Genomic DNA, 133,117 nt, shown 5'->3' with positions numbered 1-133,117 from the left:
GGCATAACAATGCACAATATACTCATACACTGCAACTGTAGACCAAGTCAGGATGATGTACCCACACTCATTGTATAACCTGCAGGCCACATTAATGTTCGAACATTTCATTCACCGGAAACGGGGGGACCACCAGATATGGGCTTCGCACATTGCGCCCATGTGGGGATGGAACCCGTGTCTCAGGCTCCCTGACCCAAGTGAATATTTGGTCACTCAGCAATATTCCAGCTAAATGACTGCGGTTTGTATTACATCGAGTCTGAACCAGACAATCCAGTGACTGTCACCATGATCATCGTTCTTTGCAATTAGGATACGACGAAATTCAAAAACTGCTTCCTTAATCATAAGAAATCTGTTCCTAATATATCATAAGCATGTAAACCTCTATCAATTAGTAACCATGCCAGGTGTTCGCGAAATAACGAGCGTATCTTGCCCAATCGCAAACACATGCAAAGGCACCAATACAGCGCGTCTGTTGGGAAACCAGCTATTTCCAAAGCTGATTTATAACGTGTCTGTTTGCAGATGTATATGATTAACATGTAACGGATGCATGTGTATCTTTAAGGCTTCAATACAAGTTAATTTGTATTCATCAAGCCTTAATGTGGTCATACAGAAGCAGAGTTGCAACTACATGTGTATTTGTGGCCGAATTATATGAATATATGGCATAAACGAGACATTGCTATTGCGTTAAATTTTCAGAAATTGTATATTGCTTATTTTATTTATTTTATTGCACAGCCATACCCTATTGTTTAGCATGAATACAGGGCAGGTAGCGATATCAGATAACCTACAAAGATATCTTTTCCTTTTCCAATGAAATACTTGTAGTCTCAAGACATGCTTTGGAAAATTTGAATTGACAACGTTTTGCACCTCTAATTTCGAGACGCAGTAGGTGTATATGTGAATCACTGCCGTACGATTATTCAATGTTTCATGATATGTATTTACACAAACCAGTTATCAGACAGAATAATGTGCTTTATCATATAATTAATGGGTAGGCTTCTCGGCAGGACAAAGCCAACGGATAAAAACGATATCCGTGGGGGTCATATGCGGATAGAGATGCAAATATCAAAGGTCAAGTAGGGACTACTTTCAGTGTTTATGAATAAACATGGCGTCGCCTTTGTCATTCGGCAATCGAGTCAGAATTAACCATCGGGAATCTGGATAAACTACAGAGATAATTGTTATCATTATGAAAAGAACAGTCTAATATACTTAAAATCAGTGTCTAACTGTGATGTCGCTGAGGCATTTGATGTCTCACAGACTAGGGTTAGAGTAGCTTCCCTTTGACAAAGAGCAGTTACTCTAGCGGACAGACCGATGGATTGCCGCAAAATGCAAGTAAAAACAATTGTTGATTTGCGTATATGTTGCTTCGCCACAGTATAAGAAACAGATTTCAGTTGGAACTATATTGGCTACTGTCACTGTCCGACTGACACATCACTTACCCTGTGACGTAATAAATATTCATGCGCGCATTCAAGGAAAACTCGCAATGTTTAGGTAATGTTTGTGAGAGAGGGAAAGCGATTTTCAAACACAGAATTAAAGAATGACATTATATGATAAAGTCATTATCACGCTTGTGTGTTTGGGGATGGTAAATATCCTGTAATGGGAATAAACACTATTTATTTAGCTCCCCAAGGATCGCTAAATGCAAAGTTTATTCCTAATGCAGGATATTTACCATCCCCAAACACACTCGCGTGATAACCTCTATAGCTGTTCTGTATTTCCCGACACTGATACCCATGATGATACAAAGAGCCTGACCTGTCCCTTCCTCCCCTTGAATTATGTCCTCGTACACTCACTTATCAATAAGCTTTATCAGAAAGCTCTGTACAGTAATTCAGGTCATTGCGGCCTTAAATTATATCCATTCATCAACACTGTGTACAAATGAATGAATATTTAACTCTTCCTTGGAAATCACAACGTTTATGCAAAGGGACAACTTACATCATTTCCTGTCTGATCAGAAGGAGGAAATCATATGCACAACCGATAAAACTCTTTCAAAGTTATCGCCAAACCTGAGGAAAAGAGACTAAATTCTGAATTAATGCTGTCAGTTTTATATTGCTGTATTTCAATTTGTGTATCCATAATGCCTCTCATATTCATACATCAGTAAATGAATAACTATGTGTTCAATGTTTCATTTATTACATTATTTCACATGTCTCTCCAGCACCTGTCACGGAGTTCACGTTAATGTAGTTTAGGAGAAAGGGCAAACAAAACACACTTCCCCCTGTGTAATGCTTCACCACCCGTACTAAACCACCACCGAACCACGTTCCAGAAACTCTATTATGAGTATGTGTCTGTCTGAAGGTAATAACACAATAGTCAAAGATAAACTGAATCAACGCATCGACTGTATCGTGTGGCAATGGGAAACTGCATTGTCACGTGTTTGGTGTGGTCCAATGACGTCGTTAACGTACAAAGGACGCAGACTAGTGTTGAAACCGGATTTTGATATACTCCAGTATATAAAGGAAAGTAAAGGAAACTGCGCTTCATGTACAGTTTCAATAAAAATAGTCTAATATGAAATAATGCATCTTACAATACATATTCATTAAGACATCTCCTCGACTTTAATGTCGTGATTCAGTTTGCACGTGCATGTTCGTGCACGGCGTAGAATTTGGGTGTCAGCTTGTTTAATGGGAGCACGCTACATGCACACGTGTTTTTTAAATGTGAACAGCGTACAATGACCCTTTAGCTATCAGGTGCTCATAAATGCCACTGTCAATTAACATCTATGCGCCGTGGATATGTTTAAAAAAAGAAAGTTGACAGATATTTTACTGTTCATCGAAACACAATTTCATCTCTGAAGACTTCTCCAGCAAGGCAACGCTCATGACTTGAGTGCATGTATGACCGGTCGTCCACGTATGGCGTCACGACAAAAGGACAACCATATTCGGTTGGTGCATCTACGGATCGATTACCAAACTGCCATATTAACAGCCTGGGCAATTCCTGGATTTGAGACCAATTTGTGGCAGAACCGTACGCAACCGTTTGAGGGGGCACAACAACCGTCCCCATCCTCCAGTAATACTCCAAAATATTCTTCCTCGTAAAGCCCATTTTGAAACTATAAAGCGCTTATGCATGCTAGATGATAATATTCAAATTTATATTCGGCAAGAATGGTTATTCTAAATAATGTATTTCGATGAAAACCATAATTCCAAGCAGCTATAAGCACCAGGTTTTGGTGTCTACATTTCTCAACTTGTGAGGTACAATGGAGCATGCTCTGTCTTTGAAGATGTCTTACAACGCTTGTGCACATGTTGTGTAAACAGGGTACAACATTCAAGGCATCAGTAAAGCTTTCAAAAAGTATGATGGTAGACATGTGAAGGACGTTTGACGCATTAGTGATCAAATAATGTCCCTAGTTTGACTTGAACCATATATTCCCGTCTTTTTCACGTGAACAACTAACATGCCTTTGCATGTATTTTTGACGAGTGCCACCGAAGGAGCAGGATACGCTGACATTTTCGTGAACACCTGGTATCACATTTTTATAGTGATTAATAAACACATGCTTATGAAGTAGTGTGAATCGTTAAATGAAAATGGCTTTGGTTTCACACAAGTAGTTACACTACTTTGGCTTCTAACAGTTATCTCCATCGGCGTTTAGGATCAACTCGATTTTCTTTTTTCTTTTTAATACCTGCATTTAACAGCAATATAATTAATCTAGTATTTTTGCCTGGTCTTGTAACATATCATCTGACATAAAATATAATGCTTTGGGTCTGGTGTTGTCTAGCTGCTACATGAAACAAAATGAATTGTCCTTCGGTGATTTGGATATGGAATGGCTATCTATGAATACAAATAACGCAAGTGAAGACAATGAATACTGTAAAATTACTGAGGTGATCGAAATTGATTTGTTGAGCCATATTGACTTTCATGCTTTGTTTTCGGAAATGACAGGAATCTAGCACCAAGACAATGCGAATGAAATTTAACAATGTTGTTGACTAGATCTACCCTGCTCAGATGTGGCCGCCGACACAGATCAAAGTGACTGCCCCTGATCAATCCCAAACTAGACGTATCGGAAAAAACTCCAAGATTTTGAGAAACCAAGACACAGCAAATCTAAAATGAAAAACACTAAATTAATAGGCTCAATGAAAATGTTCTATGGTAAGACAAATAAAATTGATCTAGCTTTTAAAAAATAAGACATAAAAAGGTAAGGAAAGAAACTTAAATTTTGAAAAAACAAAAATGCTTGCCTACCTGTTTTACCGATAGGTCATCGGGGACGAGAAAATACACGTAGACGGAATTACTATTCCGGTTGCTGAGTTGGCCGACATTCTAGGCCGAGAAGCGGCGGCACATGAGGAAGGACGGGGCACAGAAAAGGAGATGGCATCAGGTCATACAGTAGGTCCATTTCAGTTGACAAGAAACACCAGCCAAGTGAAGTATTACAGCACACGCGACAAATCACAAACTCCAAATATAACACACCCTGACGTTGGGAATTAACACAAAACACACAAGTTTCAGAGCACTCCATTCAATCCCCACCAGTCCATTCCACTTCGCCCGAATTGGTTTGCGATTATCCAAACAGAAGCAACACATTCATAAATCAGTGATATTCCCAATTTGCTAGTGCCATGAGAGGGTTCATGCGCTGGGGTATTTTCCAAAACTGTCCCATAAACATTTTCAACGGCACTAAATATAAATTTCAACCTCATGCTCACTTTCCTGTTGCCTATTTTTAAGATTTCATTAATTCCAAATGTCGTTTGTCAATGTGTTCAGAGATTAAAATTATGTTGATTTTGACACATGTTCAGATTATGTTGTATATATTCATAGAACCTTTTTTCGTTGCGTAACTGAGTATGAGTGGGGAAACGTATGTGACCGAGAGCTGGCCGACAAAATAACATTGTTGCAATGTTCTTCCACGAAACCAGAGAATTTCAAATTTAAGCAAACGTTGTTACGATATTATTCGGCGATACCAATAGACTAAAAAGTAAGAAATTATAAGAATTGAACCCCAGTTTGGATGGGTTCATTGAAGTGTGAACGATTTAAAAGCGATGGATAAACTTTCATGTGAACCTACGAGCTTGCTTCTTATATGAACAATACGCTCACTACAAACAAGATAAACACTTACACCACTCGTTTGTACATGTACATGTCTAGGATTTCAGGTAGAAACCAAACAATATCATTTAGAATTAGTCATTTCATGATATTATTTTTGTATTATATAATGAATAATGTTATCGATGCGATAAACCGATCCAATAAACTTGGCATCACGATCTGATAAACATGCAAATGAGGAAACTTCTTTCGTAGGGATGGAAGTTTACTGAACTATCAATGTGACTTTGTCCTAATCTGGCCTTATACATTGGCGTTGCACGGTTGAAAATCACATACCTCTACTATATTGATTGGAAACTAATAACTCAGTCCCACTTTTCTTTTATACTGTGTTTGCTCTCTGTTACACATCGACGTCTATACAAGACCCTTGAGCTAATTAGATTTAGTTTATTTTTTATTCCGTTCATTGCAAGTTCGCAAGGTACACTTTATCATGGAGACTTTCAGTTGAGTAACCAAACGTCCGATTGTATACAAAATTACACACATTATTGAAACAACACGACTGAACGTCGCAAGCGGTCGGAAAATATGGAGCTGATGTCCCCATTAGCAACATTAGAAGCTTCCTGCTAGTCCTTGAGGACCTTTTTCACAATACCTAGTTGATTTGATACTGATGATTCTACAGTTAGGAAAGTAACATACGATGTGTCTTCATGTGATCAATTTAGTTAACATTCAATTTATTATTCACATATCTGAAGCATTTATAATGATGGGTGATGTGTGGACATGTTCTCCACTGAGATGAGGACGATGTTCTCAATTGCAATAAGGACGATGTTCTCCACTGCGATAAGGATGATGTCCTCCACTGTGATAAAGATGATGATCTCCACTGCGATAAGCCGATGTTCTGCACTGCGATAAGGACGATGTTCTCCACTGCGATAAGGACGAAGTTCTCCACTGCGATGAGGACGATGTTCTCAATTGCAATAAGGACGATGTTCTCCACTGCGATAAGGACGATGCACTCCACTGTGATAAGGATGATGTTCTCCACTGCGTTAAGGACGATGTTCGGCACTATGATACAGTCTCATTAAAATCAGATCTTAGCTCTCGCTACCGCTATTGTTAATGAGATTGCACTGCGATGAGGTCGATGTACCCCACTGCGATAAGGACGATATTCTCGAACCTGCAACCATCCATCGATCCACCCTCGCACACCGACAAGCACACACACGATCATCGCGATATGTGTGCAATTATGTTGAACGCGAGGTTGAAACCCATTTAAAATCACATCACCTATCAACTATCAGTGACGTCAGCTGGTTTCCTTTATCGTTTAAAGCCTACGCAGCCATTTCATAAATATTTATTCATTCATTCACCCGTGATTGGCCTCTTAGTTCTGATCCATTTCATTGCAAAATACTTTTCAATTTGTTTCATAAACAAAATACATTGAACGCATTAGCCGATTGTTTTTCCATATGAATACATAGGTTATACTCCAAATATATGATGTTTATGATACGGAAACACACGAAGGTCTGAAATGATTTATGTTTAAGGGCTAATTTAAACTCAATGAAGTAGCTTTCGAAACCACGTACAAATACAATGTTTGAGTGAATCGCCCATTTTAACATATAGCAACAAATAAACTTGCAGTCAGCCACACATTGAGAAGCCATATATAAGCATATTTGGGAATGTTAGTCAACAGTGTTTTGAGGAAGAAGGCAGTGTATCGAAGTTCATGTATGGGGCTTGAAAGTAGTTCCTGCGTGACGACCTCATTTGCATATTTATCTGATCGTGATACCAAGTTTATAACTATTATAACACTAGCCATTATATTATAAATACAGTTATCAGGAACAGTTTCGTTCGGTTGATTTCTTCCTGCGTTGACGTTTCCCATTCCCTTTAGACCCAACATGGCGGCCTCCTGCGGTTTGTGTTTTGCTGTCCTGGGATTAGCTTGCTGTATGTGTTTTACACTGAGTGAGTATGTTTGACAATGAAATTATTTTCACCACAAATGGATTTGCCATGACAGAAAACACAAAATCAATTATTTCATTCCTATATGCCATAAATAGAGATTATTAGTTGCGTGAGATTCCGTATTGTAAATATCACATATCTGGAAAAACAGTCTATCCTTGGAGTGGCGGGGATAATACCAACTTCATATTCCTCATAAATAATATTTACGATACGGAAACACACGGAGGTGATAAATTCTTTATGATTTAATGTCATGTTTAAAACAATCGAAGAAACAAAGACATGCAGTCATGTTGGTTTACACTCACCCTGTGTACTTTTGTGGTATGTCATGTAAAGCCTTTTGACCAAGTTGGCTTCACATCTTTGTATAAGTTTATTACAAGTAGTTCCTCCAAGATGACGTCATTTGCATATTTATCGGATCGTGACCAAGTTTATAGGATTGGTTTATCGCATCCATAACACTGAACTCTATAACACTTTCTGTTATGACTGTGGAGGAACATAGCAATTTGACAAACAATATCATACATATATCTATGATATTTACCCCAAGGATATTCTGGGAAGACTAGCTCCTCAGTCCAACATGATTCTCCGACTAATGCGGATGGAGTCGTTAAATTAAGAAAATGATGTGTGATGCATTACACCAATGGTTTGCCTGGGCCAGACTCGATTATTAACCGTCGCCATGATGTAACTGTTCTATTTTCACTCGAAATATAAAGTTAATAGTTTGGGAATTAGGGATATAATATTCAATTGAAATTCTTCAATGTGCACTTTGGCAGGATTGTGAAGGATGGTTCAATGTTGGGATCTGGCTCTCGCGAAAGTGTGTTAACCATTCTTGAACCCCAATTCTATTTCAATTCATGGTAGGATACATAAAGTATTTTCATAACCCTTTTTTGTACATATATTATTAGAATTGGTATAGAGATTCAGTAAACAGGTTCCGGAAAAAGTCATGTATGTCCAATAGGTAGTAGTAAAGTATGGAATACCGGCCACAGGCCACACGGTCCACAACAGTGACGGACATTTACACTTAAGGATCATGCATGAACTCGCTAAACAATACCTCTGGATTTGTATGATGTTATATATATTGGAATTTAATTAATTCAAAACGTCAGTGCAATAAAGTTATCAGTCTTGAACATCTGCCGATAGCTATTTTAAAGGACGTAGAAGGCAAAATAGCACTGAAATCAGTGGTGACACCAGGTGTCCGCGATAGGGTAAGCATGTCCTGCTCTACCAGTAGCATCCGCAAATTTCAATAACAATTGTGTGCCAGTGAGTAAGGAGGTGTGAAAACTCCATGTAAAGGTTACATTTAGTAAACTGCACCGAGTGTCTTCCAAACACTTTCTACAATGATTTAACCAGGCCTTTGATGGTGAGACGTTGATCCAAAAGTTTAGTTGTAAGCAAATGTATCTTTCCACGACATTTGAATAGAATAAACATGCTCTGAAGTACTTAAGCTAATAGAACTACATTTTCCAAAATCTACCTCATTTAATTATACTCTACCAACCCCATCATGGCATGACAGATTAACTATGGTAATATGAAAGAATCAGGTTGTCCTTTTTAGGAGAATAGGTGTCTACACGAAACTGCATTGTGATGAGACAGCAACACGTGTGCAATACATTTCTACCCTTGGCTGTGTCCTGAACAACGGGACCATGCTATCATTAGTATCACCAGGGCACCCTTGCACAAAGCGATCTCAGCGCTAAGATGACCCCAACTCCCATACTTTAACACAGGCTTACGATAATCTTAGCGCTAACATAGTGTACAATGATACTAGTATATAGCAACACTCGAAATAACACTTATCTTAGTCTCTGTTGATTCCGTCACTCAAGTTTCATTCAAAATATAAATTTGTAGCTCTTCATCAATATTTCATTCTCATCAATTGGTGCTCCCCAAAAGCATTATCATTGCTACATGAAACTGGCAAGGCGATTGGAACTGTACACATTGAAAAATTCCTTCATGCTAACTGATGCATCATTCCCAAATCATAATCTTGCACACCTGTGGGTGAGAAACCCATATGAGATAACTGGTATCAAACATATGTGTGAGATCGAATTCCAGGCCCGTGATTGGCCACTCCATGGTGATGACCTGGGGTCAGATGATGACGGACTACTTTCCTGAGTGTATCTCATTCATAAGTTGCTGATGCTTCAGTCGAATGTTCACCTTCGTCTGTACTGAACAACAGGACCGTGTAATTAATAATAAAAATAAACAAACTCGTCCTCGTCTGCGAGTTTGTTTGTTATTATAATCAGTTACATTATCTGTTGTAATGTAAACATTATCGTTTTTTCAGAGTGTAAACCCCCTGGATGCCACAGCGACACATATGTCCCTCATCTTTAACCCTCACTTCGAAATGGAATAAAATTCAAAATACACCACGCAGACTAATACACTTCACAGTTTTGAATTCCCCCTTCTGTTTATCATTTACTGTCATTTTAGGCAATTCAAAATTACTGAAAGTGACTGAAAGTTAGGTACATTGTAAATCTCGTCAAATCACAATTCACGGCGTTATATAAATATTTACTGTGTGTTTAGAAATTTAAATATCGGATATTCACTCGAATAATAATAGTAGAAAAATAGCATATTAGCGATCAAGGGTATCAAATCACTAATGATAATTCTGAAACGTCGCTGATAAGCCTAGAATCGTTTAGAATGTTTACGTTCCGCCATATTGGATTGTGTTTACAAAATGCCGAATATGAGACGCCTGTTCGATCAGGTATATTTCAAACTCCGCTGCCATACATGCATCCCTGAATTCCTCATACATTTTCGAAACAATGGATAAATGGTCTTTGTCACCAATGCGAAATAAATTAGGTATGGAAACGAAAACTGTGCTCGGAAAACTGTACTTGCTGAAATGTAAACAAAGCAAAATTCAGATTTTACACTGTGTAGCATTTTTAGAGGTACTTTCGTCTAATTGTTGCATACACTGGCTCGATCACGCGTTTGAGAATATTCATGGGAAGAGTGTCGTTGCACTAATTATGGAATTACACATATATACATTACAATGATGTGGTAAATTCAACTGAAGCCGTAAAAGTTTCCGTCTGTGTGACGCCATGACTGACGCTAAATCACGCACAACGATGGCGGTAGTTATCTGCATTTCTGACTAATTCTCTTTGTTACATTGGAAAACATGGTAAAACAAATAACAGCACGCAGATTGTCAGAATGTTTCTGATTACTTACGTGACACATTTATGTATATACGATCCCTCAATCAACGAAAACCTCCTCTGGAAATCCCGCGTACTGTTGTCAGTGAACAAGCCATTTTGTAAATGTCGGTCACCGGTAGTGATGTCATACGGAAGTAAACATTGCTGTACAATATTTGGTAATTTCTTTGAGATTGAACTTTCAACTTGGCACCCAGCGTGTTCTTGGTTTTTGTCTAGTTTGCATTTTCATCATCGCCTTGAAAATCCACAGATATGACGGAAACCTTTTGTGTAGGGTCACATTATTTATGAGTAGTATGCAGCACATAGGATGACGTCACTTATGACAGTGGTGTTATGTATTAAAGGGACACTGCAATCATCAGAATAGACAAAAATCATCGGTTCGATGCTAAAAAGGTGCGATTTAAGGGTGTGTAAGAAACAGATTACTGCTCTCGTGCATGTCAGATACCATTGATCTTACAACTCGTTGTTACAAAGGGTATCGCTTTCGCTCGTTAGATACGTTTTGAAACAACTCGTTGTAAGATCAATGGTATCTGACAGACACTCGTGTTGTAATCTCTATATATCCAGTTCGATAGATGGAGTAAAAGACTTTTACCTGTATGTATTACGTGATACTTCCAGAACATATATATCTTACGTTTTGCTATAATACGTCATAAGGCATACACAAAGTATATATTACAAGAAACCAAAACGGGTATACATTCTAGAAGCAATGTCTGATAAAACAAACACACGACCAACAATATGCTCTTTATATTTACTCTTATTGACTTTTATGTACTCACAGGTACCTGCCCTCTAGGAAAGTTCGGAGACTCCTGTAGCTATTCCTGTCACTGTGAAGGAGGGGCCGTGTGTAACTCCACCACAGGAGAATGTCCTGGGGCCTGTGCACCACAGTGGAGGGATGGCAGGAACGGTACTTGCCAAAGAGGCAAGTTATCGCATATTGTTTCCAAGAAAGGAGTTCGGACATATATTTTTATGACTGTTTAATGGCTAATTGCATAAAGCTTAAAAACGTCGCTATATATGTGCAATAATCTTGGACGCGACGTTAAACACCATTTCACCTCACCTCACCTTAAAGCTTAAGGTAACTCTACTCAGAAATAAGTCATGTGCTTGATTGACACTATCAATATGTGTCAAATTTAGGGATAGAACATTATCGCAAGTACCAGGTGTCCCCATAGGTGCTAAGTGCCCCTCTTCATATATTGCTATGTGGAAGGTGCTCCATAATTACATGCGGGATGACACAAGAAGCCATAAAATATAAACACAACATAGCAATTTTACAGATTTTAATATTTAATATCTTTAATGTTTGACCAACATTTGAAAGACGAATAAAGCATTAAATATAGATGATGAGATCGTTGAAAAACAGTAAAATCGTCCCCCCTCAACAGAAAAAACGAAAAGATTTCTGAATGCTTATCCATTTGATTACGGAAATAGCAACATTTTTAGATTGACCACGTACTGACGTTTCCAGTAGCTGCTAAGCATCACAAGGTTATATAGTAGATAGATGCAACCAATTCTACATATCAAGCAATGAAAACACTGGTCATGCAACCCTACACGTGTAGCTTTAGATCACGTCCAAAAACATATTTGTTTAGGAATCCCATTACAGAGCGTGTGATTTCAGCACTTTCACGTGGACATGTAAATACTATCTGTTAAAATCGACAATCTGTGATGCTCTGCTAAGATACTCATTGTTTATTTTCTACAATCCAAACTGTGATGATACCTATACTCAAGTAGATTTGCTGTTACATGAAGTTCCACCCATACTGGGACAGTATGACAAATAAACAATGCATTGGAGATTGTGCGATGACTGACAGATCAGTTACATTGGTTGCACATTGCATAACATTCGAAATATAAAACGTCAACGCCAGAAAATAATCAGTTTCCACCATTTTGGAGAAATAGATACCACTGGGCGTAAAAGGCAAAATAGTCATCTAAGTTCTATGAATCGTTCACTGACAATCGGTGATGACACCAGTAGCACCCGCCACTCACACAATTTAAATAGAAAAGTGAAAGATCTGCGTTTGTTGCCTTACGCCGCACAGCAGTACTCGTGCCATCCGACGGCATTTAAAACATAACATATCGTCATCAAAACGCGAATACTACACTGATTCTCATTAAATACATATTTTATGAAGCGAGTGCACCATATATGGTATATGATCATGCGAAAGCTACATAACATACCATTGAAAGTTCGCGAGTTTCGCCAAAATGGTATCTCACAAGAATGAGTGTGATATTGTATATATCACTCACGCTAAAAAAAAGTATTTAAAAATATAAAATAACGCGAAAACGGTTGATAATCTGGCTGCGCATGGACATTGATATACGCCCTGACAAGGGCATTGTTAACATTTCTATTCATACGCATTAACAAAATGTTCGAGTTATTGTGTCTGCAAACATGATAGCAGCAATGCTCAAGACCTTCATTTAAGAACTGTTCGCATGATGCTCATTCAAATGCATAGCTGTGTGTATGCAGAACTGTAAGAAAACCTTAAAAGTCAAACAGCACCGCTCTCTGAACCCACAGTCGATCACCACCGTGACCTGGTTTTGCAACCATCATGGTGCGGCTCCTTAATCTATGAGCTGACATTACATTCTGTCCATACCATTTGAACAAACGGAATTTAGAGTGTTCACCAAAGACTGTTCCTGTACTGTAGTGAAAATCAGCAAACAGCTAAAAACAGAGGGCAAGGTCTACACTCTCAGAATAAGAAAATACAAACGTGATCTAAGCACAACATGTTAGGCTAGAGATCAGTAGGGAATGTTATTGTTCACCTTTGTGATGTTTTGGGCCACAAAATCAAAAGTCAGGCACGCTTCCGTGGACATTTTTCTATGATTTGTATCGGGACTTTGAGTGATCGGATTGTGCAGTTGTGTATATTCATTCATATGCAAACACGATTGGAAACAATGCTACAAAGTACGCTTAGAAGGTGACATGATGGGACAGACGGATCATCCAACGTAAGTCTAGATATCTGTCCAAATATACTGATGCGCCAAACATTCTTGGAAGTTGGCATAGTTGGAAGTTTCTTTCGCCCGTCAGTGTAGTTCAAACTGATTTCATCTCTCACAACGACAAGTTTCCATTAAATCAAATTGAAAATCGTAAAAGTGGTCGGGTGCATCACGCCAACAGGCACCACGGTCTATATGTATACGTACATAACAAATGGATACAGCTCAATTATATAGTGTCTGGAGTACATGTACATCTATGCATAACTAGTTTAGAATGTGAACCGAATTTGATGCCTGGGACGATATTGTTTGTTTTAGTAAAGAATTAATCTAAATAAGTTTCGACATTGTTTATGGATGTGAAATATATTTCAGCGTGACGTTAACGAGGTCACAGTAATCCTATCACAAAGAATATAACGAGGTCTACCTTGTACGACACACATGTGAAGTACGGATTTGGTTTCTCACCACCTGTCTCTTTATCCCATAGGTAATCAAAGGCTATATTCTGTCGTTTATTTTCAAGAAAAAAGTTTCCACTCATTTTGGAAACATCGATAACTCAATTATCTATGGACACAATAAATCATAAATAGTTTCGGAAAGGTCTGAGGTGAAACACATAACCTGCTGAAGTAACAAAAACATTAGGATTTAGACACCAATTTAGAGCGAAGGGTTGCCAAAAGGTTGAACATTGTAACGTGGCAGTGTATACTGTAAATTATTTCTGATGATTATTGGGACTGAACATTGATTGAGAGCTCAAATAATTTTGAGTTGTGGTAGTGACATTAATATAGAGTGACGTACCCTGGGTGTTTGATAGTCCAAATTCCGCCGCCCCGCTTTAAAACTTTGTTAACTTCCCGGTATTAGAGAGATTCCATGTGAGGTGCTGGACTTGTTATTATGATCAAATTCAGAAAAAAACTACATTATCCTCGGCGCTTCAAGGCATGTGGGGGAAGGTCATCCTCTGTATATCCAGGGCTAGCATTCTGGTAAACCTGCACTTACCCCTGGACCCATCCCCGTGGTTCTCACGATCTCAAATTAAAAGCCCTTGATTTCATTTAGTCAATTTCATTAGCTACGCTAAGGTCTAACGTACCAATCGGAATGTGAGTTACAAACAAGCCTCAATGTTGGGTTGGCGATATCATCAACATAGCGGCCAGTCACTGATTACGATAGTGTTCATGTGAAATTCAACGTTGAAAAACTGATGAGAGGCAAAATAAAAGCCCTAAAACATCTTTTAGATGGAAAGGATGTCTGCGTGTCTTTTGAGACTGGTGGTGGCCATTTTCTTTTTCCCACGTTTGTTTGGTCGGTATAATGTTAATGAAAATCAGGTGCATGTAATTTAATATTGTGAGAACCACGGGTGTGGTTCCCGGATTTAGTGTAGGTTTATCGAAATGCTAGCCCTGGCTGTAGAGATTACGGAGAAGGCTGGCCTTCCAATAGACTCTGTCGCTTTAATTTACCTATGTAAATGGGAAGTGATATACAACCAAACTTATGGTCCCGTTGAGACGATTGACATTTAGAACGTTGGAGTAAATGACGGTAACTAACTTGAACATTTCCCAGTAATATTATAAAATACATCACTACCCATAACAGTCCGTGAGACTGGACGGTCAATCGCTTTTGACATGCTTGAATACACTCACTTTCAGGCACATGGCAAGTCAAAACTGGCCGCCCTGAATATGGTTTTAGGTTTGACAGCAAATATGCTCGTGGATTTCAGAGAGAGGTATGATTTGTTACCTAGATATTATTACAATAAGCGAAAATGTCTTCAAAGTCTTCAGTTTTGTTCAATAGTTTCCAATGTAGTTCACTTCAAATTTCGTCTCTTTTTCTAAACTGTTAAGAAAAACGTTGACATGATCACAAGGTAATGCGCCTGTTGAATGTTACCCTGTGAGATCTGTCACATCTATCACGGATTTGAGGCTATCTACAGGTTCAGGCATTTTCAATTTCCTCCACGAGTTGTTTGAAACTTTTAGGAAAATATTTCCCTCCTCCCTTATAATTAATCCCATCTTTCATGCACATAAAATATAAAACATATACTTAGTGAGATCTTTATATAATCCATACAATGAACTAATGTTCATTCATTAACATATTGATGGGTGTAGGGAACAGTCCCCTTAAATATTTAAGATTTAACATATACATGTGTGTACAATTTAACAGATTATAATAAAATGAATGTAAAAAATCATCACCACTTGCCAAGTTCACTGATATATCACTACTTGGAAGTTGTCACAGACAAACACGGATTCTAACCAAGTGTGATCTTCTTTTACTGGTTGAGTGACTTCTTTCCATCTGAATTACACACAGGGGAAGAAGGGGCTAAAAATCCTGAAGATATCCTGTAAACATGATATTAAGCATTCACTATAAATGTCCTCTAATAATAAAATGTCACCTTTGGCATCACCAAGCACCGATACTCAGCTGGACAATTTTGGTCAATAGTAAAAATCACAACCCCTTATGTGAAACCCCCAGTGTTAAGATAACAAATCATATCTGCAGTCAGACAACATGACAGTCTATATTCATTTCCAACATCCTCCAATAAATACTGGGTAATGTCAGAATAACACCCTCTGAAAAGCTTCTTCTAGTCCCCCACCAAACAACCTCTTATTAACTTTTACACACAAAAAAACAAAAAGCGGGTGTTGGGAAATGTCCAGTATTTAATTTCAAGAGAACTTATTTTTCGTAACGAGTTACGGTACCTTACTAAATACCCATATGGACCTTCTGTTTAAGAAATAAATCTTTTTGTAGACCTTTCAATTTCGAGTGTTATATGCTACTAACCTTTAAATGTATCTAATTTACCGTTTAAAAAGATGTTAAAATATATTAATATGTCAAACGTATTTACATTTATCTTCACACCGAAGCTTGTTGCATTAACATTCATATATAATCATCAATTATAGGTTTTATGTTGACTTCACAGTCAATAGATATAAACCATTATATTATATCATATCATATCATATCATATCATATCATATCATATCATATCATATCATATCATATCATATCATATCATATCATATACGCACTCAAACTCATACCGGAACTTCCGGAAGCAAAGGCAGTCGTCCTATCAGATTCGCTAAGTGCACTCAGTGCAATCAACCTGAAACCATTGCTCACGTGTTACTAGAATGTCAAACCATGCCCGAGTCCGGACTAGGTTAAAACAAGAATTGCAGATCCGCTATCTGTCATGGATCTCCTAAAGCCAAGAGATTCAATACCGAATTCCAAACTAACTCTTTTTCTGAGAGATGGACTTCTACTCGAACGTATTTAAACAGATCAGCCAAGGGTAAAAATGAAATTATATCAATATAAGAAAATAGAAATCATATCAATACAAAAACAGAAATTATGTGAATACCAAACTCGCAATAGATATGTGTACCCTACTAACACACAGGAGTCCCAAAGAGGGACAGGTCAGCCGAAATTGCTTAGGCAGGAGGCGACCCTTAAACACTTAATTTCAACAACAACTCTGTTTATCACTTGCTTGATAACGGTGTCAGAACCTACACCGAAACGTCGCTCTTAATTGTAACAAAGAAGTTGTTCATCCATAAATCTTCTCCTTACTTAAGACATGAAATGCTCAATCAATTTGCGAGTACTTGCGTATTTGTTTTCAGAGAATTTGGGAAGGGTTGGGGTTTGCGTAAAAGGCAAAATAGAGGTGAAAATAATATATAAGGTTTACTGAAAATCAGTGATTATACCAGGTTAAGTTCTACTGGCAGCATCGGTCAGGCATTCAGTTAGCATCATAAAGTAAGTATTTGTAGATTAACACTTTGTACTCCAACTTCTAAATGCATATCAAAGAAAAAAACAAATGACAAGTAAACTATTAATGTACGTTGAAAAAACATATATAATTGTAAATGCCAAAATGATGTATCAAAGATCAAGTAGAAGATATACTAACAGTAGCGCAGGGAATTTTTTCAACAAGCCCTTGAAAACAACACTGCTTTAGCGCAATGTTCACCTCTCCTGGCGGCCATTATGCAACGGCCATCTTATACACAACCCCGCGCTCACGTCTACAGATCTCTTCCTGCGGTACAGCAATTAGTAGAACCCTCTCCCTCAAGCGTATCCTCCATGATATAACCTACTCTCGTTAATTAAATGCTGCCCTTTCCCAGCGTAACAGCTACGGAACTGAGGCAAAAAAACCTGGCCATCATAAAGTATTTTGGGTCCAATAAAACAATGCTCCGCCAAGTCTCATGAACATGATCACTGAAAGTCGCACTACATACGTTTAATGTCAAATCACAAAAAAAGCATTTGAATAGCAATATCATTTACCAGGATCATGTATTCTCTTAACACCATTGCAAAACATCATGTAGAAGCCACAGCAGTGCTCATATTTTCCAACAATATCACATTTGAAAATGAGACATCAGCAAGTACATAAAATAAAATGTGTGTTGACATTTTTCGTCAGGATATCCAAAAATTCTCTCCTTGTTATCACCTCCAGTTTAACTTAACATGGGTCCTACTTTGGTCAACCTGTTCAACGCGTTGCACACGGGTGTCACGGGTGTGGCGGACGGGTTCCACACGAGTGACCAACGGGGTGCACACTGGTGGCGTAACGCGTTGCCCATGCGTGTAAGGGGAATGAAATTCTAGGCAGTAGTGTACCTATTAATTACCAGTAACTAGCCAGCTAGATAAATATAAATCATTTTAGTTTTGAAAACGCCAATTGAAATGATCCATGAATAACATGCCGCATAACATTCACAAGAAGATTTGTCATGATGTGTATGATTCCGACGATATCATGAGCATGATTTTATGAATCACTATCAAATAGTGATGATACGTGTTCGATTGTGTCGAGTAATAATTATCATTGTGTCCGACGAGCAGAAAACGTGGCCTTCAACAAGACAGCCACCTCTACATCTGGAGCACTTAATAACTGGACTTCAGACAAGGCTGTGGACGGCAACAGGGACCAGGACGTGCATGGCGGCTCCTGCTTCCACTCTATCAACTACCCGAGTATGTGGAGGGTGGACCTGGGACGGCAGTACAGGATACGTCATGTTACAGTCTACCACAGGGAGATGGAAGACGGACATAACTGTACGTTGCATGTTTATGCTAGATTCTAATCTGTAGACGTACTGAAATAACAGAACATTGCATATAAACAATCTTTTTAATAATATTGTGTGAGTGTGCGTTTGTGTGTGTGTGTGTGTTTCTGTATGCATGTATTTTTAGACATTGTTATTCTATTACCTTCACACAAAAGTTAAATAATGGTCAACTGGGTATGTTAGAATCATTGAACAGGTTTCTGCACCGCACGAATTCCGCAGCGATGCTATTTACGATGGTGCCACAATTGTACGGGGCACAATGTGATTGTGGAAAACGTTAACAAGGATTCAAATCCCGGAAACACGGACTATTTTCACTGTGTACGAATACTTTACTGATTGATTGAACTCTTTACGGATTAGTGCTGTCTGGTCGGCAAGTAGTTTAAAGTTTGTTTTACTAAATGTCGTTTCCAAAATGCCGATTTGTGTCTCCTAGAACAGGATAATCATTAGTGGCGATACAAATAACCTCAACCGTGTATGTCAGGGACATGAGAGAGCATGGACTCTCTATCTGTGATGTCACCTTTATTACGTCACAGTACTAAATTACAATGATCGCAGGGAGCGCTTTAGTTGCACAGTATCTAATCTCATTACAATCAGATCTACCTGCCGCTGAACAAAGATCTGAGGACATCCCATTTCGGTTCACGTCAGAACGACCTTTCGCGAAATTTGCCCGACCAATGAAATGAGTAACACGATGTCGACATTAGCCAATCAAGAAAGCAGCTTTCGCGAGCTTTATGGCATACGTTTCAAACTGGCGACTTCCATTTCAGACTAAGCAAAAAGGATGTTCTGGAATATCTTATATATGGTTATATAGATTGTATGGCAGTACTTCCCACGTACTATGCAACGTCTCTTCCGTTCAGATGTTTATCCCACTGAAGCGAGAGATAGACGATGATTGTGACGGAATTAGTCGTACAGGCCGTAATTGTCGTTTGGATTATCCCCTGTTATCCTTTTCGAGGTTTTCTAATTAGAAATCACATTCCGACCGACGCTCTGATTGGTTGGATTAAACGTCTTCCTGGTGTGACCCGTAATGGGATGTCCTCAGACCTTTGTTTAGCTGTAGCTAATTAAGATCTGGTTTTAATTAGATTAACAAATGTTACATATATTTTATTGTTTTTGCCACAACTATGCAGTATGCAGATGTTCATGTTCTTTTTTAACTTTCAGTTTTAGACAGGATTGCTAACTGCACCGTGCACCTGAGTAATGACACCTCCACTAACGGGACACTGTGCTACACATTCCCTGCCACTGTCAGCAACTCAGTGATCGACCTGGTGTGTGACGGCAGCGGCAGATACCTCACCATCAGGAACCCGGGGAGGGCGACTGGAGAGGGTAACACGCTCAACATCTGTGAAGTGGAAATATACGGTATCAGGATTAAAATGCATCCAACTGAGGACAACATTGTGGTTACTGTCATAAATATTATTTCTCTTGTACAGTTATTCCCATCAACTTAAATTGCAGCGTCTAGGTGATTAAGGGACGGCCGTATCATATATGCTACCAGTTTCCGACGATGTGACCACCTCCGTGGTCCAGTGGTAGAGGGTCCGCTCAGTGAGTTGAAGGTCCGTAGTTCGATCTCCCGCTGAGTCATACCAAAAGACGTTAAAAGATGGTACTTCTTGTAACCCTGCCTGGAGATCGGCATTAAGGGGCTAAAACAAGGACTGGTCGACTTTGAGTATTATGTGTCTGAGTGGGGCATTCGTTTTAAAATGGGACATGGTATCTCAGCGGACTAGCACTATAAAATCGACACTAGTCCAGTCTAGTACACGAAGCCACACAAACACGTGCATGCACGTCGCTTAATACGTGCAATAATCTTGAACTTTTCACCTCACACCCAAGGACGATGGGGAAATGATCATGAAGTCCTTATGTTGAAAGAGAACCTTGCTCATCAGAAAAGATGTCATGGTGCTTAAGCTTTTTAAATTTTGATGTTAATGTTGAATACATAATACCCAAATGCGTATACGAAGTATTTCGTCTTCACCTATATTTGTACCAAAGATAAACCAAAGACAAATCCGGATATATTTTTTCCGTTTCAACAGAGAAATTTCTTCTTGGCCCAAAGGCTGGATATTCCAGGTGTCAAGTCGCGATATTGTTCCAGGCCCGGGGATCTTGAATGTGATGTTAGCTGAAATGAATTTTGTCTTACGTTTTGACGATTTTGCTTAGCTTAGATTCGATCTTAAACAGGATCATGATACGACCTTTGGAAAATCGTATATAAGTATAAGTCTGATACCGCCGTCATAGGGACGCAGGCACGTTATAGCTTACTACGGTAATCTCGAGACCTCTTCAGCCAAGAGAGATGTGGAAGTCGGTTTGTTTGTAAACACAGCTGTCGCGTATCATCAGATGTATCAACCTGTCAACGTGGATGAGAAGAAACGCAGCTAAATTGGACAAGGGATGAAGAAGTGGTGTTGGTTGAGGAAGTTACCAAAAGGGATGCAATATTCGCGGCAAATTAGACGGCTGCCAGAGGACTGCGCAACGGAAATGTAAGTCTTGTGTAGAGTTATTGCAAATATCATTCGAAGCCTTGATCTGTGATACAGGCGAAATGTGTATCTACATTCAAATCACAAATGATTTGAACAAAAATATAAGCGTATAATCAAGGAAATGAAGATCAGGAAAAGTCACATTATTCACCTAACATGAAAGCAGAATCAAGATAATGTAATACGTTCTAACATGTAACCCCACATTGGTTTTACTGATATGATGATATGAAATTTCGAGAATTTAAAGAAATGAAATTGATGTGAGCATGACAGAAACGTAAAACAATATTACAATCCAGTACCTGTTACAGTCTACATTTATAAATGTAGCCAGGACAATGTCATATAAATAACTGCAACACATGTTCCAATCAACTTTCAAGTTGATTTATATCCTCAAATACAAGCAGCAACATCCGCCCTCTTGAATCATATGTCATACTGTAGGATGATGGTTCCAGAGGCAGATTGACTTCCTATTTCTTGTGAATGCAGCAATTTCCTTAAGTCCTTAACCTGTACTTCACAATTAACTTTTAAAATAATATTCAATGAACAGCTGAATCTGACTTGACTTTTTGTACACTGTCTTCAATATCATCCATTTTATATGATATATTTGTTATGTTTGGATTATTTATAGAAGCGGTTACATTATTTAATTTTCCAAATATCCAGGTCATATGTACTCCATGTATTTATCAGTCTACCTTGGCATACTCATCAGTAAATATATATGTTAAACAAATATTCTAGGATTTATGACTGTAACTACTCAACCAATAATCATCATTATCAGATAATGAAACACATTCATTGATTTTCATGGAGTCAACTGGCATGAAAACATGTTGATGATTTTATCAGCTTTTTATGGGAAGTTCTTCTACATCTGATGACCAAATTTGAAAATATCCGCTTCACATTTTAGAAAACAATCAGTCAATGTCTTTTATGTGTGATCTAAATGTTTTTTTAACATTATTCATCTAGGTTAAAAGGAGTGCTGCAGCGAGAGTTTAAACAGGCGGGGGTCCTCGGCTAGCCTCACCTACCCTACCAGAGCAGTTGGTGTTGGACAACGTGTAGGGAGGCCAAGTCCATGAGGCATTGAAGGAGGCATTGATAATGAAGGTAGAACTGAAATTGCATGTCTATCATATGGCTGGTTATTTATTTTAAATTGAACACATAATGATGTCTAAAACAAAATATAGGTGTAGGTCATGAACTACCCTGCAAAGAAAGTGATAGGTCACATGACATTTTCAAAATAATCCAAGTGGCATAGTTATGTCTGAATAACAACATGCGATTAATAGAATTGTTTACTTTGTTATATGACAGGCTGACAATCTAAGTCGCATAGTTATGTCTGAATAACAACATGCGATTAATAGAATTGTTTACTTTGTTATATGACAGGCTGACAATCTAAGTCGCATAGTTATGTCTGAATAACAACATGCGATTAATAGAATTGTTTACTTTGTTATATGACAGGCTGACAATAAAATCACTATTTCTTGCTATTTCAATGATTTTGTGGACTTAATTTCAAGATACTACAAGTTAATTATCACAACGTCAATACCATACGTTTTACATATATAATTTAATGAATAATAGAAATATACATTGGGAAATAATGTAATTGATACGACGTTAAACAACAACCAAAGAAAATATTATACACCATGTGTAAGTCATATACAGCATTTACGACGAGTTAGATACTGAATCATAATAAATTTATGTAACGAGTGTTTCTTATTTACATATTTCAGCATCAGTGGATACAGGATAGATAATGACAGCGCAAATTCCCCTGGACATTGACACGGCTAGAATGGGGATGGATGACTTCTTGTCCAACAGCAACAACCCAGTCACTCTGGATGTGCAACCGCCAACACAAACAATAACAGAGGAGGAAATATTTAGGAAGGAGCTCCAGAGGATTTAGCGGAGCAGAATGTTAATAAAAGAGCAAACAAAACGGACATAGTGGAAATGAAAATTAACTATCCTACAAATTAGTCAACTTGAATCTTCATTCATTGAATAATCTACCTTAAATGTCATACCATCATACATAACAAGTGACCACTTCTCGGATTGTATTTATTATTTTCAGAATCAGATTTTGTCACAGACTTATGTTATTCTCATAGATTGAGCTGCATGCTCCCCGATATTAGACACAATTTGGTCTTCAGTTTTGTTTATGATCTCGGATCCAGGTGTGTTTAATGCTATGTATTCCTGTAGTAATAAATGTTCATTTATGCACTGATGCATTTGTTAATCTCGTGTTCCTTTAATTCCAATAGTATTATATTAGATTCTCTTATGATTCACAATTTGGATGTCTTTACTCAATGTATTTGTCTTCACCCTAGCTCAAACATTTTGAGGTTATTGTGCTTCTCGAACTCTCAACTTACATCGGTTCAACAATACAATCTGTGTGAAAACCTTTGATCCCAATTTTAGAGATAACAAGTTTTCCGAAGGTGTGAAAAGTGATATTTTCATTGCAGTGAATATAACACTTGATATTTCACTGCTGTGAACATAACATTTTGACGGAACTTTTGTCATACAAGAGTTACCTCTCCTCAAATTGTCTCCCTTTACACAAACCGTTTTCACGTTAGTTCCACATTGACAAGGCAAAAAAATGACAGATGGTCATTTATGGAGTTAATATCGCTTCATGCCATATGTTATTATCTTGAAAATGGTTCGTTATAAACGGTAAATTTCTCATTTAACTCGTCCATCGAGACTCTTCGTTTGGCAAAGCGCCATTTTTGTTACTTGACCAGTGTGTCTCGTAGTTTTCAAGAGTATGTTTTGTTAAAGTTGCTTTAGTATATAATCATATCTACATGTATGATACAGAAATTTTCGTGACCTAAATATTTTTTGTTACATTTGTTTATATTTTTAAATTTTGTAAAGAAGAGACAACTTATTTAGTCGCAAGGGGTGGTGAACCGACCTGTGTGTAGGGAGAATTTACGTTTCAAGAATGTACATTTATACTGAAAGAATGTAACACAAAAAGTATATAATAAACAGGATTTTCCATGTGTCGATTAAATATCATGTTACTGTCATCGAGTGACGGGGGAAATGAGATATTTTCACGAGTTCTATATGACTTCTTTGTCATAGTAATAAACTCCATGGCTTAACAATTCAGCCATTCTTATCTGGGATGTTTTATTATTTAGCATGCAGTCGTGGGACCTACGGAGAATCGTGTGAAGATTTCTGTCACTGTCACAGCAGCTCTTGTGAACCAAACAACGGCACGTGTCCTGGTGACTGTCGACCAGGGTGGCAGGGAGACAGGTGTGATACAGGTGAGGAGGTCTTACTGTCAGGTGTAGTGTTGTCCAGTCAGTGGTGTGTGTCCTGGAGACTGTAGACCAGGGAGGCAGGGAGACAGGTGTGATACAGGTGAGGAGGTCTTACTGTCATGTGTAGTGTGACCCAGTCAGTGATGTGTATCCAGGAGACTGTAGACCAGGGTAGCAGGGAGACAGGTGTGATACAGGTGAGGAGGTCTCACTGTCAGGTGTAGTGTTGTCCAGACAGTGGTGTGTGTCCTGGAGACTGTAGACCAGGGTGGCAGGGAGACAGGTGTGATACAGGTGAGGAGGTCTTACTATCAGGTGTAGTGTTCTCCAGTCAGTGGTGTGTGTCCTGGAGACTGTAGACCAGGGTGGCAGGGAGACAGGTGTGATACAGGTGAGGAGGTCTTACTATCAGGTGTAGTGTTCTCCAGTCAGTGGTGTGTGTCTTGGAGACTGCAGACCAGGGTGGCAGGGAGACAGGTGTGATACAGGTGAGGAGGTCTTACTGTCAGGTGTAGTGTGACCCAGTCAGTGGTGTGTGTCCTGGAGACTGTAGACCAGGGTGACAGGGAGACAGGTTTGATACAGGTGAGGAGGTCTTACTGTCAGGTGTAGTGTTCTCCAGTCAGTGGTGTGTGTCCTGGAGACTGTAGACCAGTGTGGCAGGGAGACAGGTGTGATACAGGTGAGGAGGTCTTACTATCAGGTGTAGTGTGACCCAGTCAGTGGTGTGTGTCCTGGAGACTGTAGACCAGTGTGGCAGGGAGACAGGTGTGATACAGGTGAGGAGGTCTTACTGTCAGATGTGGTGTGACCCAGTCAGTGGTGTGTGTCCTTGAGACTGTAGACCAGGGTGGCTGGGAGACAGGTGTGATACAGGTGAGGAGGTCTTACTGTCAGGTGTAGTGTGACCCAGTCAGTGGTGTGTGTCCTGGAGACTGTAGACCAGGGTGGCAGGGAGACAGGTGTGATACAGGTGAGGAGGTCTTACTATCAGGTGTAGTGTTCTCCAGTCAGTGGTGTGTGTCCTGGAGACTGTAGACCAGGGTGGCAGGGAGACAGGTGTGATACAGGTGAGGAGGTCTTACTGTCAGGTGTAGTGTTCTCCAGTCAGTGGTGTGTGTCCTGGAGACTGCAGACCAGGGTGGCAGGGAGACAGGTGTGATACAGGTGAGGAGGTCTCACTGTCAGGTGTAGTGTGACCCAGTCAGTGGTGTGTGTCCTGGAGACTGTAGACCAGGGTGGCAGGGAGACAGGTGTGATACAGGTGAGGAGGTCTTACTGTCAGGTGTAGTGTTCTCCAGTCAGTGGTGTGTGTCCTGGAGACTGTAGACCAGGGTGGCAGGGAGACAGGTGTGATACAGGTGAGGAGGTCTTACTGTCAGGTGTAGTGTTCTCCAGTCAGTGGTGTGTGTCCTGGAGACTGTAGACCAGGGTGGCAGGGAGACAGGTGTGATACAGGTGAGGAGGTTTTACTGTCAGGTGTAGTGTGACCCAGTCAGTGGTGTGTGTCCCGGAGACTTGAGACCAGGGTGGGAAGGCAGATACGTGTCGTGTAATACAGGGACCCAGATGTAATACAAATGAGAACATACTACTGTCAGGTCGTGTGGTGTGACCTAGTCAATAGTGTGTGTAGCCTTTGTCAAATGTTTGGCAGATTCAGTTATATACATCATAACCATGGTGATCATGTTTAAAATATCATATTTACCAATTTCATAACGCATTATGATTATTTCATCAAAGACACAGTTTAAATAATGACGATATGTCCTGTTGCGCTACTTAATGGCTGAACAGCTTTCAGCCATCTTATATCTGCGAGATGTCAACATGGAAGCGTTGGACTGATAAAACAGAAACATACACAATGATGTTCGGGGCTGACTTGGTGGTGACTTCAGTATGAATCTGAAACCAAATTTCAAATATCAGATTTGATGCATTTAAGTCATATTGCTTATTTGTTATCAGAGCTCACAATCGTGAAACCAGTTATTATCTCACTTTTTGAGGCGCTTGTTATGTTGAATTTATTATGAAAATATACACACTCAAAAACGAAAATTCCACGTTATGTCAGAATGCGATGACGGCAACTATGGTGTCGACTTAACAAAACATGTGTGGAGAGGAAGTGTGCTGCCACTAACTCATCATGTGACCACTACAACGAGTCATGTGACGGTGGATGTCTCGTGAGTGAGTGAGTAAGTGGGTATGGTTTTACTCTGCTTTTAGCAATATTCCAGCAATATCACGGCGGGGGACACCAGAAATGGGCTCCACACATTGTACCCATGTCGGGAATCGAACCCGGGTCTTCGGCGTGACGATCGAACGCTTTAACCACTAGGCTACCCGACCGCCCCGGGTGTCTCGTGGGATGGACTGGTGATGACTGCACACAAGGTATGTTTTCGTAATAACATGGATTGCATATTTGAAGGGACACAGGTGTGATACAGGATCTGGCGTTGTCGTTTTATATTTGCTGACAGGTACAGGTGTTGTGTGACCCAGTCAGTGGTGTGTGTGGCCCTTACCCTCAACATGTTACAAGTTTTTGGCAGGTATATAAATCATCGCCATGGTGATCATATTTGAAATAGCATTTGTCCATTTCATAACGAATTATGCTGATTTTCTCAATGCCACATTTTGACTAATGACGATATGGTGAATCATATGCTATTCAATATAAACATTAAGTGGCAAAAATGTTGAAGGTTAAATACATTTACTCTCATTCTGTAATTTTCATGTATTTGATTAATAAATAAGCATCAATTTAAGCTCTGTTATGCTACTTAATGGCTGGACAACAGCTTCCAAGCTGCTTATGTAAGTGAGATGTCGACATGAATGCGTTAGGCTAACACAATAGACATCACAAGCAGTGGCTGTATGTGCTTTCGGGGCAGATTTTGGTTAAAATGTTAACTGTGAGTAGGAACCTTGACAAAGTTAAAAGTGGCATTTTGTTCTGCGATCATGTTAACACCACTGATTCATAGGGTCATAAGTACTTCTCTTGACGAAATTTGACACATTATTGAGGAGAATGATGTCGGGTGCAATACCTTATTTTGACTTGTACCGCATGTCCCCGTGTATTTTTCAGATGAACAACTGACTTGCCTTTGCATGTTTTTGTGACGGGTGCCACTGGTGGGGCAGGATATGCCCACCTTTTCCTTAAGACGTGGTTTCATCTCCATTTGACAGGGATTCATAAACACATGCTCATGATGTAGTCGGAATCATACAATCGAGATTTTTTTATGAATATGGGAAAGGTTTTGTCGCTTTTATTTTCACATCCTTAAACACTAATCTTCCTTTTTCGTGTCAATATCCTTGTGTACTGAAGAGTACTGTGCAGGTTTCTATGAAATAAACTGTAACAAATGCAAGGGACGAAAATGTGGAGCTGGCACCACATGTGAACATCATACTGGATCGACTGTGATTCCACCCGAGGTGTAACTTGCAACTTCATTTGTCATGAGTTGCCTTCAGTATTGTTCATGTCATGAAAAGACCGAAGGTAACACTTATCGAGACGACCTAATGGGCGTTTGATGGTCGCTTACATCGTACAGCGTGATCGCTTTGGGGTCGTTCCCTAATGGTGCCACAATGTCTGGACATGGCAGAGTCACAGGGCAATAACATCTGGACATCTTTACACCACTCGTGGTGTTATTTGCACAACATGTTGGGGAGCCTTTCATCTTCCAAAATGATATATAACACACGTGCCCATCGTGCCAGGACTGTGATCCATTTCCTCAAACTGCAAAACATCCATGCCATGCCATGGTCAGCACTCAATCCTGACCATTCCCCCTTTATACAAGTCTGGGAGGTCACTTGCAACATCAAAATCCGCCAACCACTCTCAATGAACTCACTGATGAGTGGTACAACTTGAGTCAAGGTGGCATTTGTCGACTCTTCAGAAGAATGCATCGAAAAATCCGTGCATGTCTCACCAACATAGCGTGTTTTCCACAATACAAAATTTCGAATTTGTCCCCGACCTCTTAAACGACCCAGTACATCTCATCACACTAAGCATTAGAACCAATTAGTGGTGTGTGTGGCCCTTGTTCTCCACTTTTTGGCAGATATATAAATCATCACTATGGTGATCATGTTTGAAATAGCATATTTGGCCATTTCATAACAAATTATGATGATTATCTTAATGACACATTTTCAGCAATGACGATGTTGCCAGTCCTATGTTATTCAATATAAACTTTGAGGGGCCACACTTTTGAACGTTGAAGACATATAATCTCATTCTGTAGATTTCACATCTTTAAATTGATCTTCCTTTTAGACCCGTTATGCCACAGGTATGGCTAAATGTGCGTTCGGAGCAGACTAAATATCAAGTGTTAACTGTGATTAAGAATCGGGACCAAGTTACAAATGGCATATTTGATTCATTTAAGTCATATTTGTATATTTGTGGTTACAGCAAAAAGTCGTCTACGTATTGGAAAGATATTCCTGGGATGATGTTTGCACATCCGATTCACACATTAATAACCGTAACTTTCATCATGAACACACCACTTTATGCACTTTGAAACATACATTTTCCCTTTTCATGTCAATCCCATCTGTTTGGTAGGGTAACTATGGAATAAACTGTAACAAAACCTGTGCAGGACGATAGTATGCAGCTGGCACCACACCATGTTACCGTAATACCGGGTCGTGTGTCGCTACATGCCAACCAGGGTGGAGAGAAAGTGATTGCACCAAATGAAAATATGCCATGCAATGTACTTAATAGTTTCTTTCAGCCAGCATTCTCGAACATTTCCAGTCCTAATTCTGGACTATTCTGATATCTTTCTAATGCATCTAACTCAATGATCTAAAAAGCATCCATGTGCCAGGACTACCTTCATTGTATATTCGCAGAATGTAGCAATCGAACTTACGGAGACGCATGCGCGGACAAATGTCAGGAAAGGAACTGTCAGGGAACTTCGCCATGTCATCACGTGACTGGGAAGTGTGAGCCTGGATGCAAGGCCGGATGGACAGGTGAAGACTGTAGAAGCGGTAAATATGCACGTATTGTACCTTGTCTTCCTGTAGCACAGCATGTGGCGTTTGGCGAGGATGTCTTACTGGCACGAAGTGTAGTTTCACCCAGTCATGGTGATTGTGTTTGAAATATCATATATTATAATAATGACACATTTTGAACAATTACAATGTTGTTCAATGTACACTTAAAGGGGCAACGGTTATGTTAATACCAAGGACTAGACTATTATTTAGCATGCAGTCGTGGGACCTACGAAGACTTTTGTGACAATTTCTGTGACTGTCACAGCAGCTCTTGTGAACCAAACACCGGCAAGTGTCCTGGTGGTGTATGATCTCGAGACCAGGGTGGCAGAGAGTTATAATTAAGTGTGACCAAATAGAGGGAGCCAGATGTAATAAAAAGTATTATTACCCACGTGGTGAAGATACAGGTAGTAAGATACTAAATCCGTACGTCACACGTGTGTCGTACAAGGTTGACCTTGTTTTATTCGTTTTGATTGGATAACCGTGACCTCTGTTACACCGGGACTACTTTTTTCATTCATAACAAATCGCGAGACGTCATTCATTTTGCGATTACAAGGCAGAACTGAAGAAATTCATGAGAACGAGAGATATTTACAAACACTTTATTAAACCAAACAAGATAGTCACACGCATCAAATTCGGTTTGCATTCTATATAAGTTATGCATAGAGCTCCTACAGACATATAATCGAGCTAGATCTATAAATCGATTTACAATGTACGAATGCCGATCGAGCGCGTCCCTTGAGCGTGACGCACCCGACCATTTTCCCAACTTTCAATTTGATTTAACGTAAAAGGATAAGCGTGGTGAAATGAAGTCTGTTTAAACTATCTGGACATATCTAGACTTACTTGGGATGATCCGGTTGTGCCATCGGTGTCCCCTTTGAAGCGTATTTTATGGCGCTGTTTCGGGAGGTGTTGTTCATGAATGAACGAACACGACAGCACGACCAGATCACTTATAGTTCACAGTTCCGATAAAAATCACTTGAAAACTCCGTGGAAGTGTGCTTGACTTCAAATTTTGTGGCCCCCAAACATCCCAAATGTGAACAGTAACATTCCCTGTCTCTAGCGTAAAACGCTGTGAGTGGATCGCGGTTGTCTTTTCTTATTCCGCTGGCGACCTTGCCCTTCGATCGTTCGAAGCTGTCACTGACATGCAAGCAGATTTGAGTTTGTTGATTTTCACGTCTTCAGTATATAGGGTGGTACAGTTAACATGAATGTCTTTGGCAGACAGTCTGATTTCCCTCTTCCAAAATGGTACGGACATGATATAAATTCAGCTGATAGATCAAGGAAACCGAACCATTTTGAACGCACAGACGGGACCCCGGCAGTGTGATGCGTGTGACTGTTGATCCGATATTCAAAGCGCGGCGCTAATGTTACATTTCAAATTTTCTTTTCGGTGTCCTGCGTTCTAACAACATGGCGCTTGAATTACCATAAGTTGAAGACTTTCTTCCAAAAGGATCTTGAGCGTCGGTGCTGGTTTGTTTGCAAACAGAACAGCAGGCACATGTTGTTAATGCGTATGCATAAACATGTCAACAATGCCCATATTTGGTCATATATCAATATTGATGCGCAACCAGATTTTGCAACCGGTTTCAGTTTGGTCTGTCAATGAACGAAAGTTGTTATGTATTTACACTTAAATATATATTTAACGTGGGTAATAAATAAAATACCACACTCATTCTCGTTAGATACCATTTTTACGAAACTCGTGAACTTTCTATGGTATCTGACCTCGCTTTCGCTCGGTCAGATACCATAGAAAGTCCACTCGTTTCGTAAAAATGGTATCTAACGAGAATGAGTGTAGTATTCTCTATGTATCACACCTGTCCCCCTGCCACCCTGGTCTCACCCATCGGTGTCACACCAGTTTCTGTGTCATCTCGTGTACCGCCTTAAGGACGCACACCATTGACTAGATCACACCACACTAACTTACAGTATTATGTCCATAGAGAATACTACACTCATTCTCGTTAGATACCATTTTTACGAAACGAGTGGACTTTCTATGGTATCTGACCGAGCGAAAGTTCACGAGTTTCGTAAAAATGGTATCTAACGAGAATGAGTGTGGTATTTTATTTATTACCCACGTTAAATATATATTTAAGTGTAAATACATAACAACTTTCGTTCATTGACAGACCAAACTGAAACCGGTTGCAAAATCTGGTTGCGCATCAATATTGATATATGACCAAATATGGGCATTGTTGACATGTTTATGCATACGCATTAACAACATGTGCCTGCTGTTCTGTTTGCAAACAAACCAGCACCGACGCTCAAGATCCTTTTGGAAGAAAGTCTTCAACTTATGGTAATTCAAGCGCCATGTTGTTAGAACGCAGGACACCGAAAAGAAAATTTGAAATGTAACATTAGCGCCGCGCTTTGAATATCGGATCAACAGTCACACGCATCACACTGCCGGGGTCCCGTCTGTGCGTTCAAAATGGTTCGGTTTCCTTGATCTATCAGCTGAATTTATATCATGTCCGTACCATTTTGGAAGAGGGAAATCAGACTGTCTGCCAAAGACATTCATGTTAACTGTACCACCCTATATACTGAAGACGTGAAAATCAACAAACTCAAATCTGCTTGCATGTCAGTGACAGCTTCGAACGATCGAAGGGCAAGGTCGCCAGCGGAATAAGAAAAGACAACCGCGATCCACTCACAGCGTTTTACGCTAGAGACAGGGAATGTTACTGTTCACATTTGGGATGTTTGGGGGCCACAAAATTTGAAGTCAAGCACACTTCCACGGAGTTTTCAAGTGATTTTTATCGGAACTGTGAACTATAAGTGATCTGGTCGTGCTGTCGTGTTCGTTCATTCATGAACAACACCTCCCGAAACAGCGCCATAAAATACGCTTCAAAGGGGACACCGATGGCACAACCGGATCATCCCAAGTAAGTCTAGATATGTCCAGATAGTTTAAACAGACTTCATTTCACCACGCTTATCCTTTTACGTTAAATCAAATTGAAAGTTGGGAAAATGGTCGGGTGCGTCACGCTCAAGGGACGCGCTCGATCGGCATTCGTACATTGTAAATCGATTTATAGATCTAGCTCGATTATATGTCTGTAGGAGCTCTATGCATAACTTATATAGAATGCAAACCGAATTTGATGCGTGTGACTATCTTGTTTGGTTTAATAAAGTGTTTGTAAATATCTCTCGTTCTCATGAATTTCTTCAGTTCTGCCTTGTAATCGCAAAATGAATGACGTCTCGCGATTTGTTATGAATGAAAAAAGTAGTCCCGGTGTAACAGAGGTCACGGTTATCCAATCAAAACGAATAAAACAAGGTCAACCTTGTACGACACACGTGTGACGTACGGATTTAGTATCTTACTACCTGTATCTTCACCACGTGGGTAATAAAGGTGAGGACGCCTTACCGTCAGGTGTAGTGTTGTCCAGTCATTGGTGTGTGTCCTGGAGACTGTAGACCAGGGTGGCAGGGGGACAGAGGTGTGATACAGGTGAGGAGGTCTTACTGACAGTTGTCGTGTGACCCAGTTAGTGGTGTGTGTCCTGGAAACTGTAGACCAGGGTGGCAGGGGGACAGGTGTGATTCAGGTGAGGACGTCTTACCGTCAGGTGTAGTGTTGTCCAGTCATTGGTGTGTGTCCTGGAGACTGTAGACCAGGGTGGCAGGGGGACAGAGGTGTGATACAGGTGAGGAGGTCTTACTGACAGTTGTCGTGTGACCCAGTTAGTGGTGTGTGTCCTGGAAACTGTAGACCAGGGAGGCGTGGAGACAGGTGTGATACAGGTGAGGACGTCTTACCGTCAGGTGTAGTGTTGTCCAGTCATTGGTGTGTGTCCTGTAGACTGTAGACCAGGGTGGCAGAGAGTTATGATTAAGTGTGACCAAATACAGGGACCCAGATGTAATAAAAATGAGAACACAATACTGTCAGTTAGTGTGGCGTGATCTATTCAATGGTGTGTGTCCTTAAGACGGTAGACGAGATGACACAGACACTGGTGTGACACCGATGAGGCCGTCTTACTGTCAGGTGTAGTGTGACCCAGTCAGTGGTGTGTGTCCTGGAGACTGTAGACCAGGGTGACAGGGAGACAGGGAGACAGATGTAACACAGGTGAGGCCGTCTTACTGTCAGGTGTAGTGTGACCCAGTCAGTGGTGTGTGTCCTGGAGACTGTAGACCAGGGTGACAGGGAGACAGGGAGACAGATGTAACACAGGTGAGGAGGTCTTACTGTCAGGTGTAGTGTGACCCAGTCAGTGGTGTGTGTCCTGGAGACTGTAGACCAGGGAGACAGGGAGACAGGTATGATACAGGTGAGGAGGTCTTACTGTCAGGTGTAGTGTGACCCAGTCAGTGGTGTGTGTCCTGGAGACTGTAGACCAGGGAGACAGGGAGACAGGTATGATACAGGTGAGGAGGTCTTACTGTCAGGTGTAGTGTGACCCAGTCAGTGGTGTGTGTCCTGGAGACTGTAGACCAGGGTGACAGGGAGACAGGGAGACAGATGTAACACAGGTGAGGCCGTCTTACTGTCAGGTGTAGTGTGACCCAGTCAGTGGTGTGTGTCCTGGAGACTGTAGACCAGGGTGACAGGGAGACAGGGAGACAGATGTAACACAGGTGAGGAGGTCTTACTGTCAGGTGTAGTGTGACCCAGTCAGTGGTGTGTGTCCTGGAGACTGTAGACCAGGGAGACAGGGGGACAGGTATGATACAGGTGAGGAGGTCTTACTGTCAGGTGTAGTGTGACCCAGTCAGTGGTGTGTGTCCAGCAGACTGGAGATCAGGGTGGGAAGGCAGATAAGTGTGATGTAATACAGGGACCCAGATGTTATACAAATGAGGACATTCTACTGTCAGGTCGTGTGGTGTGACCTAGTCAATGGTGTGTGTAGCCTTTGTCAAATGTTTGGCAGATTCAGTTATATACAAAAAAAACATGGTGATCATGTTTGAAATAGCATATTTGGCCGTTTCATAACGCATTATGATGATTCCATCAAAGACACAGTTTAGATAATGACGATATGGTAATTCATCTGTGTTATATATATATACATAAATATATATAAATATATATACATACACACACACATATATATATACATATATATATATATATATATATATATATATATATATATATATATATATATATATATATATATACTTTGAGGGGCAACTCTGTAGAACGTTAAATAATATTACTCACATTCTGTAGATTTCATATCTTTAAATCAACCAATGCGCGTCGATTACCGCTTCAAGCCCTGTTGTGCTACTTAATGGCTGGACAACAACTTTCAGCCATCTTATATCTGCTAGATGTCATCGTGGAAGCGTTGGACTGGTGAAACAGAAAAATACACAATGATGTTCGGGGCTGACTTGGTGATGATTTCAGTATGAATCTGAAACCAAATTTCAAATGTCAGATTGGATACATTTAAGTCACATTGCATATTTGTTATCAGAGCTCACAATCGTGAAACCAGTCATTATCTCACTTTTTGAGGCGCTTGTTATGTTGAATTTATTATGAAAATATACACACTCAAAAACCAAATGTTTATCCACTTTATGCCAGAATGCGATGACGGCAACTATGGTGTCGACTGCAAGGAACCATGTGCTGGGAGGGAGTGTGCTGACATTAACTCATCATGTGACCGCTACAACGGGTCATGTGACACGGGATGTCTCGTGGGTTGGACGGGCGATGACTGCACACAAGGTATGTTTTCGTGACAACATGTATTGCATATTTGCAAGGACACAGGTGTGATACAGGCTCTGGCGTTGTCGTTTTATATTTGCTGACAGGTACAGGTGTTGTGTGGCCCTTACCCTCAACATGTTACAAGTTTTTGGCAGGTATATACATCATCACCATGGTGATCATATTTGAAATAGCATTTCTCCATTTCATAACGAATTATGCTGATTATCTCAAGTCCACATTTTGACTAATGACGATATGGTGAATCATATGCTATTCAATATAAACATTAAGTGGCAACAATGTTGAAGGTTTAATACATTTACTCTCATTCTGTAATTTTCATGTATTTGATTAATAAATAAGCATCAATTTAAGCTCTGTTATGCTACTTAATTGCTGGACAACAGCTTCCAAGCCGCTAATGTAAGTGAGATGTCGACATGAATGCGTTAGGCTAACACAATAGACATCACAAGCATGGCTGTATGTGCGTTCGGGGCAGATTTTGGTTAAAATGTTAACTGTGAGTAGGAACCTTGACAAAGTTAAAAGTGGCATTTTGTTCTGCGATCATGTTAACACCACTGATTCATAGGGTCATAAGTACTTCTCTTGACGAAATTTGACACATTATTGAGGAGAATGATGTCGGGTGCAATACCTTATTTTGACTTGTACCGCATGTCCTCGTGTATTTTTCAGATGAACAACTGACTTGCCTTTGCATTTTTTTGTGACGGGTGCCACTGGTGGGGCAGGATATGCCCACCTTTTCCTTAGGACGTGGTTTCATCTCCATTTGACAGGGATTCATAAACACATGCTCATGATGTAGTCGGAATCATACAATCGAGATTTTTTTATGAATATGGGAAAGGTTTTGTCGCTTTTATTTTCACATCCTTAAAAACCAATCTTCCTTTTTCGTGTCAATATCCTTGTGTACTGAAGAGTACTGTGCAGGTTTCTATGAAATAAACTGTAACAAATGCGAGGGACGAAAATGTGGAGCTGGCACCACATGTGAACATCATACTGGATCGACTGTGATTTCACCCGAGGTGTAACTTGCAACTTCATTTGTCATGAGGTGAAATTGGGTTTAACGTCGCGTCCAAGATTATTGCACTTATATAGCGACGTGTCATTTGTCATGAGTTGCCTTCAGTATTGTCCATGTCATGAAAAGACCGAAGTTAACACTTATCGAGACGACCTAATGGGCGTTTGATGGACTTTAACAAGGTACAGCGTGATCGCTTTCGGGTCGTTCCCTAATGGTGCCACAATGTCTGGACAAACTGCGTTCCATAATGTCCATGGCAGAGTCACAGGGCAATAACATCGATACATCTTTACACCACTCGTGGTGTTATTTGCACAACATGTTGGGGAGCCTTTCATCTTTCAAGATAATACATAACGCACGTGCCAATCGTGCCAGGATTGTGATCCATTTCCTCAAACTGCGTAACATCCATGCCATGCCATGGTCAGCACTCAATCCTGACCATTCCCCCTTTATACAAGTCTGGGAGGTCACTTGCAACATCAAAATCCGCCCACCACTCTCAAGGCACTCACTGATGAGTGGTACAACTTGAGTCAAGGTGGCATTTGTCGACTCTTCAGTAGAATGCATCGAAACATCTGTGCATGACACCACGTTTATGCACTATGAAATATAAATTTTCCCTTTTCATGTCAATCCCATCTGTTTGGTAGGGTAACTATGGAATAAACTGTAACAAAACCTGTGCAGGACGATAGTATGCAGCTGGCACCACACCATGTTACCGTAATACCGGGTCGTGTGTCGCCAGATGCCAACCAGGGTGTAGAGAAAGTGATTGCACCAAATGAAAATATGCTATGCAATGTACTTAATAGTTTCTTTCAGCCAGCATTCTTGAATATTTCCAGTCCTTATTCTGGACTATTCTGATATATTTCTAATATATCTAACAGAATGATCTGAAAAGCAACAATGTGCCAGTACTACCTTCATAACTCATAATTACCTTCATAATTTGTGCATACCGCTCTGAGCAGCCCTACACACTCGCGTGGGGTGTCATTCCCAATTTTGACACTATCACAGAAAGTCATCTAGTCTCTGTGGACCATTATTTCTGTCAATCTTATTGATTCTGCTTTCCATACAGTTGTGATTAACTTGATTTCATGCATTGTTTCTGAATGAACTAGCGATGCAGCGTCTAAAACGCGCCGAGCATCTACAGGCTTTGGGGCATGCCTTTAGCCAGCATTTGCCAATACGTTCAATGTTCAGTCTGTGGATGGGACATTGGGACAGGTACCAACAGACCTACACTGTTGACGATTGACCCCGTTCAGGGCGTCCAAGGTCGACGAACACAGGGTCAATTGATACGAAACCAGGCTCTACGAAATCGAGCTCAAACGGCAAATGGAATAGCTGCAAACTTTCATCGGTCTATTAGACTACGAGTTACGGGTCAGACGATTAGAAATCGTCTCAATTCAGATCATCGCCATCCTCGACAGTCACGGGTTGTGACCATGCTCACCGTGCACGAATCGTCAATACTCACCTCCAGCAGCACAACATCCATAGGATGTCATGGCTAGCAATGAGTACAGACCTTTTCCCCATTCATCACGATTGGGACATGATAGGAAGACGTGTGCGTCAACGTCGTAGGCCGCCGACCGCGTTGGCTGAACTTGGCCAGGCGGTTGCCTCAAAACGCCATTCGGAGACATACGCAATGAATGAATATTTGACAAATCGTGCCGGTATTACACACTACTCATCCAAAAACGTCAAATTTGAAATTTCGCATCTTTCCCATTTCGTTGGCGGTCATAACATCTACGGTCATACTTCACTACCAGTTGTGCTGGGTTCCTAATTTGCTCATCATTATCACACAACTACTACTAGAGACTTAGATCTCCTCAGAAACAGGAACCTAATCAGAGAGCATGTGTGTTGAACTATATTGTCTGACCTGTATGAAACTAATGAAAATATGATTTCATTGCTGAAGAAGGTAAGAAGGTTTAATTCTTTGGACGATATTCTGTCCTTACATTTCAGAACACGGTCAGCATTTCATTATTTCCTATCTGTACCAATAGTACATAATATTACTGTAGATATAATCTGACATATCTAGATCATGCCTGCAAAACGTGTCCCTTGTCATCGTGATTATAAAATCGAGTGTTCTAACCCTTGGGCGCCTAGATATGTGGCACCCGTCACGAAAACATACGAGTAAAGTTGTTCACCCTTTAAAGCTCAGGAACATATGAGAGGTCAAAATGAAGAATTGCATCGGACATCGTTCAGGTCACTGATCGGTCAAATTCGGAAATGTCAAAATGTCTTCCATATTACGTTTTGAAAGTTTTACTGTGGCCTTGAATGTCGTAACCCTGATCAAATATGTTTTAGCAAGAGTCCTATGACGCTGATTGAAATCTTATTTATGAGATATTGTTTACAGCGGTGGTAAACCCAACTCACTTACTCACTCGTAGAAAGAGCATGCTCTATTTTACCCCAAAAGCTGTGAAATATAGACACTAAATGTTGGAGCTGTTTGAATCTTGCTTTTGTTTTCATGCCGCCGTCTCACGGCATGACCACTGCTGTTGCAGTGTCGGCTAACAAACACGCAAATTGTGGGAGTGACGGGCGTTGGCGGTAGGGAACCAAATTCCTACCCTTTTCACGAACACCTTGTGCCATCACTGATTTTCAGTATAATTTTCACCATTGTTTTGCCCTTTTTACACCCTGTGGAATCTGTTTAGTAAGATAACCAAGACTGGTTATTTTCCAGCGTTTATATTATTATATGACAGAAATAAAAAAAAAGGGGAAGCGCACTATTGGAACTTTTAGGTGATCCTTCTTTTCATTCAGTCTCTTGTGGAGAAAATTTTGTCCCACCGAATCATTATGCATCGATCTAAATATGAAGCGTTGAGGCGTTTTCACTGGTCTCCTTTATTTCTAGTTCAGATGGATAAATCTGAGTGACCGTCATTGAACGATATCTGATTAATGATATCTCTGAAGCTTAAGTTAAACTTTTTATAGCCACATGTCCTTGCTTTGACGTTGCCAACCCGAGCAGAAATTTTTGATCAGGAAATCCAGATAAGAGTCTCTGTTAAATGTCTGATTCCGGATACCTTCTAGCTAATATTATCTTAAAAGGGAGTATGGACTGCAACTTGATCCGATATCAAGTAGAGGCAGTCACAAGCAGGTGACTGGATTTGGACGCCTAATAGATGTTATTTTGCTTGACTCTCTGACTCATTCATTCAAGCATCTAAAATTCATCTTTACTTTAAATCATTCAATATCTACCCAATGATATATCTTTGTTATTCAAGTTCAGGAAACCTTACCCGTGTCTACCATTGTGGGATGTGCAACCGTAGCTGTGATACTTCTGTTCTTCGTCATCATCACGATATTGCTGGTGTAAGTACAATGTTTTCAAAACCCTTAATTGTTGCCAGCAGTACTTTACCTGTTGCTTATGTTTGTAACTGTGGTTCCCATTTTCAGACGACGAAAAAGAAAACAGTCAGCAGCATCGGTGCCGGAACGAGTTGTTGGCCATAGGGAAAATTGTAAATCTACAAAATCGGAAATACACGGTAAGCATTGTCTATTAACTCAAACAATTTGAGTGTGATGCCACATACCTTTACACTTTGTTTTCTTATGTGTTACATGTGTCCTGTTGGATTAAAGGATTAACAAAACAGTTTCAATATCGTTTCATGCATATGAGCTTTGGCTAAAGAAATGTTGGTCATTTGTCATGTAGAAAAGTCAAAACTGTATCAAGTAACACCATCAAAAGATCAAACTAAACACACATTATCACAGCTATATGACACAGTTTTATGAAGTCGTCTCGCCTTTGTTCAATGGTACGAATCTAGTCCTTGCTCATAAATACCAGTAAAGCAGAAGAGTCAGGAACTAATACATTCCCGAAAGAGGTCGAACTTGTATGTGTGTCATGTGTTCTCAGGTAAGAACAAAGTGAGAGACAACGCAAAAGGAGAAGTTAAAGATGAGGAAAGGGGTGAAATTAGCCAGCCACTGCAACATGACATCATTGAGGTTGAGGAGGACTATGATCCGCCTGTCCTTGGACCAGGTGCTGCTGTGGATCTTCAGGACAGGAACTACTACAACTTTGGGGAAGTGGGGATGGGTAGAGCGACACCAGTGTCGGAGTTGGAGGCCAAAGTTCGGCGAATGGTGGAACGACCGAAGGAAACTCAGGAGGAATTTCAGGTCTGTTATGTCTTTTTCATAATGACATGAGGAGATACCATGTTCAGGTCAATTCGGCTGTTTTGCTGAAAGTTGTAAAGGCGACATGAGCGTCAGGCACTGATCGGCTACTGGTGTCTTTTGTTACTTTCAGGGGTTGCCGGGTGGTTTCATGCACACCCACCAAGAATCTCAGCTGTCGGAAAACAAAGGGAAGAACAGATTTAAAGGCTACTACCCGTGTAAGTTAGCACAGTAATAAGTAATCTACCGATTACATTGTTTATATCAAGTTTATGTAGTAAACAACTAAAACTAAAACAAACAAAACCTTTGTATTTACAAATACATACAAATGACAAATGCAACCATCACTAAGGTCTCCTGGTTAGGTGAGTTTGTCTGCTTCTTCATGCATATTAGTGATATGTCAGCAATATTAAACCTTAAGTATTTTACATCCAAAAATAAAATAAAAAAGTTCCTTCGAACTCTGAGTATACAAACAATGGCGTATACATGCATCATTAATATCTCCTGGTTAGCTGAAATAGTTCGTCAGCTTCTGTGTGCACAAGTATCACAACAGCAGAAAATCAAACCTTTTTGTGCATGTCCGTAGACATAGATGTTAGAGTGTATTGAACTAAAACACATATTCGGTGTAAGTGCATAGTTGATAATTCAAGTGGGAAGATACATGTCCACGCTTGCAAAGCATAATTCGTTTATACTATGACTATAATGCATGAGACAAACAACACGAGAACAGGGTAAAATTTATCACATTTTTAAAATGTTTCGCCCCTGATCTGGTGTCCTGTCTTTGTATAGACGACTACAACCGTGTGGTGCTGCATGACGACAACAGCGGCGGTGGAGGAGACTACATCAACGCCAGCTATGTGGACGTGAGCGTTAAGTGCTACAGTATGACCAAACATGTGTAACCTATCGTATCGTTTTATTATCAATTACAATATACACTCAGTGTGGTTTATGATGGTTTACTGTGTTATCATGATCATCGCCCTCCGTATCGTGTCACTATTTGATATAAATGATAATATATGTGCAGTGTGATTTTGGTTTGGTTTCAACCCTCACCACTAAATATATGTTGTAGGGATACAACATCGAAAAGCGCTACATCGCAGCACAAGGTATGATTTTTTGGTACATCAATGGTTGTTTTTCCACCGATGGGTCAAGACACGCTCACCTCACGAACACCTGGTACCACTAATTGATAGTGATTCATGAATCTCATGATTATGACATAGTCGTAATCATGCTACAGACTCCTCTTTTGGCAGAAGTTTATTTGATTATGGAAATCGTTTTATCACTTTTATTTAATATTTTTTGATGCTGCGTGAATGAGGGCACTTTGTGCGCTGCGTATATCAAAGTACTGAAAGAGCTAATGTCGTTCACAGGGCCCTACAGACTTGAGGTTGTGGATAACTTCTGGGGGATGATCTGGCAGGAAGAATGCAGAATCGTTGTCATGGTAACTGGTTTCACCGAGGCAGGCAAGGTGATGATGCTATATTGGTGTGGCTGTCACATGTATTTTCTGTTACACCGACTTCGATACATGGTTGTGCAACAGACCCATTCTCGAGCGTTTCACCAAAATAGTATACGTCTGTATTTGCATCACGTCGGGCTTTCCTGAAAATAACTGAAATAGTGTCAAAAGCACACTCACTCACTCAAACACATCATATGACAATGCAATATCGGATACCCGAGTGTAACATTGCATCTGAGCAATGAATTTTAACTTATCTTGATATGTAAATATGATGCAATACAACTGTAAAGGGGAAGTTGCTGTACCCAAGACAAATGGAAACAATCGATACTACATATTCTACATTAAATGTGGTTGCATGCAAACGTTACTTTTCGCTAACACATGGTATCATCACTGATTTTCAGTGATCCAAATAAATTGAGGGGCAAACGAAACGCCACCAAATAAATATTGGTCATCTTTTTTTAACAAATTTGCCAAACAGCACGAAAACAGTTGGGAACACATAGCTGGAATGCAACTTACCTATTCTCTGTGAACATGTGCAAGTGCTTCACGTGATTTTCGAGAAAAGTTTATAAGCACTAAAAAATGCAAAGTTACACGTATGAAATTCTGGTATATAAATGAGCAAGATTGTACTCTGTCATCACATGAAACTGTTTAAAACAACGAACATGTCTCGACTAACCGCAGAGCAGAGGGAGAGAGACATCGGTATGTTGCAAATGGGAGTATCGCAGGAGCAGGTTGCCAGGATCATGGGCTGCTTCAAGTGCACTATCGCCAGACTTGTCACACGTCACAGGCAAACTGGCAGAACTGCAGACAGGCCGAGGAGTGGAAGACCGGTATTTACGGGTGTTTCACCTGAGGTTCAGATTCCCAACTTTGACATCATCATCCGCAAACAGCCTTGGACATCCAGTCAGGACCGTTGCTAGACGACTCCGCCTGTATGGTCTCCGTGCCTGTCGACCTTTCAAAGGCATGTCGTTAACGTTTCTACACCGACGTCACAGACTGAGATGGGAGAGGACTGTACAGCAGTGACAGCACAGAAATTGGTGAAGAGTGCTCTTCAGCAACGAGAGTAGGTGCCAGCTCTTCAAGTCTGATGGGCGGGTTCGAATCTACAGACGACGTGGTGAACGGACGCCACGTTATTGCGTCCAAGAAGTGGAGCCTTATGGAGGTGGTAAAGTCATGGTCTTGAGTGGCATCAGAGGGGACCAGAAGACAGATCTGGTAATTATCGACGGAAATCTCACTGCACGCCGTTACGTTGATGAGGTTTTGCGGCCTGTGATACTGCCTTTTCTCCATCGACACCCATGGACGCTTTTTCAGCAAGACAACGCAAGCCCTCATACAGCTGTTTTGCCTATTACGCCCAGTGGAATTTGTTTCGGTAGATATTGGAGACTGGTTATTCTTTGTCCTTGACGTTTTATATTTATAACGTTTGTGTTGGGGAATATTCGTAATCTGTTTGATCGAAGTAAATACATTTAAACACAGATGAAGTGCCTTCGTTATTGGCCGGAGAAAGGTACAGAGATGTACGGGGTCATATCTGTAACCATGGATACACAGACACGCTTCGCAAACTACACGGTCACTAAGCTTTCCGTCCAACATAATCAGGTATAATATAACTTTGTTTCATTAAACGTTTGAATTGCCAAATAACCATAAGTGAAATATGATAAACACTGACTTATACATTATTCTACTAACAATTCCACTCTGTATTTAGGCTGCCAAGAAGCTGTGTCTCGAGCACCTCCACTTCACCAGCTGGCCGGATCATGGCGTCCCAGACACTTCTGCTTTAGTGGAGTTTATTAGCAAGGTGAAGGTCACATCAGTGGAGCAACCACAGCCAATCATAGTTCACTGCAGGTAGGAATGGAGCGTAATATTTGTTTGTCGTGAATGGCGTGTGCTGTTGTGTTTTTGTGTTGAGCGCGCTCGCCAGCCTGCAGTCGATATGAACCTGATAATCATATATAGATTAAGAATCAAATCACCAAATATACCGCAATACATTTACACAGAGAGTGAAAATAAATGGGTCACATATTGCTTGTGACAAAGGTTAATGGGAGTAGCGCCGCAACCGTTTTTTTTAAACTGGACCATGCATGCATAACCTCGTTGTGTTACGCACGATTATCAATGTAATCAATGGAATGTCCCTGCATGTTAGAAATGAAGGGAAATACTCCTTTTATCTGTTTTCTAGAAAGTAAGAACATAGTTGTTATCTGGTTGAGGGATGTCCAGATATGCTTCTGAAGTATAGTGTTATTTGATGCAGGACTTAACAATATCCCAAGCGAAAAAAAGGAATGCACAGCAAACCCCTTCATATATTTTGACAGATTGGTTAAATGATGTCGAGTTTAAATATAGCTATATTAAACAAGTTGAATACTTAAGAGGGACCAGAGAATATACTTCAACTAACTATTTTGTGCATTACAATGTTCCCAGAACAGATAATGTAAACAGTATAGTATGTGTTCCACCAGATTCCAAGATTTATTGTGTATTTGGAGGTATAAACATAAAACCCAGGTTGTGCACCGGGGTTTTTTCATTGAAGGCTTCTAAATAAAATAACGATAATAAATTCACATACTGCTTATTTATTAACCTTTAACTAAAAGATCAATACGAAATGAGTGACATCGTTCAGTTGCAACCTAAGCTCCGCCCATCCTAACAACTGCCGATCAAGACACGATTATTTATACCGCTTTGGTGTCAGGATCATGTAATCAGTAATAGTAATCAGTTCACCCATTCCATAAACCAAAGAATTACGCATGTCACTATTCGGTGATTACCAACAGTTGAGTATAATTGTCAGACAGTGTATCTGGGTAAACCTATCTCAACACGAGAACAGAGACATGTGTATGCACAACGGTCAGAAAGAACAGAAGTGAAACAAAATATATGTAATCTATGAAAATGAGAACACGACAGGCCGTTGTGTTAAAGGAGTATCTTGTAATGAAGGTATTGAAGTACATTGGTTTGTTCAAGCTGATAATTATTTCAACATCTTTCTGTTTTAACAACAACTCCAGTGCCGGTATAGGCAGTACAGGGACCTACATAGCTGTCGACAATCTGATGGAGCAGGCCAAGATGGAGGGCGTGGTTGACGTTGTCAGCATCGTCTCTAACATGAGGAGACAGAGGACGAACATGATCCAGACAAAGGTAGGCGCATCTGTCGTGTAATTCCGCAGCCATAAAACAGCTTGTCATAGTAGCCTGTTCATAATAGAGTTTCGGCCAGGCAAACCAGTGTTCTATGATCAATGTCCCACGCCGTCCGGGGAGGGCCAATCAGTCCAATTTAGTCGCGTCTCATACAACCAGTAGTGTTGTGCACCTGTTCTAACCCAGTTCTCCACAGGGGCAAACGTCATGGAGAGAAGTCATTAAATTGAATCAAGATTGGGAAATCATTCGTTGCTGCTGCTGATTTTGTTAACCCTATCACTCTCTGATATCTGTAGGAGCAGTATCTGTTCATCTACCAAGCGGTGGCGATGTGGTCGTCACAGGGGGACACGTCTTTGGATTCAAACTTCCTCAAAAGGTTGAACCTTGATGACTTGACTAACATAACCATGGGAAACAAGACCGTACAACAGCATCTTGAGGTAGGTACATATGTAACGTTGTGGTTTTGCAAAATAGATGAAAATTCTTAAAATAGATTAATTTACTGATACCTGTGCGACGTTTCCTCCAAACATCAACAACTCGTTTAAGAGTGACTAGATTGCAATCCATACTATTGTCAATTATCATGCGTCATTTGAAATTTGAATTTGTTGTAGGCGCTACAAGCTCGCCCACCCAGTAAGTAGAATAGAATATTGCATGTATATATAAGGAATATTATTTATGGATGTCAACTTCTTTATTATGAGGAACACAACGCAAATGGAAGGCCTTGGGGGTAATTAGCACTGATGGGTAATAGAATGGAAATGACAATGGACAAATTGAAGCCAACTAGATAATTAGCGCCGACAATGGTCAAAGCAATAAAAATAGGTTCCCTGGTCACGGTTCATGGATGGCTGGTGTATCCTGATTTAATCGCTTCTTGTAGTTAAATTTGTCGTCAGCGGTTTTTCACGGTAGACAGGACTTTGGTGGCTTCCCGCATGATGTTATGGCCTTGGCTGTTGAGGTTGTATTCGGAAATAGCGGATTTCAGGATTAGTTTGTTGGCAGAGGTCTGATGTTCTTTGGGTCTGGTGTTGAGGGGTCTGAGGGTGTCTTCAATGTATTGTCCCACAGTTATGAAGATAATCGATGTGATGTTGATGTGACCTCAATTAGTTGCATGCTGTTTTTGACTTATTTATTATCCATCAATATTAAACGAGAAAATAATTTGAGTATATATGGCAGCACCAGCATGAAATACTGCTGTCAGTAGGTGCTGCAAAGGTCGACCTCACTTTGGGACGAAACAATGCAGACGCATATCACATAACACAAGCCTTTATACAAACACTTTTTTTTTAGTAGTTGTCAGCGAAATAATCGAATGAATCATTCGTACCCTGCTAAATGAATAGAAACTAGCCAAAGTTCAAGGCAACTTGGACAAAGGTCAGCATCGCCAAGACTGGTTTAAAGAGACCATTTGACCTTATTAAAGACATCAAGTCTTGACATTGTGTATTTGGCAGTTATCTTACCTTCTCCGTGTTCTTCCAACTTTCTTATCTGTTCAGTCCCTTCCTGCTGATGATACACTCTGAACGATTAGATCAGTTTGATCAATGGTTTGAAGAAGACGGACATATGTTTCTCTCTACAAGTATTCCTACGCGCCGGCCTACATTGTTACGTTTGCTCACGTGACAGAAACTCTCTTGAGATGACCTCACTCAACGATCCCATTGAATATCGCAAAACATTGATCGCTGAATCGTTACATAGGCATGTGTCATATGAAATGCAGTACAATGTAACTCGTGAATGGGACATGTCTGTCCTCTAAAATAAGTAATCAGTTCAAAAGATGCGAAACTAGTTTGTCACAAACATTACTTCTATAATCGGGTCTTCAGTGTATCTGATGAATGCACTTTGACTTATGTGTTATCTAGTGGACAGTGAGCGGAACTCCATCGCAACAGTGCCTGTAAGTACCAAAGCCCATGCATCCAATTCCATAGGGTGCATGCATACAAATTTAACATCAATTTAACACAATATGACAAAACGAGCAAGAACTATGTCAAACAATAAACGACTCATGTTTTCTGCGTTCGTGTTCAGTTGAATCCCATGGCAGCTTGCAGCCTAATCTCCTGTTTTTTCAGTCTTATACATCGAACAATGGTTTCTACATCATGAGTTCATGTCCCAACAAAGAAGATATTTGGAACGCGGTGTATAACACTGATTCTCGCACACTCATCACGTGGGGTCAAGAGAATCAGGTTAGCGACGACAATTTACAAAACATTTGCTTTACAAACGTATGCATCTTCTTTCTGCATAAATCATTTGAGTCACAACAGTACCAATATTGTCGAAGTTTGTGTTCCTAAAACTTCCTTGCTTGAAACATGAGGTATTTATCTTAATAGGCGCACCTCCCGTCATCAGACAAGGACGTTAAAACATCCAGGTTCACAGCCAGCATGCGCAGTAGGACCGTGCTGTCAGATGGAATCTCAGTCACCACTATTGATCTTGGATTAAAGGTAAGTGGTATTATGTATAGAGTGGATAGGGCGTCTGCCCGGAAAGTGAAAGGGCTATGGTTCGATCCCGGGCCGCGTCATAATAATGATGTTGAAAGATGATACTTGTTACCATGTACGCTCTGCATTATGGACGTACATAAAGACTTGTCAACTCGAAGTCAGTAGACTGTGTCAGTTGGCTAGAACCATTAAACCGGTTCTAGTCCAGACAAGCAGACACTCACTCTCACATGAACACTGCTATATATATAGTACAATGAACCTAATTTCATCCCTTCTCTTATGCGGTAACCACATTTCAAGTCGATATATTCTGATTTGTCCATGTTCTCACCGGGATACTGAATCTTGTTCATCCTGTCAGGACGGAACAGCCCTCCTCCAACTGAGGACAAGCCTAGTATATCAGGAATATATTGTTTCTAGATTGCCTAAGTACCAGTACATTTAAAAATACACACAGGGGCCAGGGTAATATTAAGAAACCAGTTTATTCATGTTGCGCCACGAGAAGAAATATCTTATTGTGTGTGGGAAATTCATCTCGACGATTGTTGATTCAGTACTATACCATGTTTGTTGTTTACATGGCAAACATATAAGACTTTGCTTGCAACAATATCTCAATAAACTGATTTATCCTAAACAGCCAGTAAACACACACCACTCACCCTGTCTTCTACCTATAGACCCTGTGGGAAGTTTGTGGTAAGCGGCGACTAAAATCGATCGGATGATGAGACTCGCTGACTTGATTGATTGTGTATCATCATACCCGACAGCATGGGACGTGGCTCATTATATCAACTACTGGGTTGTCTGAGTCAGACTCGGCTAGCTACATGTTACTGGATCACCGCTGGAATATAGCATTCACTCACTATGTCCTGAAGGTTCTGTCGATAAAATATCCAATATAGTCAATTAACGTATTATTTTCAATCGGTTACGTTGAAATAACTTGAGGACTGATTCATGTGTGAAGTTTGGTGACATAATCACTGATCTTCCTATGGCACAGGATGATGCCACCAACACCACCACGATCCACAACTACCACCTGACTGGGAGTGTTCGTGATCCAGGTGTCGCTGAGCTGATAGACAACTTGCTCACATGGACACAGGATCCAGAACGAGGCTCTAGTATGATTGTGTCCAGGTATGTAGGTTTCGTTCTCCACACTTTTCCCATGATCTCATCACACACACACTGGTGTCTTCCATGTCAGCTCTGATGTCGGTCCAAGCTAATGTCTCTGTGTTCTGGTACGAATTCTGCGTCCAGCTAATCATTGTTGTAATATGCCTGTACTCCACCACTAATATTGGCTCCAGCTAATGTTATCATATCTCTGTGATGTCCCCAGGACTGCAACAGAATCCTTGCTCCTGGTGCTGCTTGTGAACATCGCCAGCAGACTGAAGGACGACGGAACTGTTGACCTCATCACTGATATGGGGAGACTGTGTGCTCGTCATGGAGGTGCACCCTTTACAATGGTAGGTCGCAATGGTTGTGGCATGAACTATAGAATGAAAAGCATTTTTTACAAAACTACACAAAAATGAGAACTGTGTCACAAGTTGATGTTATGAGAAAAGTAATTCTGTAAAAGATCTCTCCTCATATACAGGCAGTTAATGAAACGAGAATTTTTAAAACAAAATTGCAATATGAATAATCTTGGTTGATAGAAATTAACTTTTTATTTTGATATCGAGGAACATTTATAAAAAGGTCAGGACAGGATGACATGAAAGCTGTGTAGAAATGCGATAGTCACGTAAACTGGTGAAACTAGTGAATCTAGTTCAACTTATCTCAATTCTGGCCGAGACTATCTCTGTGATGGATGTCAGTCGAATGGTGGAACGGCTCTGACATCATCTGACTATTATTTGTGGCAGAACATGCTTTCGACCTGATTTGTTTAGGCTAGCCTAGTGTTGTAATCCACAGTGGAACCAGCTCATGTCAGTGTTGTCTTTTCAGGATGACGTCCGTTTCTGTCTGGAGTTTTCTCGACAGTTCCTGGAGACTGTCGGAACTTACGCCAACATCTGATGAATGGAACCGCTGAACATATTCGATATGTTTTTCTTTAATTCCTTAATTTTATGATACTGTTTCTAGAATTGTGTTTTTGTAATTGTGCAGTATATAAATCGGGCAGATGTCCCATTACTTGTTAGAATGACTTGTTCCCCACTTCCTGTCTCGTTGTCATGGTTTCTTATGTTCAAACCGTATGTGTATTGACCGATACAAATCTCCTCCATATCACCCCGAAGTGTAGAATGATCGTGTGTAGGTGTCATGATGATACACATGCACCTTTCTAACCATGTTAACATAAATACGGTTAATGATTTCATGCTGGTCCAGAAGGTCAGTAGTATGTGTAAACAAGCCAAGTTTGACATTATCATTCTACTTCCGGCTGAAGTGGGTGGAAAATAATATTGACAATTATTTTATTATCGTTTATGTCCGTTTCAGTTACTTTTGTCAGCTTTAGCTTCACGTTAAATAGACGGTCAAGTGACGGATACAACGCACGCTGCCAATTTCTTAATTCTGTCACCATAATGTGAGGATTGCCGGTTTGACTCACACAAGTAGCCCCGACTGAATGACATAAAATTATACCAGTATATCATGCGTGTTAAGGAATAAGTTCTCGTGTAATGTCCCGTTGTCACTCATAGGTTGATAATCACTCATTGTATGGCACTAACGTATCCATTTGTTAAATTAAACCTGGGTTTGCGACTTGACGAATCAATGGATTCAGTACAGGGCTGCCACAACACCCCTATACATATGCGAAAAGAAGGATTTTAAATACATGATCAGAAATAATTTGTGATTATCGTCTAAACACTGGGGAACTTCATCTCGTACTATGGTAAATACCGTTCTGGTATCAACATCTAGTACAGTCTCAGTTGAAGGAATCTTCATAAAGATAATATAAAGTTACTGTGATTTAAACGCGTTGTCGTTCAAAATCCTCAACTACGCCGTTGGCATGGCATTTGTAAGTCCGAGTCTTTGTTTTGTTTCATTCACTTTCTATTATCAATTATGTATTACAACTGGATGCTGCCAATTTAAGCATGTTTCTGTATTCTCATCACTGTTGTATTATTCCCTTACTGTCATACTTATTTAATAAACTGTGCAACTGTGTCATACTTCATGATTGGTATTGTGTATACATTTAGCTAAAGTTAGTCAAATACTTAGTGGATAGCACGTGGGTGTCAACAATGTTATTCGAAGTCGATAACCATGTAAAGTAAGTGAGCACGTGATTACACATCAAGAACATCACGTGGAGTGTTGCAACCAGGAAACGCACCACGTGGAGAAACTCACTGTGACCCATCCAGGTAGACAACAGCTTTGCGTGTTTTGAACACGGAGGACGACATTGAAATAAGTCGACACATACTATTAGTTATGGTTACCATAACTAATAGTATGTGTCGACATATTTTTCTGCTAACCTAATATGACACCGGCTGATGGCTCGCCCAATATTTTTCTGCTAACCTAATATGACACCGTATACGGCAACTAAAGACACCATGACGAATTTATTATGCCGAAAAGTTTACACTATTTGGTATCTTTGTCGCACATATCATGTCAAAACTTAAAACTCAAAACATTACACTTACAACCTAAGACATTGAGGGTCAAAGGGAGACTACTCTCCGAGGCGAAACCTCAGAGGCGAAACCTTGTTGATAATGTTAACTTTATATAATCTTATTAAAGTCAGGAAATTGATCCAAACAACATGAACGTCCTTGCAGATCACAAGTAATGATAAAAAAACACAAAACATTGTCGAATAACGACTTTCTGTACTAGAATTATCATGTGAAACAGGTGAGGTGGGTGTTGAAAAATCCAAGATGGCTGTTACTGACGGTATACGGCTGAGGTCAATATCAACCATCTTGAATTTTTACTGAAGGTATACGGTTGGTTGGTTGGTTTGTTGTTTAACGCCGCACTCTGCAATATTCCAGTTTTATGACGGCGGTCTGTAGATAATCGAGTCTGGACCAGACAATCCAGTGATTAATATCATGAGCATCGATCCACGCAATTGGGATCGATGACATGCATCAACCAAATCAGCGAGCCTGACCATCCGATCCCGTTAGTCGGCTTTTACGACAAGCATAGTCACCTTTTACGGCAAACATGGGTTGCTGAAGACCTATTCTACCTAGGAATCTTCACAGGTCGACGGTATACGGGCTCATATGGGGTCAGTAGTTCTGCTCCCTGATTGGTCAATTTCACTGTGACGCATATTAATGCACAATATAACCATACACTGCAACTGCAGACCAAGTCAGGATGATGTACCCACACTCATTGTATAACCTGCAGGCCACATTAATGTGCGAACATTTCATTCACCGGAAACGGGGGGACCACCAGAAATGGGCTTCACACATTGCACCCATGTGGGGATGGAACCCGTGTCTCAGGCTCCCTGACCCAAGTGTGTATTTGGTCACTCAGCAATATTCCAGCTAAATGACTGCGGTTTGTATCACATGGAGTCTGAACCAGACAATCCAGTGACTGTCACCATGATCATCGTTCTTTGCAATTAGGATACGACGAAATTCAAAAACCGCTTCTTAATCATAAGAAATCTGTTCCTAATATATCATAAGCATGTAAACCTCTATCAATTAGTAACCATGCCAGGTGTTCGCGAAAGAACGAGCGTATCTTGCCCAATCGCAAACACATGCAAAGGCACCAATACAGCGCGTCTGTTGGGAAACCAGCTATTTCCAAAGCTGATTTATAACGTGTCTGTTTGCAGATGTATATGATTAACATGTAACGGATGCATGTGTATCTTTAAGGCTTCAATACAAGTTAATTTGTATTCATCAAGCCTTAATGTGGTCATACAGAAGCAGAGTTGCAACTACATGTGTATTTGTGGCCGACTTATATGAATGTATGGCATAAACGAGACATTGCTATTGCGTTAAATCTTCAGAAATTGTATAATGCTTATTTTATTTATTTTCTTGCACACCCATACCCTATTGTTTAGCATGAATACAGGGCATGTAGCGATATCAGATAACCCTACAAAGATATCTTTTCCTTTTCCAATGAAATACTTGTAGTCTCAAGACATGCTTTGGAAAATTTGAATTGACAACGTTTTGCACCTCTAATTTCGAGACGCAGTAGGTGTATATGTGAATCACTGCCGTACGATTATTCAATGTTTCATGATATGTATTTACACAAACCAGTTATCAGACAGAATAATGTGCTTTATCATATAATTGATGGGTAGGCTTCTCGGCAGGACAAAGCCAACGGATAAAAACGATATCCGTGGGGGTCATATGCGGATAGAGATGCATATATCAAAGGTCAAGTAGGGACTACTTTCAGTGTTTATAAATAAACTTGGCGTCGCCCTTGTCATTCGGCAATCGAGTCAGAATTAACCATCGGGAATCTGGATAAACTACAGAGATAATTGTTATCATTATGAAAAGAACAGTCTAATATACTTAAAATCAGTGTCTAACTGTGATGTCGCTGAGGCATTTGATGTCTCACAGACTAGGGTTAGAGTAGCTTCCCTTTGACAAAGAGCAGTTACTCTAGCGGACAGACCGATGGATTGCCGCAAAATGCAAGTAAAAACAATTGTTGATTTGCGTATATGTTGCTTCGCCACGGTATAAGAAACAGATTTCAGTTGGAACTATATTGGCTACTGTCACTGTCCGACTGACACATCACTTACCCTGTGACGTAATAAATATTCAAGCGCACATTCAAGGAAAACTCGCAATGTTTAGGTAATGTTTGTGAGAGAGGGAAAGCGATTTTCAAACACAGAATTAAAGAATGACATTATATGATAAAGACATTATTACGCTTGTGTGTTTGGGGATGGTAAATATCCTGTAATGGGAATAAACACTATTTATTTAGCTCCCAAAGGATCTCTAAATGCAATGTTTATTCCTAATGCAGGATATTTACCATCCCCAAACACACTCGCGTGATAACCTCTATAGCTGTTCTGTATTTCCCGACACTGATACCCATGGTGATACAAAGAGCCTGACCTGTCCCTTCCTCCCCTTGAATTATGTCCTCGTATACTCTCTTATCAATAAGCTTTATCAGAAAGCTCTGTACAGTAATTCAGGTCATTGCAGCCTTAAATTATATCCATTCATCCACACTGTGTGATACAAATGCATGAATATTTAACTCTTCCTTGGAAATCACAACGTTTATGCAAGGGGACAACTTACATCCTTTCCTGTCTGATCAGAAGGAGGAAATCATATGCACAACCGATAAAACTCTTTCAAAGTTATCGCCACACCTGAGGAAAAGGGACTAAATGTTGAATTAATGCTGTCAGTTTTATATTGCTGTATTTTAATTTGTGTATCATTAATGCCTTTCATATTCATACATCAGTAAATGAATAACTATGTGTTCATGTTTAATTTATTACATTATTTCACATGTCTCTCCAGCACCTGTCGCGGAGTTCATGTTAATGTAGTTTAGGAGGAAGGGCAAACAAAACACACTTCTCCCTGTGTAATGCTGCACCACCCGTACTTAACGACCACCGAACCACGTTCCAGAAACTCTATTATGAGTATTTGTCTGTCTGAAGGTAATAACATTATAGTTAAAGATAAACTGAGTCAACGCATCGACTGTATCGTGTGTCAATGGGAAACTGCATTGTCACGTGTTTGGTGTGGTGCAATGACGTCGTTTACGTACAAAGGACGCAGACTAGTGTTTAAACCGGATTTTTATATACTCCAATATACTAAAGGAAAGTAAAAGAAACTGTGCTTCATGTACAGTTTCAATAAAAATAGTCTAATATGAAATAATGCATCTTACAATACATATTCATTAAGACATCTCCTCGACTTTAATGTCGTGATTCAAAGTTTGCACGTGCATGTTCGTGCACGGCGTAGAATTTGGGTGTCAGCTTGTTTAATGGGAGCACTCTACATGCACACGTGTTTTTTAAATGTGAACAGCGTACAATGACCCTTTAGCTATCAGGTGCTCATATATGCCACTGACAATTAACATCTATGCGCCGTGGATATGTTTAAAAAAAGAGAATTGACAGATATTTTACTGTTCATCGAAACACAATTTCATCTCTGAAGACGTCTCCAGCAAGGCAACACTCATGACTTGAGTGCATGTATGACCAGTCGTCCACGTATGGCGTCACGACAAAAGGACACCCATATTCGGTTGGTGCATCTACCAAACTGCCATATTAACAGCTTGGGCAATTCCTGGATTTGAGACCAATTTGTGGCAGAACCGTACGCAACCGGTTGAGGGGGCACAACAACCGTCCCCAACCTCAAGTAATACGCCAAATTATGCTTCCTCGTAAAGCCCATTTTGAAACTATAAAGCGTTTATGCATGATAAATGATAATATTCAAATTTATATTCGACAAGAATGATTATTCTAAATAATGTATTTCGATGAAAACCATAAATCCAAGCAGCTATATATAGCAAGATGTTTAACGGACAACAGACAATTCGCGGTGGCTCATATGAACTATACACAGGTTACACATTGAAAGGGGGCAAATCACATGTAATGACCAGGAAACGAATTAGATCAACACTGATTCGCTATCACGTCTAGCCCTGCTTATTTAACTGGGAGCGTGATAAAGCTGTTTTAGCAGAGATCTCTTGTATGATAAATGGAGGACTTCAGCTTTCAAATATTCCAGCAGCTTCAGGTTTTGGTGTCTACATTTCTCAACTTGTGAGGTACAACGGAGCATGCTCTGTCTTTGAAGATGTCTTACAACGCTAGCTCACATGTTGTGTAAACAGGGTTACAACATTCAAGGCATCAGTAAAGCTTTCAAAAAGTATGATGGTAGACATGTGAAGGACGTTTGACGCATTAGTGATCAAATAATGTCCCTAGTTTGACTTGAACCATATATTCCCGTCTTTTTCAGGTGAACAACTAACATGCCTTTGCATGTATTTTTGACGAGTGCCAACGAAGGAGCAGGATACGCTGACATTTTCGTGAACACCTGGTATCACATTTTTATAGTGATTAATAAACACATGCTTATGATGTAGTGTGAATCGTTAAATGAACATGGCTTTGGTTTCACACAAGTAGTTACACTACTTTGGCTTCTAACAGTTATTTCCATCGGCGTTTAGGATCAACTCGATTTTCTTTTTCCTTTTAATACCTGCATTTATCAACAATATAATTAATCTAGTATTTTTGCCCGGTCTTGTAACATATCATCTGACATAAAATAAATAAATGCTTTGGTTCTGGTGTTTGGTATTGTCTAGCTGCTACATGAAAAAAAATGAATTGTCCTTCAGTGATTTGGATATGGAATGGCTTTCTATCAATACTAATAACGCAAGTGAAGAAAATGAATACTGTAAAATTACTGAGGTGATCGAAATTGATTTGTTGAGCGATATTGACTTTCATGCCTTGTTTTCGGAAATGACAGGAATCTAGCACCAAGACAATGCGAATGAAATTTAACAATGGTGTTGACTAAGATCTACCCTGCTCAGATGTGGCCGCCGACACAGATCAAAGCGACTGCCCCTGATCAATCCCAAACTAGAACCCAATTCACTACCGTATCGGGAAAAAACTCCAAGATTTTGAGAAACCAAGACACAGCAAATTTAAAAATAAAAAACACTAAATTAATAGGCTCAATGAAAATGTTCTATGGTAAGACAAATAACATTTATCATCCTTTTTTTAAAAAAATAAGACTTAAAAAGGTAAGGAAAGAAACTTAAATTTAAAAAAACAAAAAAGCTTGCCTACCTGTTTTACCGATTGGTCATCGGGGACGAGAAAATACCCGTAGACGGAATTACTATTCCAGTTGCTGAGTTGGCCGACCTTCTCCGTGCATTCTAGGCCGAGAAGCGGCGGCACATGAGGAAGGACGGGGCACAGAAAAGAAGATGGCATCAGGTCATACAGTAGGTCCATTTCAGGTGACAAGAAACACCAGCCAAGTAAAGTATTACAGCACACGCGACAAATCACAAACTCCAAATATAACACACCCTGACGTTGGAAATTAACACAAAACACACAAGTTTCAGATCACTCCGTTCAATCCCCACAAGTCGATTCCACTTCGTCAGAATTGGTTTGCGATTTTCCAAACACAAGCAACACATTCATAAATCAGAGTTCATGCGCTGGGGTATTTTCCAAAACTGTTCCATAAACATTTTCAACATCTTCATGTTCACTTTCCTGTTACCTATTTTTAATATTCCATTAATCCCAAATGTCGTTTGTCAATGAGTTCAGAGAATAAAATTATGTTGACTTTGACTTAATTTCAGATCATGTTGTATATATTCATAGAACTTTTTTTCGTTGCGTAACTGAGTATGAGTGGGGAAACGTATGTGACAGAGAGCGGGAAAATACCGTCAAAATAACATTGTTGCAATGTTCTGCCACGAAACCAGAGAACTTCAAATTTAAGCAAACATTGTTACGATATTCTTCGGCGATACCAATAAACTACAAAGTATGAAATCATAAGAATGGAACGTCAGTTTCCATGGGTTCATTGAAGTGTGAACGACTTAAAAACGCTGGATAAACTTCCGTGTGAACCTACGAGCTTGCTTCTTCTATGAACAATACACTCACTACAAACAAGATAAACACTTACACCACTCGTTTGTACATGTACATGTCTAGGATGTTAGGTAGATATTAAACAATATCATTTAGGATTGGTTATTTCATGATATTATAATATAATGAATAATGTTGTCGATGCGATAAACCGATCCAATAAAATTGGTATCACGATCTGATAAACATGCAAATGAGGAAACTTCTTTCAAAGGGATGGAAGTTTACAGAACTATCAATGTGACTTTGTTCTAATCTGTCCTTATACATTGGCGTTGCACGGTTGAAAATCACATACCTCTACTATATTGATTAGAAACTAATAACTCAGTCCCACTTTTCTTTTATACTGTGTTTGCTCTCTCTTACACGCCGACGTCTGTACAAGACCTTTGAGCTCATTAAATTTAGTATATTTATTTATTCCGCGCAAGTGCGCAAGGTACACGTTATCTTGGAGACTTTCAGTTGAGTAACCAAACGTGCGATTGTATACAAAATTACACACATTATTGAAACAACACGACTTAACGTCGCCAGCGATCGGGAGAATATGGAGCTGATGTCCTCATTTAGTCTGTCTTACAGATCCTGATACAAATATATATCAAATACAGCCCATGCAAGTCTATTATTGTAGGTCAAGTCTAGATTACTGCAGTATCAGGAAAATGAAGAGAGTCACTGGGCTCCCTTTTATTATATTTTTATTAAGATAACTGAACAACTGTTTTTTCTGTACGATATGTTCATTTCAGAGACTGGATGTTAGTCTAGTCCTCATAAGCAACATTAGAAGCTTCCTGCTAGTCCTTGAGGACCTTTTTCACAATACCTAGTGGATTTGATACTGATGATTCTAGTTAGGAAAGTAACATACAATGTGTCTTCATGTGCTCAATTTAGTTAACATTTAATTTATTATTCACATATCTGAAGCATTTATAATGATGGGTGATGTGTGGACATGTTTGTTAAAGCTAGTTCATCTTTCTCAAACTGGCTGTGGTGCCGTCATCAACGGTTTTATAATAAAGGACGATGTTCTCCACTGCGATGAGGACGATGTTCTCCACTGCGATAAGGATGATGTCCTCCACTGCGATAAGGATGATGTTCTCCACTGCGATAAGGACGATGTCCTCCACTGCGATAAGGACGATGTTCTCCACTGCGATAAGGACGATGTTATCCACTGCGAGAAGGATGATGTTCGGCACTGCGATAAGGATGATGTCCTCCACTGCGATAAGGACGAGGTTCGGCACTGCGATAAGGATGATGTTCGGCACTGCGATAAGGACGATGTTATCCACTGCGATAAGGATGATGTTATCCACTGCGATAAGGATGATGTCCTCCACTGCGATAAGGACGATGTCCTCCACTGCGATAAGGACGATGTTATCCACTACGATAAGGATGATGTTCGGCACTGCGATAAGGATGATGTCCTCCACTGCGATAAGGACGAGGTTCGGCACTGCGATAAGGATGATGTTCGGCACTGCGATAAGGACGATGTTCGGCACTGCGATAAGGATGATGTTCGGCACTGCGATAAGGATGATGTACGGCACTGCGATAAGGATGATGTCCTCCACTGCGATAAGGATGATGTTCGGCACTGCGATAAGGATGATGTCCTCCACTGCGATAAGGACGAGGTTCGGCACTGCGATAAGGATGATGTCCTCCACTGCGATAAGGATGATGTTCGGCACTGCGATAAGGATGATGTTCGGCACTGCGATAAGGATGATGTTCGGCACTGCGATAAGGATGATGTCCTCCACTGCGATAAGGACGATGTTCTCCACTGCGATAAGGACGATGTTATCCACTGCGATAAGGATGATGTTCTCCACTGTGATAAGGATTATGTTCGGCACTGCGATAAGGATGATGTTCGGCACTGCGATAAGGACGATGTTCGGCACTGCGATAAGGATGATGTTCGGCACTGCGATAAGGATGATGTTCGGCACTGCGATAAGGATGATGTCCTCCACTGCGATAAGGATGATGTTCGGCACTGCGATAAGGATGATGTCCTCCACTGCGATAAGGACGATGTTCTCCACTGCGATAAGGACGATGTTATCCACTGCGATAAGGACGATGTTCTCCACTGCGATAAGGATGATGTCCTCCACTGCGATAAGGATGATGTTCGGCACTGCGATAAGGATGATGTTCGGCACTGCGATAAGGATGATGTTCGGCACTGCGATAAGGATGATGTCCTCCACTGCGATAAGGACGATGTTCTCCACTGCGATAAGGACGATGTTATCCACTGCGATAAGGATGATGTTCTCCACTGTGATAAGGATGATGTTCGGCACTGCGATAAGGATGATGTTCGGCACTGCGATAAGGACGATGTTCGGCACTGCGATAAGGATGATGTTCGGCACTGCGATAAGGATGATGTTCGGCACTGCGATAAGGATGATGTCCTCCACTGCGATAAGGATTATGTTCGGCACTGCGATAAGGATGATGTCCTCCACTGCGATAAGGACGATGTTCTCCACTGCGATAAGGACGATGTTATCCACTGCGATAAGGATGATGTTCTCCACTGTGATAAGGATGATGTTCGGCACTGCGATAAGGACGAGGTTCGGCACTGCGATAAGGACGAGGTTCGGCACTGCGATAAGGACGAGGTTCGGCACTGCGATAAGGACGATGTTCTCCACTGCGATAAGGACGATGTTCGTCACTGCGATAAGGACGATGTTCGGCACTGTGATAAGGACGATGTCCTCCACTGCGATAAGGACCATGTTCGTCACTGCGATAATGACGATGTTCGGCACTGTGATACAGTCTCAATAAAATCAGATCTTAGCTCTTGCTACCGCTATTATTCAAGAGATTACACTGCGATGAGGCCGATGTACTCCACTGCGATAAGGACGATATTCTCGAACCTGCAACCATCCACCGATCCACCCTCGCACATCATCGCGATATGTGTGCAATTATTTTGAACGCGAGGTTGAACCCCACTTAAAATCACATCACCTATCGACTATCAGTGACGTCAGCTGGTTTCCCTTATCGTTTAAAGCCTACGCAGCCATTTCATAAGTATTTATTCATTCATTCACCCGGGATTTGCCTTTTAGTTCTGATCCAAAATACTTTTCAATTTGTTTGATATACAAAATGCATTAAGCTCATTAGCCGATTGTTTTTCCATATGAATACATAGGTTATATTCCAAATACATGATGTTTACTATATACGGAAACACACGATGGTCTGAAATGATTGATGTTTAAGGGGTAATTTAAACTCAGTGAAGTAGCATTCGAAACCACGTATAAATACAATGTGTGAGTGAATCGCCCACTTTATCATATAGCAACAAATAAACTTGCAGTCAGCCACACATTGAGAAGCCATATATAAGCATATTTTGGAATGTTAGTCAACGTTGTTTTGAGGAAGAAGGTAGTGCATCGATGTATATGTATGGGGCTTGAAAGTAGTTCCTGCGTGACGACCTCATTTGCATATTTATCTGATCGTGATACCAAGTTTATAACTATTATAACACTAGCCATTATATTATAAATATGGTCATCAGGAACAGTTTCGTTTGGTTGACTTCTTCCTGCGTTGACGTTTCGAATTCCCTTTAAACCCAACATGGCGGCCTCCTGTGGGTTGTGTTTTGCAGTCCTGGGATTAGCTTGCTGTGTTTGTCTTGCACTGAGTGAGTATGTTTAACAATGAAATTGTTTTCTCAGATTATAAATAAGGACAACAACCTCAACCTCACCACAAGTGGATTTGCCATGACAGAAAACACAAAATCAATTATTTCATTCCTATATGCCATAAATAGAGATTATTAGTTGCGTGAGATTCCGTATCGTAGATATCACATATCTGGAAAGAAATTCTATCCTTGGAGTCTGTGGCGGGCATAATACCAACTTCATATTCCCCATAAATCATATTTACGATACGGAAACACACGAAGGTGATACATTCTTTATGATTTAATGTCATGTTTAAAACAATCGAAGTTTAAGATTTATATATTTCCATACACAAATGTAAATTTAGAAACTGTGTACAAATCCTGAGTGAACCGTCCCATCTGTGATACAGAAACAAAAGAAATGCAGTCATGTTGGTTTACACTCACCTAAATTTACTCTTGTGGTATGTTATGTAAAGCCTTTTGACCAAGTTGGCTTCACATATTTGCATAAGTTTAGTACAAGTAGTTCCTCCAAGATGACGTCATTTGCATATTTATCGGATCACGATACCATGTTTATGGGATTGGTTTATCGCATCCATAACACTGAACTCTATAACACTTTCTGTTATGACCGTTGAAGAACATAGCAATTTGACAAACAATATCATACATATATCTATGATATTTACCCCAAGGATATTCTGGGAAGACTAGCTCCTCAGTCCAACATGATTCTCCGACTAATGCGGATGGAGTCGTTAAATTAAGCAAATGATGTGTGATGCATTACACCAATGGTTTGCCTGGGCCAGACTCGATTATTAACCGTCGCCATGATGTAACTGTTCTATTTTCACTCGAAATATAAAAATAATATTTTGGGAATTAGGGATATAATATTCAATTTATATTCTTCAATGTGCACTTTGGCAGGATTGTGAAGGATGATTCAATGTTGGGATCTGGCTCTCGCGAAAGTGTGTTAACCATTCTTGAAACCCAATTCCATTTCAATTCATGGTAGGATACATAAAGTGTTTTCATAACTCTTTTATTGTACATATATTATAAGAATTGGTATAGAGATTCAGGAAATAGGTTCCGGAAAAAGTCATGTATTTCCAATAGGTAGTAGTAAAGTATGGAATACCGGCCACAGGCCACATGGTCCACAACAGTGGCGGACATTTACTTATAAGGATCTTACATGAACTTGCTAAACAATACCTCTGGATTTGTATGATGTTATCTATATTGGAATTTAATAAATTCAAAACGTCAGTGCAAAACAATTATCAGTCTTGAACATCTGCCGATAGCTATTTTAAAGGACGTAGAAGGCAAAATAGCACTGAAATCAGTGGTGACACCAGGTGTCCGCGATAGGGTAAGCATGTCCTGCTCTACCAGTAGCATCCGCAAATTTCAATAACAATTGTGTGCCAGTGAGTAAGGAGGTGTGAAAACTCCATGTAAATGTTACATTTAGTAAACTGCACCGAACACTTTCTACAATGATTTAACCAGGCCTTTGATGGTGAGACGTTGATCCAAAAGTCTAGTTGTAAGCAAATGTGTCTTTCCACGACATTTGAATAGAATATACATGCTCTGAAGTACCTAAACTAATAGAATTACACTTTTCGAAATTGACCTCATTTAATCATACTCTACCAACCGCATCATGGCATGACAGATTAACTATGGTAATCTGTCATAGTTGTCTACACGAAACTGCATTGTGATGAGACAGCAACATGTGTGCAATATCTTTCTACCCTTGGCTGTGTCCTGAACAACGGGACCATGCTATCATTAGTATCACCAGGGCCCCCTTGCACAAAGCGATCTCAGCGCTAAGATGATCCTAACTCCCATACTTTAACACAGGCTTACGATAGTCTTAGCGCTAAGATCACTTTGTGCAAGTGCGACCAGTTCAACATGGCCTAACATAGTGTACCATGATACTAGTATATAGCAACACTCCAAATATCACTGATAATGTTCAGCATTTATCTTGATCTCTGTTGATTCCGTTACTCAAGTTTCATTCAAAATATATATGTGTAGCTCTTCATCAACATTTCATTCTCATCAATTGGTGCTCCTCAAAAACATTATTATCATTGCTACATGAAAATGGCAAGGCGATTGGAACTGTAAACATTGAAACATTCTTTTATGCCACCTGATGCATCATTCCCAAATCATAAGGTGAGATGAGATTATTCCTTCTTACACACCTGTGGGTGAGAAACCCATTTGAGATAACTGGTATCAAACATATGTGTGAGATGAAATTCCAGGCCCGTGATTGGCTACTCCATGGTGATGACCTGGGGTCAGATGATGACGGACTACTTTCCTGAGTGTATCTCATTCATAAGTTGCTCGTGCTTCAGTCGAATGTTCACCTACGTCTATATTGAACAACAGGACCGTGTAATTAATAATAAAAATAAACAAACTCGTCCTCGTCTGCGAGTTTGTTTGTTATTATTATCAGTTACATTATCTGTTGTTATGTCAACATTATCGTTTTTTCAGAGTGTAAACCCCCTGGATGCCACAGTGACACATATGACCCTCCTCTTCAACCCTCACTTCGACATCGAATAAAATTAAAAATACATCACCCAGACTAATACCCTTCACAGTTTTTAATTCCCCCTTCTGTTTATCATTTACAGTCATTTTAGGCAATTCAAAATTACTGAAAGTGACTGAAAGTGAGGTACATTGTAAATCTCGCCAAATCACTATTCACGGCGTTATATAAAGATTTACTGTGTTTAGAAATCTACATATCGGATATTCACTCAAATAATTAAAGTAGAAAAAATAGCATATTAGCGATCACGGGTATCAAATCACTAACGATAAGTCTGAAACGTCGCTGATAAGCCTAGAATCGTTTAGAATGTTTTGGAAAATACTCATACACGATGGCTGAAGTGTACGTTCCGACATATTGGATTGTGTTTACAAAATGCCGAATATGAGACGCCTATTCGATTAGGTATATTTCAAACTCAGCTGCTATACATGCATCCCTGAATTCCTCATACATTTTCGAAACAAAGGATAAATGGTCTTTGTCACCAATACAAATTATCTAGATGAAATCATGCGAAATAAATTAGGTATGGAAACGAAAACTGTGCTCGGAAAACTGTACTTGCTGAAATGTAAACAAAGCAAAATTCAGATTTTACACTGTGTAGCATTTTTAGATGTACTTTCGTCTAATTGTTGCATACATTGGCTCGATCACGCGTTTGAGAATATTCATGGGAAGAGTATCGTGGCACTAATTATGGAATTACACATATATACATTACAATGATGTGGTAAATTCAACAGAAGCCGTAAAAGTTTCCGTCCTGTGTGACGCCATGACTGACGCTAAATCACGCACAACGATGACGGTAGTTATCTGCATTTCTGACTAATTCTCTTTGTTACATTGGAAAACATGGTAAAACAAATAACAGCACGCAGATTGTCAGAATGTTTCTGATTACTTGCGTGACACATTTATGTGTATACGATCCATAAATCAACGAAAACCTCCTCTGGAAATCCCGCGTTCTGTTGTCAGTGAACAAGCCATTTTGTAAATGTCGGTCACCGGTAGTGATGTCATACGGAAGTAAACATTGTTGTACATATTTGGTAATTTCTTTGAGATGTAAACTTTCAACTTGGCACCCAGCGTGTTCTTGGTTTTTGTCTAGTTTGCATTTTCATCATCGCCTTGATAATCCACAGATATGACGGAAACCTTTTTGTGTAGGGTCACATTATTTATGAGTAGTAAGCAGCACATAGGATGAGGTCACTTATGACAGTGATGTTATGTATTAAAGCGCTACTGCAATCGTCAGAATAGACAAAAATCATCGGTTCGATGCTAAAAAGGTGCGATTTTAGGGTGTGTAAGAAACAGATTACTGCTCTCGGGCATGTCAGATACCATTGATCTTACAACTCGTTGTTACAAAGGGTATCGCTTTCGCTCGTTAGATACGTTTTGAAACAACTCGTTATAAGATCAATGGTATCTGACAGACACTCGTGTTGTAATCTCTTTATATCCAGTTCGATAGATGGAGTAAAAGACTTTTACCTGTATGTATTACGTGATACTTCCAGAACATATATATCTTACGTTTTGCTATAATACGTCATAAGGCATACACAAAGTATATATTACAAGAAACCAAAACGGGTACACATTCTGGAAGCAATGTCTGATAACACAAACACACCACCAACAATAAGATCTTTATATCTACTCTTATTGACTTTTATCTACTCACAGGTACCTGCCCTCCAGGACAGTTCGGAGACTCCTGTAGCTATTCCTGTCACTGTGAAGGAGGGGCCGTGTGTAACTCCACCACAGGAGAATGTCCTGGGGCCTGTGCACTACAGTGGAGGGATGGGAGGAACGGCACTTGCCAAAGAGGCAAGTTATCGCATATTGTTTCCAAAAAAGGAGTTCGGACATATATTTTATGACTGTTTAATGGCCAATTGCTTAAAGCTTAAGGTAACTCTACTCAGAAATAAGTTATGTGTTTGATTGAGAATATCAATATGTGTCAAATTTAGGGATAGAACATTATGGCAAGTACCAGGTGTCCCCATAGGTGCTAAGTGTGCCCCTCTTCATATATTGTTATATGGAAGGTCCTCCATAATTACATGCTGGATGACACAAGAAGCCATAAAAAACAAACACAACACAGCAATTTTACAGATTTTAATATTTAATGTTTTTAATGTTTGACCAACATTTGAAAGACGAATAAAGCGTTAAATAGAGATGATGAGATCGTTGAAAAACAGTAAAATCGTCATTAAATACATATTTTATGAAGCGAGTGCACGATCTATGGTAGATGATCATGCGAAAGCTACATAACATACCATTGAAAGTTCGCGAGTTTCGCCAAAATGGTATCTCACAAGAATGAGTGTGATATTGTATATATCACTCACGCTAAAAAAAAGTATTTAAAAATATAAAATAACGCGAAAACGGTTGATAATCTGGCTGCGCATGGACATTGATATATGCCCTGACAAGGGCATTGTTAACATTTCTATTCATAAGCATTAACAAAATGTTCGAGTTATTGTGTCTGCAAACATGACTGCAGCAATGCTCAAGACCTTCATTTAAGAATTGTTCGAGTGATGCTCATTCAAATGCATAGTTGTTTGTATGCAGAACTGTAAGAAAACCTAAAAAGCCAAACAGCACCGCTCTTTGAACCCACAGTCGATCACCACCGTGACCTGGTTGTGCAACCATCATTGTGCGGCTCCTTAATCTATGAGCTGACATTACATTCTGTCCATACCATTTGAACAAACGGAATTTAGAGTGTTCACCAAAGACTGTTCCTGTACTGTAGTGAAAATCAGCAAACAGCTAAAAACAGAGGGCAAGGTCTAAACTCTCAGAATAAGAAAATACAAACGTGATCTAAGCACAACATGTTAGGCTAGAGATCAGTAGGAAATGTTATTGTTTACCTTTGAGTGATCGGATTGTGCAGTTGTGTATATTCATTCATAGACAAACACGTTTGGAAACAATGCTACAAAGTACGCTCCGAAGCTGACATGATGGGACAGATGGAACATCCATCGTGAGTCTAGATATCTGTCCAAATATACTGATGCGCCAAAAATTCTTTCTTCTTTTAAAAAATTGATTGTTTCGAAACCTGTTGAGTTTTTGAAATCTGAAAACTTTCGCCCTATTTGTCTGTCCAACATTACTGCGAAAATATTTTGCATTCCGTTGGTAAGACTTGTTTTTCGGACCCAACACAAAATGCAAGTGCATTGTTTTTGAATAAATAGGTCCAGACAACAGTTTCATGTGCTAAATACAAAAAGCATCCAAAAGAAATGCCACGTGAGAGAGAGAGCGCCATTGGTATGACGAGTATGGGAGTATCACAGACCCATATTGGAAGAAACCATTCTGCAGCCAGACAATGCCATACCACATACTACTCGAATTGTTCAGGATTAGCATGCAAACCACGATGTTCATGTTCTGCCATGACCGGCATGTTCCCCGGGTATGAACCATATTGAACACTTTTAGGACCACTTGGACAGACAACTTAGAAACCGGCAACACCCACCAGCCAACAGAAATCAGATAGACCAAGCTCTTTTAGAGAAATGGCGCTGAATCCCCCATTACGACATCAGCACGACGACGTGTATTGGCATGGGACGCACAAGGACACACGATATTAGGCACTAGAAAATCCCCAAAAGAACAACATTTGGAGCTCTACAATAAACCTGTTATTTCTATGTCCTTTTGACCCCAACTGTTTTCAAACCTCATTTCGTAGAGGTTCATTATTGTTTGGTTTACTGTTTATGTAATGTGATATTATGCAACATTAAATATTCTAAAATGCTGGTCTTGATAACTATATTTGTCTTTGATTTTCTTTTACTGGCATAGTTGGAAGTTTCTTTCGCCCGTCAGTGTAGTTCAAACTGATTTCATCTCTCACAACGACAAGTTTACATTAAATCAAATTGAAAGTCGTAAAAGGGGTCGGGTGCATCACGCCAACAGGCACCACGGTCTATATGTTTTCGTACATGGCAAATGGATACAGCTCAATTATATAGTGTCTGGAGTACATGTACATCTATGTTTAACTAGTTGAGAATGTGAACCGAATTTGATGCCTGGGACGATATTGTTTGTTTTAGTAAAGAGTTAAAGTTTCGACATTGGTTATGGATGTGAAATATATTTCAGCGTGACGTTAACGAGGTCACAGAAATCCTATCAAAAAGAATATAACGAGGTCTACCTTGTACGACACACGTGTGAAGTACGGATTTGGTTTCTCACCACCTGTCTCTTTATCCCATAGGTAATCAAAGGCTATATTCTGTCGTTTGTTCTCAATAAGAAAGTTTCCTCTCATTTTGGAAACATCGATAACTCAATAATCTTCGGACACGATAAATATAAAAACACAAAGTTTTGCTTTCTTATGAAGCATTATGAAAACTGGGGAACCAATATGCAAGTATTACATGCATTCTCACACGGCAGCAAATTATAGTTGATATGGTATAGTTTTAATTAATCTGAACACATGTATAGCAACAATAAGCAAATTAACAAGTCCATGGAAAATGTTTTGTTTCACGTTAATGGTTTGGGTTTTTTTCACTTTAAAATAATATATCATAACAGAGTAAGAGAAGCTTTGGGATTCCTCTTGAAAATACTAAAATGACAACTGTTGTTTAGCAAACAGAGAGTTTTTTTATGATAAAAAACATTGACTATTGATTTCTTCTCTCATTTTCCAATGTGGTTCACTTCAAATTTCTTCTCTTCTTCTAAACTGTTAAGAAAAACGTTAACATTATTGCAAGGTAATGAGCCTGTTAAATGTTACCCTGTGAGATCTGTCACATCCATCACAGATTTGACACTATCTACAGGTTCAGCCATTTCCTATTTCCTCCACGAGTTGTTGGAAACGTTGAGGAAAATATTTGCTCCTCCCTTAATCCCATCTTTCATGCACGCAAATTATAAAACACATACTTAGTGAGATCTTTATATAATCCATACAATAAACTAATGTTCATTCATTAAGATATTGATGGGTGTAGGGAACAGTCCCTTTGAATATTTATGATTTAACATAGACATGTATGTACAATTTGGCAGATAATAATAATATGAATATCAAAATTCACTACCACTTGCCAAGTTCACTGATATGTCACCACTAGGAAGTTGTCACAGATAAACACGGATTCTAACCAAGTCTGATCTTATTTTACTAGTTGAGTGCCTTCTTTCCATCTGAATGACACACAGGGGAAGAAAGGGCTATAAATCCTGAAGATATCCTGTAGACATGGTATTAAGTATTCACTATAAATTTCCTCTAATAATAAAATGTCACCTTTGGCATCACCAAGCACCGATACTCAGAAGGACAATGTTTTGCAATTGTAAAAATCACAACCCCTTATGTGAAACCTCCAGTGATTGTTTAGATAACAAATCATATCTGCAGTCAGACAACATGACAGTCTATATTCATTTCCAATATCCTCCAATAAATAGTGGGTAATGTCAGAATAACACCCTATGAAAAGATATCTCTAGTCCTCCACCAAACAACCTCTTATTAACTTTTACACACACAAAAATCAAAAGTTGTGTGTTGGGAAATGTCCAGTATTTAATTTCAAGAGAACTATTTTTTCGTAACGAGTTACGGTACCTCTCAAAATACCCTTTTGGACCTTCTATTATAAGAAATACATCTTTTTGTAGACCTTTCAATTTCAAGTGTTATATGCTAATAACTTTTAAATGTGTCTAATTTTACCGTTTAATAAGGTGTTAAAATATATTAATATATCTAACGTATTTACATTTATCTTCACGCCGACATTAATATTAACATGTTGCATTAACAATTATATATTGAGTGTGGCAGATACCCTATTCGTGTATATGCTTTGACCAGATGTGTGAAATATTGGCTGAACATACTAAAGATGCTAACAATATGTTGTACCTGTATGATGAACATGGTCGTGTCAACTGGGTAACTAAATTAAGGAATTGTTTTTGTAAACTTGGGTTCGGAGATGTATGGAGGTTCCAAATGTATGGAACCCGCAAGGTTTTTCTTAATATGTTTAAACAACGTTTGAAAGACAATTCTCAGCAGATCTGGCATAGCAAATTTCTTGCAAGTTCAAAATGTCATATTATGCTTGTTTTAAAACTTATGTTAAATGTGAACCATATTTGTCATTCTTAAATTCGCAAGACTGAGTTGTCATACTTTGGAAATTGAAAATGGACGTCATTATAAAATCCCAAGAAATTTAAGAAGATACTAACTTTGTAAATTAGATTATGTTGAAACCGAGTACCACTTCCTGCTTATTTGCCCATCGTATGTCAAGTTACGGCAACTATATCTCAAAGCAAAGTTCTATTGTCATCCTAACGTCCATAAATTTAATATGCTTCTGTTATCACCAGATATATATTATTACAAATCTAGCCAAATTTCTATATTATGCAAATGAAGTAAGAAATGCGAAACTGAAAGCTTAAAACCTGTCTGTACTCAAGGTTTTGCCTGTGGCCTATATGTATTGGAAATTAAATGAATGAGCATTCATATATTATCATCATCAATTATAGGTTTTACGTTGACTTCACAGTCAATAGATATCAACCATTATATTATATTATATTATATTATATTATATTATATTATATTATATTATATTATATTATATTATATTATATTATATTATATTATATTATATTATATTATATTATATTATATAGTAGATTTATAGGTATATATTTTGACTTTACATTATAAATGATTTCTGTATACATTGTGTATGTAAATACGGATATATTAAATATAATACTAGAACCCATGGCTTGTGTTACAGAGGGAGAAAGTTTCAAATAAAGAAAAGATTAAAGCCTGATATAAAAGTAATGCATAGCTTTCTTAGATGTAAATCATAGCAGGATATAGTAATATAAACCGTTAGGCTGTTTGTAGCATGAGGGGACTGCTAAATGAAGGAAAACGGAAGTAAAGCTTAGCCTTACCATTCCGCTTGTAAAAGAAACATATTCTCCAGCAAAAGTAATTGAGCATTAAGAAACATTACAGACACTTTTGGCGTTCAATCTGTAATCTGTAGGTTTGTTCACAGGGACAGGACGTCGATCTTTCTGAAGCATTGTCTTCACACAACAGCCGATAATCCCCCAGCTTACTCTGCTATCATGGCTATACTCGCCTTATGCCGCGAGGGAAGTTTCTGCTCCAGTGACCTACTGCGAGAGTAGGCTTCCTTCCTGGAATACCCCTGCCTTTTGACTTCAAAGGACAGGCATATATTTTGTAATCTACGCGTACATAGATTTACATATACATTTACACACGCACGCACGCACGCACGCACGCACGCACGCACTCATGAACTCACACACACATACATACATACATACCCATAATTTACATACATCTATGTAATGGTACATACAACCACACATATAGGTCTCATCATTGCTAAGAGTAAAGCCCTGGGTGTCTCCCATACGATGCGTATACCAAACTATATGATGCAATTGTGCTACCGGTGATTACGTATGGTGCATCAGTTTGGGGAACTCGAGAATTTTCTACATTTACAAACATTCAAAACAGAGCGTGTAGACATTTTCTTGGAGTCGGAAAATATACTCCTAATGATGCAGTACAGTGGGAGATGGGGTGGGATGGACCCCAATGTGTGTCAATCTGTGGAAAGCCGTGTTACGTCAGTGGAGAAGATTGGTGAACATGAATGTGGATAGATTGAACAGAAGAATATTCATCTTACGAGACAATTACCTAGTATCAGCATTTAAGATATGGAACTACAGAATTTACAAGTTCTTTGAAAACCAAGGGTCGAGTAATTCCTACAACACTGAATCTTTTATATCCAAGAATGTGATCGATACTGTTATTAATGTATATGAGCTGAAAATATTGGAAGCATGGAGAGACAACATTCGACAAAATGATAGACAATTGAGAACTTATCGACTTTTCAAACAAGATAACTACACGGAACCTCATACTCAAGTTAACATTCCCAAAAACTCAAGGGGTGCATTAAGTAAATTTCGCTGTGGTTTCGCCCCCATACGTATTGAAACTGGCCGATATGAAGGACTGTCCATTCAACAACGGTTATGCCAATCCAGTATAACTACATGTGATATCTACACTACTGTATAAGCACTGGCTCCTACCTGTATACTTGTTAACCATACTCTGTATATCAAAGAAGCCAACACTACTACGATCAGTAGCTATCACTAAAATTCAAACTACCTGAGACAGCTGGGCCCATATACACTGATGGATCCAAGAATCCTATCAACAACAGTGCTGGCCACGGGATCCATATCCACAGCCCCAAACCCCAAGCACATTCGGTTCGCTTGCCTGATGGTTAGTCAATATTCACGGCTGAATTGGAGACAATTCATCACGCACTCAAACTCATACCGGAACTTCCAGAAGCAAAGGCAGTCGTCATATCAGACTGGCTAAGTGCACTTCAAGCCATCAGTGGCAGAAACTCAAACTCCAGGCCAAACACAGTCAACAATATACAAAACGAATATACAAAACTATCGGGCCAAGTGCAACAAGTGGAGCTGTGTTGGATCCCCTCTCACATAGATATTCATGTAAATGAAAAAGCAGACTCGTTGTCGAAGCTAGCTCTAGGCACAGCGGATATAAAGCCTATTCCCTTCAGTAAACTAGAGATAAAAAGCTAAGTCAAAGCCTCTATAGCAGAAAGATAGCGAGCCCAATGGGACGCAAGTAAGATCGGCAGATGGCTATACAAAATTCAACCCAAGATCCAACAATAGCCAAACTCACACTCAAATGAACGGAAAATTGAAATTGTCATCACACGCCCCAGACTCGGTCACAAAACGCCCTAGGACAAGGTTAGTTCATCTTGCAATCAGGCTGAAACCATTGATCACGTGTTACTAGAATGTCAAGACCATGCCCCAGCCCGGGCTAGGATAAAACAAGAACTGCAGTTAGATCCGCTATCTGTCATGGATCTCCTAAAGCCAGGAGATGGAATAGCGAATTCCAAACTAACTCTATTTCTGAGAGATGGACAGCTACTCGAACGTATATAAACAGAGCAGCGAAGGATAAAAATGAAATTATATCAATATAAGAAAATAGAAATCATATCAATACAAAAACAGAAATTATGTGAATACCAAACTCACAATAGACATGTGTACCCTACTCACACACAGGAGTACCAAAGAGGGACAGGTCAGCGGAAATTGCTTAGGCAGAAGGCGACCTCTTAAACACTTAATTTCAACAACAACTCTGTTTATCACTTGCTTGATAACGGTGTCAGAACCTACACCGAAACGTCGCTCTTAATTGTAATAAAGAAGTTGTTCATTCATAAATCTTCTCCTTACTTAAGACATGAAATGCTCGTTCCATTTGCGAATACTTGGTATCGTATTTGTTTTCAGTGAATTTGGGAAGGGTTGGTGTTTGCGTAAAAGGCAAAATAGAGGTGAAAATAATATGAATGGTTCACTGAAAATCAGTGATTATACCAGATTAAGTTCTACTGGCAGCATCGGTCACGCATACCGTTAGCATAATAAAGTAAGTATTTGTAGATTTACACTTAGTACTCCAACTTCTAATTCATATCAAAGAAGAAAACATATGACAAGTAAACTGTTAATGTACGTTAAAAAAACATATATTGTAAATGCCAAAACGATGTATCAAAGATCCAGTAGAAGATATACTGACAGTAGCGCAGGGAATTTATTCAACAAGCCCTTGAAAACAACACTGCTTTAGCTCAATGTTCACCTCTCCTGGCGGCCATTATGCAACGGCCATCTTATACACAACCCCGCGCTCTCTCCTGTCTCTCCTGTGGTACGGTAATTAGTGGAACCCTCTCAAGTGTATCCTCCATGATATAACCTACTCTCATTAATCATATGCTGCCCTTTCCCAGCGTCGTGGCTATGGAGCTGAGACAAAGAGACCCGGCCATCATAAAGTAATTCCGGTCCAATGAAACAATGACCCGCCAAGTCTCCTGAACATGATCACTAAACGTCGTACTACAGACGTTTCATGTCAAATCCCCCAAAAGCATTTGAATTGCAATAACATTTACCAGGATCATGTGTTCTCTTAACACCAACGCAAAACATCACGCAGAAGCCACAGCAGTGCTCATATTTTCCAACAATATCACATTTGAAAATGAGACATCAGTAAGTACATATGATAAAATGTGTATTAACATTTTTCTTCAGGATATCAAAGATTTCTCTCCTTGTTATCACCTCCAGTTCAGCTTAACATGGGTCCTCCTTTGGTCAACGCGTTGCACACGAGTATCACACGCGTGGCGGACGGGTTCCACACGAGTGACCAACGGGGTGCACACGGGTGGCGTAACGTGTTGCCCATGCGTGTAAGGGGAATGAACTTCTAGGCAGTAGTGTATCTATAAAACTTTACTACGAACAGTATTAATTACCAGTAACTCGTCAGCTATATAAATATAAATCATTTTAGTTTTGAAAACGCCAATTAAAATGATTCATGAATTGCATGCCACATAACATATACAGGAAGATTTGTTATGATGTGTACGATTCCGACGATATCATGAGCATGATTTTATGAATCACTATCAAATAGTGATGATACGTGTTCGATTGTGTCGAGTAATAATTATCATTGTGTGCAACGAGCAGAAAACGTGGCCCTCAACAAGACAGCCACCTCTACATCTGGGTCACATGGTGACAGCTGGACTCCAGACAAGGCTGTGGACGGGGACAGGAACCAGGACGTGAATGGCGGCTCCTGCTTCCACTCTGCTATCAACTACACGGGTATGTGGAAGGTGGACCTGGGACGGCAGTACAGGATACATCATGTTACAGTCTACCACAGGATAAAAGCCGGATATAACTGTACGTTGCATGTTAATGCTAGATTGAATCTGTAGACGTACTGAAATAACAGAACATTGCATATAAACAATGTTTCTAATAATATTGCGTTTGTATGCGTTTGTGTGCGTTTGTGTGTGTGTTTCTGTGTTTCTGTGTTTCTGTATGCATGTATTTTTAGACGTGTATTATTCTATTAGCTTCATACAAAAGCTAAATAATGGTCAACTGGGTATGTTAGAATCATTGAACAGGTTTCTGCACCGCACGAATTCCGCAGCGATGCTATTTACGATGGTGCAACAATTGTACGGGGCACAATGTGATTGCGGAAAACGTTAACAGGGATTCAAATCTATTTTCACTGTGTACGAATATTGTACTGATTGAACTCTTTACAGATTAGTGCTTTCTGGTCGGCAAGTAGTTTAAAGGTTTTTACTAAATGTCGTTTACAAAATGCCGAGTTGTGTTTCCTAGAACAGGCAAATCATTAGTGGCGATACAAATAACCTTAACCGTGTATATCAGGGACTTGAGAGAGCATGGAATCTCTATCTATGATGTCACCTTTATTACGCCACAGTACTAAAATACAATGATCGCAGTGAGCGCTTTAGTTGCAAATTTGCCCGACCAATGAAAAGTGTAACACGATGTCAACATTAGCCAATCAAGAAAGCACCTTTCGCGAGCTTTATGGCACACGTTTCAAACTTCCTTTTCAGACCGACGCTCTGATTGGTTGGATTAAACGCCTTCCTGATGTGACCCGTAATGGGATGTCCTCAGACCTTTGTTTAGCGGTAGCTAATTAAGATATTTTTTTATTAGATTAACAAATGTTTAATATATTTTATTGTTTTTACCACAGCTATGTCAGTATGCAGATGTTCATGTTCTTTTTTAACTTTCAGTTTTACAAAGGATAGCTAGTTGCACCATGCACCTGAGTAATGACACCTCCACTAACGGGACACTGTGCTTCACATTCCCTGCCACTGTCAACAACTCAGTGATCGACCTGGTGTGTGACGGCAGGGGCAGATACCTCACCATCAGGAACCCGGGGACAGCGGATAAAGGGCATGACACGCTCAATATCTGTGAAGTGGAAATATACGGTATCAGGATTAAAATGCATCTAACTGAAGACAGCATTGTGGTTACAGTCATGAATATTGTTTCTCTTGTACAGTTATTCCCATCAACTTAAATTGCAGCGTCTAGGTGATTAAGGGACGGCCGTATGATATATGCTACCAGTTTCTTTCCGACGATGAGACCATCTCCGTGGTCCAGTGGTAGAGGGTCCGCCCAGTGAGCTGTAGGTCCGGAGTTCGATCTCCCGCTGAGTCATACCAAAGGACGTTAAAAGATGGTACTTGTTGTAACCCAGTCGACTCTGAGTACACTGTGTCTGAGTGGGGTATTCGTGTTAAACATGGGCATGGTATCAGCGGGCTAGCACTATAAAATCGGCATTAGTCCGGACTAGTACAAGAAGCCACACACACACACGTGCATGCACGACGCTTTATAAGTGCAATAATCTTGAACGTGACGTTAAACCCCTTTTCACCTCACCTCCAAGGACGATGGGGAAATGATCATGACGTCACTAATGTGACAGAGAACCTTGTTGCTCCGAAAAGGTGTCATGGCACTTTATCTTTTTCAATTTTGATGTTAATGTTGAATACATAATACCCAAATGTGTATACGAAGTATTTTATCTTCAACTATATTTGTATCAAAGACAAACCCGGATATATACTTTCCGTTTCCACAGAGAAATTTCTTCTTGGTCGAAAGGCTGGATATTCCAGGTGTCAAGTCGCGATATTGTGCCAGGCCCGGGGATCATGAATGTGATGTTAGCTGAAATGAATTTTGTCTTACGTTTTGACGATTTGACGATTTTGCTTAGCTTAGATTCGAACTTAAACTGGGTCATGAAACGATCTTTGGAAAAGTATATAAGTATAAGTCTGATACCGCCGTCATAGGGACGCAGGCACGTTATAGCGTACGATGGTAATCTCGAAAGCTCTTCAGTCATGAGAGATGCGGAAGTCGGTTTGTTTGTAAACTCAGCCGTCGCGTATCATCAGGTGTATCAACCTGTCAACGTGGATGAGAAGAAACGCAGCTAAAATTGGGCAAGGGCTGAAGAAGTGGTGTTGGTTGAGGAAGTGACCAAAAGGGATGCGATACTCTCGGCAAATTAGACGGCTGCCAGAGGACTGCGGAACGGAAATGCAAGTCCTGTGAGTTATTGCAAATATCGATCGAAGCCTTGATCTGCGATACAGGCGAAATGTGTACCTATGTTCAAAACAGAAATGAATTGAACAAAAATATAAGCATATACTCAAGGAAATGAAGATCAGGAAAAGGTACATTCACCTATCATTAAAGCAGAATCAAGATAATGTCATACGTTCTAACATGTAACCCCACATTGGTTTTACTGATATGATGATATGAAATTTAGAGAATTTAAAGAAATGAAACTGATGTGAGCATGACAGAAACGTAAAACAATATTACAATCCAGTACCTGTTACAGTCTACATTTATAAATATAGCAAGGCCAATGTTATATAAACAACATGAACACATGTTCCAATCAATTTTTTATTTTTTATATTTCACCAAATACAAGCAGCAACATCCGCCCTCTTGAGTCATATGCCATACTGTAGGATGATGGTTTCAGAGGCAGATTGACTTCCTATTTCTTGTGAATGCAGCAATTTCCTTAAGTCCTTAACCTGTACTTCCCAATTAACTTTTAAAATAATATTCAATGAACAGTTGAATCTGACTTGACTTTTTGTACACTGTCTTCAATATCATCCATTTATATTATTTATTTGTCATGTTTGGATTGTTTTACAGAAGCGGAAAATCGGAAAGTTGCTCCATTGCTCCATTGCCAGACGTACGAGTTACATTATTCAATTTTCCACACATCCAGGTCATTTGTACTCCATGTATTTATCAGTCTACCTTGCGGACAATCATTCATACAGATGATGAAAAAGTCAGGTATGGCATACTCATCAGTAAATATATTTGTTAAACAAATATTCTAGGATGTATGACTGTAACTACACAACCAATAATCATCATAATCAGATAATAAAACACATTCATTGATGTTCCTGGAGACAACTGGCAGAAAACATGAGGATGATTTGATCAGCTTTTTATGGGAAGCTCTGCTACATCTGATTACCAAATTTGTAAATATCCTCCTGACATTTTGGAAAACAATCAGTCAATGTCTTTAAAAACGAACCCATCTGAAACACACTTTTTAACATTATTCATCTAGGTTAAAAGGAGTGCCGCAGACAGAGTTTAAACTGGCGGGGGTCCTCGGCTAGCCTCTCCTACCCTGCCAGAGCAATTGGTGTTGGACAACGTGAAGGGGAGGCCAAAGTCTATGGGGCATTGAAGGAGGCATTGATAATGAAGGTAGAACTGAAATTGCATGTCCACCATATAGCTGGTTATTTATTTTAAATTGAACACATAATGATGTCTAAAACAAAATATAAGTGTAGCTATAGGTCATGAACTACCCTGCAAAGAAAGTGATAGGTCATATGACATTTTCAAAATAATCCAAGTGGCATAGTTATGTCTAAACAACAAAATGCGATTAATAGAATTGTTTACATATGACAGGCTGACAATGAGATCACTATTTCTTGCAATTTCAATGATTTAGGTGGACTTTATGTCCAGATACTACAAGTTAATTTTCACAACGTCAATACTATACATGTTACGTATATGATTTAATCTATATTGTAACATAAATGTAGGTATGTTCCCTGATCTGATTGGTTAAAAAGTGTTGTCGAATGAGCATAACATCGCTGAGTTTTTGGGGTCTCATCACCGTGTATGTATACATTAATTAATGGAACTATTTTTGAAATCATCAACATGGAGGAACAGATGGAAATTTACCCTGATTTCCACATCGGAGATTTCGATGAAATATTGAGTGAATGGGGCGACGAGACATTTTCTGAGATAATACAAGAATTTGAAGGTAAATGAAATTTACCTTTGTCCATTAATTACAAAATCATAATCATAAATAATGTAATTTTCTTGGGCTTGGCCAAAGGAAAAAACAAAACAAAATCAATTTTTAACAGAGTAAAAAACATTTATTGCAACTCTATAATGACTTTCATACATCCACCTAATTTTGTTCTTATTATAACCCACAAAAAGCTGTTGAAGCTGAAAACCGTTCTGAGATGGCCCCCGAACTAGGAAATACAGCCAGCGTTTCCGTAGAGCCCAAAGTTCAAGCGTCCAGTCACCGCTTCGCGTCCCTTGATACAAAAGCAGTACAGGACATCGTGGATAGGAACCTCTCCAAATCTACTGGGAGTTAAAATATTTCGACGTAAGCCATTGAAACATAAAAGAATACATAAACAAATAAAAAAAAATTCCTACGCAGATTCGATCAACATCAGCGAGAGTTACCTCCCTTACACCATTGCCATAATAGCAATGTAAAGCGTGACCAATGTGTCATCGCAAAAATTGGCAATAATATAACGAGATTGACCAAAATCTTAACATAAATTAAATATTTCGTTTTGTAAGATTTGAGATATGTTATACTAAATGGATATACGGAAATTTCATTTAAACACGACACCGTAATAATAACGAAATACTCCCACTTACCGTCACATTTGTACCCTGAACAAGGCAATCTTTTCACTTCCAGAATGGCTTGGTTTCCGAGGTTTTGAACCCACGTTCGAAGAGCTTCCTGCTTTTCAACTGAATGAGAGACTGAGGTTCTTTTATGCCGAAGTCAGAAATGCTGAGGGAGAACTTTACTCAAAATCGAGTTTTGTTGGGTTGCGTGCTGCCATACACAGGCACATCAGGGGGCCGCCATTTGAGCGCAGCATAAACATTATCCAAGACCGGGAATTTCACACTGCAAACTGCCGTCACTTTACTGTCAAACGCAGGTATTGAATCGCGAGATTTGCAGAATTACCGGCCACAAATCCGATGAATCGTTGAAGTCGTATTCCATTGACTCGAGCTCGTCTCAAAAACGACATTATTCGAACATTTTTCAGAGACAGCAGCTCGCTAACGAACGTAATTTGGTACCTGTCATAGATACAAATATCCTGCCACTGTCCACTGCTCCCGTGAGTAATTTCCAGGTTAATTCTTCTGCTAATTTCCACGGCCTCTCTCACATATGTTATTCCACTGTAACAGTAAACAACTTTTTCAATCCCAGCTAAGCTGCATGTCTGAAATTTCGCACGTTTGACGTCTCTTGTCACCACCTCAGTTTCAGGCGAGTTGACACTATCTTGTACAGGGGCCAAACAGTATGTACGTCTTTTCTAATTTTGATTATTTGTATTTCATAGTTACGCATAACTACAAATTAGGAGTAAAATGAGGAACTGTGATAAAGAATTGAATTTGTGATATTTCCTGTTGTTTGTTTATTTACTGAGAAATGAGCTTGAACATGTGACCACCCCTTTCGTAAAATGGACCCTCATTATTGGAGTACCTCGAAACCATTGACCGGTTTCGCGGCACCCCATATCATGCATCTTTTCGAAGGTGAGCACGAGGAGACGTATTACTAACGACAGTTTTGTTGTGTCATGCGCTCAGTAAATTAGTTCCTCCTAAATATCGATTTAATTAACGTTCATGTTACAATGTCGATAAATATTTCGTTTTGTAAGATTTGCGTGATGTTATGCTGAATGGATGTACGGAAATTTTTCATTTGAACACTCCGCCTTACGGCGTCGTGTTCAAATGAAATTTCCGTACATCCATTCAGCATAACATCACGCAAATCTTACAAAACGAAATATTTATCTCCTAAATAGAAATATACATTGGGAAATAATGTAATTGATACGACGTTCAGCAACAACCCAAGAAAATATTATACACCATGTGTAAGTCATATGCAGCATTTACAATGTGTAAGATACTGAATCATCAAATTTTATGTAATGAGTGTTTCTTATTTACATATTTCAGCATCAGTGGATACGGGATAGATATTGACAGCGCAAATTCCCCTGGACATTGACACGGCCAGAATGGGGATGGATGACTTCTTATCCAACAGCAACAACCCAGTCACTCTGGATGTGCAACCGCCAACACAAACCAAAACAGAGGAGGACATATTTAGGATGGAGCTCAAGAGGATTTAGCGGAGCAGAATGTTAATCAAAGAGCAAACAAAACGGACATAGTGGAAATGAAAATTAACTATCCTACAAATTAGTCAACTTGAATCTTCATTCATTGAATAATCTACCTTAAATGTCATACCATCATACATAACAAGTGACCACTTGTCGGATTGTATTTATTATTTTCAGAATCACATTTTGTCACAGACTTATGTTATTCTCATAGATTGAGCTGCATGCTCCCCGATATTAGACACAATTTGGTCTTCAGTTTTGTTTATGATCTCGGATCCAGGTGTGTTTAATGCTATGTATTCCTGTAGTAATAAATGTTCATTTATGCACTGATGCATTTGTTAATCTCGTGTTCCTTTAATTCCAATAGTATTATATTAGATTCTCTTATGATTCACAATTTGGATGTTTTTACTCAATGTATTTGTCTTCACCCTAGCTCAAACATTTTGAGGTTATTGTGCTTCTCGAACTCTCAACTTACATCGGCTTAACAATACAATCTGTGTTAAAACCTTTGAATAACAAGTTTTCCGAAGTTGTGAAAAGTGATTATTTCATTGCAGTGAATATAGCACTTGATATTTCATTGCTGTGAACATAACATTTTGACGGAACATTTGTCATGCAAGAGCTACCTCTCCTTCCACATTGACAAGGCAAAATAATGACAGATGGTCATTTATTGAGTTAATATCGCTTCATGCCATATGTTATTCTCTTGAAAATGGTTCGTTTTTAACGGTACATTTCTCATTTAACTCGTCAATCGAGACTCTTCGTTTGGCAAAGCGCCATTTTTGTTACTTGACCAGTGTGTCTCGTAGTTTTCAAGAGTATGTTTTCTTAAAGTTGCTTTTGTATAATCATATCTACATGTATGATACAGAAAGTTCGTGACCTAAATATTATTTGTTACTTTTGTTTATATTTTTAAGATTTTGTAAACACGAGACAACTTATTTAGTCGCAAATACAAAGGGTGGTGAACCGTCCTGTGTGTGAGATTTTACGTTTCAAGGTTTTATATTTGTAATTAAAGAATTTAACACAAAAAGTACATAAAAAACAGGATTTTCCATGCGTCGAGTAAATATCATGCTTCTCTGATCGAGTGACAGGGGAAAGGAGATATTTTCACGAGTTCTATATGACGTATATGTGATAGTAATAAAGTCGATGGCTTAACAACTCAGCTATTCTTATCTGGGATGTTGTATTATTTAGAATGCAGTCATGGGACGTACGGAGAATTTTGTGACAAGTTCTGTCACTGTCACAACAGCTCTTGTGAACCAAACACCGGCACGTGTCCTGGAGACTGTAGACCAGGGTGGCAGGGAGACAGGTGTAATAAAGGTAAGGAGGTCTTACTGTCAGGTGTAGTGTGACCCAGTCAGTGGTGTATGTCCTGGAGACTGTAGACCAGGGTGGCAGGGAGACAGGTGTGATGCAGGTGAGGAGGTCTTACTGCCAGGTGTAGTGTTGTCCAGTCAGTGGTGTGTGTCCTGGAGACTGTAGACCAGGGTGGCAGGGAGACAGGTGTGATACAGGTGAGGAGGTCTTACTGCCAGGTGTAGTGTTGTCCAGTCAGTGGTGTGTGTCCTGGAGACTGTAGACCAGGGTGGCAGGGAGACAGGTGTGATGCAGGTGAGGAGGTCTAACTGTCAGGTGTAGTGTTGTCCAGTCAGTGGTGTGTGTCCTGGAGACTGTAGACCAGGGTGGCAGGGAGGCAGGTGTGATGCAGGTGAGGAGGTCTTACTATCAGGTGTAGTGTTGTCCAGTCAGTGGTGTGTGTCCTGGAGACTGTAGACCAGGGTGGCAGGGAGACAGGTGTGATACAGTTGAGGAGGTCTTACTGTCAGGTGTAGTGTTGTCCAGACAGTGGTGTGTGTCCTGGAGACTGTAGACCAGGATGGCAGGGAGACAGGTGTGATACAGGTGAGGAAGTCTTACTATCAGGTGTAGTGTTGTCCAGTCAGTGGTGTGTGTCCTAGAGACTGTAGACCAGGGTAGCAGGGAGACAGGTGTGATACAGGTGAGGAAGTCTTACTGTCAGGTGTAGTGTGACCCAGTCAGTGGTGTGTGTCCAGCAGACTGGAGATCAGGGTGGGAAGGCAGATAAGTGTGATGTAATACAGGGACCCTGATCTAATACAAATGAGAACATACTACTTTCAGGTCGTGTGGTGTGACCTAGTCAATGGTGTGTGTAACCTTTGTCAAGTGTTTGGCAGATTCAGTTATATACATCATAACCATGGTGATCATGTTTGAAAAAGCATATTTGCCAATTTTATAACGCATTATGATTATTTCATCAAAGACACAGTTTAAATAATGACGATATGGCAAGTCCTGTTGTGCTACTTAATGGCTGAACAGCTTTCAGCCATCTTGTATCTGCGAGATGTCAACATGGAAGCGTTGGACTGATAAAACAGAAACATACGCAGTGATGTTCGGGGCTGACTTGGTGGTGACTTCAGTATGAATCTGAAACCAAATTTCAAATATCAGATTTGATGCATTTAAGTGATATTGCTTATTTGTTATCAGAGCTCACAATCGCTTGTTATGTTGAATTTATTATGAAAATATACACACTCAAAAACGAATTATATCCACGTTATGTCAGAATGCAACGCCAGCCACTATGGTGTCAACTGTAACAAAGCATGTGTGGAGAGGAAGTGTGCTGACACTAACTCATCATGTGACCGCTACAATGGGTCATGTGATGGCGGATGTCTCGTGGGCTGGATGGGTGATGACTGCACACAAGGTATGTTTTCGTAATAACATTGATTGCATATTTGTTATCAGAGCTCACAATCGTGAAACCAGTCATTATCTCACTTTTTGAGGCGCTTGTTATGTTGAATTTATTATGAAAATATACACACTCAAAAACCAAATGTTTATCCACTTTATGTCAGAATGCGATGACGGCAACTATGGTGTCGACTGCAAGGAACCATGTGCTGGGAGGGAGTGTGCTGACACTAACTCATCATGTGACCGCTACAACGGGTCATGTGACACTGGATGTCTCGATGGTTGGACGGGTGATGACTGCACACAAGGTATGTTTTCGTAATAACATTGATTGCATATTTGCAGGGACATAGGTGTGATACAAGCTCTGGCGTTGTCGTTTTATATTTGCTGACAGGTACAGGTGTTGTGTGACCCAGTCAGTGGTGTGTGTGGCCCTTATCCTCAACATGTTACAAAGTTTTTGGCAGGTATATAAATCATCACCATGGTGATCATATTTGAAATAGCATTTGTCCATTTCATAACTAGTTATGCTGATTTTCTCAATGCCACATTTTGACTAATGACGATATAGTAAATCATATGCTATTCAATATATACATTAAGTGGCAACAATGTTGAACGTTAAATACATTTAGTCTCATTCTGTAATTTTCATGTATTTGATTATTAATAAGCATCAAATTAAGCTCTGTTATGCTACATAATGGCTGGACAACAGCTTCCAAGCCGCTTATGTATGTGAGATGTCGACATGAATGCGTTAGGCTAACACGACAGACATCACAAGCATGGCTGTATGTGCGTTCGCTGCAGATTTTGGTTAAAATGTTAATTGTGAGAAGGAACCTGGACAAAGTTAAAAGTGGCATATTTTTCTGCGATCATGTTAACACCACTGATTCATAGGGTCATAAGTACTTCTCTTGACGAAATTTGACACATTATTAAGGAGAATGATGTCGGACGGAATTCCCTATTTTGACTTGTACCGCATGTCCCCGTGTATTTTTCAGATGAACAACTGACTTGCCTTTGCATGTTTTTGTGACGGGTGCCTCCGGTGGGGCAGGATGTGCCCACCTTTTCCTTAAGACGTGGTATCATCACTATTTGACAGTGATTCATAAACAAATGCTCATGATGTAGTCGGAATCATTCAATCGACTCTGATTTTGGCAGAGATTTTTTTATGCATATGGGAAAGGTTTTGTCGCTTTTATTTTCACATCTTTAAACACTAATCTTCCCTTTTTCGTGTCAATCTCCTTGTGTACTGAAGAGTACGGTGCAGGTTTCTATGAAATAAACTGTAACAAATGCGCGAGACGAAAATGTGGAGCTGGCACCACATGTGAACATCATACCGGGTCGACTGTGATTCCACCCGAGGTGTAACTTGCAACTTCATTTGTCCTGAATTGCCTTCAGTATTGTTCATGTCATGAAAAGACCGAAGGTAACACTTATCGAGACGACCTAATGGGCGTTTGATGGACGTTGACATCGTACATTGCTACCACATGCCAAGATTGACAAGTAATCAGTGACACCAAGCCCTTGGACGATTGCAAGCTGGACAAACCGCCCGGCAAGTAGCCAATGCATTTCAAGTCCACGTGAGGACCATATACAGGCTCCAGCAACGGTACCAGACCACCAACACGACAGATGACCGACCACGTAGTGGAAGAACAAGGGTCACCACCTGACGTCAGGATCGTCAGATAGTGCGACGGCATCTTCAAGATCGCTTTGTTACTGCTGCAGAAACTGCTCGAGAGACCATGGGGACACACCAGCGACACATTAGTGCGGACACCGTGCGTTGACGATTGACGAGCAGACACCTCCACTGTCACAAGCCACACCGAGGACCCATTTTGACACCACGTCATCGCCGGGACCGTCTTCGGTGGGCAACACAGCACCAGCACTGGCGCCACCAGCAGTAGAGAAGAGTCCTCTTCTCAGACGAGAGCCGTTACATGATCTCAACAGCAGATGGCAGAGAGAGAGAGAGTCTGGAGACGCCGTGGGAAACGTTATTTGGATGCTTGTGTAGTTGAGAGACTCGTGGGGTGGTCCGAGCAGTATGGTGTGGAGTGAAATTGGTCTTGCACAGAGGGTTCGCCCTGTGGTCTTCGAGAACATGGTCCAGGGAGAGGCAATGGTGTCACAACAGCTCGGTACATGGATCAAGTCTTGAGACCACACGCCATACCTCATTTGACACGTCGCCGCAACCACGAGCTTCAGCATGATAACGCCCGTGCCCACACTGCAAGAGCAGCAAGAGACTTCCTCCAGCAGAATGACATCAGAACCATGTAGTGGCCTGCCCTCAGTCCCGATTTAAATCCCATTGAGCACCTGTGGGACCAGATTCAAAGACGGCTGAACGACGTCCGACCAAGGCCGACAACTCAGCTGAACTGCGTCAGGCGTTCCTCAGAGTGTGAGCTCAAGTGCCTACTTCATCAACCACCTCATCCATTCAATGTATCGACGTTGCACGGCAGTCATCAATGCACATGGTGGAAACACGAGATACTGACTTGTGATGCCATTTTCTCAGAGACTAGTGTTGCGTTTGACTTTAAGAACATTTGACACTTTAATTTCAACCTTGATGATCAGTTTTGCCAAGTTTCATCTTTTTAATATGACTCAAAGTATGTTTACAGTGTTTGGACAAATAGGGTTTCTCATAAATCTATCCATGGCAACGTTTCTTTTGCGGTTCAGTATATAAATCATCACCATGGTGATCATGTTTGAAATAGCATATTTGGCCAATTCATCACAAATTATGATGATTATCTTAATGACTCATTTTCAACAATGACGATGTTGCCAGTCCTATGTTATTCAATATAAACTTTGAGGGGCCACACTTTTGAACGGTAAAGACATATCATCTCATTCTGTAGATTTCACATCTTTAAGTTAATCTTCCTTTTAGCCCCGTTATGCCACAGGTATGGCTAAATGTGTGTTCGGAGCAGACTTAAATATTAAGTGTTAACTGCGTTTAAGAATCGGGACCAAGTTACAAATGGCATATTTCATTCATTTTAGTTACATCTGTATATTTGTGGTAACAGCAAAAAGTCATCCTTGTATTGGAAAGAAATTCTGGGATTCTGGGATGATGTTTACACATCCGATTCACACATTAATAACCTTAACTTTCATCATGAACACACCACGTTTATGACAACCTTTAACACCACTTTATGCACTATGAAACATTAACTGTAGACCAGGGTAGCAGGGAGACAGGTGTGATACAGGTGAGGAGGTCTTACTGGCAGGTGTAGTGTTGTCCAGTTAGTGGTTTGTGTCCTGGAGACTGTAGAACAGGGTGGCAGGGAGACAGGTGTGATACAGGTGAGGTCTTACTGTCAGGTGTAGTATGACCCAGTCAGTGGTGTGTGTCCTGGAGACTGTAGACCAGGGTGGCAGGGAGACAGGTGTTATACAGGTGATGAGGTCTTACTGGCAGGTGTAGTGTTGTCCAGTCAGTGGTGTGTGTCCTGGAGACTGTAGACCAGGGTGGCAGGGAGACAGGTGTTATACAGGTGAGGAGGTCTTACTGACAGGTGTAGTGTGACCCAGTCAGTGGTGTGTGTCCTGGAGATTGTAGACCAGGGTGGCAGGGAGACAGGTGTGATACTGGTGAGGAGGTCCTACTGTCAGGTGTAGTGTGATCCAGTCAGTGGTGTGTGTCCTGGAGACTGTAGACCAGGGTGGCAGGGAGACAGGTGTGATACAGGTGAGGTGTTACTGTCAGGTGTAGTGTTGTCCAGTCAGTGGTGTGTGTCCTGGAGACTGTAGACCAGGGTGGCAGGGAGACAGGTGTGATACTGGTGAGGAGGTCCTACTGTCAGGTGTAGTGTGATCCAGTCAGTGGTGTGTGTCCTGGAGACTGTAGACCAGGGTGGCAGGGAGACAGGTGTGATACAGGTGAGGTGTTACTGTCAAGTGTAGTGTTGTCCAGTGAGTGGTGTGTGTCCTGGAGACTGTAGACCAGGGTGGCAGGGAGACAGGTGTGATACAGGTGAGGTGTTACTGTCAGGTGTAGTGTTGTCCAGTCAGTGGTGTGTGTCCTGGAGACTGTAGACCAGGGTGGCAGGGAGACAGGTGAGATACAGGTGAGGTGTTACTGTCAGGTGTAGTGTTGTCCAGTCAGTGGTGTGTGTCCTGGAGACTGTAGACCAGGGTGGCAGGGAGACAGGTGTGATACTGGTGAGGAGGTCCTACTGTCAGGTGTAGTGTGATCCAGTCAGTGGTGTGTGTCCTGGAGACTGTAGACCAGGGTGGCAGGGAGACAGGTGTGATACAGGTGAGGTGTTACTGTCAGGTGTAGTGTTGTCCAGTGAGTGGTGTGTGTCCCGGAGACTGTAGACCAGGGTGGCAGGGAGACAGGTGTGATACAGGTGAGGTGTTACTGTCAGGTGTAGTGTTGTCCAGTCAGTGGTGTGTGTCCTGGAGACTGTAGACCAGGGTGGCAGGGAGACAGGTGTGATACTGGTGAGGAGGTCCTACTGTCAGGTGTAGTGTGATCCAGTCAGTGGTGTGTGTCCTGGAGACTGTAGACCAGGGTGGCAGGGAGACAGGTGTGATACAGGTGAGGTGTTACTCTCAGGTGTAGTGTTGTCCAGTGAGTGGTGTGTGTCCTGGAGACTGTAGACCAGGGTGGCAGGGAGACAGGTGTGATACAGGTGAGGAGGTCTTACTATCAGGTGTATTGTTGTCCAGTCAGTGGTGTGTGTCCTGGAGGCTGTAGACCAGAGTGGCAGGGAGACAGGTGTGATACAAGTGAGGAGGTCTTACAGTCAGGTGTAGTGTTGTCCAGTCAGTGGTGTGTGTCCTGGAGACTGTAGACCAGGGTGGCAGGGAGACAGGTGTGATACAGGCGAGGAAGTCTTACTGTCAGGTGTAGTGGGACCCAGTCAGTGGTGTGTGTCCTGGAGACCGTAGACCTGGGTGGCAGGGAGACAGGTGTGATACAGGTGAGGAGGTCTTACTGTCAGGTGTAGTGGGACACAGTCAGAGGTGTGTGTCCAGGAGACTGGAGACCAGGGTGGAAAGGCATTTAGTGTGATGTAATACAGGAACCCAAATGTAATACAAATGAGGACCTTCTACTGTCAGGTCGTGTGGTGTGACCTAGTCAATGGTGTGTGAAGCCTTTTCAAGTGTTTGGCAAATTCAGTTATATACTTCATAACCATGGTTATCATGTTTCAATAATGACGATATGGTAATTAATTCATCTGTGTATATATATATATATATATATATATATAGAGAGAGAGAGAGAGAGAGAGAGAGAGAGAGAGAGAGAGAGAGAGAGAGAGAGAGAGAGAGAGAGAAAATACAAAAGTCCAAATTTACTCAACCGGTTCACGCATGTGATTTTCAAGAGTACAGTTATACCGTTACACTGTTTTGACGTCACAGTGCACCCTAAATACTGACCTAGTCAATGGTGTGTGTAGCCTTTGTCAAATGTTTGGCAGATTCAGTTATATACTTCATAACCATGGTGATCATGTTTGAAATAGCATATTTGGCCATTTCATAACGCATTATGATGAATCCATCAAAGACACAGTTTAAATAATGACGATAAGGTAATTAATTCATCTGTGTCTATATATATATACTTTGAGGGGCAACTCTGTAGAACGTTAAATAATATTACTCACATTCTGTAGATTTCATATCTTTAAATTAACAAATGCGCGTAGAGCACCGCTTCAAGCCCTGTTGTGCTACTTAATGCCTGGAAAACAGCTTTCAGCCATCTTATATCTGCAAGATGTCAACATGGAAGCGTTGGACTGATAAAACAGAAACATACGCAATGATGTTCGGGGCTGACTTGCCGATGACTTCAGTATGAATCTGAAACCAAATTTCAAATGTCAGATTTGATACATTTAAGTCATATTGCATATTTGTTATCAGAGTTCACAACTGTTCGCCCCGATTATGTTTCTAGGTTTGTCAGCACCATTACCATGCTCGTGGGTTTCACCGAAGTGGTAAACGTCTGAGACCTGCATCACTTCGGGCTTTCCTGCCACATTAAGCTGACACGCCGTGATATAACTGGTATAATGTTAAAAGCGGCGTTAAACCCAACTCACTCACTCACTCACTCAGAGTTCACAATCGTAAAACCAGTCATTATCTCACTTTTAAGGTGCTTGTTATGTTGAATTTATTATGAAAATATACACACTCAAAAACGGAATGTTTATCCACTTTATGTCAGAATGCTATGGTGTCGACTGCAAGAAACCGTGTGCTGGAAGGAAGTGTGCTGACACTAACTCATCATGTGACCACTACAACGGGTCATGTGACACTGGATGTCTCGTGGGTTGGACGGGTGATGACTGCACACAAGGTATATTTTCGTAATAACATTGATTGCATATTTGCAGGGACACAGGTGTGATACAAGCTCTGGCGTTGTCGTTTTATATTTGCTGACAGGTACAGGTGTTGTGTGGCCCTTTTATCCTCAACAAGTTACAAGTTTTTGGCAGGTATATAAATCATCACCATGGTGATCATATTTGAAATAGCATTTATCCATTTCATAACAAGTTATGCTGATTATCTCAATGCCACATTTTGACTAATGACGATATAGTTAATCATATTCTATTCAGTATCAACTTTAAGTGGCAACAATGTTGAACGTTAAATACATTTAGTCTCATTCTGTTATTTTTATGTATTAGATTAATAAATAAGCATCAATATAAGCTCTGTTATGCTATTAATGGCTTGACAACAGCTTCCAAGCTGCTTATGTATGTGAGATGTCGACATGAATGCGTTAGACTAACACAATAGATCACACAATCATGGCTGTATGTGCGGTCGTGGCAGATTTTGGTTAAAATGTTAATTGTGAGAAGAAACCTGGACAAAGTTAAAAGTAGCATTTTGCTCTGCGATCATGTTAACACCACTGATTCATAGGGTCATAAGTACTTCTCTTGACGAAATTTGACACATTATTAAGGAGAATGATGTCGGGTGCAATTCCCTATTTTGACTTGTACCGCATGTCCTTGTGTATTTTTTAGATGAACAACTGACTTGCCTTTGCATGTTTTTGTGATGGGTGCCACCGGTGGGGCAGGATATGCCCACCTTTTCCTTAAGACGTGGTACCATCACCATTTGACAGTGATTCATAAACACATGCTCATGTTGTAGTCGGAATCATACAATCGACTCTGATTTTGGCAGATATTTTTTATGAATATGGGAAAGGTTTTGTCGCTTTTATTTTCACATCCTTAAACACCAATCATCCTTTTTCGTGTCAATCTCCTTGTGTACTGAAGAGTATCGGGCAGGTTTCTATGAAATATACTGTAACAAATGCACGAGACGAAAGTGTGGAACTGGCACCACATGTGAACATCATATCGGGTCGACTGTGATTCCACCCGAGGTGTAACTGGCAACTTCATTTGTCATGAGTTGCCTTCAGTATTGTTCATGTCATGAAAAGACCGAATGGGCGTTTGATGGACGTTAACATCGTACAGCGTGATTGCTTTGGGGTCGTTCCCTAATGGTATCAGGTGGTGCACAATGTCTGGACAAACTGCGCTCCATAATGTCCATGGCAGAGTCAGGGGGCAATACTATCGATACATCTTTCCACCATTCGTGGTGTTATTTGCACAACATGTTGGGGAACCTTTCATCTGTCAAAATGATATATAACGCACGTGCCCATCGTGCCAGGATTGTTACCCATTTCCTCAAACTGCAAAACATCCATGCCATGCTATGGTCAGCACTCAACCCTGACCATTCCCCCTTTATACAAGTCTGGGGGGTCACTTGCAACATCAAAATCCGCCCACCACTCTTAATGCACTCACTGATGAGTGGTACAACTTGAGTCAAGGTGGCATTTGTCGACTCTTCAGAAGAATGCATGCATGCAAATCCGTGCATGACACCAAGTTTATGATACCCTTAAACACCACTTTATGCACTATGAAACATAAATTTTCCCTTTTCATGTCAATCCCATCTGTTTGGTAGGGTAACTATGGTATAAACTGTAACAAAACCTGTGCAGGACGATAGTGTGCAGATGGCACCACACCATGTTACCGTAATACCGGGTCGTGTGTCGCCAGATGCCAACCAGGGTGGAGAGAAAGTGATTGCACCAAATGAAAATATGCTATGCAATGTACTTAATAGTTTCTTTCAACCACCATTCTCAAACATTTCCAGTCCTCAATCTGGACTATTCTGATATCTTTCTAATGCATCTAACTCAATGATCTAAAATGCATCAATGTGCCAGTACTACCTTCATTGTATATTCGCAGAATGTAGCAATGGAACTTACGGAGACGCATGCGCGAACAAATGTCAGGAAAGGAACTGTCAGGGAACTTCACCATGTCATCACGTGACTGGGAAGTGTGAGCCCGGATGCAAGGCCGGATGGACAGGTGAAGACTGCACAAATATGCCCGTATTGTACCTTGTCTTCATGTAGCACAGCATGTGGCGTTTGGCGAGGAGGTCTTGCTGCCACATAGTGTAGTTTCACCCAGACTTGGTGATTGTGTTTGAAATATCCTATCTTATATTAATGACACATTTTGAACAATGACAATGTTGTTTAATGTACACTTAAAGGGGCAACGGTTATGTTAATACCAAGGGCTAGAATAAAGCTAAGTGTAAGCGACATCCCATGCAAGAACGTTAATGCCTGTAAAACACGAAAAAACACATCCGATAATATGCGCGTACCGCTCCGAGCAGCCCTATACACTCGCGTTGGGTGTCATTCCCGATTTTGACACTATCACAGAAAGTCAACTTATCTCTGTGGACCATTATTTCTGTCAATCTTATTGATTCTGCTTTCCATAGAATTGTGATTAACTTGATTTCATGCATTATTTCTGAATGAACTCGCGATGCAGCGTCTGCAACGCGCGGAACATCTACTGGCTGTTGGCATGCCAGAAACTGGACTTTAGCGAGCATTTGCCAATACATTCAATGTTCAGTCTGTGGTTGGGACATTGGGACAGGTACTAACAGACCTACACTGTTGACGATTGACCCCGTTCAGGGCGTCCGAGGTCGACGATTACAGGGTCTATTGATACGAAACCAGGCTCTACGGAATCGATCTCAAACGGCGAATGGAATAGCTGCAAACTTTCATCGGGCTATTGGACTACGAGTTATGGGTCTGACGATTAAAAATCGTCTCAATTCAGATCATCTCCATCCTCGACAGTCACGTGTTGTGCCCGTGCTCACAGTGCACGAATCGTCAATACTCACCTCCAGCAGCACAACATCCATAGGATGTCATGGCCACCAATGAGTCCAGACCTTTTCTGATCACTGATTTTCAGTATAATTTTCACCATTGTTTTGCCTTTTACACCCTGTGAAATCTGTTTAGTAAGATAACCAAGACTGGTTATTTTTCAGCGTTTATATTATTATATGACAGAAATAAAAAAAAAGGGAAGCGCACTACTGGAACTTGTAGGTGATCCTTCTTGTCATTCAGTCACTTATGGAGAATATTTTGTCACACCGAATCATTATGCATGGATCTAAATGTGAAGCGTTGAGGCGTTTCCACTAGTCTCCTTTATTTCTAGTTCAGGTGGATAAATATGTGTGACCGTCATTGAATGGTAATTGATTAATGATATCTCTGAAGCCTAAGTTAAACTTTTTAGCCACATGTCCTTGCTTTGACTTTGCCAACCCGAGCAGAAATTCCAATTCATATGTATAATAATATTTTGCATATGATACATATGCTGCAATTGTTACTAAAACTTAAGTTCTATATTTTCATATTTTATCACTTCTGATCAGGAAATCCAGATTAGAGTCTCTGTTAAATGTCTGATTCCGGATACCTTCTAGCTAATATTATCTAAAAGGGACTATGGACTGCAGCTTGATCCAATATCAAGTAGAGGCAATCACAAGCAGGTGACTGGATTTGGACGCCTTACAGATGTCATATTGCTTGACTCTCTGACTCATTCATTCAAGCATGTTAAATTCATCTTTACCTAAAATCATACAATACCTACCACATAATATTTCTGTTATTTAAGGTCAGGAACTATTACCTGTGTCTAACATTGTTGGGTGTGCAACCGCTGCTGTGATACTTCTGCTGTTCGTCATCATCACGGTATTGCTGGTGTAAGTACAATGTTTTCAAAACCCTTAATGGTTGCCAGCAGTACTTTACATGTTGCTTATGTTTGTTAATTCTCTTCATATTCCCAGACGACGAAGGAGAAAACAGCCAGAAGCTCCGTTGCCAAAATGTGTTGTAGGCCAAAGGAAAACTTTTAAATCTACAACATCGGAAAAACACGGTAAGCATTGTCTATTAACGTAAACAATTTGTGTGTGATGCATACCTATCTACTTTCGTTTTGCTTTTGTGCTTATGATTCTAGTTATGACTAACTACTTATAATCTTGGCGTTTTACTTACATGGTGTGATAGTCTGAGATCGGACTAGTTTGTGTGTCATGTGTTCGCAGAAGGAGATGAGGGAGCTGGTGAAGTTAGCCAGTCGCTGCAACGCATCATTGTGATTGAAGAAGACTATGAACCCCTTGTCCTTGGACCAGATGCTGCTGTGGATCTTCAGGACAGGAACTACTACAACTTTGGGGAAGTGGGGATGGGTAGAGCGACACCATTGTCGGAGTTGGAGGCCAAAGTTCGGCGAATGGTGGAACGGCCGGATGAAGCTGAGGAGGAGTTTCAGGTATGTTATGTCTTTTTGAATGGCAGGAGGAGATGCCATGTTCAGGTCAATTCTCCTGTTGTGATAAAAGTTTTAAAGGCGACAGGAGCGTCAGGAACTGATCGGCTACTGGTGTGTTTTGTTACTTTCAGGGGTTGCCTGGTGGTTTCATACACACCCACCAAGAATCTCAGCTGTCGGAAAACAAAGGGAAGAATAGATTTAAAGGCTACTACCCGTGTAAGTTTGTTAAGTATTAACGTCTCATTACCTGTTTTTGTTTTATATCAAGCTGAGGTAGTAAACAAATAACATTAAAACAAACAAAACCTTTGCATTGTGAATATATATACAAATGGCATAAGGTATCCTGATTAGTTGGGATAGTTTGTCTGCTTCTTTGTGCATATGAGTGATGTATCAGCAATATCATACTTAAGTAAAAAAAATATTTTAAAAAATACGAAAATACCTTCGAATTGTTAGTATACAGTATAACAATGATATATACATCCATCATTAATATCTGCTGGTTAGCTGAAATCGTTTCTCAGCTTCTGTGTGCACAAGTATCACAACAGCAGAAGAATCTTTTTGTGCATGGCCGCAGACATAGATGTTACAGTGTGGAACTAAAACACGTATTCGGTGTAGGTGCATAGTTGATAATTCAAGTGAGACATTGACTGAAAGAGAAACAAAAGGTATATGTCCACGCTTGCAAAGCATAATTCGTTTATACTATGACTATACTGCATGAGACAAACACCATGATAACATCAGGGTACAATTTATCTGGTGTTGTGTCTTTGCATAGACGACTACAACCGTGTGGTGCTGCATGACGACAACAGCGGCGGTGGAGGAGACTACATCAACGCCAGCTTTGTGGACGTGAGCGTTAAGTGCTACAGTATGACCAAACATGTGTAACCTACCGTATCGTTTCATTATCAATTACAATATATACTCAGTGTGATATATAATGGTTTACTGTGTTATCATGATCATAGCCCTCCGTATCGTGTCACTATTTGATATAGATGATAATATATGTGCAGTGTGATTTTGGTTTTGTTTCAACCCTCACCACTAAATATATTTTGTAGGGATACAAGATCGAAAAGCGCTACATCGCAGCACAAGGTATGATTTATTGGTAAATCATTGGTTGTTTTTCCACCGATGGGTCAAGACACACTCACCTTACGAACAACTAGTACCACTAATTGATAGTGATTCATGAATCACATGATTATGACATGTGTCGGAATCATGCTACATACTTTTAGCAGAGGTTTATTTTGATTATGGAAATCGTTTTGTCACTTTTATTTAATATTTATGATGTTGCGTGTATGAGGGCACTTAGTGCGCTGCGTATATCAAAGTACTGAAAGAGCTAATATCGTTCACAGGGCCCTACAAACTTGAGGTTGTGAATAACTTCTGGGGGATGATCTGGCAGGAAGAATGCAGAATCGTTGTCATGGTAACTGGTCTCATCGGGGCAGGCAAGGTGATGATACTATATTGGTGATCCTGTCACGTGTATATTCTGTTACACCGACTTTAGAAGAATTCGATACATGGCTGATGGTTACAAAGTTACCAACACGATGTGCCACAGACCGATTCTCGAGCGTTTCACCAAAATAATATACGTCTGTACCTGCATCACGTCGGGCTTTCCTGAAAATAACTGAAATAGTGTCAAAAGCTCACTCACTCAAACACATTATATGACAATGCAATGTCGGATACCCGAGTGTAAGATTGCATCTGAGCAATATATTTTAACTTATCTTGATATGTAACGATGATGCAATGCAACTGTAAAGGGTAAGTTGCTGTACCGGTGACAAATGGAAACAATCAATACTACATATTCTACATTAAATGTGGTTGCATGCAAACGTTGCTTTTCGCTAACACATGATATCATCACTGATTTTCAGTGATCCAAATAAACTGAGGGGCAAACAAAACGCCACCAAATGAATAATGGTCGTCCGTTTTTAACAAATTTGCCAAACAGCATGAAAACAGTTAGGAACACGTAGTTGGAATGCAACTTACCTATTCTCTGTAAACAGGTGCACGTGCTTCACGTGATTTGCGAGAAAAGTGAATTTATAATCACTAAAAAATGCAAATTAGGCACAAAGTTACCCGTATGAAATTCTGGTATAACACATGAGCGGGATTGTACTGTATCATTACATGAAACCGTTTAAAACAACGAACATGCCTCGACTAAACGCTGAGCAGAGGGAGAGGGCCATCGGTATGTTGCAAATGGGAGGGACACAGGAGCACGTTGCCAGGATCATGGGCTGCGTCAAGTGCACCATCGCCAGAGGCAAACTTGTAGTACTACAGACAGGCCAAGGAGTGGAGGACCCAAGGTGACGACCCCGCAGGACGACCGGTATTTACGGTTGCTTCACCTGAGGTCCAGATTCCCAACTGTGACATCATCCTCAAACAGCAGAAGGACCGGTGCTAGACGACTCTGCTTGTATGGTTTCCGTGCCTATCGACCTTTCAAAAGTATGACGTTAACGTTTCTACACCGACGTCACAGACTGTACAGCTGTGAAATTGGCGAAGAGTGCTGTTCAGCAACGAGAGTAGGTGCCAGCTCTTCAAGTCTGATGGGCAGGTTCGAATCTACAGACGACGTGGTGAACGGACGGCACGTTGTTGCGTCTAAGAAGTGGAGCCTTATGGGATGGTAGTGTCATGGTCTGTGGTGGCATTAGAGGGGACCAGAAGACAGATCTGGTCATCATCGACGGAAATCTCACTGCACGCCGTTACGTTGATGAGATTTTGCAGCCTGTGATACTGCCTTTCCTGCTGCAACGACACCCATGGACGCTGTTTCAGCAGGACAACACATCCCCTCACACAGTTCGAGCCACTTGCGTCTTTCTGAACGCCAACAACGTGACTGTATTACAGTGGCCAGCCAGATCACACCTGTCGCCCATAGAGCACCTATTGGACCAACTTGGACGCAGGATTCGGAAACGTCAACAGCCGCCATTGACGAGGGATGCCTTGGCAAGTACCCTCCAGGAAAAATGGCGTAGGATCCCAAATCAGGATGTCAGGAGACTCGTGTACTCAGTTCGATGTCGTGTTAGGGCCTGCATCGTTGCTAGAGGGGGTCACATCCGATGTGTGTAGCACGGGACTTAAAAAGAGATTGACGTAGATTCTGGGGGTCTGATCGAATATTGGATAGTACACATAGCATGATAAACCTGTCTGCAGAACTTTAAGTACAACTTTTTTTATCTTGTCATTTTCAAATGTCGTTTTTGAATTTTTGTTTTTTCATAATGAAACATCAAATGTTGCATATGTTTTGTTTGGTGGCGTTTATTTTGCTCGTTAGTTTTTGTCCATTTCACAGCTATATGGCCTATTACGCCCAGTGGTATTTGTTTCGGTAGATATTGGAGACTGTTTTTTCTTTGTCCTTGACATTTTATATTTATAACGTTTGTGTTCGGGAATATGCGTAATCTGTTTGATCGAAGTAAATACATTTAAACACAGATGAAGTGCCTTCGTTATTGGCCGGAGAAAGGTACAGAGACGTACGGGGACATATCTGTAACCATGGATACACAGACACGCTTCGCAAACTACACGGTCACTAAGCTTTCCGTGCAACACCATCAGGTATAATATAGCTTTGTTTCATTAAACGTCTGCAGTGCCAAATAACGATTAGTGAAATATGATAAAAACTGACTTACACATTATTCTACTAACAATTCCACTCTATTTAGGATGCCAAGAAGCTGTGTCTCGAGCACCTCCACTTTACCAGCTGGCCGGATCATGGCGTCCCAGACACTTCCGCTTTACTGGAGTTTATTAGCAAGGTGAAGGTCACATCCGTGGAGCACCCACAGCCAATCATAGTTCACTGCAGGTAAGAATGGAGCATAATATTTGTTTTTCGTGAATGGCGTTTTTTGTTGACTGCACTAGGCAGCCAGCAGTCGATATGAACCTGATAATCATATATAGATTAAGTATCAAATCGCCAAATACACCTCGATACATTTACACAGAGTGAAAATACATGGGTCACGTGTTGCTTGTGGCAAAGGTTAATAGGAGTAGCGCCGCAACCGTCTTTTTAAACTGGGACGTACATGCATAACCACGTTGCGTTACGTCACAGCATGGTTATCAATGTAATCAGTGGAAAGTCGCTGCATGTAAGAAATTGAGGGAAATAATCCTTTCATCTCTTTTCTAGAAAGTAAGAGCATAGTTGTTATCTGGTTGAGGGATTTCCGGATATGCTTCTGAAGTAAAGTGTTATTTGATGCAGGACTTAACAAATGCTCCAAGCGCAAAAGGAATGCACAGCAAACCCCTTCTTTTATTTTGACAGATTGGTTCAATGATGTCGAGTCTAAATATCGCTATACTAAACAAGTTGAATACAAAAAGAGGGACCAGGGAACATACTTCAACTAACTATAGCTATATTCATATATTGTTTATTCACAGAGTGTTTCATTACACATAACCATTTATAGAGAGAGGGAATAAAAAGAATTACCACTATTTTACATATATATCCATATCCATACACATTCATACACCTACACATTCATATATACAGATATGTATTTAGACTGCATGCAATGAACGAAGTCGAAAAGCTTTGTAAACGTAGACTGCTAGATTTCGTATGATTTTAAAGATAGTGGATGACATAAGAGCATGAAATTTATTTTTAGAATGGGTTGTAAAATATTTAGGAGGAATGTATTCAGCTCTTACATCACTATAAGCATTGCATATAAGCACAAAATGATATTCGTCCTCAATAAAATTCTGGTTACAAATCAAACACAGTCTTTATTTCCTCAATATATCGACCAGTCTCAATTCGCAGCCGATGGGAGGAGCATCTCAACTGAGCAAGTGCAGCTCTGAATTTTGAAACCTTTACTACATTGATATATCTTTCTAAGCCAAATGAAATTTTGTAAAGAGAGTAACTTTGGGATTTAGTGCTAGATGAAATAGCTGCATGCCAATCTTGCTCAGATGAGGCTTTTAAACGGTTTACAAATTCCGAAATAAAACTTCTACTATTATTACTGAAATTGCATCTCCCATATGTAGCCAAAACCAAACGAATAGAGAATGTGTTTGATTTTAGAGACCCAGTTGATCTTACCATTATTAACATCAAGTACCAATAATCTATAACATTTCTTAACTAATCTAATTTCAGGCAAATGTAAAATTCTGTACCAATAAGTAACTACACACTGATATGTACATATGTGCATAGGATACCTTCCGCATCCCCCTCCTACCCTACATGATTTGATGAAGATTGTTTAACCCCAAAAAAGCGTTTACATGCTAGTACCTGGATTTGCTCTAATTCTTTGAAAGTATCTAAACCCCAAATCTCGGCACCGTATAAAAAAATTGGAGATATTTTAGAATAATTTTTTTTTTAAAACAAGTCATAAGGAAGAGGTTTTTAGAGATTTAATGACACCAAATAAGTCCTTTTTAGCTTGTAAAGCAGCACTATTAACAGGCAAAGACCAGGAGAGAGTTTTTGAAAGAATGGTACCAAGATATTTATAAGAACTTACACACTGAAGTTTTTCACCCTCGTAATACCACTTTGCATATTTTGATAAAATACCCCCATTTTTAAATACCACTACCTATGTTTTATCCAAGTTGACTGTTAGATGATATTTACTACAAAAACTTTCCAGAGCTTTTATGCGCTTTTGAAGGCCATACACAGTATCAGCAATAAATGCAACATCATCAGCAAACAACAATAGAAAAATCTGTACAGTGTCAGGGTGTAGTTGTACACCTGGAGTGCATGTTGATTCTATATACAAAGCTAAGCCATTTATAAAAATAGAAAATATAAATGGACTCATTATGCACCCTTGTCGAAGTCCTAGAGGGCAATCAAAACATTCTGTAAAACAATTTCTGATCTTAACACAGCTTTTAACACAGGAATAGATGGATTCTAATGCATTTAACATTTTTGGGGACACACCTCTGGATTTAAGAACTAGCAATAGTTAAGACCTATTTACAAAATCGAAAGCCTTTTTAAAGTGAACAAAAAGAACATATAATTTAACACGCTTCTTAGACAGATAATGTTGGATTATATATTATCAATAGTACTATAATCTTTCCTTAAACCAGCTTCCTTAATCACAAATTTTATCATACACATCAGACCAGAACGTAAGTCTTGCATTATGTACAGATACAAAAAGTGCTGAGCAAGGTGTGCTGAGCAAGGAGATACCACGGTAAATATTGGGGTTTGAGTAATCGCCCTTCTTATGCAGAGGTATGATAACACCAGTAAACCACGACTCGGGAAACGAACCATTTTCAAATAAAATGTTAAACAAGGTTGTTAGGTATGGTACTATTAAATCACCTGATGCTTTGAAAAATTCAGAAATAAGAAAATCATTTCCTGGCGACTTACAGTTTTTTAACTGATTGATAGCTTGCAACACTTCGTCCTCAGTTATAGGGCTGTCAAGGATAGAACGTGTCATCATCAAAAGGATAATCTACACCATTTTCTAAAGTATCATGAGCGAAAACGGTATGCATATCTTGGAATAAGTTTTTGAAATGCAAAAACCAGTCACTAATGGGGATAGACGGTTCCCTTTCTTCAACACCAGTGTATTTTCTTAACATTTCCCGAAATGTTTTGCAGTTATTGATACTGGATGAAAGTCCGTCACGAATCAAAGCATTAAAAGCTCTTTTCTCACACCTTACGATATCCTAACTAACTATATCGTGCATTACAATGATACCAGAAGAGATAATGATAACAGTATAGTATGTGTTCCATCAGATTCCAAGATTTCTTGTGTATTTGGAGGTATAAACATAAAACCCAGTATGTGCACTGTGTTTACCGGTCTTTTTTCCATTGAAGGCTTCTAAAAAAATAACCATAATATATTCACATACTGCTTATTTATTAACCTTTAACTAAAAGATCAATACCACATGAGTGACATCGTTCAGTTCCAACCTAAGCTCCGCCCATCCTAACAACTGCCGATCAAGACACAATTATTTATACTGCTTTGGTGTCAGGAACATGTAATCGGTAAAGGTAATCAGCTCACCCATTCCATAAACCCAAGTGTCACTTTGGTAAGTTTTCAGTGATTACCATAAATTAAGTATACTCTTCAAAAAAGAAACTTGACACTGACTTTCAAAATGTAATATAATACGACTTTTTCAAAATATGACACAGAAACCATAATTGAAACACTGTTTGAAGATCAATGTAAACAATGATCAAAATATTAATCGTGTCACCTAGACAGACATACATACACGATAAAGTTAATGTCACAGGGGTACAGAAAATGTCAGTATCGCTTGTGCCCACCAAGTGCATCTATCACCGCTTGACACCGACGACCCATAGATGCAATCAAGTTGTCAATAACACGCTGTTGGATGTGCTGCCATTCATGCTGAAGTGCATCAAGAAGCACTGGAAGTTTTTGGGGCGGTGGATTCCGTCTGCGAACGCGTCGATCCAACTTGTCCCAAAGATGCTCAATCGGGGATAAATCTGGTGACCGGGCTGGCCAAGGTAATGTCTGGATGTTGTTGTGCTGTAAGAAGTCCTGTCAAACACGTGCAATATGCGGTCGAGCGTTGTCCTGCTGGAACTGTCCACCATGAACGTTGACGTGAGGAAGAACGTAAGGCTGAAGGATCAAGTCACCTGTCAATGCACCTGCCATATGCACGAGAGGCGTCCTACCACCCAGATGAATTCCGGCCCGTACCATGACACTCCCGCCGCCAAATCGGACAACCTCTGTACACAGTTAGGGGCGAAACGTTAACCCCGACGTCTGTAGACACGTGCGCGCCCATAAGCACGTGTGAGTAGAAACGGGACTCGTCAGTAAACAATACATTTCTCCACCTTGCACGTGCCCATCTAACCCTCTGTCTCGGAGGTGTCGCAGCCGGATGTATCGATCTTGTGCTTGGGTGGTCTTCCTGACCTTCGTTTGTCGACAACTCTGTTGGTGTTGTTGTATCGGGTCCACAGTGCGGAGATTTTCTGTCTGGACACGCCAAAGTGCCTGGCCACTTCTTGCTGAGCTGCTCCAGCTTGTAATCTCCCGAAGGCGTTGTTCCGTTGAGCTGCATTCAGTCTTGGCATTTTGTCACCGCCTCTACCGCCGTTATAAGGACTGTATGAACAGCCGTTGATGTGGATGTTTATACCCATTCAGCAAGGGGGCCCGCATGCCTAAATGCAGGATCCTGTGCTGCACGTTTATAACAGGTGGTTGCGTTTGGATGAAGCTGTAAAATTGATCCCTAAACGATACGTTTATGTGCTTTGCATGTGTTTTCACGATTTAGAGACACATCATCTTTCTGTTTGACTTATTTGGTTCTCATTGAATGTAATTATTTTAGATATTTGGCAAAAAGTGGTTTTACATCTATGTCAAGTTTCTTTTTTTGAAGAGTAAACCTATCGCCACACAAGAACAGAGACATGTGTATGCACAACGGTCAGAAAGAATAGAAGTGAAAGACAAATATATGTAATCTATGACAATGAGAACACGACAAGCTGTTGTGTTAAAGAGGTATCTTGTAATGCAGGTAATAAGGTACATTAGTTTGTTCAAGCTGATAATTATTTCAACATCTTTCTGTTTTAACAACAACTGAAGTGCCGGTATAGGTAGTACAGGGACCTACATAGCTGTCGACAATCTGATGGAGCAGGCAAAGACAGAAGGCGTGGTTGACGTTGTCAGCATCGTCTCCAACATGAGGAGACAGAGGACGAACATGATCCAGACAAAGGTGGGCGCATCTTCACCTGGAGTGAGTGAGTGAATGTCGTGTAACGCCGCAGCAATATTATAGCTTCTCATAGCAGCCTTCATTCAGAGAGATCATTCACTTGTGACAAACTACAGACCAATATCACTCATTAGTTGTATTGGTAAAGTATTTGAAAGAGTTGTATTTAAGCATCTTTATAACTTCTTTCATGACAATAAATTGTTATATAAATACCAGTCGGGCTTTCCAAAAGGCCATTCCACTGTCCATCAATTAATTGAATTGTATAATCAAATTTGTATATCTTTAGATAATAGAGAAAAATATTGCATGTTTTTTTGTGATGTGTCAAAAGCATTTGATCGTGTCTGGCATAGAGGGCTTATGTACAAATTAGCAATGTATGGTATAAAAGGGAATTTACTTGAATGGCTGTCCAGTTACATAAGCAATCGTACTCAATCAGTGTTTGTAAGCGGGGCTCTATCCAAGCCAAGGATTTTGAAGGCTGGCGTTCCACAGGGGTCGGTGTTAGGTCCCTTTCTATTCATTGTGTTTGTTAACGACATTGCTGATGAATTAGATTGCATAACAAGACTCTTTGCTGACGATACAGCACTCGGCTTTTCTTCACCAGACAATCAACTTGTTGAATCAACTCTAAATTTAAATCTGAGCAAGCTGTGTAACTGGGCAAAACGCTGGTTAATTAAATACAACCCAGATAAAACAGAAGCGGTTATATTTTCCTTAAACGATGAATCAGACCTCATTACCTTGTATTTTGATGAATGTAAAGTTAAGAATGTTCAAAATCATAAACATTTGGGAATAACGTTTGCATCAAACGGAAAATGGTCCTGTCACGTAGATAACATAATTAAGTCAACATCAAAAATGATAAATTCAATGAGAAAATTAAAATTCATATTGAACAGAAATACATTAAATAAAGTATATACAATCTTCATAAGACCCCATTTCGAATATGCGTGTGAAGTGTGGGATGGGTGTAATATAGAATTATCAACTCAGTTAGAAAATCTCCAACTAGAAGCTGCCAGAGTAGTTACTGGGCTCCCAAAGTATACTTCGCACACACATCTGTATTATGAAACAGGATGGGAAACGTTAATAGAACGAAGAAGGAAACGTAAGCTATGTTTGTTCTACAAAATACAAAGTAATATTGCCCCAACTTACCTTAAAGACATTGTACCAACCACTGTAGGTTCAAATATATCATATAATTTAAGAAATTCAGACAATATTGAGATTCCATATACTAGATTAAAACACTCAACGTGTTCTTTTATTTCATCAACTGTAAGGTTATGGAACACTATTCCTGCAGCAGGTAGAACTTGTACATCTACATCCCAATTCAAGACATACATACAAAAAGAGCAAGTCATTGCACCTCCATATTTAGAAAGTTGAATATTCATCATACTCGATTAAGATACATGAAAAGCCAGTTAAATTATGATTTATACAGAATAGAGGAAAAATGTGATCCAATATGTCAATGTGGTGATCCATGTGAAAACGCATTTCATTATTTATTAAAGTGTCCATTGTACGTCCACCAAAGAAAAACTATGTTAATAATAATTCGGGACATTTTACAGAACGCCATGAACAAAAATGCTAAATTAGATTTAAATTTGATGTTAAACGGAAATGAATGTTTGTCCATTATCGAAAATCAACACATCTTTAAAGCAGTGCAAATGTTTATAAGTCATACAAAGAGATTTGGGTAACACTTTAATGTACATATACTAGTCTCTCTCTTTTGTACATTTCTTGTTATCTTTACACGCATCTTCTTTTCTGTTTTCCTTGTATATGATTTACTGTACAAGCTTTGTAAATACCATGGAAAGGGAGTCCTAAGTTGGATAACTTGTTCCCAATCCATTTCAATCTGAATAAAATATGTTTAAATCAAAGGTAGGCGCATCTTCATCTGGAGTGAGTGAGTGAATGTCGTGTAACGCCGCAGCAATATTACAGCTTGTCATAGCAGCCTGTAAATAATAGAGTCTGGGCCGGGCAAACCAGTTTTCTATGATCAATGTCCCACGCCGTCCGGGGAGGACCCAGTCTAGTTTAGTCCCGTCTCATACAACCAGTAGGGTGTTGTGCACCTGTTCTAACCCAGTTCTCCACAGGATCAAACACCATGGAGAGAAGTCATTAAATTGAATCAAGAGTGAGGAAATCATTCGTTGCTGCTGCTGATTTTGTTAACCCTATCACTCTTTTATGCACACAGGAGCAGTATCTGTTCGTCTACCAAGCGGTGGCGATGTGGTTGTCGCAGGGGGACACGTCTTTGGATTCGAATTTCCTCAAAAGGTTTGACCTTGATGACTTGACTAACGTAACCATGGGAAACAAGACCGTACAACAGCATCTTGAGGTAGGTACATATGAAACGTTGTGGTTCTGCAAAATAGATGAAATTTCTTAAAATTGATTAATTTACTGACACTTGTGCGACATTTCGTGAATACATCAACCACTCGTGTAACAGTGACCAGATTGCAATCCACACTTTTGTCAATTGTCATGCATCATTTGAAATTTGAATTTGTTGTAGGCGCTACAAGCTCGCCCACCCAGTAAGTAGAATACAATATTGCATGTATATATAAGGAATATTATTTATGGATGTCAACCTCTTTATTATGAGGAACACAACGCAAATGGAAGGACTTGGGGTAATAGAATGGAAATGACAATGGACAAATTAAAGCCAACTAGATAATTAGCCCCGACAATGATCAAAGCAATAAAAATAGGTTCCCTGGTCACGGTTCATAGCTTGCTGGTGTCTCCTGATTTAATGGCTTCTTGTAGTGTTCTTTGTCGTCACCTGTTTTTCACAGTAGACAGGACTTTGGCGGCTTCCCGCATGATGTCATGGCCTTGGTTCTTGAGGATGTATTCGGAAATAGCGGATTTCAGGATTAATTGACAGAGGTCTGATTTTCTTTGGGTATGGTGTTGAGGGATCTGAGGGATTTTTCAATGTATTGGTCGCACTGTTATGAAGATAATTGATGTGAAGTTGATATGTCATCAATTAGTTGCACACTGTTATTTGACCTACTTATTACCCTATAATTTTAACACAAAGACATCTGCAAAACTGTGACATTGTGATCACTGTGTGTCATGACATCAATAAATGAAAGAATATTTCGGCATGTGTGCTTCAGTGAACGAGTCAGTGAGTGCTGACAAACCAAGAACATCACCAGGGTGAATCTGGTACTATACTTACGGTCATAGGTTTCTGGAACGCCTAAAGGGAAGCAACTCTGCACAGCGATTTGCCATGACTTAGACGATGGGCCCTTCGTGGCCCTATCAATATTAAATGAGAAAAAAGGTGAACATATATGGCAGCACCAGCATGAAAGACTGCTGTCAGTAGGTGCTGCAAAGATCGACCGCACTTTGGGACGAAACAATACATACACATATCACATAACACAAGCCTTAATACAACACTTTTTGTTTAGAAGTTGTCAGCGAAATAATCGAATGAATCATTGGAATAACCCTGCCAAATGAATAGAAACTGGTCAAAGTTCAAGGCAACTTGGACAAAGGTCAGGATCGCCAAGACTGGTTTAAAGAGACCATTTCACCTTATTAAAGACATCAAGTCCTGACATTGTGTATTTGGCAGTTATCTTACCTTCTCCGTGTTCTTCCAATGTTCTTGTATGTTCAGTCCCTTCCTGTTGATGATAAACTCTGAATAATTAGATTAGTTTGATCAATGGTTTGAAGATGACGGACATATTTTTCTCTCTACAAGTATTCCTACGCGCTAGCCTACATTGTTACGTTTGCTCACGTGACAGAAAGTCTCGTGAGTTTAGGTCGTGGCCCGTCGTTTAACATCTCCTCAGAAACCACTGGACCAACGAAGCTGAAACTTCATATGCTTGTTTTCATCAATTTGTTCAAGAGGTACAAATCCGATGTTCAGCATTCCTTGTCCAAATGGGATGAATTATGTACACATGTTGTAGTTGGGATCACCATGTATGTTCCGTTTTTATATTATAAGTTTTGACCTTAATTTGACCTTTTCAATTTGACAACACTCAAAGCTGAAACTTGTTATGACCATGACACTGTTCTGTTCAAAATGTAATCAACTTTCGTGTATGTGTTGTTAGTAGTGGGGTCTTTCTTTTTGCGATATTTTCAATTTGAACATAATATAATATCCTCTTGATTTTGTTGATATCGAAAGATGACCTCACACAACGATTCCATTGAATATCGCCAAACAATGATCGGTGAATCGTTACATAGGCATGTGTCATATGAAATGCATTAGAAGGTAACTCGTGAATGGGACATGTCTGTCCTCTTAAATATGTAATCAGTTGAAACAATAACCACGTGTGGTCAAAAGATGCGAAACTAGTTTGTCACAAATATGTCTTCTATAATCGGGTCTTCAATGTATCTGACGAATGTACTTTGACTTATGTGTTATCTAGTGGACAGTGAGCGGAACTCCCTCGCAACAGTGCCTGTAAGTACAAAGGCCCATGCGTCCAATTTCATAGGGTGCATGCATACACATTTAACATCAATTTAACACAATATGACAAAACGAGCAAGAACTATGTCAAATAATAAACGACTCATGTTTTCTGCGTTCGTGTTCAGTTGAATCCCATGGAAGCTTGCAGCCTATATACTAATCTCCTGTTTTTTCAGTCTTATACATCGAACAATGGTTTCTACATCATGAGTTCATGTCCCAACAAAGAAGATATTTGGAACACAGTGTATAACACTGATTCCCGCACACTCATCACGTGGGGTCAAGAGAAGCAGGTTAGCGACGACAATCTACAAAACATTTGCTTGCAAACGTTTGTATCTTCTTTCTACATAAACCATTTGAGTCACAACAGTACCAATATTGTCGACTATTGTCGACGTTTGTGTTCCTAAAACTTCCTTGCTTGAAACATGAGGTATTTATCTTTACAGGCGCACCTCCCGTCATCAGACCAGGACGTTACAACATCCAGATTCACAGCTAGCATGCGCAGTAAGGCTGTGCTGTCAGATGGAATCTCAGTCACTACTATTGATTTTGGATTAAAGGTTAGTGGAATTATGTATAGAGTGGATAGGGCGTCTGCCCGGAAAGTGGAAGGCTAGTCCACTCGAAGTCAGTAGACTGTGTCAGTGGGCTAGAACCATTAAACCGGTTCTAGTCCAGACAAGCAGACACTCACTCTCACATGCACACTGCTATATATATAATACAATGAACCTAATTTCATCCCACCTCTTATGCGGTAACCACATTTCAAGTCGATATATTCTGATTTGTTCATGTTCTCACCGGGATACTGAATCTTGTTGATCCTGTCAGGACGGAACAGCCCTCCTCCAACTGAGAATGAGCCAACTGAGAAATATATTATTTCTAGATTGCCTAAGTACCACTACATTTAACAATACACACAGGGGCCAGGGTAATATTATGAAACCAGTTAATTCATTTTGCTGGCACGACGAGAAATGTCTTATTGTGTGTGGGAAATTCATCTCGACGATTGTTGATTCAGTACTATACCATGTTTGTTGTTTACATGACAAACATATATGACCTTGCCTCCAACAATATCTCAATAAACTGATTTACCCTAAACAGCCAGTAAACACACACCACTCACCCTGTCTTCTACCTATAGACCCTGTTGGAAGTTTGTGGTAAACGGCGACTAAAATCGATCGGATGATGAGACTCGCTGACTTGATTGATTGTGTATCATCATATCCGACAGCATGGGACGTGGCTAATTATATCAACTAATGGGTTGTCTGAGTCGGACTCGGTTAGCTGCATGTTACTGGATCACCGCTGGAACATAGCATTCACTCACTATGTCCTGAAGGTTCTGTCGATTAAATATCCAATATAGTCAATTAACGGATTATTTTCAATCGGTTACGTTGAAATAAGTTGAGGACTGATTCATGTGTGAAGTTTGGTGACATAACAACTGATCTTTCCATGGAACAGGATGATGCCACCACCACCACCACGATCCACAACTACCACCTGACTGGGAGTGTACGTGATCCAGGTGTCGCTGAGCTGATAGACAACTTGCTCACATGGACACAGGATCCAGAACGAGGCTCCAGTATCATTGTGTCCAGGTATGTAGGTTTCGTTCTCCACACTTTTCCCGTGATCTCATCATGCACCTACTGGTGTTTTCCATGTCAGCTCTGACGTCGGTCCAAGCTAATGTCTGTGTTCTGGTACGAATTCTGCGTCCAGCTAATCATTGTTGTAATATGCCTGTACTCCACCACTAATATTGGCTCCAGCTAATGTTATCATATCTCTGTGATGTCCCCAGGACTGCTACAGAATCCTTGCTCCTGGTGCTGCTTGTGAACATTGCCAGCAGACTGAACGACGACGGACCTGTTGACGTCATCACTGATATGGGGAGACTGTGTGCTCGTCATGGAGGTGCACCCTTCACAATGGTAGGTCGCTATGGTTGTGGCATGAACTATAGGTTGAAAAGCATTTTTTACAAAACTACACAAAAATGAGAACTGTGTCACAAATTGATGTTATGAGAGAAGTAATTGTGTAAAAGGCATACTGATCGATCTCTCCTCATATACAGGCAGTTCATGAAACGAGAATTTTTAAAACAAAATTGCAATATGAATAATCTTGGTTGATAGAAATTAACTTTATATTTTGATATCGAGGAACATTTATAAAAAGGTCAGGACAGGATTACATGCAAGCTGTGTAAAAATGCGATAGTCACGTAAACTGGTGAAACTAGTGAAACTAGTTCAACTTATCTCAATTCTGGCCGAGACTACCTCTGAGATGGATGTCAGTCAAATGGTGGAACGGCTCTGACATCATCTGACTATTATTTGTGGCATAACATGCTTTCGACCTGATTTGTTTAGGCTAGCCTAGTGTTGTAATCCACAGTGGAACCAGCTCATGTCAATGTTGTCATTTCAGGATGACGTCCGTTTCTGTCTGGAGTTTTCTCGACAGATCCTGGAGACTGTCGGAACTTACGCCAACATCTGATGAATGGATCCGCTGAACATATTTTCGATATTTTTTTCTTTAATTCCTTAGTTTTATGATACTGTTTCTAGAATTGTTTGTGTAATTCTGCAGTACATAAATCGGGCAGATGTCCCATTACTTGTTAGAATGACTTGTTCCCCACTTCCTGTCTCGTTGTCATGGTTTCTTATGTTCGAACCGTATGTGTATTGACCGATACAAATCTCCTCCATATCACCCCGAAGGGTAGAATGATTGTGTGTAGGTGTCATGATGATACACATGCACTTTTCTAACCATGTTAACATAAATACGGTTAATGATGTCAAGCTGGTCCAGAAGGTCAGGAGTATGTGTAAACAAGCCAAGTTTGACATTATCATTCTACTTCCGGCTGGAGTGGGTGGAAAATAATGTTGACAATTATTTTATTATCGTTTTTGTCCGTTTCAGTTACTTTTGACAGCTTAAGCTTCACGTTAAATTGACGGATAAGTGACGGATACACCGCACGCTGCGCATTTCTTAATTCTGTCACCATAATGTGAGGATTGCCGGTTTGACTTAAACAAGTAGCCCCAACTCAATGACGTAAAATAATACCAGTATATCATGCGTGTTCAGGAATAAGTTCTCGCGTAATGTCCCGTTGTCACTCATAGGTTGATAATCACTCATTGTATGGCACTAACGTAACCATTTGTTAAATTAAACCTGGGTTTGCGACTTGACGAATCAATGGATTCAGTACAGGGCTGCCACAACACCCCTATACATATGTGAAAGGAGGATTTTAAATACATGATCAGAAAAAAGTTGTGATTAGCGTCTAAACACTGAGACATCTTCATCTCGTACTATGGTGATACCGTTCTGGTATCACTTTTATCTAGTACAGTCGCAGTTGAAAAGAATCTTCATGAGATAATATAAAGTAAATGTAATTTAAACGCGTTGTCGTTCAAAATCCTCAACTACGCCCTCGGCATGTCATTTGTAAGTCCGTGTCTTTGTTTTGTTTCATTCACTTTCTATTTATCAATTATGTATTACAACTGGATGCTGCCAATTTAAGCATGTTTCTGTATTCTCATCACTGTTGTATTATTCCCTAACTGTCACTCTTCCCTAATAAACTGTGCAACTGTGTCATACTTCATGATTAGTATTGTGTATACATATAACTAAAATGAGTCAAATACTTAGTGGATAGCACGTGGATGTCAACAATGTTATTCGAAGTCTATAACTATGTCAGCGAGCACGTGATTACACATCAAGCACACCACGTGGAGTGTTTCAACCAGGAAACGCACCACGTGCAGAAACTCGCTGTGACCCATCCAGGTAGACAATAGCTTTGCGTGTTTTGAAATAAGTCGACACATACTATAAGTTATGGTGTCTTTAGTTGCCGCCTATGAAGTTATATTAGGTTAGCAGAAACATATTTTTCTGCTAAGCTAATATGACACCAGCTGACGCCTCGCCCAATCTTTTTCTGCTAACCTAATATGACACCGGCAGACGGCTCGCCCAATATCTTTCTGCTAACCTAATATGACACCGGCTGACGGCTCGGCCAATATCTTTCTGCTAACCTAATATGACAGAGAACGGCAACTAAAGACACCATAACGAATTCATTATGCCGAAAAGTTTACACTATTTGGTATCTTTGTCGCACATGTCATGTCAAAACTTAAAACTCAAAACTTAACACTTACAACCTAAGACATTAAGGGTCAAAGGGAGATTACTCTTCAAACCTCAGAGGCGTAAGCTTTTTGATAATTTTAACTTTATAAAATCGTATTAAAGTCATGAAAGTGATCCAAAATACATGAACGTCCTTGCACATCACAAGTTATGATATTAAAACCAGTAATTAATATCATGAGCATCGATCCACGCAATTGGGATCGATGACATGCATCAACCAAATCTGCGAGCCTGACCACCCGATCCCGTTAGTCGCCTTTTACGACAAGCAAAGTCACCTTTTACGGCAAACATGGGTTGCTGAAGACTATTCTACCCCGGAATCTTCACGGGTCGACTGTATACGGGCTCACGTGGGGTCAGTAGTTCTGCTCTCTGATTGGTCAATCTCACTTTGAGGCATAATAATACACTGCAACTGTAGACCAAGTCAGGATGATGTACCCACACTCATTATATAACCTGCAGGCCACATATTACATTAATGTTCGAACACTTCATTCACCGGAAACGGGGGGACCATCAGAAATGGGCTACACACAATGCGCCCATGTGGGGAATGGAATCCGTGTCTCAGGCGCCATGACCCAAGTGTATATTTGGTCACTCAGCAATATTCCAGCTAAATGACTGCGGTTTGTATCACATCGAGTCTGAACCAGACAATCCAGTGACTGTCCTCGTCCCTTGCAATTGGGATACGATGAAATTCAAAAACCGCTTCCTTAATCATAAGAAATCTGTTTCTAGTTCTATCATAAGCATGTTTTTTTATAAACCTCTATCAATTAGTAACCATGCCAGGTGTCCGCGAAAGATCTTGCCCAATCAATGGCCACCGTCGCAAACACATGCAAAGGCACCAATACAGCGCGTCTGTTGGACAACCAACTATTTCCAAAGCTGAGTTATAATTCGTCTGTTTGCAGATGAATATGATTAACATGTAATGCATGTGTATCTTTAAGGCTTCAATACAAGTTAACTTGTATTCATCAAGCCTTAATGTGGTCATACAGAAGCAGAGTTGCAACTACATGTATATTTGTGGCCGACTTATATGAATATATGGCATAAACGAGACATTGCTATTGGGTTAAATCTTCAAAAATTGGATATTGCTTATTTGCCATTTTCATCTTGCACACCCATACCCTATTGTTTAGCATGAATACAGGGCAGGTAGCGATATCAGATAACCTACAAAGATATCTTTTCCTTTTCTAATGAAATACTTGTAGTCTCAAGACACGCTTTGGAAAATTTGAATTGACAACGTTTTGCACCTCTTATCTCGAAACGCAGTAGGTTTATATGTGAATCACTCCCGTACGATTATTCAATGTTGCGTGATAATGTATTTACACAAACCAGTTATCAGACAGAATAATGTGCTTTATCATATCATTAATGGGTAGGCTTCTCGGCAGGATAAAGCCAACGGATAAAAACGATATCCGTTGAGGTCATATGCGGATAGAGATGCAAATATCAAAGGTCAAGTAGGGACTACTTTCAGTGTTTATAAACAAACATGGCGTCGCCTTCGGACCCGTGAAGATCCGGGTAAGAATAGGTCTTCAGCAACCTATGTTTGCCATAAAAGGTGACTATGCTTGTCGTAACTAACTGGATCGGGTGGACAGGCTCGCTGACTTGGTCGATGCATGTCATCTGTCCCAATTACGTGGATCGATGCTCATGATATCAATCACTGGATTGTCTGGTCCAGGTCGATTATTTACAGACCGCCGTCATATAGCTGTAATATTGCTGAGTGCGGCGTTAAATAACAAACCAACCAACCAACCAACCAACCTTGTCATTCGGCAATCGAGTCAGAATTAATGAATTCGGGAATCTGGATAAACTACAGAGATAATTGCTATCATTATCAAAAGAACAGTCTAATATACTTAAAATCAGTGTCTAACTGTGACGTCGCTGAGGCATTTTATAAGTTTAGACAACTTTGGAGATATAAATTTCGAAACAATTTTGCGAGGGCACTAGGCCTAGCCAAGTGGTATCAGTAGCCATATCTGTGTTTGTAGAGCTAAGACCTCTGCGGCTTGAAACCGTTTCCACAAATTAAAATAGTTAGATTTGGCCGAAATATGTTTGAATTGTTACCTTGTTTCGTTTTGTCGCTGTGTGTACATCTGACTGCACTTCTTAACGTTATGACAGGACAGGCCGACTGTCAACAATGCCTGAACGTGGCAGTGACGTCTCATAGACTAGGGTTACAGTAGATTCCCTTTGACAAAGGGCAGTTACTCTAGCGGACAGATCGATGGATTGCCGCGAAATGCAGGTAAAAACAATTGTTGTTTTGCGTATATGTTGCTTCGACACTGTATAAGAAACAGATTTCAGTTTCAACTATATTGGCTACGGTCACTGTCCGACTGACACATCACTTACCCTGTGACGTAATAAATATTAATGCGCGCACTCCATGAAAACTCGCAATGTTTCGGTAATGTTTGTGAGAGAGGGAAAGCGATTTTCAAGCACAGAATTAAAGAAAACATTATATGATAAAGAGGTTATCACACTTGTGTGTTTGGGGGTGGTAAATATCCTGTAATAGGAATAAACACTATTTATTTAGCTCCAAAAGGATCTCTAAATGCAGTGTTTTTTCCTAATGCAGGATATTTACCATCCCCAAACACACTCGCGTGATAACCTCTATTTATTACCCATATGGGCTCAAATATGCAGTGTAATAACTTTTTGATATTTGCACAGTGTGCAATTAGTGATTCTTGAAGCTGATTGGTCAGTGGAACAAATATCAATTTTCATTGGACAACGGAACTATTTTTTTTTCTCATTCCATTCATTCACAAATCCACGCCTTTCCCTTCAGATGTTTTACATGCTACAATCTCACTGATTTGAGATTTTTAAGACAAGACACATAGTTTCATATTAACAACATGATTTCATATTATCATTTTTTTCATTTATTACACATGATTTTCATTTTACAGTAAAAACCAAAACTATGTCCCCGTTTGTAAACAAACATGGCTGGCCATTTGAGGCCTGTCAAAGTAAATGACCTCGTTAAAGCGGACGGAGATCTGACTGACATGAAAAGTTATTCGTATAATTCAACCTCTGAACACATTTAATGTCTTTGTTGTCAAAACTGCATATGGCCAGATTGAAGTTCCAAGATTCAGATTGTGATGTTGCCAGAAAAAGTTTCTAGAGCGCCAAGATCATCACCAGCAAGTCCTGGTTTGCGTCTGTGTTAGAGGGCTTGCTGTTTGATGAATTTTTCGACCACCCGAATCCAAAAACCGGACTTTGTATAGACAGGTTTGCCTTTGTGAACGATGATGACATCAATAACTGCCAATGAAAATGAAAACACAATGAAAAAAACTAAACTTGACAATGTTTACAGGTAAGAAAAACACGAAAAATGTGACTACTCACAATTTCAACGATGGCATGAGAATAAAAACAAATTCATTTTGCAACAACATTTAGACTTTCCTAAAGACATCATAAAGATACACTATTTCGTACAAATTTGTAACGTTGTGTGAAGAAATAAGAACGTGACACTTTTTTATACAATGTATACGTTTTTCGTAAAGCTCGGAACTTAAAACATTAATTTCACTCGTGACATATTTTCCGTAATCACTCGTACCTCGTGGGTTATTCTATAAATCTCTTCTGTATTTCCCGACACTGATACCCATGATGATACAAAGAGCCTGACCTGTCCCTTCCTCCCCTTGAATTATGTCCTCGTACACTCTCTTATCAATAAGCTTTATCAGAAAGCTCTGAACAGTAATTCAGGTCTTTGCGGCCTTAAATTATATCCATTCATCAACACTGTGTGATACAAATGCATGAATATTTAATTCTTCCTTGGAAATCACAACGTTTATGCAAGGGGACAACATTTCCTGTCTGATCAGGAGGAGGCAATCATACGCACAACCGATAACACTCTTTTAAAGCTGTCGCCACGCCTGAGGAAAAGAAACTAAATGTTGAATTAATGCTGTCAGTTATATATTGCTGTATTCTAATTTGTGTGTCCATAATGCCTCTCATATTCATACATCAGTAAATGAATAACTATGTGTTCATGTTTAATTTTTTACATAGATTTCACATGTTTATTTCACCTGTCGCAGAGTTCACGTTAATGCAGTTTCGGAGAAAGGGCAAACAAAACACACTTCTCCCTGTGTGATGCTGCACCACCCGTACTAAACCACCACCGAACCATGTTCCAGAAACTATATTATGAGTATTTGTCTTTCTGAAGGTAATAACATAATAGGCAAAGATAAACTGCGTCAACGCATTGACTGGATCGTGGGTCAATGGGAAACTGCATTGTCACGTGTTTAGTGTGGGTGCAATGACGTCGTTAACGTACAAAGGACACAGACTGGTGTATATACTCATGTATACTAAAGGAAAGTAACAGAAACTGCGCTTCATGTTAACTTCTAATAAAAATGCATCTTACAATACATATTCATGAAGACATCTCCTCGACTTTAATGTCGTGATTCACAGTTTGCACGTGCATGTTCGTGCACGGCGTAGAATTTGGGTGTCAGCTTGTTTGTTGGGAACACGCTACTTGCACACGTGTTTCTTAAATGTGAACAGCGTACAATGACCTTTTAGCTATCAGGTGCTCATAAATGCCACTGACAATTTACATCTATGCGCCGTGGATATGTTTCAAAAAAGAAAGTTGCCAGATATTTTACTGTTCATCGAAACACAATTTAATCTCTGAAGACTTCTCCAGCAAGGCACCACTCATGACTTGAGTGCATGTGTGACCGTTCGTCCACGTATGGCGTCATGACAAAAGGACAACCATATGCGGTCGGTGCATCAACGGAATCGATTACCAAACTGCCACATGAACAGCTTGGGCAAACCCTGGATTTGAGACCAATTTGTGGCAGAACCGTACGCAACCGGTTGAGGGGGCACAACAACCGTCCCCAACCTCCAGTAATACGCCAAATTATACTTCCTCGTAAAGCCCATTTTGAAACTATAAAGCGCTTATGCATGCTAGGTGATAGTATTCAAATTTATATTCGGCAAGAATGGTTATTCTAATTAATGTATTTCAATGAAAATCATAAATTCAAGCAGCTATAGCAAAATGTTTAAAGTACGCTGACGCACAACAGACAATTCTCGGTGGCTCATATGAACTATACACAGGTTTCACATTGAAAGGGGGCAAATCACATGTAACGATCAGGAAACGAATTAGATAAACACTGATTCGCTATCACGTCTAGCCCTGCTAATTTAACTGGGTGCGTGATAAAGCTGTTTTAGCAGAGATCTCTTGTATGATAAATGGAGGACTTCAGCTTTCAAATATTCCAGCAGCTCCAGGTTTTGGTGTCGACATTTCTCAACTTGTGAGGTACAACGGAGCATGCTCTGTCTTTGAAGATGTCTTACAACGCTTGTGCACATGTTGTGTAAACAGGGTACAACATTAAAGGCATCAGTAAAGGTAGACATGTGAAGGACGTTTGACACATTAGTGATCAAATAATGTCCCTAGTTTGACTTGAACCATATATTCCCGTCTTTTTCAGATGAACAACTAACATGCCTTTGCATGTATTTTTGACGAGTGCCACCTAAGGCGCAGGATACGCTGACATTTTCGTGAACACCTGGTATCACATTTTTATAGTGATTAATAAACACATGCTTATGCAGCTGAAGTAGTGTGAATCGTTAAATGAAAATGGCATTGGTTTCACACAAGTAGTTATACTACTTTGGCTTCTAACAGTTAAATAATTTCATACTTTAAAGTTTACACTGTTTCTTTCATGCTTAATTGGTAGTCACGTGATCTGATATTTGGAGTTCACACACCTGTGTACGGCCAGAAAAGTTCGCACGATGTGAACAAGTTTTTGTGAAATTGATGGTGTGACCTTTTGCCGGAACTACTTTCCTGTGTTTCCCCGAATTCTCCATCGGCGTTTACGAGCAACTCGAATTTCTTTTTTCTTTTTAATACCTGCATTTCTCAGCAATATAATTAATTTAGTGTTTTTGCCTGGTCTTGTAACCTTTCATCTTACTTAGTCATGTTTTACCAGGAATGCAATGGTACGTACACACGATCAGCAAAACGAAAGCCTTGTGTGGCAGAGTGCAGCTCATCCTCATGTGTTGACAGGCCTCCCGAACAAAGACTGATGTCACATACCTACTATATACATGCAGGACCTATGATGGCTTTAAGGCCAGAACAAAGTTATTATTTGTCCTTCCAAGCAATCTTTCTCAAATTACAAACGGGTTTTTAGAAGGAGCAAGCTCCTTTAGTACTAGTAGTACATACATGACATATAATAAAATGTAGTAGTAGTAGTAGTAGTAGTAGTAGTAGTAGTAGTAGTAGTAGTAGTAGTAGTAGTAGTAGTAGTTGTAGTAGTAGTAGAAGAAGTAGTAGTACATACATGACCTAAAATTACAAACGGGTTTTTAGAAGGAATAAGCTCCTTTAGTACTAGTAGTACATACATGACATATAATAAAATGTAGTAGTAGTAGTAGTAGTAGTAGTAGTAGTTGTAGTAGTAGTAGAAGTAGTAGTAGTACATACATGACCTAAAATTACAAACGGGTTTTTAGAAGGAGTAAGCTCCTTTAGTACTAGTAGTACATACATGACATATAATAAAATGTAGTAGTAGTAGTAGTAGTAGTAGTAGTAGTTGTAGTAGTAGTAGTAGTAGTGGTAGTAGTAGTAGTAGTAGTAGTAGTAGTAGTAGTAGTAGTAGTAGTAGTAGTAGTAGTAGTAGTAGCAGTAGTAGTAGTAGAAGAAGTAGTAGTACATACATGACATATAATATAATGGCTGTAAGGCCAGAACAAAGTTATTATTTGTCCTTCAGAGCAATCTTTCTCAAATTACAAACAAGTTTTTAGAAAGAGGAACAACCTTTAGTAGTAGTAGTAGTAGTGGTAGTGGAAGTGTTAGTGGTAGTAGTAGTAGTAGTAGTAGTAGTAATAGTAGTAGTAGTAGTAGTAGTGGTGGTAGTGGTAGTGGCAGTGGTAGTAGTAGTAGTGGTATTAGTAGTACTGGTAGTAGTGGTAGTAGTAGTAGCAGTGGTAGTAGTAGTGGTAGTGGTACTTTTAGTGGTGGTAGTAGTGGTAGTGGAAGTGCTAGTGGTAGTAGTGGTATTAGTAGTAGTATTAGTGGTGGTAGAGGTAGTAGTGGTAGTAGTAGCAGTGGTAGTAGTAGTAGCAGTGGTAGTAGTAGTGGTAGTGGTGGTAGTAGTGGTAGTAGTAGAAGTAGTTGTAGTAGTAGTAGTAGTCATCGGAGTGAGTTTTGTAAAAGTCATAAACAGAAACAAATGAAATGGGTCTGGAATGTACTTCTCTTTTCTGTTTTCTGTAAATGTCTGAAGAGAATATCTATTTTCAAAACCTAACAGCTATATTTTGTTACTGGGGCAAGACACCTAAGTGGCCAATTTGCACCAAAACGCACAAAGAGGTTCAAAATACAGTTGAGAATGACCTTGAAACATTGACACATTGGTGTGTTTGTATTTGTACATGTACACGTCGGAAGAACGGACAGTTGGTTGGTGCAGACTTGTCACCAAATGTGACCTCTCCTCAGTACGAAGAGGCGTGAGCAGGAGAAGTTTGTACTCTTTGATGGGTATACATATGAACACACAACCGAGGTGTATGACGACAACTGGAGACAACTGAAGGAGTTGTGCTTTCATGTGACAGCAAAGGTCAGTCAAATGTGCAGCATAATGTAGACTGCATGATTAAGTGCTTTCATGCTGGCACGAGGGTTATTTCCTTGACATGTAATATGATCACGTACAGCCCTCCACATAAGGAGTAAATTAATCTTAAACAGATGATATTCCAATATACATCATGTCAAAAATAGTCTGACCACAGTAGTTAAGACACATGTAATGACTGGATCAACATTGTTTGGAATCAGTGAGTATGGATTAACGTCGCGCCTGATATTACAGGCATGCCGTGGAGGCTAACGCCAGGCATGAGCTACACACGTATCCGTTGGGTGAAATGAGTGCAATAACGCATCACTTCCTATTGTAAAGATAATCAGGAGTGATCTGAACTTGTGAAGGTGAGAACCAGGTAAAACCAGTCTGATGTAAAAGCGTTTATGGGTCATTATAAAAAAAACAGCACTTGTTACGTCAATAATCTTTATCTTTCATAAAGTTCAAGATAGTCCTTAACTTTCATCCCTTATATTTCAGTGGTGAACCAAATGAAAATATGTTATTAAACATTGGCTTTGTAAGTACTTTTAATACACTGAATGTATGGACAATGAACAATTTTCAATATAAAGTATATATTATTATAATACATCAAACTCACCAATGGTAGAATGAGTATGGTTTTACGCCGCTTTTATCAATATTACTGGAATATCCTGGCCGGAGACAGAAGAAATGGGCTTCACATATTGTACCTGTGGGGAATCGAACTCAAGCCTTCGGAATGAAGGGCGAACGGTTTCACCACCGCCATTGGTGTTACAACGAGTCAGCAAATAATGTCCTTGTCAGTGCATCATTTCCTCCTGGTCGGTTGTTGGGAAATGAAGCAACAATGCTGATGATAAAGTCCTTGGTGTAACCGTTTTGTCGTTTATGTAACCATTTTGTCGTTTATGTAACCGCTTTGTCGTTTATGTAACCGTTTTGTCGTTTATGTAGCCGTAATGTTAAGGAATGTGTTGCAGAACGTGTTGTTTGTTTGTTGTTTAACGCCGCATTCAGCTATATTCCATGACGGCTGTCTGTAAATAATCGAGTCTTAACCAGATAATCCAATGACTGACGTTATGAGTGAGTGAGTGAGTTGGGTTGAACGCTGCTTTTAACAGTATTCCAGTTACATCACGGCGTGTCAGCTTTATGTGCGAGGAAAGCCCAAAGTGATGCAGGTCTCAGACGTTAACCACTTCGGCGAAACCCACGTGCACGGGTATGGTGCTGACACACCTAGATACATAATCGGGGCGAACCGGGATTCGAACCCACAATCATAGGTTTCTGGCGTGCCCAAGGGACGCAACACTGCACAGCGAATCACGGCATCTCGACGATTGGTCCACCCGTGCCCCCGACTGACGTCATGAGCATCGATCTGCACATTTGAGATACGATGACACGCATCAACTCAGCGAGTCCGACCACCTGATACTGTTTGTCGGTTCTTTATGATATTTGAAGCAGAATTTAGGCTCGGATTGGCATAATCAATACAAGCGAATTTGGCCAAGAGGTTTAACTTATGTTTCAGTTATCTCTGATCTTATGAGCAGACAATGTCGTCCAATGGGTGGTCACTAGTTTGGTGAGGTAGAGCACGTTTACATGTAGATAAAGTACTGTAAAATATATAGTTGTAAGAGCCGTGAAACTCTCGAACTTCGCGAAACTTGTAAATATCAGGACGACAAACAACAAACACTTGACTGTACGAACCGTACGGGGTGTATGACATCGTGCAGTGTTGGAGTTTGTACGATCTGCAGGGTACAGTGCGTGTAACTCGAGCACATGTAAAGCGGGAGAACTGTTTCCAGCACTTTATCGGGATATATAAGATAGTTATCCGATAAATCGCAAAGAGCAATGAAGAACGAAGCATGGTTTATTTCACAATGAAACATTGTTCGATCATGGCCTCATTTCTGGAGATCCGAACATGCGCTCGCAACTTGATGACGTCGAAAATTGGACGACGTTATTATTTAGAGGGCAGTGTCTGGTGATTTGTTCCTCATAGATGTAGCTGGGCAGCGTAGATAAACGCAACGACCGAACGATCGCTTCCAAAAGTGGGAGAGATATGACAGTCAGTATTAGGAGAAAAGTACAGATAATCGACGTGAAAATAGTAAGAATATGCGGGAAAGATCAAATTTAATCCCCCTCCCCCTCCCCCACCACCTGTTCATAAAATGGACGTGTCCGATATTGCCGTGGTCGGATTCTATTCTGTAAAAAAAAACCATTGAGATATTTTGTAGTGAAACAATACAGAAGTCGCGGTAAAAAACGAATTCGAACACAAAGGGTGAGAGAAAGACCACGTGCAGCATGCAAACAATTGACCTCAGTAAGATTGACCATCCTTTCATGACCTGCCCCGGTGGCTCAGTGGGAAACATTGGCTTACAAGACTGAGACGATATGTGAGGTTGCAGGTCTGTTTCACAAAATGGAATTGCCATGTAAAAACATGTTCTGAAATCGTTGGTTATGTAACACTTTTCAGTTAAATTAGAACGTCGATGGCGGCCTGACAGAATGCTTTGCTTGTGTTTTGTTTAACGCCACACTCAGCAATATTCAAGCTATAACGCAACACGGGACACATAACACCCCATCTACCCCTCGTGATCCTGCTACAACTTATAATATCTAACGGGAGTCGTTTGTTGAAGGAAACACAAACGCAGGTTCTAGATAAATATTGATAAAAGGAAAAAATACCGATAAAGTACTGGTATTGTTACTTTAAACAAGTACAATGACAATTTAGTGAGGTCCGTAAACGCAACATGTTTAATGTCCTGATGTGATGGGAAATCGGCTTTTGACAAATTGAAGACGGTAATCCTTTGAGACAATTTTGTGCAGAAATCTCAATAATGTCTGTGAAAACGTCACATTCCAGCGCAGTGATGACTTGGCATTACAACACTGCAAATCACGTGACCGGGCTATTCTCATGTTTGTAAACAAATGCCCTTATTCAGAAGTCTGATCAGAGTGGCCTAATGCAAGAGCTTTACATATTGTTTTTCTTAATTATCAAGATATGCTACTACTTTATGGTATCACTCAATTGACTGTCAGGTCCAGACTCGATTAGTAACAGACGGCTGTCTTACCAATGTAGCTTGGACATTACTAAGTGCGGCGTTAAACACTTACGGTGAAACATTATTCATTAGCACTGTAAGAACTTTATTTTGAGATGTATGAATAACGTTGAGGTGAAATGTGAAGATTTCGACCTTGAACTTCATTTACTCACCTTTGTCCTTTCCCATTAGCGAGTAAACACGTGATTAATGTGCGGACATTTGCAGTTCTTCCAATTTCCACCATTTGAAGATGTTTGAACGTTTTTCTAGACGTTGGAGTGTTTGTCAACCAAAACAGAGATTGCAGCCCGCGTAGGAACATTTCCCGATTTCGTCTCGGCGAATCAAAAGACCTCTCATTTCTATAGGTTACCATTTATAATTTAACAAGAAGTAGAAACTAAAGGTTCATAAAGAAATGCATACCTTAATTTATCGTAGACAATGAATGTACGCCAAATGTTTAAATGAATAATAACGTTTCTTTTGCATCAACTTGCACCATCGACTGGAGAAACACGAGTGGCCCATTTCATCTATATTTGATCAAGCAGATGCACATCATGTTTGAATGGCCGTGGTGCACTTTAAATAATAAAGGAAATGAAATAGTTCGGAAATTCTTTCGCAGTTGTTAGCCAAAAAAACACCGTAATGGCTATACACTAATAAAGTATAGTGTGCTTTTCAGAAAAAATGATGCGGGAGGAACACTTCATTGTTTCCCACCACGAATACCAACAAACACAACTGGACACACCATTAACTCAACCTGTGATCACCGTTAGCGTGATACAATACAAATGTCACACACGCGCCTCTTGTGAAAGTTACTTCCTGACTTACCTGCGAAAGTTCATTTCTGTGTTCATTGCGGAATGTTGAGACACAGGAATTCGTAAGTGTACACAATAAGTAAACAATACTGCTTTATTAGGGCTCAGTCACGACAACAATCATATATTGTTCAGGAAGCGTCCGATTCAACCGTTTCCAGCCGAAGTCGTCCAGATTCTCCCGTTCTCAATCAGAATCTGATCCGATTTGTATCTTCCGCATGGTTAAAAACGACCAAATCTCCCGAATGCGATCCGACAGAGATCAGACAGTGACCGGACAGTGAACCGACAAACAACCGGTTCGCATTCAGTAAGATCTGGACGCAATCTGGACAACAATCGACAAGAAACGGTAATGCACAATTCAGGCCCGTTCATCACGACAGCGTCCCGATCCACAGGACACCGTCCAGACAACACAGGACGTTGTTACGATTTTGATCCGATACAGCAGAATCTGTCACGACATAGTCACGATCGTAATCCGACCAAACAAAATCGGCTGAGTTTCCCGAATGTTACGGGACGCACCATGCTGTCGGGAGTGCTCAGCTGACCTCCCTGGACCTTTCCCGATCCGTAGGACTCTGTTACGAACGTATACGACTGGGTTCAGACAATTATAGAATATTCCAGATCACTGAGGATAGTAATTCGACTTTTTCACTTTTCGTGTCGTAGCGTTGTCTGATCTCAAAAGGGAGCCATAATCGGCACTGTGTGAACCTGGCTTAACCCAGGTATCCTATATGAGGCCGAGGACCAAAAAGGAATGAAACCGAAGGTCCCAGTCGTAAATTGTGGTTTCACATCTCAACTAACCTTAACCTCAACATTAAGAAGCCTATATATATCTACTACAACGCAAATGATTGTTATCGTGTTCTGCAGTTAAATTGCGAATAATCCGTGGATATTCCGCGGATCAGTTTTAAATAATTCTCGAATAATCCACGGGGTATGAGACTTCTGTTTATAGGACCATCACGCAACCAATGCGTTGCAGTCAATGACAATACTCTCCATACATGTACAGTGTATACTATAAGGCTACGCTGTGAATGGATCGCAGGTACATTTGATAAATACATGTAAACACCAATTTGTAAAATATTCCTGCTATAATAATAACATTAAATATTCTTTTTGACCTGAATATTTATGTATGATCAACTTGCATTGTGTCCCTTGTCTTGCACAAATCAACATGTATAGTGAGTGAGTTAAAATTTTACATCGCATCGGCAATATTGCAACCATATCGCGATGAGAACAAGGTAGTTATCATTTTTAAAGATCTGTCGACGAAGGACAGTAAAACAGTAAATTATTATGTAAATATCATAGTTTAGATATAAAACAAAGATGTTTTCAGTAGATTAGTTCATATAACGTACGACCAGGCTACAGACAACCAGCAACCAAAGCTAGACCACCCAACTTACAGTGCTTCTGCTTCCTGCATGATTCCCGGCAGGATTTATGCCATCACTTTGGTCACCAGTGGTTGTATGTAATGCAAACCAATATTAAACAAATAGAAGCACAATCAATACATTAAAACACTAGTTGATATTATAACTTCAATATAGATGGACTCACATGCCACTGTCGGGGGAACAATAATGTTACACTACTTTAACCCCCTGAGAGGCACAGCCTTCAATAATCTTAGTTTTTAATGACATCACACTAATTTAAAACAATTATTTCTTTTAAAACATCGAGAATTAAACGAGAATTGACACTTATAAAAAGACCCTTTACAGACGTTGAATGATAATAGGTATCCCCTAGCTTGTGAGAAAAACGTCTGTGCAATCAAACAAAATATGCTTGACTGTAATTCTCTCACTCCAAGGGACACAAAACGGAGGATCCTCACCTTTCAAAGCATATTCATGGCTTCACAGAACAACTTCGTCATGTCTGGAGTGGCAACCCAAGTAGGTGTAACCAATTTGGGTTTACATTCATGAAGTTCATTTCTACCAACCTGGATGTCCCATCTTTTCTGTATCAAACTACGAATATATTCCTTGATGCATTGAACCATACTTCTTGCTGTCCATGAACTGAACAATAACACTGTGAAGAAGACACCTTCATTCTATCTTGACAATCACAACTATGTGATGTTGAAAATTGTTCCTGTATTATTACATGGCGTATTGGGACATTGAAACTTTTGCCTAGCTAGATGTTGGGTCCATGTGAATCATGATCTTGTCATCTGCGGTGAATGACCTTGAACTGTCAATGAAACCTGACTCAATTTTGTTGACAACGATCCAATCTGAACCTTTTCCTTGCAATGGTCATAAAGTGGACCGGTCTATTTCATCATCCTTTGATCCAGACACAAAGTATGAATAATGTGTTCACCTTTGAACAAATGAACTTACCCAACTATACATATCCTGGCAAAGACATTCAGGAAATGTATCCGCACCTACAGAACCTGCCTCTACTAGACATCAGTGATGCCAAGCCTCTTATCTTGATAGGATCAGATAATGCTTGCTTGATATTGCTCTTGCGACCAGTTACAGCTGGACCTCAAGGAACCTCAGTGGCCATCTACACACGACTTGGGTGGCCTCTACAGGGACCATGTGCCTTTGAACCTAACAGAAAGCAACACTGGTTCCTGACTCGAACATTAAACTAACCTCAACTCCAGATCACTGATGATGTTGAGAGGCTATGGAAGATTGATATCTTGCCATACACCACAAAACAGGTGGCTCGATCCAAGCTAGACAATTTTGCCTTCAAAACCCTTGAGAACAAAACCGTCAAAATGACAGTTGATAGTGAGATCCACTTTGCCACACCTCTTCTCAGAAAACCTGACAAGACTGTACTCAAAGCAGGTAAAGGGTATTTGCGAGAGAACATGAGAAGAACTTGGAGAAGACTCAGTAAGCAGTTGTCACAGCTACCATGACAATGAGAACATTCAAGAACTCGTTGATCAAGGGATATGTCAAAGTGATAAGTGGAGAAGAAGCATCTTCAACACCAGAGTCCTGGTTTATCCCAAAGCATGTTATCCCACAATACAGAATGCTAAACACAAACTGGAATTCAATGGCTCATACGAAAATCAGAAACTTTCACTGAACAAGCAATTGCTTCCAGAACCGACACGAGGTGCATCCTTACTTGGGGTGTTTTTGAGATTCCGCCAACATGCCACTTCTCACAGAATGGCATTTGTGGGAATCTGAACAGAAACTGAACCATGTCTCACTTCCAAGATGCATTGGTCCACCTGAACCAGTCAATCAGAGACAGACATATTTTCTGTGATGCATCAGAAAAGGTATATGGTTCTTTTGAATACCTCAAGTCAGAGACCAAAGATGGATCATCTCATGTCTCCTTTGTTGCATCACGAAGCGGAGTAGCTCCTAAGGAAGTCCTCTCAATATTAGCTGCTCTAACAGGAGCCCAGCTTGCCAACACGCGCACCAGTGAAATGACCACTGACATTCGCAAAGTGATCATGTTGAGTGACTCAACGACTGTCCTAGCATGGTTGACGTCCCAATCATGTCGCTACAAAGTATTTGTGGGAACTCTGGTAGCTGAAATTCAAACACTTACTGAGTGCCATACAGCTCTACATTAATCATGAGAAAAAATCCTTGATGCCACAATCAATACTAGCAATGTACCGATTTTGAGAAAGCTGAACTGCAACTGTATCGCCAAGTTCAGGATGAATGCTTTCCAGATATCCAGGTATGAGAATAACATCTAACGGCAGCCCCTCGCAACTGAGTCCACAGTATGATAAAGACCATCACGGCATACGTGTTGATGGTAGACTGAGAAGATGTGATGAACTGTCAATCAATGTGAAACATCCCATCGTGCTAGATCCAAGTTATAATGTTACAAAGCTCCTCATAAGGAAAAATGACTCTGACCTCCATCACTGCTAAAAGACTTCACAGTGAAATAAGAAGGAACATCTGGATTCTTCGAGGCCGTGAAGCTGTTAATAAAACACCAGAGATAATTCCATGATTGTCAGAAATGGAGAGCAAATAAATCGAGGCTCGAAAAAGACCGTTCAAATCACCCTTCTATTCGACTGGAATATATATTGCTTTTGGCCTTTGTACATTATGATTGGCCGACGCAGAGAGAAAAGGTTTGGAATCATCTTCAAATGCATGGCAACCCGAGGCGTCCACATTGACAGTCTGGACACGGACTCATTCCTAATGGCCCTTCGCAGATTCGTCTCCAGGAAGGGTTGTCCCTATGAACTGTTGCCAGATTGTGGCACACGCTTCAAAGGTGGCTAAAATGAACTCTGAACTGAAGAAAAACTCACAAACAACCATATCCGATTCCAATTCAATCCGCCATTGGCCCCTCACTTTGGTGAATTAGGGGAACGGGAAATTCAATCAATCAAGTATGGCCTATGCAGTACACCATGAACGGAATTCATCTGTGAATCCGTCCTGAGAACTGTCATGACTGACGTAGAATCTATCCTCAACTCCAAACCTCTGGGATACACCTCATCTGACGTCTCCGATACCGATGCTGTAACTTCATACACCTTGCTGATCGGGAGATCAGATCCAGCACTTCCTCAGGTTGTCTACCTGAATTAAGACAGACTAGCAAAGAAACAATTTCGTCAAAGTCAAGTACTAACAGATCACTTCTGGGGGAAATTCATCCATTAGTACTTGCCAAATCTCCAGCCACGTGTGAAATGGACGGACTGACGACGTAATGTACACACTGACGATATTGTGCTAATCATTGACCCTCTTCACACTCACAGTGACATGTGATAGAGACCTATGCAGGGTCCGACGGTAGAGTGCGATCAGTTAAAGTGAAAACCAATGACAATAAGATTCTCCGACCTGAGACAAAACTGATCAAGTTGCCACAATATGAATATGACAATGTGCCTGAACGACTTGACAATTTATGACATTATTGACATTTTGACTTATCTATTTATTCTATGTTTTGTTTCAAATGTGTTTCTTTCAGGTTGAAGAAATCGTGAACTTTGATTTATTGTAAAACATGAACATTATCTTTATTTAGTTTAAAATTTAGTTCCTAAATTTAGGGAGGCTGTCATATGATAGCTGTTTAAGTGGCCTCCATGGGCAGTTTGGAGATAGTTTACCAGGGCTTCAATTACTAATTTATGCTATTCCTTGTTTTAGTATTAACCCATTCTAAATCCATTTCTTATTTAATTCCACTTGGCTCGTCTTGACATGCTTCACAAGAGGATCATCAGACAAATACATGTGTGATAAAGTGCTAAATACAATTCTATCACGAAGAGCCTTCACGTTAATCAAACCACGCCCTCCCATTATAACTTGTAAATGTAAGCGATATGATTCTTAGTGCTGGGGTGTCAACACCCTGAATTTCTTGTTTCATCCTATTAGCAACACCAGATATGCTTCTGTTGCTTACAGTTGCTGGGTATAGACCACGTCTGTTTCCGAAACCTTTCACTGGAATCTTTTGCCATTACTTCCATGGTTGCATTAAATTACCTGTAAAACTGTTTTTCATTAATTTTGAACACTACTATTATTACAGTTTATTAAATGAAATTAGTTTTCTTGTCCCACTTTCTTTTTCTTCCTAGCCAAACCTTTAACATTTCCTCCAAGGAATCCAGAGTTTGAGTTTGAAATTTCTCTTTTGTTGCCTTTTGCTTTTACTGATACACTTTTTCCAAAAAGATTTTTAACGTTTTGACAATGATTGCCCTGAGGAACGTAATTTCAAGCAAACTTCTATCCAGGATATATATTTCCTTGTTTCATTTAGCTTTACAGTAAACTACGGTTATAACGTACTCAAAGGGACCACTAATTTTAGTTCGTTATAAGCGTGTTCGTTATAAACGTAGTTTACTGTATTTTGAACCGGGTTTTCTTTTGGTGATTTTGTTTATATCACCTTGTTTGGTTCATTGACTTTGGAAACTGTATGGAGTTCCTCCGGTGTTCGTTCCAGCAGCAGCATACACGGTACGGTTATTGTTATGTAAAGAACAGTCCGCATTGAGAGCCTTATTATTATTGTTGGTATAATCTATATACAAAAGACCATCTGTTTTAAAGGGTTACTACCAAATTAAACAAATTATAATGTTACAGAACATATGTTAAATATGATAACCGCTTATATCCTCATTGAGCTAAGGTTTAATCAAAACTTCAGCAAAGATACTCCAAAAATGTGAAGACTTTTCACCAAAACGTTTTTCACACCCTTTTAATTAGGGCGAAAAAAATATTTCCATATTCGTTAGAAATCTGTCAAAAGCAAAGTCGATTGTACGATTCCGACTATATCATGAGCATGTATCATGAACCACGATCAAATAGTAATGATACCAGGTCCATTGTGAGATTCCGACTGTATGATAAGGCTCCCCTTTTAAGTTGTAGTTGTGTCGCATCTATAAAACGTTTTAAACTTTTTCAACAATATGTTGCTTTCAGAAAGATGTGATGACGCCCCGTTATCTAACGGATCAGTTATAGTTTACCCCCGACATAGAGGATTATTCAATGTTATTTCAGATACGTGACAGTCAGCTCCCAACACACACCAAGAATATATTTCTATGAACTACTATGAAGTATTGTCAAATGTGTTGCGTATCGCTAAACCACATGACATGACTTTGACATGACTCTGTAGTTCACTCAGAGCTGCCCTTTCCTCATGGGGAAAAGGGCGGAGCTGTCACCACATATCAAACACAAAACAGTTTTCATATAGCTAACATACATCATATATGGAGTTAACAGGAAACATTGGGAAACATTTGATTCACTTCCCTTTAATCTATCATGGCGGCCTCCTGTGGGTTGTGTTGTGCAGTACTAGCATTAGCTTGCTGTGTTTGTCTTATACTGAGTGAGTATGTTTAACTATGAAGTACCCCTCGAGATCGGTTGACAGCTTATAGTGACACCATACGTACATTTATTACATAGACCCTTTGGGGATTCTTGGCACACTAGGTCCTCAATATTACACGACTCTCCGACTTGTATTGAGTGAGTATGTTTAATAATGAAACTGTATTTTCCTATCTAACAGATATTCTACCCAAAACCGTTGTTGCAAAAAACTCATACAGTCTCAGAAACTCTGAAAACATCAGTGTTCCTCTCACAAGACTAAGACATTCGTGTGAGTCCTTTTTACCCATCGTCTATCCGATTGTGGAACTCTGTTCCGTTATCAGATCGAAATTCTACGATTTCTTGTTTTAAAACTTCGTTACAAAAGCACCACCCCACGTCACCTGCGTACTTCGCTTATGGAAAAAGAAAATATAATATCTTACACACAAAACTGAGATACATGTGCAGTCAATTGAATTATGATTTATATAGAATTGGTATAAAAGATCACCAAAACTGTACATTTTCGAATACATGTGAAAATGCGTATCACTATCTCATGGAATGTACATTGTTTAGTCATCAGCGTGAAATTATGTTAAGCAGGCTTAAAAATATTGTTCATAACATACCTGTTGGTGTACACTTACTGTTATACGACAATGCAGATCACGTGGTTACAGAAAATGAAGCTATATTTAAGGCAGTACAACATTATATATGCACAACTAAAAGATTTGTGTAAAGAACTGTTCATTCAACAATTTATATATATATATTTATATATATATCGCTCTCTCTCTCTCTCTCTCTCTCTCTCTCTCCCACTCTCTCTCCCTCTCTCTCTCTATCTATCTCTCATCTATAGTGTTGTATCCATATATATTGAATTAAAATTGTGACATTTTTTGTAAATACCAGGGAGAGGGCATTCTAAGTTTGAAGAACTTGTCCCCCAATCCCGTTCACTCCTTGTGAATAAATAATTATGTTTAAATCAAACTGTTTTCTCAGTTGATCAATGTACCTCTATGCACATCAGAAAACTACCGCAACATCCCTGTGAGACTCACCCACTTTGACGGAGAGCGGAAGGGGACCAGAATGGAATTGGAGTTTTATATATATCATCAGCTACCTTTGTACGAAACAATTAAAATTTTGTATGGAATCAGACCCTGCGGAAGTTCACGATTATTTTTTTTTAAAACATGGTATCTAACAAGAATGAGGGAAGTGTTTCATTCATTACCCATATATATATTCCGTGGAAAAAAACAGCAGTTTTCTTTCATTACGCTCAGGAATGGGTTAAGGACACCCTGGGACACCTCGGCACTAGCAAATTTCGTAGCGGCGATGTCTCAAAAGCGATGCCTAACTTTTGACGGCGCTGGTGAAAGTAAACCATTGTGGTTTGGAACAGGGTCGAGGTATGAAATGGA

At 40.0% G+C, this 133,117-nt stretch overlaps 4 protein-coding genes across 4 annotated transcripts in view; all 4 read left to right on the top strand.

Moving 5' to 3' along the window:
* The first annotated feature begins 17,650 nt into the window (after nucleotides 1-17,650).
* On the top strand, nucleotides 17,651-40,440 carry LOC139463701 (uncharacterized). Its single transcript, XM_071244957.1, has 9 exons — nucleotides 17,651-17,732; nucleotides 18,561-18,779; nucleotides 20,000-20,206; nucleotides 24,615-24,746; nucleotides 29,688-29,831; nucleotides 35,491-35,637; nucleotides 40,024-40,114; nucleotides 40,202-40,293; nucleotides 40,391-40,440. The coding sequence occupies exons 1-9, from the start codon at nucleotides 17,651-17,653 to the stop codon at nucleotides 40,438-40,440; spliced, it is 1,164 nt and encodes a 387-aa protein (XP_071101058.1).
* A 343-nt stretch (nucleotides 40,441-40,783) lies between these two features.
* LOC139464070 (receptor-type tyrosine-protein phosphatase epsilon-like) lies at nucleotides 40,784-50,357 on the top strand. Its single transcript, XM_071245625.1, has 16 exons — nucleotides 40,784-40,945; nucleotides 41,079-41,166; nucleotides 41,759-41,835; nucleotides 42,051-42,087; nucleotides 42,364-42,464; nucleotides 43,989-44,114; nucleotides 44,227-44,372; nucleotides 45,569-45,704; nucleotides 46,007-46,153; nucleotides 46,334-46,355; nucleotides 47,624-47,658; nucleotides 47,840-47,959; nucleotides 48,110-48,226; nucleotides 49,251-49,390; nucleotides 49,599-49,731; nucleotides 50,225-50,357. The coding sequence occupies exons 1-16, from the start codon at nucleotides 40,859-40,861 to the stop codon at nucleotides 50,294-50,296; spliced, it is 1,584 nt and encodes a 527-aa protein (XP_071101726.1). The 5' UTR covers nucleotides 40,784-40,858; the 3' UTR covers nucleotides 50,297-50,357.
* An 11,304-nt stretch (nucleotides 50,358-61,661) lies between these two features.
* Nucleotides 61,662-112,170, top strand: LOC139463700 (receptor-type tyrosine-protein phosphatase epsilon-like). Its single transcript, XM_071244956.1, has 25 exons — nucleotides 61,662-61,728; nucleotides 66,053-66,199; nucleotides 75,143-75,364; nucleotides 76,261-76,467; nucleotides 82,828-82,959; nucleotides 84,239-84,385; nucleotides 84,540-84,686; nucleotides 94,551-94,641; nucleotides 94,729-94,820; nucleotides 94,993-95,222; nucleotides 95,354-95,441; nucleotides 96,019-96,095; nucleotides 96,311-96,347; nucleotides 96,620-96,720; nucleotides 98,772-98,897; nucleotides 99,008-99,153; nucleotides 103,994-104,129; nucleotides 106,393-106,539; nucleotides 106,720-106,741; nucleotides 108,647-108,681; nucleotides 108,870-108,989; nucleotides 109,149-109,265; nucleotides 110,194-110,333; nucleotides 110,540-110,672; nucleotides 111,178-112,170. Exons 1-25 carry the CDS (start codon nucleotides 61,662-61,664, stop codon nucleotides 111,247-111,249), a joined length of 2,979 nt encoding a protein of 992 aa, XP_071101057.1. The 3' UTR covers nucleotides 111,250-112,170.
* A 19,442-nt stretch (nucleotides 112,171-131,612) lies between these two features.
* Nucleotides 131,613-133,117, top strand: part of LOC139463699 (uncharacterized) — a 44,848-nt gene continuing 43,343 nt past the window's right edge. The window contains exon 1 of the mRNA XM_071244955.1: nucleotides 131,613-131,679. Within this exon, the coding sequence (XP_071101056.1) occupies nucleotides 131,613-131,679 (67 nt within the window). The remainder of the gene's footprint in view (nucleotides 131,680-133,117) is intronic.

Source organism: Haliotis cracherodii, unplaced genomic scaffold (assembly GCF_022045235.1).
Source record: "Haliotis cracherodii isolate W230 unplaced genomic scaffold, xgHalCrac1.p SCAF_16, whole genome shotgun sequence".
Classification (NCBI taxonomy): Eukaryota; Metazoa; Mollusca; class Gastropoda; order Lepetellida; family Haliotidae; genus Haliotis; species Haliotis cracherodii.
Note: the sequence above shows the minus strand (reverse complement) of the source record. Positions and strands in the feature narration are given on the sequence as shown.

Excerpts from the sequence above, each read along its gene's own strand:
- LOC139463701 (XM_071244957.1), top strand. The coding sequence starts at position 17,651 with ATGTTCACCTCTCCTGGCGGCCATTATGCAACGGCCATCTTATACACA. Across the intron at positions 24,747-29,687 it reads GGGAGACAGGTGTGATACAG|AATGTAGCAATCGAACTTAC; the intron begins GTGAGGAGGTCT and ends GTATATTCGCAG. Across the intron at positions 40,294-40,390 it reads TACAAAATCGGAAATACACG|GATTAACAAAACAGTTTCAA; the intron begins GTAAGCATTGTC and ends GTTGGATTAAAG.
- LOC139464070 (XM_071245625.1), top strand. The coding sequence starts at position 40,859 with ATGGGTAGAGCGACACCAGTGTCGGAGTTGGAGGCCAAAGTTCGGCGA. Across the intron at positions 44,373-45,568 it reads CCAATCATAGTTCACTGCAG|TGCCGGTATAGGCAGTACAG; the intron begins GTAGGAATGGAG and ends CAACAACTCCAG. Across the intron at positions 46,154-46,333 it reads CCGTACAACAGCATCTTGAG|GCGCTACAAGCTCGCCCACC; the intron begins GTAGGTACATAT and ends AATTTGTTGTAG.
- LOC139463700 (XM_071244956.1), top strand. The coding sequence starts at position 61,662 with ATGGCGGCCTCCTGTGGGTTGTGTTTTGCAGTCCTGGGATTAGCTTGC. Across the intron at positions 75,365-76,260 it reads GATAAAAGCCGGATATAACT|TTTTACAAAGGATAGCTAGT; the intron begins GTACGTTGCATG and ends TTTAACTTTCAG. Across the intron at positions 96,348-96,619 it reads GCGCTACATCGCAGCACAAG|GGCCCTACAAACTTGAGGTT; the intron begins GTATGATTTATT and ends TATCGTTCACAG.